Source organism: Hippoglossus stenolepis, chromosome 1 (assembly GCF_022539355.2).
Source record: "Hippoglossus stenolepis isolate QCI-W04-F060 chromosome 1, HSTE1.2, whole genome shotgun sequence".
NCBI classification, from domain to species: Eukaryota; Metazoa; Chordata; class Actinopteri; order Pleuronectiformes; family Pleuronectidae; genus Hippoglossus; species Hippoglossus stenolepis.
Genome location: NC_061483.1, coordinates 8,039,803 through 8,182,738, shown reverse-complemented (window position 1 = coordinate 8,182,738; position 142,936 = coordinate 8,039,803). Strand labels below are relative to the sequence as shown.

At 42.8% G+C, this 142,936-nt stretch overlaps 8 protein-coding genes and 1 long non-coding RNA gene across 18 annotated transcripts in view; 4 read left to right on the top strand and 5 right to left on the bottom strand.

The window, feature by feature from the left end:
- leo1 (LEO1 homolog, Paf1/RNA polymerase II complex component) overlaps positions 1–4,662 on the bottom strand; it is a 7,461-nt gene extending 2,799 nt beyond the window's left edge. Inside the window, exons 1-10 of the mRNA XM_035162422.2 lie at positions 4,506–4,662; positions 3,591–3,727; positions 2,559–2,845; positions 2,228–2,436; positions 1,883–1,987; positions 1,676–1,770; positions 1,328–1,473; positions 986–1,070; positions 734–828; positions 508–642 (exon numbers count right to left, since the gene is read on the bottom strand). Of these exons, the coding sequence (XP_035018313.2) occupies positions 508–642; positions 734–828; positions 986–1,070; positions 1,328–1,473; positions 1,676–1,770; positions 1,883–1,987; positions 2,228–2,436; positions 2,559–2,845; positions 3,591–3,727; positions 4,506–4,563 (1,352 nt within the window). The 5' untranslated portion in view covers positions 4,564–4,662. The remainder of the gene's footprint in view (positions 1–507; positions 643–733; positions 829–985; positions 1,071–1,327; positions 1,474–1,675; positions 1,771–1,882; positions 1,988–2,227; positions 2,437–2,558; positions 2,846–3,590; positions 3,728–4,505) is intronic.
- Positions 4,663–11,685: 7,023 nt separating this feature from the next.
- Positions 11,686–26,616, top strand: tmod2 (tropomodulin 2). 3 transcript variants are annotated; one of them, XM_035155625.2, is made up of 11 exons: positions 11,686–11,804; positions 16,984–17,206; positions 18,401–18,557; positions 21,692–21,814; positions 22,131–22,205; positions 22,282–22,412; positions 22,498–22,605; positions 22,698–22,841; positions 23,245–23,389; positions 24,173–24,204; positions 24,576–26,616. In XM_035155625.2, exons 2-11 carry the CDS (start codon positions 17,081–17,083, stop codon positions 24,840–24,842), a joined length of 1,308 nt encoding a protein of 435 aa, XP_035011516.1. In that variant the 5' UTR covers positions 11,686–11,804; positions 16,984–17,080; the 3' UTR covers positions 24,843–26,616. The 3 variants fall into 3 exon arrangements, with proteins under 3 accessions (XP_035011516.1, XP_035011519.1, XP_035011517.1); XM_035155626.2 differs by lacking the exon at positions 11,686–11,804 and adding an exon at positions 11,960–12,187; XM_035155628.1 differs by lacking the exon at positions 24,173–24,204 and having other exon boundaries at positions 24,576–24,756.
- A 7,663-nt stretch (positions 26,617–34,279) lies between these two features.
- Positions 34,280–40,250, top strand: lysmd2 (LysM, putative peptidoglycan-binding, domain containing 2). Its single transcript, XM_035159488.2, has 3 exons — positions 34,280–34,770; positions 36,183–36,520; positions 39,489–40,250. The coding sequence occupies exons 1-3, from the start codon at positions 34,519–34,521 to the stop codon at positions 39,538–39,540; spliced, it is 642 nt and encodes a 213-aa protein (XP_035015379.1). The 5' UTR covers positions 34,280–34,518; the 3' UTR covers positions 39,541–40,250.
- An 88-nt stretch (positions 40,251–40,338) lies between these two features.
- Positions 40,339–53,815, bottom strand: scg3 (secretogranin III). The gene is made up of 12 exons (XM_035159476.2): positions 53,470–53,815; positions 52,733–52,785; positions 52,520–52,562; positions 52,118–52,333; positions 50,698–50,840; positions 50,213–50,371; positions 49,900–50,134; positions 49,414–49,530; positions 46,055–46,135; positions 45,430–45,540; positions 44,442–44,531; positions 40,339–41,200 (listed from the first exon to the last, which is right to left on the bottom strand). Exons 1-12 carry the CDS (start codon positions 53,570–53,572, stop codon positions 41,082–41,084), a joined length of 1,470 nt encoding a protein of 489 aa, XP_035015367.1. The 5' UTR covers positions 53,573–53,815; the 3' UTR covers positions 40,339–41,081.
- A 7,100-nt stretch (positions 53,816–60,915) lies between these two features.
- On the bottom strand, positions 60,916–78,865 carry tnfaip8l3 (tumor necrosis factor, alpha-induced protein 8-like 3). The gene is made up of 2 exons (XM_035179595.2): positions 78,467–78,865; positions 60,916–62,060 (listed from the first exon to the last, which is right to left on the bottom strand). Exons 1-2 carry the CDS (start codon positions 78,510–78,512, stop codon positions 61,498–61,500), a joined length of 609 nt encoding a protein of 202 aa, XP_035035486.1. The 5' UTR covers positions 78,513–78,865; the 3' UTR covers positions 60,916–61,497.
- An 8,481-nt stretch (positions 78,866–87,346) lies between these two features.
- Positions 87,347–91,985, bottom strand: LOC118122615 (aromatase). 2 transcript variants are annotated; one of them, XM_047341071.1, is made up of 10 exons: positions 91,973–91,985; positions 89,954–90,043; positions 89,710–89,860; positions 89,463–89,617; positions 89,208–89,372; positions 88,942–89,056; positions 88,726–88,837; positions 88,453–88,615; positions 87,988–88,229; positions 87,347–87,646 (listed from the first exon to the last, which is right to left on the bottom strand). In XM_047341071.1, exons 1-10 carry the CDS (start codon positions 91,983–91,985, stop codon positions 87,374–87,376), a joined length of 1,479 nt encoding a protein of 492 aa, XP_047197027.1. In that variant the 3' UTR covers positions 87,347–87,373. The 2 variants fall into 2 exon arrangements, with proteins under 2 accessions (XP_047197027.1, XP_035035381.1); XM_035179490.2 differs by lacking the exon at positions 91,973–91,985 and having other exon boundaries at positions 89,954–90,140.
- Positions 91,986–94,410: 2,425 nt separating this feature from the next.
- gldn (gliomedin) lies at positions 94,411–99,542 on the top strand. The gene is made up of 10 exons (XM_035179364.2): positions 94,411–95,290; positions 96,019–96,070; positions 96,166–96,183; positions 96,309–96,407; positions 96,907–97,008; positions 97,100–97,225; positions 97,561–97,644; positions 97,742–97,867; positions 98,012–98,162; positions 98,262–99,542. Exons 1-10 carry the CDS (start codon positions 94,712–94,714, stop codon positions 98,725–98,727), a joined length of 1,803 nt encoding a protein of 600 aa, XP_035035255.1. The 5' UTR covers positions 94,411–94,711; the 3' UTR covers positions 98,728–99,542.
- Positions 99,208–134,936, bottom strand: dmxl2 (Dmx-like 2). Of its 7 annotated transcripts, none has more exons than XM_035178684.2 (55): positions 134,713–134,936; positions 128,380–128,505; positions 128,058–128,129; positions 127,857–127,935; positions 127,502–127,646; positions 126,474–126,540; positions 126,199–126,371; positions 125,452–125,632; positions 125,157–125,337; positions 124,713–124,931; positions 124,357–124,628; positions 123,397–123,666; positions 123,052–123,281; positions 122,692–122,897; positions 122,483–122,604; positions 122,093–122,182; positions 121,880–121,988; positions 121,653–121,772; positions 121,250–121,477; positions 120,841–121,127; positions 120,128–120,300; positions 119,385–120,036; positions 118,858–119,187; positions 118,654–118,773; positions 118,182–118,317; positions 116,856–116,966; positions 116,569–116,738; positions 116,081–116,178; positions 115,822–115,987; positions 115,053–115,317; positions 114,696–114,892; positions 114,133–114,552; positions 113,791–113,973; positions 113,400–113,696; positions 113,110–113,301; positions 112,917–112,993; positions 112,505–112,635; positions 111,731–111,976; positions 111,225–111,410; positions 108,708–108,898; positions 108,439–108,572; positions 108,252–108,337; positions 107,434–107,635; positions 107,120–107,237; positions 106,051–106,116; positions 105,179–105,265; positions 104,775–104,896; positions 104,523–104,661; positions 103,473–103,533; positions 103,176–103,303; positions 102,772–102,849; positions 102,560–102,651; positions 102,413–102,465; positions 102,098–102,315; positions 99,208–101,200 (listed from the first exon to the last, which is right to left on the bottom strand). In XM_035178684.2, the coding sequence occupies exons 1-55, from the start codon at positions 134,797–134,799 to the stop codon at positions 100,991–100,993; spliced, it is 9,399 nt and encodes a 3,132-aa protein (XP_035034575.2). In that variant the 5' UTR covers positions 134,800–134,936; the 3' UTR covers positions 99,208–100,990. The 7 variants fall into 7 exon arrangements, with proteins under 7 accessions (XP_035034575.2, XP_035034830.2, XP_035034658.2 ...); XM_035178939.2 differs by lacking the exon at positions 111,225–111,410 and adding an exon at positions 110,835–110,918; XM_035178767.2 differs by having other exon boundaries at positions 122,692–122,894.
- Positions 134,522–135,295, top strand: LOC118122792. The gene is made up of 2 exons (XR_004698518.2): positions 134,522–134,827; positions 134,927–135,295. It is a non-coding gene; the product is annotated as an uncharacterized LOC118122792 (long non-coding RNA).
- The last annotated feature ends 7,641 nt before the right edge of the window (positions 135,296–142,936 follow it).

The following is a 142,936-nucleotide window of genomic DNA, read 5'->3' as shown; positions in this document are numbered from 1 at the left end:
TAAAGCTCCTAAGTAAGAAGAAAGAAAAAGAAACAAAGCTATGTCCAAACCAATTTAACCGTGAGCAGCTTCAGCCTCAATCCTAATTAAAACTCTGATGACAATACTGATTTAGAACAAATGGTACAGTCCTGCCTGGGAGCGTAGAGGCCTATTGTGCATTAAAGCAGCTTTGGCCAGTGGCCTGCTAGTCCCATGTGGTCTGAGAAGACAGAACATCCAGGTGGACTTTGGGGCGCTAAGAGGCTTACGCTGTTCTTACTGGGAGAAACCTGGGCAGCTCGCACAAGGTGATCAGGGACTTACAGCATAGAGCACATTTCTGAATGGAGCCTGAAAGAAAGGTGCCACTGTTGTTGTTTGGAACTGGAGGCAGTCGGGGGGCTTATTTAGTGCAGGTACAGCTGTGACAGAGTCAGACAGGAGGAGGAAAATCCCCAGAGACTCAGGTGAGAGCCTGTGTCTGAGTCCATCAACAACACAAGCATGACATTTATATTCCATTACCTGAATGTTAGTTTGGTTTTGAACACAGCCTGCCCCTGCAGTCCAGTGCCCTGTCGGATGAACAGGTGGTTGTGGTCTCCTTGGAGAGGAGCTTTGTAAACATCGAACACTTCGTTCCCCAGGTGGAGGGACATGCTGCGGCGAGAACAGGAAATTTAAAAGCATGGAAAATACAGAGCATTTCCTCTTCACATAACCCCAACATCCAGCTTGACATAACACACACCTGCCATCCGACCATTTGACGATGCGTGCGTTGCTCTCTCGTGCTTCGTTTCCCTCCTCGTCTTTCTTGGCTCTCCACCGAATCGTATTCTCCACCTGAGGGAGAAAAGGATAAAGTGTTGTCACTTAAATACCAAAGTCAACCACACGTGAAATCTATTGACAAGAAGATTTTCTGTGGATTTCCATGTCGTCCACATCGAAAGTTACAAACATATTCCCATATACAGATGTGGTGAAGTACAGCATGTACCTTCAGTTTGAGCCTGGTCCGTCCCTCTTCATCCAGCATCTCCTCATCCTCGAATTCATCCTCATAGTACTGAGGATCAAAGGGTCTGAAAAGGGAGGTTCAAAGAAAAATAAATATACCAGAAAGACTTGACTACTGTGGTCAAGACCCATCACATTTAGCTGAACACAAACTAAAAAACTAGGATATCTGCTCTTGGAATTCTCATCTTAATATTTCTGAAAATATGTCCTCTTCATTTGTTGTAGTTGTATCTTTTCCAGACATTTTAAAAGGATTTAAGAGCTCATCAAGTTCAATATGTGTTAACACTGTTTTCATTGACAGTGCCAATGTTCTGACCTGGGCTCCACGGACAGGAAGTTGGGCAGCTTGACAAAATAAAGGTCAGATCCGAGGTCAGTGCTGACTTTGGGGATCTCTACTTCGATACGAGTTTCAGCCGCAGGCTCCTCTTGTGGGTCCCCCTCCATCCCATCGTCTGCATCCTGGGCCGCACACACACAGGAATATTTCAGAAAAACATTGTATGATTCAATGGCCCGTGATAATAGGGATCAGCTCAGAGAGGCTTAATGAGAGGCTCTGAGAAAAGGAGATTTGGGAACTCTTGTAAAAAGGACTCTGCACAATTTAAGAGTTGTGATGATCAGTGCAGAAAAGAAACAGAGTCAGAGGAAAGACAGGTACCAGGGGCTGTCCTGGGGTCAGAGGCTTGTCGGCATCGCTGTCTGAAGAGATGTCGTCAGCTTCTCCAAACAGGTCGTCTGCTGCAGTTTTCTTTACTGTTGAACAATATGGAAGACTGACTGTTCAGATTTGAACTGTAGATGCTGTGGTGAACTAACTAGTTTAGGTTTGTGGTCAAAGTACTTATGTGCCAAAACAGCTTCTTACCTTTCTTTGTTCCTACGTCACTGTCTGAATCTGAATCAGATGCGGCTTTTGCTTTGGTTTTCTGTCTGAGGAAATCATCTTCACTGTCGCTGCCCTTTACGGACTCTGAAAAGTCCAATCACAATAAGCCACATTAACAGAATAACTTCCACATGACAGCACAGTATAAATGAAAAAGGTACAAGACACATGAAGAGGTCTAAAAGAAAATTCATATTAAAAATTCTGAGATTAACCACAGGGCTCAGGATAAAATTTTCACATGTGGTCTTAACACAGGCGGCTGGCTCATGATCCAGTTCGTCTACAATACTGTTCCTGTTTAACACTAGACACTGGGTGTACCTGACTTCCTGTTCCTCGGCCCATCGTCATCAGAGTTCTCTCTTTCTTCATCAGAGTAATGACGTTTCACCTCCTCATCATCAGACTGGTCGCTCTTGGCCCCTCCTTCCCACTTCTCATCGTCCGACTGGTTCTCCCTGCCAGAGGCTTCTCCGTCAGAGCGTGGAGTGGCCGGCCCCGACTGTGGAGACCCAGGATCACTGTGCACGCTGATTTATAACAAACACATTGGAGAGAATAAATGCAGGGATGAAAATCTGGTCCTCTGACAATAATAAGTGTTATTTTATTTCATGTGATGTCAGTTCAATAAAGAGAGCATGTTCTTCACCTTCTGTCTGAACGCACACTGCCTCTCTCAGAGTGAGGGCTCCCTGCTCCAGACATCACGCTGCCAGCTGGGCTTCCTCCGTCTGAACGGTGGCCCCGGTCCTCGTCATCTTCATCCTCGTCTCGGTGGCCGCGCTCTGAGCCACTGTGCTGCTCTGCGTCAGAGTGATCGTTGCCCTGGTCTGAGTGCATGCTGGCGTCCGACTGATTCCCAGACCGCTCAGACTGGTTGTCGCTGCCGCTGCGTTGACTGCGCTGCTCATCCTCACTGTCGTCTCCAAACAGCTCCTATTAGGCAGAAGGAAAGGTGAGTAACTTCAGCTGATGTAGAGATTGACATCACTAGTGCATGTTGTCCATCCCTCACTCTCTCCCATGTGAACACAAACATCTATTGTGGATGGATGGATTCTTCACCCGCTTGTTCTTGTTTGACACACTGAGGTTGCGATACAAGCTAATTGTGCAACTGCAGACACAGATGTGAGAGTGACATACAGAATGTTTGCAAGTCACTTCCAGTTTCTCGCACGTTGACACTTTACTCGTGGGTGCCGGTCCCCGAGGTAGTGATGTAGAGTTACTATGCTGCTTGGAGAAAACCAGTGGTGTCGACACGTGTTCCCCCTTTCAAATGGGGAATTAAGGTTTCCAGTGAGTGCAACTTCATTAGTCAACAGAATCACAATGAATATACAGTTAAAAATTTTACTTATGTGATTATATCTCAGTATGTCTGTTGTAGAATTGGCCTTTATATTTTTGTTGAATATTTCTTTGAAATAAAATTCCAACCCTCTTACCCCCTCCAGGTCATTTAGGGATTTCATTTGCAAAGCTACTAACTGACTTACCTGCTGTTGGACTGTGGACTAAATAACAACTGTGACAGAATTCATATTATTGAATAAAATGATTGATGAAGTGATTTGACAGTGGCAGAGCATCTCGGACAGTTGTTTGATCTTGTACTGCAACATCTAAAACCCACCCTGTTTTACCTGAGCCTCGTTAGCCAAACACAAACACACACCTTATTAATACTGGGTTTCCCTTCCTCTTCATCATCCCGCTCCCTCTCACTGTCGCTGCCGCTGCCGCTGCCTGAGACGTTGCTGGCAGCCCGAGGTCTCTCCGGCTCCGAGTCGGAACCAGAGCCGGATGCAGATTCTGAAACACAAAAGAGCGGATTCACTGGAATGTTTCTATCTTCATTTAGCATAAAGTACACAACATAAATTAATTTGTGTTCTCATCGTCTCATAAAATACTCCACACAACTGGAATCCTCTCCCACACTGTCAATAGAAAACCAGGCCGGATTTATGGCTGAGCTGTTGTATTATAATGCAACATGTTTTACAGATGTCCCTCATAAATTACCCACAGTGTGTATAATAATATCAAACATTTTCATAGAGGCATGCTGTCACCTCAAGTTAGATTACTTATAAAAGATAAAGACGTCAGCTCTGCACCATTTTCAATATGAATGATTTGATTCTGATAAAAGGTGAAAATGTAAAATGCTAACTTTTTAAAAAACTATTTAAAAGTTGTTCTCCTTTTCTTTGTTTTGGTCTGTTCGTTTTGTATTTTAGCGTAAAAGCAATAAAGACTAAAGAAGAACGATCCAGTCGTGAAGCGGGATCTGGACTTTTTCCGGTAACTAAAAACAAAATCCACCGATTAATAAACATGCAGTTTTTAGTTTACGTCTGTTAAAACACACACAAAACAATCAAATGAAGGATAAAACCAACGTCACTCGTTTTAATCAACGCTAACGTGCTCGAAAACATCCCGGAGTTTAACGTGTTTCCGCTTCACGATCACAACAACCGAGTTTCACCTTCACCGATCCTCTGTCTTTCTCTAAATCCACTTAAAGTCTCACTTTCTCACTTCATTAACAAACAGGCTTCTAAAGGGCTGTAAACACGGTTACCTCGCTGCTCGTTGTCGCTGTCTCCATCACTGCCGAACAATTCGTCCATGTCCGCCATCTTTTTTTCCCAAACTGGAGCGGCAGAGAAATGTGACCCACCGGAAACAAAAGATGATAACCGGGTTCCGAGCAAGGGGCAACATCCCGGGCTGAGCGATGAGGCCAATACGGAAGTGCAAAAAGCTGCAGTTCACTGGGTGGCCACTTGAGGCTGGCTCCAAGAAGGAGTCAATTCCCATTGACTCCCATGTTAAAAAGCCCGACTTTAGAGCAGAATTAAACCTGTTTACAGCATGGTTCAAAAAACGGTTTTAGTCTCAATCACTTAGTTCTTCCTTCATGACAACTCTGAGGGGGGTGAGTTTTTTTCTAACTCACTCGTTTAAATTATATAGAGGTTTGATATTATGAATAATTATCACTTGATGGACAGGTGACGTCACCGTTAGCTCGCGACTCCAGCTCCTAGCCTGTTGCCTGCTCGGCTTCACCTGAGCTAACAGGCTAACAGGCTAACCCCCGTCACCGAACAGGACCTGAGTCTGTGGAGAGGTTTCACTCACATATCGGATGAATAATACGGTTTGATGTTCGGCTTGTTCCCCGGACGGAGAACTTAAAGACGTCTGCGCTCCCGTTTCTGTGGTAAGTAAAGTTTATTTTATGTATGTGTTAGTGTTAGTAGTGATGAGCAGGTATCGGTGTCTCTGTACCTGGCTTGTTAGCTTAGCTCCGCTAGCCTGCAGGCAAGATACCAGCAGTAATGGCGATGCTAACGGGACCGTACGGGAGTTATTACCGACATGAACCGAGACAGGCGACTGTGTGTGTTTGGAGAATAAGCTCCACCACGTAAGATATCTAATGTTATGTAAAGTTGTTTCACTCGCCAACCCATTTGACTTGACTACGTTACACAGATTATTATTCTGCAGAAACAGATTTACTGTGATCAACTGAAACGTGAGTATTTAAAGTCACATCTGCATTTTAAGAGCAGCTGTTTAAAGTAGCGTTACGTCTCCTAAAGCTCTTTATTCAGAGTGTTGGTGTTGATGTGTTGTAACGTGTTAGTGAAAACTAAACCTGTCGGCTACATTCAGTTTTTACATCGTTAATCTTAGGCAGACTTTACTGAATTATTGTGTTAAATAAGTGGACAGAATAATGTATTTTTTTGTCACATAAATAAATTATAGGAAGTGTAACTTTACTAGAATAGACATTCACATAGATAACCTGAGGCTGATGTCCACCACCTATTTCCTAAGCTGAAATGATTATGATCTGATGAACTTTGAAGTAATAAACTTTTATTTTTACCATGTAAGTCTGTTAAGGAGTTAACCTGGCACATGTATGACTTTACGTATCTGTGTATTTGTGTTGAATGTTCCTCTAGGTGACTCAGACAGCCTGCACCTGTGGATGTCCAACATGAGACACAACTGGAATCCAACCAGACTGAACACTGAGGGTCATCACTTCAACACTGACTCCAGGTACAGACCTGTTTTCATAACTTACAAACAATCAAAGCAAAGTATTGCACATAATACATAATGCATTAAATTATAAATGCAATACTATTAATGGGGAAGAACTCCATACTGTACATTCATTGTCTTGGTAGTGCACTGTTTAATCCAAAACCATATTCAAATACATAGTTGAATATCCACAGAAAATAAGGATACAAACTTTGTTCATAAGTAACACTTCCTCTACAATAATGCCATACTTTTATGTTTCCTGTCATTTTATTATTATTTATTGACGGACGAGCCTGAAGGACACAGCTGTGCTGACTGTGTACTGTCTCTTATGGCAAAGAAGAAAAATAAAACACTGGGTTTTTATCTAAAGTGTATCAAATCAGAAAGTAAAAGATAAACATTGTTCTGATAAGTGTTTATTTTTTTAACCAACCATAATGAATATAGAAATTAACTCTATTATCCATGACACTTAGCAATGACTGCCAACTCTAAACAGTTGCAGGCCATCTTTAGTTAAGGGAGGAAAACATGAAGTGTTGTGCAGATGAAGCTGGTGCAGGTCGTCCTCATGTTGACCAGCCTGAAGCTGCCGATCTCCACCATGTTGCTGCTGCCACAGTGGATGCTGAGGACATCAGGTGCTGCAGTGCTTCATCTAATGAAAAGAAGAAACTCACTATAAAAGGATGTTTTATGTTGTGTATGTTCCAGCAAAGACTGGTTCTTACAGTTTATTCTGTGTTCAGCAGGTGGAAGCACCACAGATTTCAGACAGAACCGATGTACTGGGCTCTGGGTTTGTACCCTCATGGTTAAATGCACATATTGTAAGTCGCTTGGATAAAGCATCAGCTAAATGAAATGTAATGTACTGAAAGAAATAAAACATTGTACAAATAGATAAAATGTCTTTCTACCTCATCTGTAATATTCAAGGTGATAATCTCCCACAGAGCTGTTGATAACAGTCCACATCAAGTCTCTCCACTTCTCTCAGTGTGAAAACATAATTATATAATAAATATGAGAACCAACAGTGGTGTGTGGAGATTATAATCATATCTAAACTGTCTAATTCACTGTAAATTCCATAACAGGCTAAATAAACAAGGTGGCAATAGTAATGGTGGTTATACCAGCATGTATCACAACATTTGTGAAACATATAGTTACTATCACATGCAACTTACACATGTAGCGTATTCATATTAACCTATTAACTTATTAAAATTAAAATCAAGTCACAACCAAACACGACTGTAGTAGTGTAGTTAATTTGCTTCAATCTGTTCATTACACGTGTTAAATAAACGGTACCTTTTATAACAATTACATATTAAAAACCACTTGAGGCATGTAAGCAAATGATTATGATAATAGATAAAGCAATAGGTTTTGTTGTTGTGTAGTTTCAAGGTTACTTACCTCTAGTGAGTTCGTTGTAAACATCGCGACCATCCTGAAGCAACAACACCGCAGCGCTAGCCGGTTACAGCCGCGGTTAGCAGCGGTATGTAGCCTAGCTCCTTAGCCTGAGCTAACCAGGTAACGTTGAGCTCTGCGGGCGTGGCTCAGCTGTCAGTCTTCACTCGCGCTCCTCCTCTTTGCCCATTTATTGGTTAGCCAGGAACTAGGAGGAGTCAGCACCGGCAAGATGGCGCCGGGTGAACGCCTACTACTAGCCTAATTTTCACTTCAGAAACCAACGGGTGACGTCACGGACCCTACGTCCATTATATATACAGTCTATGGTGTGTACACACACATCAAAGAGAACTAAGCAGCTAGTCTGACATCATAGCACCAGGCTTTAGCACCAAGTTCTCTTTGGTGTGTGTGTTTCCTTTGGTGTGTGCTATAATCTCATTTCTGATATCTCCTTTGTCCTAGTTGATCAGTGTATGGTAGGGGTAGTACACGGGAGAACAGAGAGCACTTCCGACAGGAATAGTACGATTTTTAAAAACTAAGCCAATAAGAGAAGTATTGAAAAACAATATCAGAAACATGAAGATGGACATCGACAGCATTCTGCCCATTGTGACGTCCTTTTCCAAGGCATGACATCAGAACAATGGAATCTTTGAAAAAGGCAAACCTGATGTGGCCACAATGACCATACTCGGAGAGAAACTGCTGGAAATTGTCATTTTGATGACACAATTCATCCTAAAGGATCTTGAGAGCACAGCTGTGCCTGTGTCTGAGAAGAGTGTGATTTGCTCTTTGGGCAACACACTTCCTCAGGTTTTTGCTCAGGCTCTTGACGTTCCAGATGAAATCAATCTTGTAAGTTCAGAGAATTTGACCCAGTTGACTGCTAAAGAGATTGCAGAGTGTGTCAACTCTGTCCTTTCCATGAGCGTGGACAGTGTGAAGGCAACTACTCCTCGTGTCACACCTCCAAAAAGACTACAAGGTATGATTCAACAGGCTGGCAAAATGATCAAGGGACTCATGAGGAATCTGAATGTATGTGGCACCTTCTAAGAGCAAAAGAAGGTCTACCAACTGGTCAATGAAGATGACAGTCAGTCATCATCCTCATCCCAGAAGACAATCTCAGAAGACAGGGAAAGTCTTCTGTCTGCAACATCCACAACTGTCCAGGAGATCATTAAGGAGGAGGTCTCTCAATACACAGAATCTACTAACGATGAAATATCCGACTATGATTATGATCAGTTGGAATCTGGCTCCACTCTGGAGATTAAGAATGTTGCAGATGACGTTGCTGAGGTGATTGTGGATGAAATCATGTCGCAAAACAAAGATGATCCAGAAACAGCCCAGAGCACACCCTCTCTGAAGAAAGTGTCTGAAAGGATTAGGACAATCGCTGCAAAGCAGTTTGCCCAAGCGTCCATTTGTCGTATTGTGGGCAGACTGAATAACAAGTACTTTGACAGCCTTTACAACCCGGCCTTTGACAAGGTTTGGGTAGGCAGTCAATGCAATCTGTTCCGAGTGATATTGACGCTCTGCTTCCAACAGCAGTTGGTGAGATACAGCAGGGGCAGAATGGGTCTCAATGGATGGATGATATTTTCAGTGGTGAAACCTCGAGTTAACCAACGAGCTGAATAATATCCTCAGCAATCACATAGATAGGATGAGATTTAAGATGACCTCACGACCAAAAGCCTCACAACCACGGTGCACAAGCATAACGGTTTGTCCGCCACGTGCTATAATATCAGCTGACATCCTTGCCATTGTGTGGTGTTTCCTTGGAGTAATGAGGTGGTGGCTTCACACACAGTCAGAAACTCTCACTTCCACGGTGATAACACATAGTTTAGAAAACTGTGTCAGAGGGCCCGATCGGTGGGGCCAGTCTGCCTTCGGCACCTGGTAACGGGTCTGGCTCAGAAAGCAAGGTGACCACTCCTGAATTCAGTGAAGAATACAGAGAAGAGCAAGAACCAACAGTGGAAGGAAGGAAATTACCCATCAGGATAATTGTTCTGAAGCTGGTTTCGAGGATCTTTGCTAAAGCAAAGTTGTCGAACACTCTCAGATCACCAAACACCATCATCGAGCGTCTACTCGAAAACATATGGGTCGAAATCAAGGATGAAGATTTTGAGATCACCCCAAAAATGATGAAACAACTTGACAAAGCCGTTTTCAAAAAATCTGCAAAAGTGGCACGGGTTGTAAGTGTGCTGTTAGAATTGGAAATGGAAGACCCAACACTGGACAAATATATTGTCTCTGTCGTCAAAGATCTGCTTGTGACACCACCATCAAGATCCAGCGCCATCAGCAGGTTCTTCTCCAGACTGTGCAACGCCTTCTCCAAACCTTTTTAATCAAGAATCTTGTTACCAGATTACCAGAATGAAAGTGTATAACTTGGATAAGTTTTAGACTTTAGTCCCCCACAGATTCCCATTTCCATTTTAATTGTCGTTGCCTGCGACATTTGAAGGCTTTTGAACAAAGATTTTCAGCAAAGTGACTCTTTCTCCACAGCAGATGTTAAAAAATTAATGTGTGTTTTTGATTGCCCAAAGGCAGCTCCTTGCCGAGTCCTTGCAGAGTGATCACAGTACAGTTCCTCCGGCTGCAGCAATAAAATCTGTACCCTAATGACAAATTATGAGAGGACTTTTAAAGGGGTGAAGAAGAAATGTAAAGTAAAACTATGGTTCCGAGGGAAGGTTTTGTTTCCGGGGATCAACCGACCGGGTGTAGTGAGTCATATCAGCCACTAGAAGGCAGTATACCACCAACGACTGCATATGAGAAGCTGATGGTAAATTGGGCCTGTGTTGGTTATAATGTATATATCTATATTTATATATGTAGAGATTTAAATTGTGTTCTAAAGTGAAAGATATAAGTAAAGGTCTTAGGTTTGCACATGTCTCTGTATTTGCAGAACTATATTATTTTTAAAGAATGTACAATATAGCAGATGTAGTCAATCTTTATCCCTGATTGATTATTCCATGCATGTGATCAATCATAGCATCAATACACAGGAGATGAGTGCATAGCTGATGAAGTATTATAACAGAAGAAAAAATCGGAGTCAGATATCAATACTTTTAGTATATTGCAAATAAGCAGTATCCTATATCCCATGTATGGAAAAATCGATTTTTTTTCTTGGCTATAAAATAATCTTTTTGTTTTATTTTATTGTAATATCAATATTTGAATACCTTTCTATTGCTTGCAGTCAGGCTGGATTACAAGCAGGACAAGGTGGGATCCCAAACCTTCAGGGGCCTCAAAATCCCTGAGACCATTCATTGCACAGTTTTGCTACAATGGTAATACATCAACTATCAAGGGTCCTGCGTCTCCTGGCCCGACTCATGAAGATGGGTCCTGTCTGAATGTGCTAAGTTTTTGAAGGTCATTTGTTGTTCTCAGTACATTGCAATGTCTTCAGCTAAGTGTTATCATTCATCTGATATCTACTGATGTAGCCCTCATCTGCTACCAAAGTTTCTGTGTTGCGGGCGAGGCATCTTGTTACAGTGCACATATTGTGTGAACTGTGAGGGTACATGAAATTCAATACCAACTATTGTGTAACACAGTGAAAAGCAAAAGGAGGATGAGCTCCTCTTGATCTTTAAAGTCAATGGTAAGTTGAAGTTTTTAGTCAAAGTCAACTTCACTGTCAATTCTGCTATATACAGAACATAGATGGGATTGAAATGCCTTTTCTCTCTGATCCCCGGTGTAAACATGGTTGTAGACAGAGTCGACAGTAAACAGAAGATATTATTATGCAACATATTAAGTACTCAGAAACAGTACATAGTACATAGTACATAGTAAAACATAGTATGCAGTAAAAAGGCACACGGTGGATAGGATGAGAGTAGTGCAAACTGGAATAGTGTAAAAATGGATTGAGAAGTGCAAAAATACGTCATGGAAAATAATGTAACGTAAATACACAGGATGTTGTCAATAGAAATTAAGATCCAGCTTTTTTCTTTCTTTTTTTAATCTAATCAAATGTTTTATTTATGAAACATAAAATGTAATTTTAAAAGTTTTTTAAAAATGTAATTCATTAATTATTAATCAAATCATTTATTAATACAATTTTAATACATCTTTAATACATTTTATTTTAGTCATCGCATCTCATCTGATTGGTTCTCATGGATAAAGAAGGCGGGCCAGACAGTCTCGCTGCCGATTGGCTGGTGGACACGTCAGTCTCCGCTGCTCTCTTCCGGTGTCACCGCCCTGGGCTCAGACAGAAATCGCTTTCACTGGAGCTCAGCTCGCGTTTCAACACTCGTCAGCTCGGTTCATTTAGTCTCAGGTAAGACAATGGACGCCTCTGGTGTTTTGTAAATCTCTCAGCGAGCTAACCTCACTGTTTACTGTACTGTCACTGCTGTGTGTTCCGGCCGCTGGAGCTAAACTGTTAGCAACTTGACTCAACTGCAGATGCTAGCGCGGTTAGCAGCTAGCATCATCCAATCGGGCTGCGCCGCTGCACCCGACAAAATGTAGAGAAGCCAAGTTGCCAAAGTTCGCGTCCGACGCACGGCTCGTTTCTGCGGGAACAGCCCCTCCGCTAACACGTGGGGACTTTCTACTGAGTGATGCTTCATCGATATCGAACACGTCAACGACCAGCGAGGTCATGATCAACATGTCATGAACATGTTAGCTGCCGTTGACGTCGCATGTCAACGAGAGGTGGGTGAGGCAGCCACGTTAGCATCAGTAACTTGCATCACATTAGAATAATACTGAGATGTGATGTCAACACCGAGTCTCCTCCATCGATCCCAGCATCTGTGTTTGTTTTGACATAGATATCAGATACCAGTGTTTTCATGGAGTACGTTGTTGTGGCTTCAGCAGCAGAACAACCTGTCTGGAGGGTCAGTGACTAAGTCCACTGACAGGAGACTTAGTCACTGTGTGAGGGCTGATGGGAGGGGGTCGTGTGTTGTAGTCTGTCCAGCAGGGCTCAGTGTTGAATGAAGGGTGTGGTCCAGGTCTCAGAGAAGACGTCTGCATGAGGAAGTCTGGTTTTGCCTGTGTAACCCTTGGGGTGGGGGGCAGGTGGCACTGCTGAAAATGTGCAGCAGGTAATGCAGCAGGGAGGAATGTCGTGGTGACTGCTGACATGGCATCTTTCTGGTGATGGTGCACGTTGGCATCCTCTGCAGTGCAGTGTCGCAGATCAACGGATTCGTTTCACCTGCATACCTTTCACTGGAGAGTGATACCGGCCTGTGGGTGTTGGGTTTCGCCCCTTTTGTGTGTCGTGCAGCCACCGTAGTGGCTGTGATTCGTGTTTACAACGGGGTGTGAAGCGGGGTGATCGTCCTTTTAAACCTGTATTATTCATCCTCTAGCACTTGCAAGTCCTCCCCGAGCTGGAAGGTGGGACACTCCCTGCAGTTTGTTCTCATTACATGGTAATGGGGTGTGTGTCTCTTGTTTGTTTGAGAAACGCCACACATTCTGCCTGGCCCTTCAGACCTGTACAAGAGAGAAGAATGTGGTTTGCATTACACATATTATCCATATGGTGGTTTAAGGGGCCGATACGGATATTAGGGAGTGAAATATTTCTGTTCTGAGGCTGACATATCAACTTGTCCATAAACGTTATTATAAATAATAATGAGAAAACACAAAAGCAACCAAATGTATAGAACTTGAATTAACTGCTTCTATATAGACAGATTTTATTCTCTGGACACTTGCATTCTTTTGTTGTTTGCACTACTTTTGTGTATTGCAGTGACATAATCTCCTAAATAGTGTGATTAGACCATCTGTTACAGTCTGTCCTTCTCTTTTTATGTGTGTTCCATCATTTATTCATTCTTACAGAAACCGTAGGAGGATGTACAGAAGAAGGACAGAGGAGAAATGAGTAACAACGTAGTGGAGAGACAGAAAAGTTGGATAATACAGTCAGAGGAGAGTAGGCGGGAGGAGGAAGTGGAGACTCCTGTCCCAGGGGTATTAGAGCTGGGTCATTCTAACTATAGTCTTTTTGTGCCTTGCTGGGGTGGTGCTCTATTTTAATGTAATAACCAGTTAGTGCTTCCTGTTCATCCCACTGCTGCAATGTGATGCTCATCCTTCATGCTGCCTCTGAGATCTAGAGCAGCCCAGGAAACCGGAATATCGAGTGCAAGAATCCCAGTCGACATTGTTGAACCTAATATGTGCCTTTTTTGTGGCTCATGGTTATTTGATATAAGCCACGGAGTCGGTTATTGCCCCACGCAGTTATTTCTTTAAATTTGCCTGTCAACATTGAATTTGAAAGAGGATGAAGCCTGGCATTTGCCCTTCACTATGATTAGTCTCTCCATTTAACAGGGATAGTGATGACAAAGGTGGAAACAGGTATTTTACATTTCATTACCTACGCAAAGGAGGTTCTGTTTTCATCTGCATTTGTTTGTTTGCCGGTCGGTTATTTGGCAGGATTACGCAGAAACTACTGGACAGATTACCACAACCCTGGCAGAAGGATGCCGTATGGGTCAGGAAAGATCCACTTAGATGTTGGTGCGGATCCAGATGAGGGGGAGGAATTGTTTTCACTTTCTTGACCATTTTTCAACACTTTTCTCTGTGAATAATTTGTGGATCTGGAGGTATGCAGTCTCTGAGTGGCATTCTAATTGTCCCTTTTTATTACTGAATTTCTCACGTGTCATCAGAATTTTGCTCTCACATGCACACATACAGAACACAAGCATTTATTTTCTATATCTATTTCTATAAGTAGATTTCCTCTAGTCTTGCTTTAACAAGTCCGGTTTTTATCGCGTGTGTCCAACAGTGGCCTAAGTGCACAGGTCAGTGAAGGAAGGCTCAAGGTGAGTGTAGAGTGCAGACAGGTTTGCAGCATGATTGGCTTTAGGCCATCTGTTGTTGTCTTGAAGGATTAACACAGAGAAGAGGGAGACGGAGAAAGGAATCAATCAGATTGGACTAATGGATCCTCTGTGTCTCCACCCCAGCCTGGGCCCACCCATTGCTACATTATCCATGTCTGCATGCTACATTACTCCTCGGTCTGCACAGTCCAAAGTACTGAGGCCCATTGTAAACAGTGGCTGCTGTCTTAAATGTGATGAATTATCAGTCAGTTAAGCGGAAAGTGGAATAACGTGGTAAACTCTGTTATTTTGGGCTGATCTTTTCATAAGAGCATTATAAGTGTGTGTGTGTGTGTGTGCGTCTCAGGCTTATCCCTGGCCCCAGCATCTCTGCGTTTTCCTGATCCTTGTCAGAAGAGTCATCACATCATTTCCCTCTGCTCATCTCAGAATCTGTCTGGGTAACTCAACCATCAGGCTCTCATTAGCGTGTGAAAGTAAACAACAAGAGTTGGGTCTGGACACGAGGCTGAATCAGACATGTTTTTAGATTCTGCAAACCTGGCCCTCGACTGTAAAAGATGAACAAAATTCCTCTTTCCAGAAACGAGCCAGCAAAGGATTGAAATGATATCAAGAGACACAAATCCTGGTGCAGTTCATGAACTCAGGACAGACAACTGCTATTGTGTTTACAGCACACACGCAACAGTTTTCACAGGATTTGGATCCAATGTTTTAATCTTTTTCATATAATCTTAAAGTTACTAGATTTCTACTTATTTTCATTTTGTTTCACCCCCTTTTATGTCTCCCACCCTCAGCTAAGCTTCACTGTAGCTTCTGTGGCTTCTCTCCCTCACACCAGTAGCTCTAATAATATCTGCCAGTAGCTTTTAAACATTACAGTGGGATTACGATTGTAGATCATTATATTCATTAGGTTTTATTGAAGCCGTCGGTGTTGACATTTCAGTCCAGCTCGTGAATGCCTTTCTCGTGATAGTGGTTTCAGAGGCGATGATGAGGGTAGTTGTCGAGGTCTAATGGATGAAGTGAGGGAGAGAATTTGCTCAGGACAGAGGCTGGTTTGTGTGGACGGTGGACTGAACCGTACGAGAGACGCACACTGTGTCCGGGAATTCCTCTGAGCTGGAGAAATCACTCAGGCAGCTCCGGGGAAGTGGCACTAAATGTTTCAAGAATCTTTGGCTGAAACACAGAGTTGAAACTTGGGTTATTTTTCTGCTTTCACAGCGTTTAGATGCTGCTGTTTTTCATAGTTGAAATGAATGAGTGGGGTTGATGGAGTATTTTGCTATAGAGCAGGTAGGGCTGCATGATTCTGGATTAAACTTATATACTTAGAATTGAAATCAGGATTTGTTCCCATTATCAACAGTGTTTTCTTCTGGATTTGTTTTACTTGTTGTTTTATTATTTATTTGACCTTGACACTAACTTTTTTGAGCTTTCACTCAATCATTCTACACAGTCTCTCATTCCCTCTATTTCGCTGACCGTTTTCTGCTAAGCCAGGTTGCCATTGGTTACTTTCAGGCATGTACCGAACTCCGGGTATTCTCCTGAGGTTATCCGGAGGGGCTGTATGTGAGAACTCAAATGTCCAAGTCAGTTGCTGCGGACACTATCCAGAGTTTTTCCTGGCAGCCCCTTACGTGCTGTAAACAAAAACACATGATTTCCACAGCAGAATTAATACATCACGTCCTGCCTCCTGTGTTCTCCAGCCAGCCGCAACTTCCCGCCTGAACACTCTGCAGATTTCCCTGTTGGGTCTGGACATTATCTGGAGTTCATGTCTGAAAACAGCAAGGGGGAAAAGAAAGATGCAGCATTATGATGTGCTTTAGATTGTGTGGGATTTTTGAGATTTTAATACAATTAATCACACGGTCCTAAACTCAGGGCATCTTACAGGTAGCAACTGCAATTAAGTACTTGTATCTACGTTGTGTATAATCATGAGTGATATTTTATTCACCCTGACATGAGGACTTTTTTGAACAACTATTTGGGAAAGTGTGAGTTTCAGCTGAGTTTAATTGTGTGAGTGATCAGGACTAAGACCATCTGTAGAGTCCTGCAGGGACCTCATGAGGTCATCTTGAGCTCTGACTGTGGCGTGGGAGAGGGAACTGAAGCTTCTTCATTTAGTTTGACAGGACACACACTCACTCCTTAACTCATTCACATATCTGATCTATATTTACTCCTCACTGTTCTTTTAACACTACTGACAGTTTGCTCCGGTGTTTCTTGCCACTTTTCTATCCACATTTTGCTTTATTTTGAGTCCCTTGATAGAAAATATATTCCTGCATTTTCATTCTACAAGAAGAAGCTTCTTTTTCACGAGGAGTAGTTGATGGTCTTCATGGGAGCGGTCAGATGATTTGTCTGAGCCTGAGAAAGTTCTTCCTGTGTTCCAGCTGTGTGTTGCATCATGGCAAGGCCTCATTATCCAGCCCAGCTGTGATCAACTATTGTTTCACATGGATGTGATAAACAATGTTAATGTTCTTACAAGATGGAACCACATTACAATGTTTAAGTCGGTCAAAGTAAAAGGAATCCCCATCATATGTTTCTGTTTTTGTATTCCCAAACATTCAGGTAGCCTCACCTCGGTCCTGGGAGCAGTGAGCCCGAGAAGGAACAGTGTGGCTGCGGTCTGCTGCTCAGGGTTGCGTTTCAAGCTATAGCCGGCACCATGGCGTTGTCGTACAAGAAGGACCTGGAAAAGTACAAGGATCTGGATGAAGATGAAATCCTCAACAAGCTGTCGGAGGAGGAGCTCAAGCAGCTGGAGTCTGCTCTCGAGGAGATGGATCCTGAGGTCAGAGTTCAGTGAGGGCTGGAGGAGCTCCAGGGCTCTTCTGTGGGAGGGTTTTACTGAGGAATGGACGATTTGAAAATGATAGAAAATGATAGACTTCATACACGCACATGCTCAAAACATCTTCGCAGCAATAATTAACTTTCTCAAACAAAACTTCTATCTTAGACAGAACATTAATAACAAATTACACCTAGTTTTACAAGTGTGTGCCTCTTGTCACGGTTGTAAATCTGGTGTGACTCACAGAGAGCGGTTAATGGCTGAAGCACATAAAGAGAAAGTGAATCCACCAGAAAATATGAGGCCACATCGTTACATTTAGATTCCCTGGGATGCATTGAAACGGTGGATTTTTCCTCTGCAGTCCAACCACTCCCTCTAGTCTCAAGCCTCTATGGTTGGGAAATTTAAGGGGGAGTCTGGGCTGCAACGACTCTGTCAACAGGCTGCCAAGTGTTTTTGTGTTTATTTGTGAGTGGAGTTGTAGAGTAGAATGAATAAGCATTAGTAAGTATAATCCCTCCCAGGCCCCTGGATGTTTTATTGAAATTCCATCTAAACCGAGAGAGGGAGAAATCCTCCTGCACACAGAACCCACAGGAAACAGTGGGAACATATTAATTTCTGGATCTTATTATGTAGACAAAGTACAAATGTGTGCTCATAGAAAAGATGCAGTTTTGTTTGAATAGGGGCAGTGTGCAAGACGCCTCTTCCTAAGTGTCCACACATCCATTCTCACCTTCCCCAGGTTTTTAGTCACGTGGAACTAATGGCTGATAATCGGTTGTGGTTGAGATGCATCAAGATAAACTAGTTCAGAGTATGTTGATGAACCTGTAATTTCTGTCTATTTTCCATGTGAAACTCAAGCTCGCACATCTGCGTCCTCATATATCTGAGAATGCACAGTAAATACTGGTATTTGGTTGCTGGCTGAACTACTTTTGATATCACAGAGGTGAAAGTATCTTCCATGGGAAACCTGTGTTGCCACAGACTGATGTTGGGTAGAATGACAGCACCCAGAAATTGTATCCCTTGTCGTTCATGTAACTGATTAAATGTATACATTTCCCCTGAAAGCAGACCAAACCAGTTTATGGAGTTAAGACTTAATTTCTATAGTGACTGTATTGAAGTCTTCATCAGTCGACAGGTCTAATGTGTCTCCTTGTCCCCCCCCCCCAGAATGCTCTTCTCCCAGCGGGTTTACGTCAGAAGGACCATACGTCCAAGGACGCAACAGGAAAGTTCGACCGGGACCGTCTGCTCAAACACCTGGAGAAGGAAGCCATCGAGTACAAGGACAGAGAGGATATAATTCCCTTCACTGGAGAGAGAAAAGGTGAGCCTTTGTTTTTCTTCAGCTGTCCACGAAGCTCATTTCAGCATTAATAATTACAGGGTTTGGGTTTTAGACCCTTAAAATCGTAGATCCCGTGACATAGTGTGTGACGTTGATCATTAGAAAAGTCAAGCATTCTTTTAAAATTGAGAAAATGTCCCAATCGCAACATGATTTCCTCTGGTTATCGTTCAGCCGTAGTGCTCTCTCGTGTTAGAGCCATATTTCTCAGGGGATGATGGACCAAAGTGTGTCTGTGTCTTCATCAGCAGTACAGACACACAGTCATAATTACTGTTCTGCTGTCGTTGCATGTATTATTAATGCATGTCTGCTCTTATGCAACATACAGCAGAGTGGGGGAGGTGTGTTTGTACCAGGGGAAAGGAGGTAGGGAGAGTCCAAGGCGGAGGCAATGTTAGGATTAGATGTTTTTAATCAATCTCTTTATTTATTTTACTTGGACGTTAGGTTTCTATCTATGTTGGTTAAGTAGTTAGCAGGATTCTGCAAAAAAACACTGGGAGGTTCTCTGCTCAGACACGTTCATCACATTTGTGTTCACACGTGCACCTCCCCTGCAGAAAGTGCGGAGACTCTCCAGAGTCCAGTGCACGTCTGAAAGCAGCTACAGAGTCCTCCTTTATATTCAGACACTTGTGACAGTAACTGTCTAGAAAAAAAGGAAAAGGAGATGCTTTATGTGACAGCATGAGGGAAAAAGAAACTTAACTGAGAAGAAATCATTTTCCAGAGGAATTTCTTTTGTCGGGATCTCCAGAGATCCAAACAGTACTCCCATGCTGGAGAGGAAATGGAGCTGACATCTTCACTATGACCCAACCCAGCCTGTTAGAAATTATGCTCCCCCCATGAGTGAGTGTGTGCGTGTGTGTGCGCGTGTGTGTACCCCATGACTACATGGAAAACCTAAATCACTCTGGTGGTTCTCTGGAATGTGGCTGATTCTCTTCCCCTTGTTATACTCACCCCCTGCTGATGAATAATGTTGTCGTGAGTGTGTGAGTGTCTCCTCGCAGCAACACACATAATATCAGAGGAAAACAGCCTGACTACAGCCAAGGCAATCACTACAACCAATTATATTTTATTAAATCAGGTTAGCCCTTATAACTCCTTTACTAAACATCTTTTTTATTGTTCACAACTTCTATTCAGCCTTGGCTTTTGTCAACATTCTTTACATTATGAGGGTTTGGCTGGATGTCCATAGATGTTGAATAGAAAGGTGTGTATTTTATTGGTAGCATGTTCAATAGTGTTTAAATTAATGTCTTTGGATCTTGGACTTCAGGTCACACAAAGCATTTGAAGGCATCACTGTGAGCTGTGGGAAATCCATTGTCGCTCCACTGACCCATTTTACTTACTGTAGCTGTATGGTGACAGTAATCCTGCGCAATTATGGATTATTATTTTAATGTGCTCAATTTTGATCATACCTCCACATATTTTAATCTGGATTAACTTCTTGTTTACAGCCTGTGTGATTTTTCTGGATTTCTCCCCTTGGCTGACTTTGTTGTAGATGTTTCCAGGTCTCGACATTAGAGATGTCTGAAACCAATGCTGGCATCACAAGTGTCAAATCAAAACCCTTCAATACCAGTATTTTGTATATCCGTCGGTCTTATTCTCCGAGTCCTTCCAGCTACTCCTGATACAGTCCCTGATACAGTCGCTGTTTTTTCCACACATGATACAATGTTGTACCTCAATGTGTTTTCCCCATTTTGTCCATAGTAAATGCTCCTGTGGGGTCATTCAGACAACAAGACTTTGGGCGCCTCTTTCTGTCTTTCCTTCTTCCGAGGGGCTAAATGTCGCTCCACTGGGACTGGCCCAGATGCTGCCTGATGACTGTATTTACTGTTTGCTGGCGTTCAGGAAGTGCCAAAGCCCCCACTGGGGACCCGTTTGAGCAGTTTGACGAGAGAGGGAGGGCCTGATCTTGTGGTGTTTTTGTTTAAGGAGACAGGCACACAGAGCTGCTGGATGGTCTCTCTGTGCCATGCAAGTGTTTGTTGCCCCGGCAGTGCAGTTTAGATTAGACTAACGTCATTGTTCCGTGACTTCCTTCGCTCTTTCCGTTTCTTCGCCAAGATAGGTAACCATGGCAATGCCACAGTTGTCAAACAATGGCGGACTGGGTGCTGCTGGTCTGAAGCACTGATGGTTGGGGAAGGTTGTGCAAAGTAGCAGGAGGCCCACTTTTATTTACACAGCACATTTCTGTTGACACGTCACCTCCGTGTTAGAAAGTGTACGCTGACCTAAACAAGAATTTCAGTTAATTTTACGTGACTTTTAACAGCATTCATTAAAAGTGTAATTAGTTCACATCGTAAAGCGTAATCTGTGCTCATTACCTGTGCATGGCAAGAAAACAGAAAACTTGAGTTTAGCAAATAAACACAAGTTGCTTTCCGACGTGTACTGAACTACGGATAATATCCTGACATTCGCCGGAGGGACTTTATGTGAGAGTGCAAATGGCCGAGTTTGAGGCTCTGGACTTTCTCCATAGTTTTTCCTGCCTGTTCCCAAGTAAAAACTCTGGATAATATCAGAGTGAGTCCATGTGAGAACACAGAAGGAGACTCTCTGCAGGATTCTCTGCAAGTGAGTGGGCGTGTGGATGAATTTTGTAACACGCACAGATGCAAAACCGAAGAAGCAGAAATACAAATGTCTCCGAATGAAAAAGAGGAACCGTACATGTAGAAAGACACCGACAAAAATGTCAAGTCAGACAGGCAACAAGGTCAAATGGGTTGTGACTAGAGATTCAAGCTTGATGTTGGTGTTAAACCTATGTTAGTGTGTTAATCATGAACGGAGCACTTGGTTGTCATGCCGTCTTATGGCTGTTACGAGGAGAGGGGAATGGTTGTGGAAGAATAACAAGCAGCATTAAGTGAGGCTTTGGAACGTTTTATAGAAATGGGAGTGGTTGTGTAACATCTCATCAAATGTACCTGGGCCTGCATGGACCTGATTCCTCTGTCTGCGATGATGAAAAGGTTATTCATTGCCTGCCTATTTTGTGAGGCCTGAATCGTCTCCATTGAGTTTATGATTTGAATAAAAAATTTCCTCTCCTCCCTCTGTAGGTAAAGCATTTGTTCCTAAGCAGAGACCTATAGAAACGCGTCAGGAAGATGTCACAACCCTCGATCCAGAATTGGAGGAAGCCCTGTGCAGCGCCACAGACACAGAGCTGTGTGATCTAGCAGGTAAGAATAAATGAATGAACACCTTCGGTAAAACTAAGAAGTCTTTGATAAAAGGGTTTAGAAACATAACTCTGTATGAGGGTCTCATTGTGTTGTAGTTGAGGGCAACGTGCAGTCTGCCTGAGTCCGGGCTCTGTAGAGACTTTAAAACACAAGCTTCTTTCTCTCTCTCTTTCCCACGGCTCCATCCTTCACCATGTGTGGCAGAATAAAAGGGCTCACTGAGCAAAATACCACCCCCTGTCTGCTGTGACCTATGTACAAACTCTGACTGTCACTGCAGCTACTGAGTCTGTGGCTTTGCTCTTGTTTGCAGCGATCCTGGGTGTTCACACGCTGGTCACCAGTAATCAGACATACGATGGGACCGGTGGCAAAGACGGTTACAACAGTAAGTACAATCATAGAATTGAACTCTTCAAAAGTCCCAAAAAGGATCAATATCTTGACCCCTGTGTCTCTTCTAGATGTGATCAAAGGGGAGAAGATGAACCCAGTGTTTGACGAGCCTCCCAATCCCACCAACGTCGACGACACCCTGCAGAGGATAAAGAGCAACGACAGCTCCCTCACGGAGGTCAACCTCAACAACATTAAGGTACACGCACACACACAAGTTGTCACAGTGTGTTTATGCTCTTCTACCTGTGACTAATGGTGGTGTTTCTTTGTTGGCTTTTCAGAACATTCCCATTCCCACCCTGAAGGACTTGGCCAAAGCCATGGAGAGGAACACTCACGTCAAGAAGTTCAGCCTGGCAGCAACACGGAGTAACGACCCAATTGCTGTGGTGAGAGTGGTGTGGCACGCCGGCTTTAAATGGCTTTTGATGGCACAACTCCTTATTTACACCTTTGCTCTGTTGTCTCTTCCTTGTCCCAGGCGTTCAGTGACATGCTGCGGGAGAACAAAACGTTGCGAAGTTTGAACTTGGAGTCCAACTTCATCACCGGGGTCGGGGTGCAGGCTTTGGTTGACGCTTTGCGAGACAACGACGCAGTTATAGAGATCAAGATAGACAACCAGGTACCAGATGGTTTGTGGCACTTTCCCACTTTCCCCCGAGCACAGCAGGATCTTCTGCTCGAAAGAATTTGCTCTTTATTTCTCCTTTTTCACTTTGTTTTGTTGTTGCTTGCAGTCTTTCAGGATCCCTGTAGGGGAGTACACAGTCTGATTCTTTTAGTGAGTGGTTTCTTGCAGTCCAAAGTAGCAGAGAATATTTGTGTTTTACACTGTGCAGTTTAAAGAAAATGCCAACCAACACAAACCACCGCCTGAATAAGACATAGAAGACCAGTTGAGAGTTTTTAGTAGTGGAAAAGAAGTGAAACCATATCCCTGTGGTCTGGTTCTCCCTCTTTTGAGCTGTAAAACAAAGTGAAGTTCTGACTCTGACGTTCGGATCCTGTATATTTGTGTGATTCAGAGGCAGCAGCTGGGCACCACTGTAGAGATGGAGATAGCTAAAATGTTGGAGCAGAACAACAGCATCGTGAAGTTTGGCTACCACTTCACCCAGCAAGGACCTCGCTCCAGAGCCGCCGCAGCTATCACCAAGAACAACGACCTGGGTACAACACACACACACACACACACAGACACACAAAGAACAATTTGAGATTTATATAAAGCTGGGTTAGTGGCTGCTCATCACATTGCCTTCCACCTGGTATATCTTTATTACCACGTTCAGACCTGGTATTGACATCCAGTCCTACAACAGTGCATCCTGACTGCTTCCTGTGATCCGATCTCTCAGACCACATTTGGAGTTGGTCCGGGTCGCATATGTCCACATTCGTTAATCTACGTGAACACAAATGCCTCCTGGGGCACATTTGAAGGACTCCTCACTCAGCTGACCTCCTCTGACCTGCTGGTTTCTCAATTAGTCAAATGTAATTTTCCTCTTCTCAGCGCCCACACGTTGACATGTTTGTTGGCACAATAAAATCTTTCTTCACTTCACAGCTGTATGAGATTCATTCAGCCCCTCCTGACTCTGAGCTTGTGCCAACACACAGAGCGCATACACACAAACACCAACGCAGTGACATCAGACACATCTGTAAACTTGAGCAAAAATGTCATACGTCTTTGTTTGCATATAAACGTGTTGTCACAGGAGACTCATTCACGACACATTTTAGTTCCAGGTATAAACAAACCTGGAGCTCTCCACTTGTGATCGGATCTCTCAGGACGGATGTTCATACCAGTTGTGAACAAGGCTTTTAAGTGGAAGAGGGCGTTGTGACGAATCGTGTTGATGCATCATTGTACCCATCTGAAACCTGTCAGTCAATCACCACTTGTAGTTTCAGTCCACAGTGACGACCTCTGCTCTCTTTTAGCTCCTCCTCCTGTCAGAGCTGCGGTAGCACAGGTCTGGTGCATGGGTGTGGTCACCGAGTGTGTCGACGATAACAATGATTTCTTTCACAGCTTTTTGAATGGAACATTCACTGCATTAACGTTACGGAGATTGACACGGTGTGATCTTACAGCTTGGAGAGTGACGGCATCCCACTTGTAGTTTTCTGTACATGCAGACACACGCTGTTGAAACAGCTGTAATCTTTGAACACACAGCTCGAGATGACTCACTCAGTGTTTTCATGACAAACTAACAGGCCCGTGGAGGTCGAAGGTTGTGTTGCATGTTTGCAGTTGTTCATTCTTGTTTTATTTTATCTGTCGGTCGATTGATTTTACGTGAAATTTATGCTTTTTTTTTCTTTTACTCATCTCGTCTAGTTCGCAAGAAGCGAGTGGAAGCGGACCTGTAGGAGCGGAGCCGGACCCGTCTCCCAGCCAATCTCGTTTTTTCATCTCACCACGTGGAACAATTTCAGCCAATGCCCTGGTCTCATCTCACTGTGTGGAAACTTAAGTCTTGTGCCAAACTGTGGGGCAAGGCGCGCGCAACCAGAACATACATCTGAGAAGAAGGGAAATAACTGGAATTGCCTCCTCTCCTATATGCTTGTTCATACTGTTGTTTATTATTATGTTTGTCATTGAAGGTGTAAATCTGAGTAGTTTTTAGTCATTTCATTTCAGCTGCTCCTCTTTTTTCTTTTTGAACCTTTATATGTTCTGTCCAGACTTTTTACTCGCTCCTTTCCTTTTATACAATGCTATAATCATGTGGAATAAACATGAACAAGTAACTGAAACAACAGTAATATCTTTGTAAAAAACAACTAACCCCATATCCTCTTCCGTGATAGTTTGCTATTGGGTCTTAAGATTCCACTGGAGCAGAATTTGACATTAGAACGACGGGAATCGCTCCGAGGTCGTTGATGACTAACCTGTTGTTCTGACTGCGCCGCTGTCGGTCGCCACACAACGACCAGCAGCTTGGTGCAGTAATGATGAGATCGCTGTCGTACGTTATGTGAGCAATGTGGTTTGAGGGTGTTTTTTATTGGAGCTGCCTTGTAAAGTCAGTGTGACTGATGGGCCGGTGTGTGTAATAGTTCATGTGTGTGTGAGGAAAAGAACGTTCTTAGTTGGTGCTGGTGTTACGCTGTAGTCAGCCGAAGAGAGGATGTGCAATTCGAAAGTCTGTAAAAACACGTCATACTGTCGACCCCCCCACTTCAATATAAAACCACTGTATCAGCGAATAACGTTTTTTTTTCCAACTAAAGTTCTTGTTTTGATACGGTTCAAATTCTAATGTCGGTTGTTCTGACCCCTGATATCTCTGAACAGCAAATTATAATGAGGCTTTGGTTTTTCAAATCAATAACAGGATATGTACCCTGTTGAGGCTTTGACGTGCTCTCACTAATGAAATCACTTACACTCAGCCAAACCAAAGACGGAACACATGCAGTGCTTAAAGTATCAATATCAGACTGGATGGTTATTGGTTCAGGTTTTGGTTTTGTTGGCTTCTTCACAGTTAAGATCTTGGAAAGAGTTTTACAACAATAAATTTGACTTTTAATTTTACCGTGTCGTTACATTCCTTCACATGGGCCATTTATTGAAAAGGAGAATTCTGCAAGTGGTTCGCTGAGATGCGAGTAAGAGTCGGCTCCCAGTTTGTGTGAAATCCTTTTCATTTTACGTCCCGGCATGCAACGGCTTGTGAAAAACGTCTCTGTGAACAACACCACATGTACAGATCTTAAATTTGCTTCCTCCCTCACAACCAACACTTAAGCTTTCAGCAGCATCTGAGCAGTAGCATGTCGTTCATTACGTAACAGTGATGAAGGCAACATGCCGTGTGCCTTACACTGAACGCACACTCGCCTGCTCGAGATGAGGAGAACAGGACTAACGCAGAATTTACTTGAAGCTTGTATATACTGTTTATGTGTAATAGGAAAAATACTCCGGCTTGACGTCATCACACATGAACAACATGTTTCTATCGACCAAGCAGCTTCACATTCCTGGGACAAGAGTTCTATATGTTTTATATCTGTGTTCTTCCTCCAACATCATATCTGCTTGTATTTCCAACCTCCTTGTTTCTACATGACTGTGCTCTGCTGGTGGATGAACTGCTTCTTTGCTTGGGCTTGTTAATAATAATCTGTGATTCTATATTAATTCTGTACATTAATAAAAAAAAATGCCATCTCAAATTCGCACACGCACACACTTTTGTGTGGACCACGTAAATCTACTCACTGCTGAGATTTCTTTTGTACCTTTTAAATCAAGATCCAGGTGTAGACTCAACATAAGGAAAATGTACTATTCTAAAACCACATGACTGGTAAAATGCACTGCTGAATATAAGACATCCTCAACAATAAATGTTTTTACATACTCCGCGCCTCCTTTTGTTTTTCTTTAAATTAACCTTAAATGTTTAACATGATTATCGACCCTATTTCCTCTTAAATTTACATTCAATCAGATTTTACTTGTATAGCACTTTTGATACAAATGAATCTAACTTAAAGTGCTTTACACAATAAAAGCAACCACAGCAATGCAAACCACCCATCCACACACAGATTAAGATTAATAAAAAGATCTTAACAGGAAGTGAGGGAATGCTGTCATTAAATTTGAAATGAGCACCAAAGACACTTAAAGTTAAAAGATAAAGGTGAAATACAAAAATTGATAAGAGGTGTGAAAAGATAAAATAAGACACAAAAAGAGGTGAACAGAATAATAAACAAAAAGAGAGGTATAAAGATAAAATACTAAAAAAGATGTGATAAAGATAAAGATACAAAATAAAATGTTAAAAGAGATGTGAGAAGGATAAAGAGAAAAACCTTGTTCCACATTGAAATACAATCTCATCACCAGATTTACTTGGTGACGAAAGATGTTCATAGCCTCAGGGATCATGTAGATCTATTCTAGACTTCACGGTAGAGCCGTTGACGTTTTGTGTTCATGTAAATCTTAGCATGTTCTATAAGTTGAGAGCTGCAGACCTCGTTCTGCCTGACAGGGTCGGACTCCAGAGTCAGAAGGTTTCATCCTCTGGGGAATGTTTAAACTTGGAGCACAGCCCTGCCCAGACCTGGGGAGACCTAATTAAAACCTGATGAAAGAGAAAAATGTCCCTGAAAACAGAAATGTTGGAGGGAAATGTCAGTGTTCTTCCTCTGAGGGAACATGAAAGTCTGCAGCAAACATTGAGATATTTCAGTCAGGATCCGACATGCATAGCTGTGCTGCTATAAGTAAAAAGAACTACAGTCTAAATCTGTGTGTAACTACTGAGGACCAGATTGAAAACAGGCTGTGGTCAGATCTTAAGCTGCGACAGTATTTTTAATGACCTCCAGACGGACATGTTGGTTTGGGAGGTACTCGAGGTGGTGTACGCAGACGCAGCCTTTAATCAGATCCAGCTTCTGGAGACTGTTGCCACATGCCTGAGAGATGATGTAATGTGTATGACTCCATCGCTCTCTGAGCTTCCTGTGCCAGAGTAGCTGTGGTGAGCTGCTGTCAGAGAAGGCCGGGGTGTGACTCCAGTGTTTCCACTCGGTGAGGATCCAGAGAACGAGAACAGCAGGTTTGTGTCCTGACTGATAAAAACGCACCAGAAGGCTTTGATTCAAAGGAAAAGTCCAAACCTGGCACGGTGAGCTACACAGTTGTGTGCTTATGTAAGTACAGTAACGGTTCCCTCAAACCAGGACTATTAATAAACACCACTCACTCCTCTGCATGTGGAGAAAATAGAGTGAAACACACAGCTCCTGGAGTCCGAGTCTGTATTTGAGGTTGATGTTCACGGACATGATGAGGATGATGAGTTTGGTTTGAAGTAAAAGGAGAAATCTCTTGAAGATGAAACCTTGAAGGAGATTTTCATATTTTTGAAAACCTCAGCTCACACATTACGTCAACTGAGGTTCTTACAAAACTGAGACTATTTAACATCAAGCACCAAAGTCTAGTAAAACAAAGACAGATGATTACAGAGCTGTCAGTAACAGGGATCAGGCTGCTCACTCTTCATCCTTTATTAAATCACTCTTCAAATCCTAGATTTTAGAATGTGAATTTAATTGGCTTATGGTCTGAGCTCTCTTTATAACAGACTTTTATACAAAGGCTGCCTTGTAGTCACCTTTGTATTTGATTGTTTTTTATATTTGGCATCTTTTGATTCAGACGTTTTTAATAGTTTTATCATTTTGTTGAGTAAAGCAGTTAGTAACTTTGTTTTGAAAAGTTCTTTATAAATAAAGTTTATTGTGCCGAGGAGGTCATGTTCTGGTTTTGTCTGTCTGTCAGTTAACAGGATGAGAAAATGACGGATTACCACTTGGGGGAAGATACAGGAATTGTTTTCACTTTCTTTTATGAGTTTTTCTACATTTTGGCTGATATCTCAGATTTCTCATTCATGGATCCTGATGAAAATAGATCAGGCATATTCAGGGGAATGATATTTGTGTGTGAAATTTGATGATGAGGCTCTGGTGAATTTGAATGTGGTTTTAAAAGTCTCATTCTAGTTTTATACGTGTGCCTTTAATGTGCTTGTGGTCTGAGCTTACTTTTACTGTAATTTGGATGTCATCTCACAATAACATTTTTTTACAAGGGTATCCTTAAGCCATTTTAGAATTATTTTACATTGTTCTGTTTTTCTTTCTTTCTTGCTCCTTTGGATTGATGATTGATTGACATTCAAACAGTTTTTTCATTGCTTTTATCACTGAATCTTTTAGAGGATTTCTTAACTCTATGCTATATAAATAAAGTTTATTTTTATTCATTACATGTAATAGATACTTGTTGCTCAGTCTGATTATTAATGATGTTAATCTAGTTATGGGTGAAGAGGTTGGAGCCCGCCGGCCGTCACGCTGACGAGGATTAAACTTCACTGGCCTGACTCCAGCACCGACTCGCCTCCACGTGAACTGCAGAGTGATGGAAAGAGAAGCAGATGTTGCACAGATATGAACTCGTGTCAGTGCTGACAAAATTCTGCCCTTCCCCTGATTCTCATCCTCTGACGTCCGACACACACGAGCTTTGTTCTGCTCGGTCCTGCAGGTGATTGGTGACTCAGCCCTGAACACAGCTCTCTGCAGTCTGCCTCTATCGTGACCTCATGCATGTGGTAAACAAAGGCGTGTAGATAATGTAGAGGAGAGACGGAGGAAGGACACTTGTTCTGTACTTTATTCACAAGCAGCCAAGGGTGTGAGTCAATCACTAGAAAAAACAAAGAACTACACACCGTGTGTATTTTAGAGGAAAGTAGGTCACAAACTGAACCAGAACTCATGATTCAGGCAGCAGGATACAAATAAAACCAGATTTAAAAACCTGTTTATTGATTTTTTTCTTCTTTCCATTGCTGAAAAGCCTCAAGGTGAGAGCTGACATGTTGGCAGGACCAGTGATGTGTCCTTCAAACACTGCCTCATACCTGACTGGGTTATGTAATCGTCCTGAGTGCAAGCTGTGGACCCTGAGAAGAAATGTGCAACATCTGTGAGCGAGCATCTGATCCCTGCAACCCCGAACCCCTGCAACTGTTTGGCTAAGGAAGGAAAGGCACCTTTATTTGTATAGCATATTTCAAAGTGCTTCACATGTAATATCAAAGGCATCTTGATGAATTGTACAAGCAACATAAGACACTACAAAAGAGAAGCCTTCAAAAAGAAAGTTAAAGTTAAAAAGGAGTTGAGAGTGCAAATTAAGAAATTAATAATTGTATGATTTAATAAGAGGCTGTGGCCATTTTGTCCTAAATGTCAGCTTTTACAGGAATGACATCCATCTCCATTACCAGGCAGCTCAAGTGACACTGTTTTATTAATTTCCCTCCATTTGGGTTAAAAATAGCAAGTTGCCTCGGCTTCATAACGTCAAACGCATTGAGCCAAGTGAACGTCCCAGTCCGAGTGGAAAAAGGATTATTAGCAGCGCTGTAAAACGGTGGCTGGCTCTGGATTCTAATAAAAAGTTTAACTTGACTTTCCGTGACATAAAGAAATGGTTCCCTTCAACAAACTATTTTATACGAATCCAGATTAAGAATTATGTTGCTGTTGATCCTTGAACTGTAGTTGTTAATAAGTTTCATAATGTCTGTGGTGGTTAAATATTTGTGGATGAACAACCCTCCTGAATAAAGACTCTGTCAAACCAAATTGACCGGTTCCATTAAACAAAGAAGCTCCCGTCCTTCTAAAGTTTGTCATGTTGACACTTACAGGTGAATGACATTGTAGATAAACACTGAACACATGTTAAAGTTTTCTTAAATTATTGAAAACAAGATCCTTTAACTTTTAAATGTATGTGTTGATCAACTGGCGCCATCTGGTGGTTAAACATAATACCATGGCACATGTGCAATATTTAAAATGTCCGACAGGGGTCAGAAATAACTCATAGATATATTATGGTGTAATAGTAAAAATGATCCTGTAGATGTCCCCATCATCTCAAACCATTAACTTTATGTAGCTGCATAAATCCCATTTATTGTAAATGGTAAAACAGTCTGGATTGTTAGTACTGTATTTATTTCTAGTCGTGATGACAACTCTTTTATTATTCACCCACTCACACACACATTCATACAGTGCATCTGTGTGCACTCTCTCTCTATCACTCATCACTCACACACTGCTGTCACAGACATCAGGGGCAATCTGGTGTTCAGTATTTTGCCCCAGGACACTTTGGCACTGGGATCAAACTGCCAACCTTCTGGTTAGTGGACGACCTGCTCCTCCTGCTGACCCAGATCAATAAACAGCAGTGTAACACTTTGAAAGTACCTCAATCAATCAATCAATCAAATTGTATTTGTATAGCCAATATTCACAAATCACAGTTTGTGTCATAGGATTTAACCTTAAACCTCAACTTGTTGTGTTTAGATGTTATTTATTTCCCTTCTACGATAAATAAATATGAGTTTCTCAACATTAAAAAACCTGAAGTCTTCACAGGCTCACTGGTTACGATGAGACCTGCGGGTGCAACCGGATCAAGAGGCGGCTCCAGAGCGTGTTGTCATGGTGATGTTGTGACACATGACTCACGGTGTTGTTGCTTCTCCTCCATCTCTTCATCTATAGCCATGATTTCCTTTGTGTGTTTTTCCTACAGCAGACGAGAAGATAGGGGGGGTGTGTGAGTGAAGTAATCAGATTTCTACTGTGGTCCGTCTGCCACTGTAGATTTTGAAAACAATGGAGGAAAATTGCATAATTTTAAACATGAAAACGATTTTACTCTCCTCCCTCTCCTAACTGTAGCAGACCTGCCCAAAGACGAGGAGCTAATGCAACACGAGCACCGAGCTGATCTGCAGTTCAATCTAAAAAAAGTGTCATCTCACATTGAGAACATCATTTATAATTAATGCACCGGCTCTGTCCTCCTGGTCTTTGTTCCGATACGTACGATTAATGACTGGATTTCCATCTGAAAATGCCAGGCAGTGAGATTACCACAGCATCATCTCTAACCAACAGGGACTAATTGAATAAATTAATCATTCACAGATCCTGAATCCATTCGTCGCTCCCCTCAGTGTTTGTCCCTCAGCATATTAGATTTCATGGAGGTAGGACCCGTGCATCCTCGAGTCGCACCTGCAGCTTTTGTCTTCCTATTAGTTAGTCAATGCTTTTCAGCAGCAATGCTATTAAATTAGAGTGTATGTTTAAAACTTTGGTGAATTCAGTGCCACTCTGGGTTCTGAATAATCATGAATGATACCAAGAGCACAGATGATAGAGACAGGAGGTGTTGAACCATCCAGTAATGAATCCATGATGAGTGAAGTTCTGTCCCTCACAGCGGGTTCATCCATAGCTATCATATAACTTGGTTATTTAACTGGGATTTATCTTGGTTTTCATTTAAGGTCTTTCATTTATCCGTCTGTTGATGATTAACTGACCTGTTGCTCCTCAGTTTACTGTACTCCATGTCCATGTCCAGATCAGGACTGAAGATACACAGGGTTTCATCAGAGCAGAGGGAACAGGAGATAATGGAGACTTTATATACACGTGAATTAGAACAAGTTATATATGTTTGATATCATCAGTGCCATCGCTCGGGCTGTCACGCTATACGCTGAAAGTATGAATGTATTGAAAAGTTAAAATTCAATTGGTACAATCAAACTGAAACATGCAACAACTACTGTATGCGTTCTTTACAGTGTTTAGTCCTATCATGTGGGTTCAAGGATCATTTTGAAGTGAGGAATATAAACACTGCAGAAAGAGTGAAAGAAAATAACATGTGTTTTTTTGTGTATCTTTTTTACTTTGACGGCATCACCTCTGTTTGATTATTCCCGTTCTTAAAAGGTGATTAACACTAATATCAATATAACTTTAGGGAATGTGTAAAAATTCTATTTAGTGAGTAACCAGTCACTTCCTCTTTTGCCAGACTTTATGACACTGATATCCCAGCTTGGGAAAAATCTGTCTTTTTTCACAGCTTTTCGAAGCACGTTATTTTCCTGCATGGTCGGTCATGGGACTGTTGAGCAGGTTCCTCCTGCTTCTAACAGCATCGGCTCCAGATGTCACATGCAGCGGTCAGTGGTCACAGAGACCTGCTGAATGTTTCCACATGATGTGAAACGCCTTACTTCATTATCTGTAACACAAAAAAGTGAGTTGATAACCAACTTAATCTTACATTCGAGCCAATCATCATATCAATTCATTCAGTAAAATACCCTTTATTAAATCAATAAATCCTAACTATGGTTGTGGGGCGACATTTAAACTGGGTTAAAACGGGCCGAGTTATTTTTTCTGGTCAGCCGCATTAGGGCCATTGTTGAGCCAAACAAATGTGTCTACCTGGGAGGCTGTAATTTAAAACTCCTCTTCAAGATGGGGCCTTAAGATTAAGAAGTCTAGTATTACAGCTGTTGCTTTAAGGTCCCATTGCAGTGAGTGTATATTGTGACTGTGTGGTGCACATTCAGGATTAACAAGCAAATGTGCAATTGATTCAATTTCAAACTCATTATCTCTCGTTTCTTTCGGGGCCTTTGAGGGTGTGGGGCCCTGACCTGGACGGATTATGAGAACTTGGGCTCCTGGATGTAGTCATTAAAAAGGCCCACCACCCTCCTATATAGAAGAAATAGAAACATTATCATTAAAAGTATTTTTAAATCTTCGAACAAGAACATTAGAACAGATGATTGAATGAGACTATTTAATATTAGTTACCTCTGCTAGTGTTGCTCGAGTTTAGAGCAAGCTACTTCAAGGAATGCAAGCGTAGACATGTAGCATCTCTATTTATTTATCAGCAAAAATTGTAATATAGATTCTTATAAACCCCATTTCGTATTTTGTGCTAGAACTACTTTGTTGTATTTGCAACTTTTTAATCAAGCAAATAAGTTGGCTACTTCCTGTTTGAGAAATTTGGTTGAAGCAAGTTTTAGTTTACTCCACTTTATTCTAAATACATGTACTAATTTTGGCATTATTATTAATAATAATATCACTACTACTATTACTACTACTACATCTTCTTCTTTTTCTACTACTACTACAACTGTTACTACTACTACTAATAATAATAATAACAAGAATAGGAAGAAGAAGAATAGACTGTTTTTGTATTCATTAATCTCAAAATTACTACTACTACTTCTACTACTATTAACAACAATGGTAATACTAATACTACTTCTACTACTAATCATAATAATAACAATTATTATTAATACATATATATATATTCTTTTCTATTAGTTAATCCCAAAATGACTTTAAAGAAAATGTGTCTACCGGTGACTATCATCGTATCGAAGCCTACTCCAAGGACCTGCTAGTAAATTATATAATAATAATGATTATTATTATTATTATTATTTTATAATTATTAATGACATATATTATAGATACAAAATCTTGTTAAAGTAATGAAGATATATGGTTTTTAAATGTTGAATTATTTTGAAAGTGCAACCGGAAGCTGTGTCCCTGCTCTTCCTGACGCGCTGTACGTTATGACGTCAACACAACGGATCTGTGACCAGAGCGGCTCGTGAGGTGATTCTACCCTGAAACATGTCTCTGCTCCCCGGGGCCGACACGGTGAACGTGACCGGGCCTGGGAGCCTCCCTGCCGCCTAACCCGGCGACTCACGTCCCCGCAGCGACGCGACTGGAGCCTTCAAAACAAGCCGGAGGCGACGGGGGCCGCTTCATTGACTCAAGAGAAGATGGCGGAGTTCTCGCCCGTCCTGCCGATGCGGGATGGAGGAGGAGGAGGACGGTTCGGTCAGCCCATCTTCCCTCGCTCCAGGTCCGGCTCCGAGTCGGAGAGCGAGCTGTCCCAGAGCCTGGCCCGGACCAAGATCCGCTCCTACGGCAGCACCGCGAGCGTCACGTCCTCTCTGGGGGAGAAATACATCGAGCATCGGGTTTCAGACAGCGATACTCTGCAGGGCATCGCGCTGAAGTACGGTGTCACGGTAAGAGTACTACACGAGTACTGCGAGGACAGGAAACCTCACCTGGTAGATATATACTGTATATACTCACTGGTGAGAGGAGTATTATGTGACACACAAGGTTTAGATAGATAAAGAAAGATAGATGGATAGAAAACTGCACATACTCCCTAAGTAAATGATCCACACCAAAGTACTACAGTACACTGTAAAGTACTTAATATAATAGAATAGCCTATAAACAAGAGACTCAATAAAAGAGATGACAAACTATGAACAAGTACCTTTGTGTACATTGATGTACCATCACACCAGGGGGTTTGATTCCCTTCCTCAAACTCAGACAATGTCCCAAAGTGAACCAGAGGCCACAAATACCTCGTTTAACCCTCGGTTCAAGAACAGTTTGCACCCAGTGCATTGGTATCGTGTGTGTGTTCCACTTCCTCTGGTGGGAACAGGGGCTCAGTTTTGACTTCTTGGTTGTGCTTTCATTTTTAAAGTAAATGCAACATCCTCAAACCTCCAGTTGGTCCAGTAGCCTCGGGTTCATTGTCCCAGTCATATGTCAATTGAATGTATTCTTACTAGAGATGTTCCAATTCCATTTGTCCCTTTTCCATTCCCATGTCTGGACTGAACCAATCTGATACCAGTGCATTTAAGAAAATAACGTATAAAACATTTACCCACTGTTTGCTGTACCAACCCTGTATGGAAGTGATGATGTCATTGATGCATGGCCTCATGTTGTTGTTATGGCAACATTTGTGCTGCCCCTTGAAACTGAGGTTTACTTACATACAGAACACTTCTTCTTCGCTGCTCTTTAATCACAACCTAGGGGCAGCTCAGTGCAACTGCTGTTTTGTAGCAGTGAAGAAGAAAGTGCATTCTGGGAAAGGTAAATAGCATTTTATCTGGGTGAAACTAATACACTGTGAAGACCTGGTAACTGATTGGTAGATAGATTTGCACACTTGCTAATGACTGACACGGAATAAAAAAGTATTGGAGGCACTTCCGATGCTGGTATGGGAACATCTCCATTGATTTTGTATCACCTTTCAAAACAAAGTGCTTTACAGGCACTGAAATGCTCCTTTAAAAACAAACGACAGTTCTCATAATGCATTTCATCTTCCCTGCCTTCTCTGCAAGTAAGTCAGTGAATCACCATTTATTTAAAACATGTCTTTGAACTGATTGTATCATATAAACCGCACACACGTCAGTTCTAAATGGGTCAACAACTGACTGACACTATAATAGCAGCATAAGCTGTGTGTACAAAGCCTGTGAGAGTGGTTTCATATTAAGGTTTTCACTTGATGAGGCACAGGACAAAAACAGGAAACGATACTGATCGTGGTGTTAGAGCCACAGAAGCAGTTTCTAACACAATCTTTTTCAATGTCACCCTGATGTGCCAGATGGAGCAGGTCAAGAGAGCCAACAAGCTGTTCAGCAACGACTGCATCTTCTTGAGGAACAGCCTCAACATCCCCGTGGCGTCCGAGAAGCGCTACACATTTAACGGACTCTCTCTAGAGTCGCCCGATGGGGATGGCGAAACGGCGTGCCAGGAGGGGGACTCGCCCTCTGTTACACCGGATATTGAGGGACCCTCGCCGCCTCCATCCCCGCCATCAGAGGACTCCAAACCCACCCAGCCAGAGGAGCTGTCAGCCAAAGACTTCTTACACAGACTGGACTTGCAAATAAAACAGTCAAAGCAGGCGGCGCGCAGGCTGAAAGAAGAGGAAGTAAGGTGAGGCCATGAAAACCCCCCCAGACATCTGCTTCTATCTGCTTCATCTTGTCTGTGTGTGGATGTGAGCAAAAGTTAAGGTTTTTAAAATATGGGTAAACTGGTTAGATGGTTGACTTCAGCCTCGTATAAATAAGTAAACCTGTCTGCAGCTCTTTCCTGGTTTGGTGTTCATCAGCTGGATGATCATGACCACAGAGTTTTTTCTGCCTTCCAAACTGTGAGTGTTTACAGGGTTTAGTAGACAGAAAACATTTGTACGATGTATTCCAGCCTCTGTAGGAAGATCTTTGGTGTTGGTCACAGCCCCTTTCCCCAAAAGCAATTGATCCCAACTCATGGACTCACAATGGAACCAAAATCCTCAGATGTTGATCAGAAAAGAGAAGAACACTTCAAAACACCAGAAAAGGCTTTCAGACAGGTTTTTATAATGTATTGCGAAGGTTGACCTCCTGAAACAAAACGGTGGAGTACTCAAACAACCAGGCTCAGCGATACAAGCCCCACCCCAAAGGTTACTGTACTCCCCCCCGAGCAGGGTCTTTTTTGGGGGTCAAAAGATTTCCCCGAACTATGATTTAGACCCTGGTCCTTGCGGTGGAAAAGCTCAGAGTTCCTGCAAAGGCTCCTTGAAACACAGCTTCAGGCTTCAGATCCTTGTAGGAAATGAGGCCCAGACTCTCGACCCTGAGCTCAGCGGGAGCTCGTCAGAGGTCCCGGTCAACAGGAAATGCAAACAAAGCAGGCAAAATGTTTTCACAGAGGGCAGATCCAAGATCGGAATCGGGGCTCTCCAGATCAGATGTGCTAGTCAGATGCCCGGTTATGCAACACTCAGCAGATCGTGTCGAATCAGGTCCGTCCACTGCGTGTTGAGACAGGGAACGCTTTCACATCTGCCTGGTCGCGAGGTAGTAATGGATGCTTGGCAGATTTGGAGAATTCTGGAGAAACAGGCTTTGTTGGTATTATCAGTTTAGTCAGGACTGAGTCACACCCCTCTGACGACACACACAAACACGCACACAAACACACAAACACAGTCTTAACATATCTCTCTCATTCTGGAGTGTTTTCAGTATGAATTCCTGTGGCAGCTCATCCTGCCCAGCTCAGGGACATTATCTGACCCTTCTGGTCACTACACCAGCATCAACTGTCCATTATATATATTTTCTATTATCTGGTGGTCGAAACTATGTTCACACTACAATTCTTCCTAAAGAACATAAGAAGGGACTTTCTTTCTGGATTAAATCAACTGAACAGTTTATTCCTCATCATATCCCTTTAATTTACAGAATAATAAAATGTAGGCTTTATATAATTTAGTTTTTCTATTTATAGCGTGATATGATTTAATTGAATTCTTTTTTTTTTTTATAAGCGTAAGAGCGAGAATTCCCTCAATCAATATATAGTAAAACATCCCATGACTGCATTATATCACTAACTCAATTGAAACTCATTTAAAGGACTATCTTAATTAGCAACATGTGATCAACAGTCATTGGTCCATGTGATACTATATGTAAGCAAAGTATTTCATTATTTCAGAGCCACTGACTGGAATCATATTTCCTTTCAGTTTTGCCAGGATGTGCCTGTAACTGTAAACCTGTGCCGTGTTTGACGAAGCCACGAGCCTTGAGCAAACATGGAGACGCAGTTTTTGTTTACCTGCGAGCCGAGGAGCGAGCCGAGCTTTAGGATCAGCTTAGTGTCTGACTCCAGCCACATGTCAGGTTGGCCTTTAGACAAACAGAGGATCACTTTGTTGTATCAGTCCCAGAGCAAACACAGAGCCGCACGCCTGCCTGGCTTTCTCCTGAGGATGAGACGAACCACAAGATTCACTGACAGGAATATAATGTGGAACAGCTGGTTGAGACATTACCTTTTACATTTGATCAGTAACTAGGGATTGACATAAAGACCCTCGATAAATATTCTGCCATCCTGCAATTTGCTGTTAGGTCCAAACACATCTGTCCTATCACTTACATTTATTATAATCATTTGAAACATTATTTATGGTACAAAATTATGAGGTAGGATAATTAAAAGAGAGGATTACGAGGATAAACGGCAGATTAAAGAAACACTGATGCCAAACAAATAACTGTTGCTATGCATAAATATATTAATGCTGTAAACAAAGGCCCAGGAAGTGGAATAATTCCTCTTCGCTGGTTTTGTTCATGAACAAAGAAACGTCACAAATCTGATTTTGTTTAGTATTAACTGTCTTGTTGCTGACCGAGAGATTAACATAGAATTTGCTTAAAGGTGGTTTTAAACAGCTGACTATCACGGAGTTAGACAGATCTCAGTTCTGCCTTCCTCTGCATCCCCGGAGGAAATCAATAACTCTGGACTGTATCGGGCCAATTAGCTTTTCTGAGTTTCTTGGAAAGTTTCGAGGATTGATTACCGTGCTCCTTTGGGATGTTTTCCAGTCCGAGAAAATCCCCCACTCTGTGGAAACTTTCTTTGAGCCTCCTACTTTTACAGTTCTCTGTCCTCTCTTCAAAGCTACGCTGTAAAGCCTCTCTAGTCCGTCCTAGATTGATTTTGATCTTTCCCCAATTCTTCCCCTAATTAATAATATTTCTCTGCAGCCACGCTCCTCCGTCAGTTCTGACTCCGTCAGAGTGTAGCAGCTCTTTTGACAGCTTGTATTTGTGAAACTACTATTTGTGAAAATCTTTTAAATTAATGATGTTACTCCAAGAGATTTGTTTGCGTTGCACTAAAAGGCTCTATTCTGTCCAGATGAGCCGTCAGCCTTGACGCGGCCGTTCGATCAGCCTCATCCATTATTCACACACTCACCTTAGACACTGTGGTGACGAAGACAGGAAGGGGGAAGCACGTCTGTGTGGGCAGCTATATTAAAACCTGTTTCCATTGTGGAAAATTTCCCATGAAAATTTATGGTTGTAAATCTTTTTCTCATTTGCAGGAGCAACGAAGACAACTACTTGGCCCCTACAACGTCGTACCAGGAGATATGAGAGACTAGTCTGTTTACCTGAGGCCCTGTTCCGGAAGCACACACACACACACAACCACAATCTCCTTACTTTTCTTTATTTCTGCTTTTTCTTTTACCGAACCACGTTGAACAAAAGTGTCATGTTTGCCTTTTTATTTATTGTTGTGCAGTTATTATGATGTATATGATTGTTTTTTTTTGTACAGTGTTACAGGGAGAGTTAATCAGAGCACATGTGCCCATCCACTTATCTTATGCTTCTGAAGCTGCTGTACAGAACGCACCTGCTGCATAAGTTCACACACACACACACACACACACACACACACACACACACACACACACACACACACACACACACACACACACACACACACAGTCTCACTCTGAGTGCTAAGCAACTCCAGACGGATTAGCTTGTTAGACTTGCTAACTGCTGCCGATGTTCTCAATCCTCCTCTTAGAATAGTAACATTGAGGAGCATTTTCAGGCCTTCAGCATCAGTGTTTACCCAGAATGAGCGCACCGCTCTCAGGGGCGGTGGACGGACTCCAGCCTTTGTTCCATTTGCCTCCATCGAAAGCTTTTTGCTTTAGGAACAGAAGGGACTGCTCTATTTTTTTTTTTGAAGTGTGAATGTATTATTTATGTGTGTAACAGCTGTTTAATTGTGCTTTTAAATTCTGTTTTGTTTTGTTTGGAGAGAATAAACATGTATTTAAACCAGACGTGAAGCTCTCAGGTGTTTCCATGGCAGCACAGGTGCATGTCAGCCACTTGTGTTTCAGCACATTATCACATCATCGAGTACACGGGTAAAGAAAAGGCAATGTTTTAATTGCTTTTACATTTTTAGGAAAAAATCACAAATATTTACATTTAAAAATACTTCATCTTGTGTCTCTAAAGAGATGTTTAAATGTTGAACTCACAGAGACATGCAGAGAGCAGATGGTACAGACAACGCCCCCTAGTGGGGGTACAGCAGAACAGAACAGAAGGAGTATACGCAGGGCACCGGCATGATACACAACAAATATATTTTTGGTAAAATAAAAAGCCAGAACACATTAAGATCTTACATTTACGCTGGAAATAATAAAGGTAATAGGCTAAGACAGGTTACACATAATGAGTACAATTTGATATATGTGTGTTTTGCTGCAAAAAGAAAAAGGTTTTGGAAACCGATTAATGACAAATCTACTGCATGATTCTCTCACAACATTAATTTCTCACAGGAGTCAGGTTTAGAGTAAATGCTTTGTTTAGTCGGACGTGTGAGTTTATTATGTAAAATATTTGGATTTGTCTCAGTCATCGTCTATTCTACTGATTATTACTCTGATCTCAGCGTGCAAATGTAATCAGCTGTGGGAGCTGAGGGGAATTATCTGTTTTCTTTCATAGTAACGTTAAATCCCTTCATACATATCGGGAATGTCTGAGAGGGGAAAATCCTCAGCAGGTAGTTTTGAGTTCTCTGGGTTTTGTTGGAGATCTTAGTGTCAGATTCTGTGTTTTAGGCCAGAGGAGGGTTGGAGGATGGATGATGGTGTTTACAAGCTGCCGTAGATCCTCTTGATCGTGTCTCCTTCGTCCTTGGCGATGATGCCCTTGTCGATGTAGGAGTCGACCTGCTGGTCCATGAAGTCCTTCAGCTTGGACAGATCGTAATCTGGAAAAATCAGACACAAGGAACAGTTTTTAACCAAAAAGGCTCCAATGGCAACGTCATGAGGTGATTTGCAGGATCGATCAGACTTCAGAACGGCAGTGTCTTCTTAAGACAGCACACCCAAACAAGCTATAATCTGTTACGGCCATTCTTTATCACAGGATTAAGGTCAGACTAAACATGTTTGTCTCGGGTTACGGAGATTTAAGCATCAATCAAGACCAAACACCAAAACATCAAAACATCACAGAGTATCACAGAGTATCACAGTTAAGTTACATCTCATAATATATTTTATATTTTTCCAAGATGGCACCGTGCGAGTGGCAGCTAGTTACAGCAGCTCCGGCTACTGAATTTCCCCGTTGTGTGGATCAATAAAGTTGTATCTTCTCTTATCTTATAATCAATCAATCAATCGATCAAACTTTATTTATATAGCAAATTTCAAACAAAAAGATGGATGTTAAAAATGTATTTATAAGGAATTAAAAGCATTAGATTTAGAGACCAAAACAATCAATAATTAGAAAAAACAACAATAACAGAAGTTTATACAAAATAATATATATAATCAACAATAACATAATAAAACGATAAATAAAATGATAATAGAAAAATTATAAATCACTAATCGCCAAACTAATTATGTGGGTTTTTAATTTAGTAATTAGTTTCAGGAAGTCATTTTCAAAAACATTATTATTACATGAATATTAAAGGAGCTTGAATCCCCTTTGAAAGAATATGAATCTTTTCATGAAGCACCATTTGCTTTCACCTTGCTCCAGACCAGTCACTGTCACAAGGCCGCAGAAGGATGTGGCTAAATTTAGAGATGAACCCAACCTGACTGTTCCATCCATCAAGGTAACAGACGAGTCTCAGGATGCAGCCAAACAGCTGCTGCACGTCTCCCTGCTGCAACTGACGAGGAACAGAAGGATGGAGGACGACCGTGACGTCCAACCACAACCTTTGCACCTTCCGACCATCGCACTTTACAGCCGCTGAGATCTATTGCATTGCTTCAAGATACCGGCCCTTTGCCCTATGACTAACGTGACGTGTGCGGGGGGATTAACGTGATGTGATTAGAGGCCGCACCGCTCCTCTCCATCTTGGCTGTGAGGAGGCTGAGAGCCAAAAACAGGATGTGGCCTCCCCGTCCATCTGGTCCTCTGGCTAATCTGTTTGGTGTGTAGGCGTACAGAAACACACCGAGTCCCCTCGCACTGTCCTAATGGCTGCTTCTGCTAGAGTAAACACAATAAATGCCCGTCGCCTACTCTGTTACTATGACACTGTTCTTTTTGATAGAAAAGGCTTTTGTTTTCCTCCAGCTGTACTTTATCAGAACAGACAAATATATGATGACAATAATATTATTATGATTAATTATTATAATTATCATGCACTATATTTGTTGCTGATACCGATCCGACAACCTGGCTCAGGTTAAACCCTTTGCATAACAAATAGAGAGAATGAATAGAACTTCTTTTTTATCTAGTTTGAAAGTCATAACTGAAAAAAACACAAACAAATAAATCTTTGAATAAATAACAATTACTTCCTTTCAATAACTCGAAATGCGAGTGGTTGCATACGCATCGAAAAAACAAGTTTGAAAAAGGATAAAAAACAAATGGACCCAATAAAATCAAGCTATTCAAATACAAAGAATTCAAACAATTGACTAATCCCCCCACAATGGATATAAATGCAAAAAAAAGAAATAAGACATTTGCATTCAGACCGTGTGGTGAAATTAATAAAAGGCTTTTGTAAAAAGATTCTAGAAGTGATGTAACTGATTCTGCGTATAAAGAGAAAGAGGAGAGCAGTTTTAATAGGGTCCACGGTGTGTTAGAAAATGAGTCCTGGTGGTGAATCATTTTAGTTCGAGTCCTGCTGTGGGGAAACTGGGCAATTTTGGGATCAAATTTTGCGCCTGTGTGTGTGTGTGTGTGTGTGTCCCCTGTTCCTCTTGTTCTGACACCATTATCTGTCTGTCTCCCCTGCACAGGTCCCTGACAGGCAGGCGGGCAGGGAGGCTCCCAGACAACCCCTCAGCACACTGGAATGCTAATGAGACGTCCTATAATAACGCCTTGTTTGAGATGAGCACCAAACAAAAACTTCCCTGCTGCTCCGTCCCCTCTTCCCCCCCCCCCTGCTATGAAATCGGTCTGAGCGCCTTCTTTCTTTTTTGTGTCTCACTATCTTTCGCACCCAAGAATCTGGGTCAAACCTCGTTTTTCATCAGTAATTCCTCGGCCGTTGAATCATTTTTTTCCCTGACTCACTTGAGGCCGATTCACCAATTGATCGACTCAGATTGCATCAGGCCAGTGAACACCAGCACTGAATATAAATCTCACTGAGCTAGAACTTTGTATTTATTGGTCCCGGATGTCCCACTGTGTTGACTGCCAGTGGACGGATTGGCCTGAATAGTGAGGATTCATTAACATTTCATTTTCCTCTGCTTAATTACGCACCACTGGGCATTGATTTTCTTACTGAGGAGAGCCCGACAGGGGGCTTCTCCTGTTTGACGTCAGACTAGCACAGTTTAAAGCTCATGGCTCATGTGCTGATATTTACAGTATGGATGTGATAGTTAATATAAATAAACACACAAATACTATAAAACCACCACAAAGATGTAATGGTCTTACTGTGGCTTTTTTTGTATTGTTCTGATAGAAGTGCTGAGTCTGGACAAGGTGCGATTCTACGTCCCTGTCACGCTCACATGTGCTCATGAAAGCGTAAATGTCGAGGAACAGGTAGGAGGGAATACACCAACAGAGCATTATTCCTCTGAATGAGGCGGCTGTATCACAAGTAATTGGGACAGACTCATCAAGAACGCTGCATATTCATGAGACGCGGAGCGAAGCAGCTCTCCGTGTGGTGTCCCACGCTCATTTTAATTGCAAATGGAGGGGGGGAACAAAAGAGGCTTCAAATTTTCTGTTCTTCAGTGCATCGCCTCAGACCTGTCTGTGACCCACCACTGTTCACTGAGGACTCGAGGGTCTGCAAATGAGGACGTTTTCTTGTTCAGGCTCTTGAGACTCAGGGATTATTGGCGGGGTAAAGCAGTTTAGATATTAGCGTTCTCTCATACATAAGCTTACTGATCATATGAAAACAATGACTATCGAGCTGAGTCACGTCTGCGTTTGGTCTCTTCTCATCTATTCTTTTAAGTAAAGAGAACACATCTCACCATCTTTGCCTTCCTCTTTGTTGTGCTTCTTCAGCCACTCGATGTTCTTCCTGATGGCCTCCAGATAAGCCTCCGACTTGCCGGGTTGATCTGAAGATAAGAGGAGGAAGCAATGAAGAAAATGAGTCATCTTTTTAAAAGTATAAGAGAAAAGAAAAACAATTGAATTTCCTTTCACTTCTTCTGTAGTGTGTTAACTCCCTGATGAGCTCAGTTTCTACTTTACAGTAAGGCAGTGGTTCCTGAGACTTATCAATTATTTAAAAGAAAGGATTTTCCTACAGCAAGACTTCTACCTTATTGTTTTACATTTCAGTTGCAATGGGAAAATGTTGGCAACCAGGTATGTGTTTCCATTTTAAACCAGCAGCACAATAAGACACAACGTGGGTGAACGGTGGACGTATATTCATGGCCAGAGGTGGGTTGAACTGACATTAACCATCGATCAAGATGAGACAGTTGCTTAACCACAGATTGGATCATAACACATGCTCCATTTTTCTATAAATAATATGTTATGCAACTCGGGGAAATCTGTTCAAACACAGAAAACACTGTTTAGTTTCGACATTACTCAGGATTTACTTCATTTCCTGCTGAAACAAATTAATCCTGCTCCATGCTTCATTCTACCTTTTATGCTTGTGTGTGTGTGGATTAGAGTAATGAATGGGGACAGAGAATAATGGCAGCTGTGATGAGTTCTCCTGTGACTGTTACTGGGGCTGGCCTAGTTCAGGGACTTAACTATGATTCACTCGACCTACGCCGTGTTGTTTACTTCCTGTCGGCCCTGCTGAGTGAAAACAAAACGTCTGAACTGGGACCTGTCACTGAGGTGGAGTGAAGAAGATGTGTGCTGCTGAACTGGTGTGGTGGGAATTTGCTACATTTTTATAACCCTGAATTTATTTGGAACAAAAACAAAAACAAAAAGTGAGTGGTGCGAATAACAAGACAACTCATTGATCATTTTTGCACTGACTGGTCTCAGATGATGGCTGCTCCTCCTTGGTTGAGTCTTTCAGGTTCTCATATTCCTTCTGCATCTTGGCGGCCTCGGCCTTGGTGTTGTCATCCTCATCCAAGATTTTACCTACAGGCAAAACGGACATTAAAACATTAAAACCTGTTGTTCAGGTATTGGTGGAGATAAACGAAGCAGAAGTTTGAAACAGAAGTTTACCAGAAGTGTCAAAATGACATGTTACACATCCGTTAATCACTGAATGAGATATGTTGTGTTTGGTGGTTAGCTTTTGAGGTGCTGGTGGATGTTTTTTGTTATACAGGCTAGCTGTTTCCCCCTGTTTTCAGTCATTATGCTAAGCTAAGCTATCGCCCTAATGGACAGATCTGAAAGTGGTATATGGCCCTTTTCATCAAACTCTGCTGGAAAGCAAGCAAGGAGAAATATTTTCCAAAACTTCAAACTATAGATTATGTCAGATTATAATACTACCATCTTTCTTGCTCAGTTTATATAACTTCAACTAAAAACTTACAACTCCACAGTCGAATGTACTGTGGAGTAAACATCTCTGATCACATTGAATAAAATAATGTTATTATTATTGATTTACAAATGATCATGGTTAAAGGCTGTTTACCGTTGGGCCCGATGAAGTCAGGCAGGAGGGACTTGCCCAGCTTGTTCTTGGTCTGCATGGCGATCATGGCGTCCAGGTTCTCTGCAGGTGGATGAAACAGGCCAAATATTTACTTAGCATTTAATCAGCGTCATTTCACTCTACAGGTGATGAAGGAAAAAACACATTAGCGTTTGAAAGCCCCACGTTGTTCCTGTGTGGCTCCGAAGGCAATTATCATCAGAAAAGAGTTTCCACTAATTAAATAAAGGTAGGGTTTCAAGTGTGTGACGTGGAATACATTTTGATATTTCATTGATGCTTTATCAACTGAACATTTTAAATTAATGATGATAATAATAAGATGGTATTTTTCCTCTGGTGATCCACATGTGTCAAGTCTAAAGATTTATAGCATCACTTATTTTCCTAAATCTAAAGCCCAAAAATAAAAAATAAAACCAGATTCATCTTGGGAGTTCTCAGGGTGTGCTGTCACATATCACCTGTAGGCGGCTAAGCGTTATTACGTTTTCCTAGAGGGATGAAAAATATAAAAGACCCCAAAACAGATCATTTGGCTCAAAGGGAGTTAAATGTCAGGATCTCTCAGGATTAGCGTTGTGGTAAACACGTGGAAGCAGATGTTGTGAAGACACACACACACACACACCAGAGGTCGGCTGAAATTTCATCCTCTACTTCAAGTGAAAAGCTTTTACTGAAAATCCCCTTATTTTGCATTTAGAGGCGCTATTTTGACAGATTGACTTTTATTGAGGATCTGTAAAAACAATCACTGGGACAAAATGCAATTCAGTGGTGAAGTGACCACAGAAGAAGAAGCAACGTGTCTGACATCATTTACATTTCACCTGTTTCAGATACGTGACGAGCACGTGAGCTGTTGAACTTTTAAATATGTTCGCTGAGATGTTTTATTCCTGTTTGTTAACACACTGACTGAATGTTTTGAAGCAGTAGTTTGTATTTTGTTAATTGTCAAACAGTTAGCTAGCTAGCTTAAACTCCTCCCTCAGTATCTTACACAGAACAACATGAGGTTAGCATGGCTGCGACACGTGTGTGTGTTTTGAGTGTTTAGCCCCGTAAGAGACACACATAAGGTAATTTAGGCTTTAGCTTTGTTTGTGTGTGTGATTAGTATCGGAAATTCATTTGTGTTAAACTTGCTATAATGTTTCTAATATTATACTACAACTGAACTTGTTTCCTGTCTCACTAATGACATTTTATTTCTAGTTGTGTTATTTGATATAAATTACCACTTATTATGCAGTGTAAAATAAAGTGCAACAATTTATTAAATAATGCTTTCACATTTTACATGGAACAAGCTAAACTGTCAAGAAGAGAAAACATGCCTACGAGGTAGAGCAGGTTACTTATAGATTTTTCCATGACATGAGTTTTATAATAATATAAGTTTTGTATTATTTATTGTTTGTTTTCAATAAGTATTTATTCGGCTGTAATGTCTCTACTTCTAATAATAACGGTATTGGATATGTGGATATTAGGAAACAGTGATAACAAAGACATCACAGATACACAAAGGCTGAATGCAGCACTGTAACTGAGCATCACGAACAGTTTATCTCATCTACTTATGCTCAAGCATTCTTTTATTTCTTTTTATCTAACTGTCTCAGTTTCTTTCTGTTTTCTCTGAGGACTCAAACCACCGCCTCCTCCCACCTGTAGCACAAAGCCCATTATTTCAATCCTCTTCCTCTACCCACAGACACCCACACACAGACACACACACACACACGAGATCCATCGTTCTTCCCCTCCTTCTACATCCCCTCCTCTATATCAGTCTATCTGGAGACCGTCATCACCCTCAGGCAGATTAGCCGTGATTGACAGTTGTGTGTATTCAGCTTTGTATCTGGATGACTCACCGGAGCATCACAGCCAGTTGGGGCTAGAGGCAAGGAGGTGGGCATTATACATGTTGCTAGGCAATGGTGCTCTGTCCGTCCTATTATCTCCTCACAACCTATACAACCGTAAGGGCAGGGGTTGTCTAGGAAACTCCCGTCCTCTGTAATGGTATACACCTGTTTTGTTCTGATGTACAACGTCAGCAGTGGTCATTTGCTCGGCGGTAATGGAAAGAACAATACTGGCTGCTGCTGCTCGGGGTCATCTGAAGGAGCTGATTATCCTTTTACAGCCTCCGTAGGTTCGCCTTAGTTACAGTGTTTGATTTCTCTCTCTTATACTGGGCTGATACATTACACACATGTCTAAAAATACATATTATATTTGTTTCTTTTGAGTTCCTCAAATGTGAGGATCATCGTCCTTGCTCGGTTTAATTTCCCCGTAAAGTGAAAGCGTTTCCATTTTGGATTTTTGGATAAAAAAGGAGCAGTTTGAAGGCATCTTAAGCTAAGGAAAAATATTTTAACACATTAATCAATTGTTATTATAAACGGCTAATATCCTATTATTAACCCTCAGAGAATAATCCATGGATCTTGATGGAAAAATTAGATTAAATGAACTTAAATGTGTTTTTTTAAAGTGACTCTCTCTGAGTGCTATTCTAGTTATACATGGTATAAATAGTACAACTAAATCCTTCCATTTATGAAAGAGCGAATCATTTCTATTTGCTCTGTCTAGGACTAAAGAGAGAGAGAGAGATGTTAGTGATGACAGCTGTCTCTTAAAGGTACCTGACCTTTCCACTAGTTACTGATTTGTCATGGATGGCCATAAAAAAAAACTACAGTCTGGTTTTGTAGGGTGCCCCTGACACTAATCTGTCTGTGCAGGCTTCACACTCCACTGCACTGAGTGAAGGAAACATTAGCTCGGCTGAACGGACATCGAATATAATGAAAAAGCACATAGAGAGAAATGTATGTGCAGTAAAGCAATGAAGAGGCAACGTTAAGTTTTTATACCCTGAAGCTTCTTATTATCAAAATATATAATGTTATATAAGAAAATATATGCAAACCACATAAATTAAGATACAAACTTTAAAATTGAAGTTTCTTCCGCTGTAATGCATCAAACTAGCAAAACAATAACTTGATAACCATTTTGTTCATTTAGTTCAAATTTGCCATTCATTACTTTAGACAAGACCATTTAAGAAATAACTTAAATCAAGGTTTACATTGAAGGTGTGATGGGAAGGTTTGAAAAAGGCGGAGCTTTAGTTAAAACTAAATGGAAGTGTCAAGTTAAAGATTTGCAATATAATCAGCATGTTCCACATAACACAATTTACCACAAATGTATTTATGACTGTGGCCTCTGTTATATGATTCTGTGTCTGAGGTTTTGGCTTCGAATCCCCCCCACAGCAAATAAAAAGTGCTGGTGTTGCGTCTTACCCAGATAGGACACTCCCTCCTCCGGCGTGATGGTGCCGTACTTCACCATCATCTTCACAAAGTCGATCAGCGTCTTCATGATGGTGATCAGTGTCTCCCTCTCCTGAGTGTCTTGCTCTGCAAACCGCAAACCAGAGGACCCATTTAAAACCAACCCCTCGCAGTGATGCTTGTTGATGGTAGTTGGTTACCATGGTGTTAATGTTGCCACACAGTGTGTGGCTGTGGGGTTCATAACCGGATTATAAATAATTAGTATTGTTTGTGTGTTTCATCCACACTTCCTGGTGAAGATGTGTCGGGGGGGGGCAAAGGTGCCTAAAACAAGCAGTGACTCATACTTGAAAATAATATTGCCATGACAACAGCAGTTATCTGGTCCACTGGTCTCAATCTGAAGAACTTCTATCTTAGGACAGAGGATTCTCTGAATCAATGGTTTTAAAACATCACAGGATCCTCGGGGAGTGTTTGTGTGATTTCTACCTGAGTTGAGGCTCCTGAGCAGACGGTAGAAGTTGGGGAAGTACTGCAGGTCCTGGAGCCCATCTTCAGGGCTCACCTCGTTGCCTTCTGCAGTATCTTTGTCCAGGGCGGCGTCTGGTGCGTCAGCTCCGTCTTCCTCCACATCCCTGTCCACCTCGTCCTCAATCTCATCTTCATCCTCCGCCTCGTCCTCCTCGTCTTCATTGTGGCGGCGCCTGGGTGGCTCCCACGTGTCCTGGAAATGTTATTTTTTTATAATTTTTTGCCTTATGCATGATTACCATTGTTTACATTATCATCAGTTCAGCTTTACCAGGTTTACGTCTGAACCCTGGTCGTCCTGCTCTCCCCCGATTTCTTGGTCATTGCTCTCCACGTCCTCAATCTCGTTTTTCTTGGCGTTTTTGGTGATGAGGTCCTGGAGCGCCTCGGCCACCTGGTACTCCAGCGTATCTGCCTGACCGTCTGTGATCTACAGAAACACAAAGAGACACTTGTGCGTTAGAACATGCACTGGCAGGAAACCACTGTGTAACATTATCATCTAGAGATCCCCTCAGGGTGCAAATTGAACACAACCCAACCAATTATTGACTGTCGAAAAAGCAATTCACAACCGAAACCATGGAACAAAACATAATTCACACGTCTCTGCCTTTCCTACTGTGGAGTGCAGAGAGAGAGAGAGAGAGCGCGAGAGAGAGAGAGAGACAGAGAGAGAGAGTTCCTGTTGAGAAAATGTCATGCTCCCTGCTGTGTGGATCGAGCTGTGTATGAGAGAAACAACTCAAAACCTACCAGCCCCAGTTTGAGGAGTTTGGTGACGATCCTGTCGAACACCCCTCGGTCGTCCTCCTCGTAGATCTTGTTTGCGATCTTCTGGACGATGTCCTCAGCTGTCAGCATGGTGCCGTCCACCTGACGGAAGCTCTCTGGGTCGTCTGAGAGGAGAAGACATGCACGTTATCGTCTGAACCTTAAACACGCTCTTTAGCAGTGTGGATGTATAAAGCATGTGTTTCTTTGAGTTGCATCAATAGCTACAATAATCTCGAATGATTTTTCATTGTGGGGAAATTTAATTTATCTGTCTTTTCTAATTCTCTGTCTATTTTGGGCCTTTCTCATACATCATTAATCATCATTATCTCCCATTCAGCATATTTATATCTGCATTACTAAGTAAAAAATGAAGATCCTTGCAGCCTGACTCTTGCATAACAGCCCCCGCTGTGGTACACACACACACACACACACACACACACACACACACACACACACACACACACACACACACACACACACACACACACACACACACACACACACACACACACACACACACACACACACACACACACACACACACACACAATGAGAATAAACAGTGCCAGGATACTTTTGCCTGAATAGAACGGCTGAATCATCAGTTATGTACTTTACCTTTAAACACTGAGCCTATTCTTGTCTTGCTCGGGGAAATAAAAAATGAAATCCACACTGCGCTTGCCAAATGTAGATGTAGCGTAACCTGACAAGCTGCTTGTCATTGCAGGACTGACCGCACGAATCGATGAGGCAGAGCACTCAGCATCTTGTGTCTGAGTCACCTCACCTCCGAGACTCTGCTTTATGCTGATCACTGGAGTGAAGATCAGATTACATGCATGTACGGTGCGGATGAAATCTTTTGTGGGTTTAAGTCAACTTAAAAGTCCAATATTTGGAGGTCAAAAGACAGCAGGGCTTTGCTGGTTTTCTTGTCATTTTGAAATTAATCTCAAGATAAAAGATTAGCTATAAATTTTGGATATTTGGAGACTAGAACAGACGGCATCTTGTATTTTCACACATTTCTCCACATGACTTGGACACGGTGATGTTGGTGTATTTTGTAAAGAAGCACAGTGACCATGTACTTTTAATACCACGGTGAGAGGAAGAAGATAATCTTTCTCTCTGTCATGCACGTGTTCTGTCTTTGACTCCTTCTATCTGCCTCTGCTTATCCCCATCACACGCACATGTTTCCTCCGCCTACTCTTTCTTAAAATGTCTGCCTGGTGGCCTGCCAACCACAGACAGAAGCATAAGGCAAGCAGCCAGCAGCCTGCTCTTGGCGATGGGGGCAAAGGTCAAGACTCAGACCAGCCGGAGCCTATACTGGGCCAGTAAGTGCACTGTGCCTTGTGACAGGTGTGTGTACCCTGGTACTTGCCATCGTCCATTCCGTTCTTGGTGGAGTCGTAGTCCTCAGCCAGCCGCCGGCTCTTGGTGGAATCTGATTCATCAGGAATGTACTGATCGTCCTTATTGACCGGTGCCATGGCAGAGTCCTGAGATTTCTGGCTGTCAGCCAGGGACTTGAGCACGGTCAAGTCGTCACTATCCTGCTGAGACTCTGTGTCCTTGGCTGCAGTGGGACGCCGGCTCTCTGAAAGGCAGCAGAAACCAAACGTTCAAACCTCAGACACACAAGCAGCTCCTGAATGTGGCTCTGATACAATCGTTACTTCTCAGTGCAGACGAAGTTTGTTTTACTGGAAGTGCGGCAACATGAATCCACTCAGCAGGCGGAAATAAAGTCATTAATTGATCTGAAATAAAGGTTTCCACTTACCAGCCGACTGGACTGCAGCCTTCACGCTGTCCGCCTCAACCATCTGGGGAAAAGACAAACATTTGACAAAGAATTTCCACTCAGGACATCCGCTAAGATTAATAACGTTTGCTGGGCTAATACCCAGATTGTTTGACAAGTGACCATAAAGCCCATTTGGCCGGATATTGGAGGTGAGAGTGAGTTATGTTGACATGGAGAAAGAGGGCTTACCTGCTCTTGTAGTGGTTTTTCTTCTGTCAGCTGCCTGTTGTACAGAGTTTTATCTGCAACACAGAAAGAATATTGCAGATATTTGATATTAATAATATGTTTTTGTGGGTGCACATATTAAAAATGGTTGCATTTATAGTTATTTTTCTCATTCTCGTTTCATACACTTGCAGCTTTCACACTCATGTGTTCGCTCCTGCTCTCCTAACTCACCACAGCAAAGGCAGAGCTTAATCGGATTATCAAACAAAAGATTAAACTGCGGCGAAAATAGACCTCGAGCGGCCTAACAGGCGACCGGGCTGCGTTCAGAGACACTTCACAGGAGCTGCTTGTTTCCTCCGTTTGATTCCGTCAGTTTAGGTTCTCTAACTTCATTAAAAAGTGGAGCTACTCAGACAGTGTCAGGAAAACACATGTTTAACCTGAGCAAAGAGGGAAAGGAATCGCAATAATGTGCATTTAACCGCTCATACAGAGATGAATTGTCAAATTGAGCTCAAATCTTTGCAGATTATTCTCATATTATTCAGTGATCGGACCCTTGTAGCGGGACTGTTTCTGACGGGAGCACGTGCTGAGTTTTACTGACCTCATTGCACTTTGTGTCGCTTGTAAAATATCCTGTTTAATCACTTTTCTAACATTGAATTCTCTCTAAAAATGACTTGCACATACATGCTTTACAGTGGAAATGAACAGGACTGCTGTAACAATCATTTTAATGGTCAACTCACCATCCGATGGAGCAGTCGGTGTGGGGAAGGCAGAAATGTGGCTCACTACATTCAGAGCGAGGAGCTGGAAAAGCAAGAAGAGGCCGACGCATCTCGACGCCATCCTGGAGGCTTGTCTCCGGTTCCCTGCTCGCTCCTGAACGTGTGGACAGCTCCGCTCCGTCCGGCCGCTGGTGCTGAATCCCGAGCTGCAGCCGCTCACTGACGCGCACCGGGCGGGAGGACAGGTGGACGAATCTCCGCTGGTGCACCGTGGAAACCGGGTCACCTCAGTGTAGTTACTACCAGATGAGCAGGGAGGCTGTCGGAGCCCCGTGTGAGATTCAGCATCACCTGCCCAGGCTGTAATAGAGCCCCGAGCTGTAAGACCCGCCCCCTGGCTCTTTACTGAGGGAGGAGGGAGGAAGAGGAGGAGGAGGAGGAGAAGAAGGAGAAGGAGGAGGAGGAGGGAGAGAGGAGGAAGAGGAGAGAGAGAGGAGGAGGAAGAGAGGAAGGAGGAGAGGAGAGGAAGTTGAGGATTGGAGGAGGAGAAGGGAGGAGGACACTGCAAGAAATGTCCGTCTAAGATAACACAGAGACTGTCATCGTTTTTTTATTTTGTAAATTTAAAAATCTTTTATTTTTTACATTGTGACAATAATAATATAATAATAAAAATAAATTTCCTTTAGGATGAATAAAGTTAATTTCTATCTATCTATCTATCTATACATCTATCTCTGCATCCATATAAAATTAGTTAATAACGATTTTCTCTTTTATAATTCACATTTTTATCTTTTTGTGCAGCATACACCACATAACAGATCATTTACACAGTAGAGGGCAGCCCTCCATTAACATAACGTGAGACTAAGGTTGTAAAGAATTTAATTTTATATGGGCTCAGCTTAACATAAAGACAGAAGTGTTCCCAGGTCTCAGGTAAAGTTCCCCCAGTATTAATCATTATTAATTCATTCATTATTTTGACATGGAACATCTCTGATTTTTTAATGAGTCTTGCAGCAGTGACAAGAACACAGAATTTGCTGCATCAGTTTCCTGTTGTCCCAAGTGAACGTCCTCAACCATCCTTTAAACTCCTTTTTTTTCATTTACTTTCATGTCAATCTACTATTTCAAGTCTAGAAGAGGAAAAACTGCTGAGTGACGTATTTCTTGCAGCGTTGCAGCGTAGAAGACCCGCCCATTCTGTGCGTCACACACAACCTGCGTCACGGCTGTAGCTCTTCCACTGGCCGGCAAACACCAACCGGAATTAAACCAGCAAACAATTAGACACACAAACAAAGGAGGGCAGATTAATTAGGGGCCATGTTTTATGGCCACGTTGCTCACATACAAGCTCAGTGCATTGGGTTAACTAGATGGGGGAGTATAGGCTCCAGAGTTTCCAGAAACTTAATGAAGGGGGTTCATTTCCCACTTGTTTCATTTGAGATGCAAGAGAATAGTTTATTTACCTAAAATTCTTAAAGGTCTTTAAATAAATGTCCTTATAAGATGTTAAATAGGAGGTAAAAGCTGTAGCTCATCACCCAGACTTCTCATTGGTCACATGCGTATACAGCAGCTATTCCTAGCAGGCTGTCTGGATGAGAGGACATATGATTTGGATGATGTGGCACATCACTGTTAATCCTCTGCTTTATGAAAAGCCTTATGTCTGAGATTAACATGCAGCCTGCGCGCTCACTGACTGGACTCATCTTCTGTCCGAGAAGTCGTTTCGCTTCACATCACACATTAGTTTGTCATCATGACGAGCACAAAACAACTTTACAGATTAAATATGCACTTCAATGCATTTCCCTTTGGCTGCAGAGTGAATATGATTTAACGCTGCCCACTGTCAGTTGTTCTTTCCCCCCCCACACACAGTATGTAGGAGTGAAGGTTTTTCAGCTTTCACCCTGTTAAGATTTAGTATCAGCGTTGGCTGGTTGTGTGTGTGTGTGTGTCGTTTTTTATTACCTCTCCAGAACCTATTCCAGCACAAACACAGACCCACAGGTTAAAAAAAACAAACATACAATAACATATACACACATGCATAAAAAGACACAGACAGTTATCATAAATAATTAATAAATTTACGATAAGACACAATACGATAGACTTTATTGTCCCCGTAGGTCAATTTATCTTGGAATCTGTGCTGCACGGATAAATGCCTCCACAGTTACAGTGACAACAACAATCACACAATTACATTAAAAACAACAATCCACTGAGACCACACACACAATCCCTCAAGCTGTATTGTTTGGACAAATGAGTTTTTAAAACGATTAAGTTTACAGTGGCTGACTCGATATCATCTGCCAGAAGGCAAGAGCTCACATTCTGTGTGGAGGATGTGACGGGTCAGTCGTTATCCTCTGCGGCTGCCTGAGAACAGACTGCTCGTATGTGCACTGCAGGGGCTGGTTTCCCCTTCATGGCCGAATGTACCAGACGAGCAAGCTGAGTTTTGAGTAGCACAGTGAGGTTGCCTTGACTTAGGTCTGTAGAACGGCCTGATGGAATAGAAACATGATCCTCTGGTCCACACTGCATCAAAACATGACATATGAAAACATGGACAAAGGCCCACAGCCCACAGAAAGCTCATCATTAGTACAATGTAAAGACACAGGCTTATCAGCATTCGAGACCAAGCTCCCTTTATGTAATTTGATGCAATATTCCTTTTTCTCAGCAGACATTGGCTTGTCATGGCAGGAAAAACACAGGTAGCCTAACCAATGGCGTGATTTCAGCAGCGTGCACATGTCACGTCCGCACTGTGAAGCCAAAGCAGCTAAATTGAGTTGATTGCCCATTAATTTCATTTTTCACAACGGTGCCCACCCCCACACCCACATTCGATTACAACGCTAATTAGACCTCAGTAACATTCACGCTGTGCAACAAAGATAATGGGAGGAAATCAATTCAGTGCTCACCCACAGAGTCTGGAGAGAAAAAACTGGTGTGGGTGTGTAAAGGCTTTAAAGTATCATGTGTCATGATGCAGTTTCATGTGTGAGTTTCATACAGAAGGTCTCAGAGAGTGAAGGAAGGAAACATAACATACAGAGCATCAAGCAAAACCTCTGTTTTTTAAAATAATTTTCTTTATTTGATTTAATGCTTTCCACCACAGGGTTTTCTTACAATCTCTAACCAACTAAATTATATGAAGGTTAAAATTATAAGCATGATGAAAAGCTAAGCTTAAACAACATAAAGAAAATAATGTGCATTGACACACAAGACACAAAATATAAGACTCAGCAAAGACTCGGTTTTTATTTTTCCTGCTTTAAAATGCACCATTTTCAGATGGTAGAGAAATTGAGATTATCTCTGTGCAATGAGCCCTGTGCAGAGCAGGATGGGATGTTTTCCACCTTCTGTGTGATGGCTGCACTTCCTGTCCTCTGGCTGCCTCTGCAGTCTCAGAACAGCAGCACTGCCAAAGGCCCGCCTGCCTTTCAGATGCTCTCCTGTATCTGTAGGGAGAAAACCAGTGGGTAGTGCCAGGGAATATCACAATCACCCAAAACGGTGATTATCACTAAACAGAGGCAGGAGGATGCTTTACATGGATTTTACCTCCAGTTCCTCGGATTAGTCTTTTCTTTCTGATCTTTTCTGTCAGACCAGCTGAAAATTGTGCTGCACTGCTGACATCTTGTGTTTAGTAGCTGTAGTTGCACTCATTCGTCTGTTGTGTTGGTTTTCCCCAGAAGCATCTTGTCATGTCCTTTTTCAATCAGGAGGTTAATCAATAAAAATAATCTTTAGATAAAGCACGAATTCTTACAACTTAGAAAATGGGAAGACACATTTTTTTGCACATTTGTACACGTCCGAGCAAGCAGCCAAACATTTGTGTGTCATTGATTCATAAATAATAAACATTACAGGTAAAATGGATAAATTAGGATAACTATGGTTTGGCTACGTTCCTTTTGGATTTTGAATGAATCATGTGAAATTTGAATAAATTAGTACATGTTGGTGTAAGTCAAGACGAAAAAGTTAAGATTTGATTTCATCTTTTGTCTTCGTTATGATTGTGCATAGTTTTAGATTCGATCAAGTTTTGAATTTAGAAGAATTGACAAGAAGTTGGAAAATGAGCAGAACTTAACATCATCAGACAACGTTGGGTTGAGCTAGAATATCGACTGCGAGTCAAACCTCGTCACGAAACATCAGTGGTCCAGCGGGATGATACTTGAATGGGATTAAATTCCTGCAGTCAGGCTCTAAAGTCCTCTTGTTTTATAACATGTTCAACAACCACATATGTTTTGTCATATTGTGTAAAGAAAATATGTTTAGAAACATGTTCAGAATCACTTGATCACATTGATATACTTGAGTACAAGTATACTCTATTTCTTTCTTTCTTTCTTTCTTTCTTTCTTTCTTTCTTTCTTTCTTTCTTTCTTTTGAGTTTCCTCTCGAGTACATTCTGGACATTTTTTGGAAAGTAGACAACAGAAGTTTCTCAGCATTTCTGCAACATGCAATTGACCTGACCTGCAAAAATAGCTGGTTTAAATTAGGGTCTGTGTGTGTGTGTGTGTGTGTGTGTGTGTGTGTGTGTGTGTGTGTGTGTGTGTGTGTGTGTGTGTGTGTGTGTGTGTGTGTGTGTGTGTGTGTGTGTGTGTGTGTGTGTACAATGAGTGAGTGTGTGTTTGATTGGAGTGGTGCTGCTGCACACTGATGACATGGTATTTATTTGTCTTTCTCTGATGTTGGATGCCCTCGGTCTCTCCTTCAGGACGGTCTAAACAGAGGCTGCCCCAGGGGAATAAGGCCGAGATGGGAGAGGATGAATTTTCTTTTTAAATCAGATCCAGAGGGAAACTGTTTGTAGGATTTAAAAGACTGAAATGTTTCTGTCAGAGGGAATTCAGAGGAAGGGAAGCTTTTGATAAATAGATAAGTCATCTATTTACATAAGTTTCCAAACAGTGCGTTCATCTGTTCAGTGTTTTGCAGGAAACCCTTTGGTTTACTGGGACCAGCGGGTTATTGTGTGGACACAGGGAGTCTGTCTATAACGGGGTCACCAGGCCACATAGATCCATCAATAAAGTGCTTTCTTTGTTCCATTTAAACAGCAGCTTTGACCAAGGAAAAGACAGTGAAATCAATTTGATAAACGATAATACTTCTAAACATTGCCAATGTTTTTGTGACAGCTAGAAATAATTTATCCTCAGTGTGTAAGCACCAAGCAGTTACTTCACCACTAGAGGGCGATGCGTTCCCCTTTAAACAGTGCAGAAAAATGAGTATAGAAGAAAAGAAAAAGAGGAAAGACTCATTTATTGTTTTATATATGTGGAGTCAAATTGGATTAATGACAGTTAATTGTGCAGAAAACTCCACAGGTCACATCTGTCACGCTGCTACCTCTTTGCTTTACAGCTACATTCTTTCAGTTTTACGATCTGTACTAATTTGAAAATTTACCAGCAATTTTCCGTCTTCCATAGACAACGCGTGAGGGGTCACACGTCCTCTGCTGGGGGTCAAACATGTTACCTCCCAGTGGTGTTATGAACAGTCTGGCCTTTCTTTTACCTTGTGGTGATGTTCTCGTCATCTGATTCCTTTGAGTGCATGGCGACAGGCTGTTTGAGCCCATTAACCCACCTTGATGTGGTGGGATACATGTATTCTATATAATTATAATTAATAGATTCATTATTTATTTGTTTTTGTTCCCGTTTAAAGGAAGATGACACATATTTGGCGAATAATAAGTCATTTTTTAAAAACATGTGTATTACTGAGCAAGTGAAAACTGTTGTATAATGTTTCTTCGGCTGAGGGGGAACTTGTGTTGTGAACAAGCAGCCTGGAGGTTGAATTATGGAGTTTTTTTCAGGATGTTTGGTCACTAAGGAAAAAAATACTGTTAGTTGCATGATAGAAATTGTAATATCCAACATTTTAAAGATTGGCCCACACTTTAGAAGTTTAAAACTGTTTGTCTCTAGTGATAACCCAAACTTTACTGCAATAAAAAATTGTTGAACTCACTTTTTAATGGTTTCAGATTAGGTTTAAATTGTGGCTTAAGGGGAAACTTTCATGTCTCTGGTATAATATGAAACTACAGGCAGGAGACCACAACAAACGAGATGCTAGTTAATGAGTTTTGTAGATGCTGGTCGTAGGAGGATTTGTTTTAATCTTTAGTCAGAACCAGTTTAGCTGTTCCCCCTTGTTTCCCATCCTCATGCCAGGATAAGCCCTCTGGCTGCAGTGGCTCCAGCTTCATTTTACCAGTATGAGAGTTGAATCAGATGAGACAGAGTTGAAGTGGAGGTCAGATCGAGAGACTGTATCAACATCTGAAATCCAATCACGACCAAACCAAGAACAACACGTACCGTCAGTTCCTCCAGCAACAGTTCTCAGGTCAGAACTTATCTCTGTTATAAATTATGTGTTTTATACATTTGAGATGAATGACAGCTCCCCAAAGTGAAGCCAAATCATCTCGATTGCCCCCTGGTGGCGAAACTGAAAAGTGTTTGTGTCTTTGATAGGTTTGGTTTTAACTTATTTGATGCTATAAAAACTTCTGACAGCTGAGACTGACTCGTGATTGGTTAAGCGGGACCTCGGAACCGTGGCTCCGCTCCACGACAACAACAGCGCAAGATGGCAGCTTTCGTACCTGGGATATTTTTGGCTTAATTTCTGGATAGTGGGAGGAAGAGGAGACGCGATGTCCATGTTTATATACATTCTATTATATACGGCCTCCAAATGACGTCATCAGCACAAGATGGTGACACCGCTATCCAAGATATTTTAGCTAAATTTGTGTACAGCAAAAGGAAGCGGAGACGTGTCGTCCATCTTTATGTACAGTACCCCGTCCAGACCGCCTGATTCAAGAGGCTGGAATCAGCTGAGTCTGCCTAATAACCAGTTACTGAGAGCAAATGGCTGCTGAGTGGGTGGGTGGTCTGTCTGTTTTGTGTTTCTGTGAGGAGACTTAAAGCTGGACCGAATCATTGAGCTGGAGTCAAACCAAGCCACCAGGGAAGTGAAGTTTTCCTGGACCGTAGAGTGGAGTCGACCGGAGGGCATCAAATGAACCAGAAATGACAAATCACATGATTCTCCTGCTCTTTTCAAAACACGAGTTGACGTATTTATACCTGGCACCGATGTGGGTCGAATGGAAGACGCTTAATTCACCGTTTTCCAGATCTGATCTGTTCATCTACTATCTTTGAGGCTGTTGTCCTGTAAAAAGAGGCTGCAAAATGGATTCTTAAAAAGACTGATGAGCGCGCAGGAAAGTCATTGTTAATCTTGAAATGTGTCATGGGAGAAAATTATCATTATGACAAGAAGGAACAATGATTCCATAGAACCTCACGCGGAGGTGTGGCTGTCAGAAGAACGACAAAATAATGTTTACAAGAAATTTTTAATAAAAGTCAAGTGTTATACCCTTGTAGAGAAGATTGACACATAAGATTGATACACACTACACACACCAGGTCATAGTCGTTCTTATGTACAAACATTATTCAAGAGAATCTCATACAAACACGCACACACACACACACACACACACGCACACACGCACACAGAGAGACAGACAGATCACTACTACTAATTATCTTCCATATACAGTATACCTAATGTATGTTTTTTGGCCATTGGTACAGTACACTTTTGCAGACAAGGAGAGGGACTTAAAATGCATACATGGTGAAACAGGTTGTCCCAGTGTGCAGCAGCGATCCACTGAGCGCAAAGACGGTCTTACAAAAATCCCCTCATTGCACCGCAGCATCGGGATGTTACGTATAGCTCCGTGGAAATGGCTGCAGGAGAAGCAGGAAGACCAGAGCAAATAGAAGGATGTGAGCCGTCACCGGTGAGCAAGTGAAAAGAAAATGGGAGGAGGCAGCGGGGGGGGGAGGAGACCAGCGAGAAAATGAGCAAGAGGGAAAAGAGCTAGAGGTGAAGGAGGTCAGGCGTGAGAGGTTAAAGCGTTCCTTCGTCCAGCAGTTTGTTGATGCCGTTGCAGATCTTCCTCAGAGACAGTCTGTACTCCTCTCCGTCCCCGTACAGCTCGGCCAGGAAGTCGCCGTGGGCAAAATGGTTGAAAACGTGATCGATGCGTGCGTGCGAGCGTGCCGTCAGGTGCTGCTCGACCAGGGTGTGAAGCAGGTCCCTGCACTCCAGCAGCAGCTCGGACAGAATATTCCTGTCAAAGGTGTACTCCACCTCGTAGAACGACACCGCCGTCATGGCCGCCTGGTTCATCTTCTTTTTGAAGCGCTCCACCGTGTCCAGCTCGTCGGGGCTGAACTGGTGGTTGCGGTACAAGATGCCGATCTTCAGGGCGATCTTGATGACATCCTTGATGATCTTGTGGGCCTCCTTCTTGCTCTTGGTGAACTCCCGGCTGGCCTTGTAGAGCTCGTCCAAGATCTCGCTGCTCGTGTCATCCGTCAGCATGTTGGCCACCACCATGGTCGCCATCTTACTCAGGATCTTCTTCTGGGCCTGCAGGGCCAGGGAGCGAGAGTTAAAGCTCTCCTGTCCTGAGGGCAGAGAAACAAGATGGTTTGAGGTTAGTCTGAAATCCTGACCTTCACATTACCTATACGAGAGGAGCAGTCATCAGAGCACATACCTCTGCAAATACATTTCTGATTTTGTCCTTCATAGTCGATATATTATTCCCTGGGAAATTGGTAAAGACGTGAAAGATCTATCTCGCAGAAAATTAAATGAAAGTCAAAAAAATTCCTGGATCTCCACCAAAATTTAATTTGTTCTTCCCTGACTCATAATCCTTCCACCAGGTTTCTTATTGATCCGCCCTGCAGTTTTTTGGGTAATGCTGCCAACTAGCAGACAAACCAATATATGCCTTTGAAATCTCAATTTCTCTGTAGATAAAGGATCAGAGAAGCAAACAAAACAAAACAATGATATAAGGATCTTGTTGAATTAGCAGATTGCAGATTTAAGTATTATTAAATTGCTTTGGCCACTTGGAGGCAGCAGAGCAACCTGAAAAGACTGATTTACTATCCCCTCATGAAGGTGACGTGGTGAGAACATGATGAAAAAACAGCTTATTTACACGTCCAGAAGATTCAAAACAACTTTAACCAAATTTTGACCTATGAATGTGTTTGCATGATAAATATAAATCCTATATTCATTGCACCAACTCCTGAGGGGAATGCTGTTCTTGGCTCTTTAGCCTCTATATGCTCCACCGTGTCAGTCTGTTGTTTGGAGCCGAGCACAAAGCGAACACTGTTTTCTTTTTCTTCTTACCTGGAAACATCTGCCTGCTGAAAGCATATCATTCATATCTGTATAGATTTTGTGAAACCTGGGGCTGAGGACATTGCAAGTTAAAAGTTTGCCTGGAACCAGAACAAAAGTTTTGGAAAACACAGAGAACTTCTCCGTACACGTTATTATTTTAGTCTTTGAGTGCACCGCGCTTGAATATGTGTGTGTTTACATGCAACAGCTGGACAGATAGCCTTTTGAAACATTCTTAACCCATTGTAATAATAATATGAAGTCCTTCCTTCCTTCAGCCTATTTTGTCCTCACATAAACTTGGTGTGCTAAAAACAAAAAGTCTGTATAGATTTCTTAATTATTCTTAAACGGTTTTGTATTGCAACAACCTGGTATCTGTATTTGGTGTCATCTCAGTAAATATGAGGGCACAGCATCGATCCAAACTCCTTTGGGTTTGAACCAATATATAATCTAATCCAAACTTTTATACACAGAGCTGCTACTGACTAAACGTCTATTTGACTAAAAACAATATTATAATTTGAGGGCGTTTATAGTTAGAAGTGTAACTTAATACAGACTGAGCGAGTGCAAGGAGGAGATGAAACGCGGTGCAGCCACATTCTACGGCAGGGCGGCGTCCTTCCTGGAGCTGGCAGTGGTGCGGCGGGCTGACTGTGGGATGAATGACTATCTGCTCGGGATAACATCAAACATCTGTGCACAGATAAGAATCCCCCTGTTGCACACACTTTCTCCACACGTGCGGATTGATCACAGTTTTTGTGCCATGTTCCACCGCGGCCTCCATCTATCACGGAGGAGAACATCAGGCCGTCTGCGTCCTCATGCAGCCCAACATGTGTCTGTGTTGATGGGAGTAGTGGGAGGACAGAGAGGGGTTTTATTTAGGTGCCACCCAGCTACAGATTACACACCACATATCTCCTACTATGACTAAAGGAGAGCGGTGTCACATATTCCTCCTGCTCCTTGGGCACATTGTCATCCTCCTCCACATGGATGTCAGGAGAGAAAAGGATGACAGAGAGAGAGAGGGGTGGATAGATACAGAGAAAGAGAGAGAGAGAGAGGGAGGGAGAGAGAGAGAGAGTATATGGGGGCGCTATTGCCCAGTGGGCTTGGCTCATAAACACAGATGAGTCCAAATCCTAAAAGGAACACCTGCTTTGTTGTCATTATAATTTGATTGAAACAGACAGCTATGCAGAATTCAGACCATTGTCAGATCATCATCTGTGTGTGTGTGTGTGTATGTGTGCGTCCTGAATGTTGCACAACAATTTGGCAAAAGCCCAATCGGTGGCATTTCATGTGAACGTACAGAAGTGACATTTCATGCGTTGTTCTGAAGCTACATGACATTTCGTGCACGTATAATTAGCCCAACATGACATTTAACAACTAATAAGGCAAATGTCTTTGTCCACAGTCATTTCCCAACAACAAAAAATATCAGTTTTATCGGTTATGCTTTTAACGACTTTGCTGGACAACAACATGGGCGTGAGGCGGGAGCTATATTAGACACAAGTGGCGTGAGTGGGTTGATGAGCGAGGAGATGTCAAACCTGCAGAGTCATTAACGGGATTGTTTATCTCTAAAATCAACATTTCAAGTGTGTTTAAATCAACAGCTGCAGTTTAAACAAAGACAGACGTGCAAAGAATGAACGTCCATGTTTAATAAGTTGACTTAAAACTCATTGAACAGGCTTTAGTTTCCCTCAGGCATGTATTTGAATGCATCTGCACACTTGTCCACATCATGTTTAATCTTTGTATTGATAATTCATGTTATTGTTCATTTATTGACTCTCATTGGTATTTATTTTATTTTCTGCATTGTCTAATGTTAATTATATATCAGCTATATTTAGGTGGAGGCTTTTTAAATAAGTCCACTGAGTTGTCTGCCTCCCCCTGCACTGTATATTATAATTTTTTTTTTCTATGTAATTATTTTTCTGTGCTAAATAAACCTCAGTCTAAATATATATATATTGATATTGCTTATTGTACAAGCACGGTGAGGAGGTGTGACACAGAATTGGCTTTAATGTTCTATGCCCATAAAGAAGAGTTTAAAACCACAACCTTCACCCAGGATGGAAAATCATTCTTTAAACGTGAAAAATATTGATTATCGCAGCTTTACATGGACGAACAATAAGATGAATAAATGCATACACATGGAAAAACAAGTACGTTGGTGGATGGTGCAGAATATAACTACTACTCTGTGTACTATGTTGTGTGTAAAGATGCATTTGACATTTATAGAAGCTCATTGTGCAAATCTATCCCATGACATACTGTTACCAGCTCCAACATACAGAAGCCCACAGCGTTTCAGCAACTCGTAGCTCTTCTACGTTCAAACTGCGTGGGAGAGACGAGTCAGTGACTCATCCCTGCAGGCTGCAGTCTGCACACTGCTGAATATACCAATGTTAACTATGAGGCCTGAGGTGATCGATAGATGATGAACATATTAACTTCACAACAGCAACAGGCTCCCTGATGTTTAGCAGCAGCAGCATCGGGATACATGAGAGTGGTTTTCATTAGGCAAATCTGCGCCTCTCATCAACAGGCTCTCTTTGTCACTGTCATTTCCTGTTTCTCTGAAGCAGCTCTTTGTTCCAGCGAGTCTCTGATATTCACAAACCCAACTGGATAGATTTCTGAAACCCTGGCACACGGATGAAGGTGACAGAAAGTGCTCCATAAAGCCGGCCTTGTCAGACCAATGACGGTGCAGGATCCAACTCCACTATATGTGTGAAGAGTCACTTTTAAAAAACGGATTCCTCTAAATTATGCAACATGAGGGATTCTCACAGCAACTGAGAAGAGTAAAGCATGAAAGGAACTGATCAAATCTTTTTTCTTGTTTTTACTGCAGAGCTAAAAACTAGACTAATTATTTTTCTGAAAACCAGCAGGTGGCTATGGACTCACTCGCTTGACCCCCGTCTCAAGACTCCCTGAGCGGTGAAGGAAAAATGAAGAAACAAATAAAGTGTACTATGAGGAGAACTATGTGAAGAATGGGCACGGAGGCTGCCTGAGGTGTGAGTCAGAGCGGTGGGGGAGATTTTAGCACACACAGTAAGCGAGGGTAGATGATTATAAGAAACTGAGAAGTCCAAGCTCACACACACACACACACACACACACACACACACACACACACACACACACACACACACACACACACACACACACACACACACACACACACACACACACACACACACACCATGTCACCCAGGGGCTGAGATGAGTGACATGCATGAGCCAGGGTGTCAGAAAGAGTTTGACAGGAGCCGAAGCTGTCAGGCAGTAAACCCGTCGCTCCTGTTACTTATCCCTCTCCTGCTCTCACAGTTTCTCCCCTGTCTCCTCATTTCTTCTTCTACATCGCTCGTCCGAGAGTGTGAAGTTTTCCCTGAAAAGAAAGTTGGAACTGTGTCCACCGACAACAAACCAGTTCTCCACCAGCCCCATCAAAGAGCGTTACATAAGAGTGTTTGGGAGTTGGTGGTGTTTGCGTTTAACATCAGGATTAGTAAGGTGCTTGCTGCTCTCTGGCCACGGCTGTTGACTAGACAGTCTCTCTTTGTTCCGCCTGATGTTTTTGGAGCGCTGAGTCAACAGTTTTCTGCTGCGCTGCATCAGAACATACATCCAGTGTGGAACATGGAGACCGGCCAAACCCTCCTCTGCTAAAGGTGGTGCGCTGCAAAAAATGTCCATCTGGCCCCGATTCATTTTTCCTTTCAGTCGCAGACTCTTAAATGAAGGGAGTGGCCCAATCGGATGTACGTAAAAAAAAGAGACCAAACATGGAAGAGAGAGAAGAATTGTGTTAGAGAACTAATCCAACTTGAGAGAATAGGTTGATAGTTTGGTAAGTATGCAAAATAAAAAGTTGATACGAGCTGAGTCCGTCCCATTTCAAAAAGCTGCTTCAAATGCGGGGAGCTTCGTGGCCCGGATAGAGCTTCAGATACATCAGTAGGAGGCTACACCCCCCCAGTTGTTTAGCTTAGCTTAGCACAACGACTGGTAATTTGGGAACAAAGCTTTAATCTGTATAAAACTCTTTATGGATAAAGTTATGGACTGAGCCATGTCTTTGCTATGACCAATCACTTACTGGAGTTGGTTGCCAGTCATTTGAAACCATTCTACATCTGGTCAAACCTCTGTGCACAGGAGGAAACTCCATTATCAGCAGAGAAGAGTGTGAAAAGTGACCTCAGCCCATTAGCAGAACTGATAAAGTCCTACAACTCAACACTAAATGAAATGACTTGCTAATCGGGACATTTCCTGCAGTGTTGCTGATTGGCCGGGCTCTGAGGCAGCGTCCTGAGGCTTGTGTTGGTCTCGTTCCAATGTAACCAGAGAAATGAAACATTAACTTTGACGAGGGCCGGCCGGCCTTGAATAATAAACGCTGGAGGCAGTAATCAGCTGGAAACCTCGCAGAACATACATGTCATGACTGAGGCTGCTGTGTGTCTGCGTGTGTGCGACTCTGTAGGTGTCACTCAGGGGCTGGTCTTGTGAGTTTGACTGCTGCCACTTCAGATTTGTTTATTATTTTTAATTACTTTGACATAATCTGAATTGAGATGAACTGAATTTAATGCAAAGTAAATGTACAAGAAAAGATGGCAGCATTTGTTTATACAAGTAAATAGTATAAATAATCAAAGGTTAGAATAATAAGATATAATGTGTTGTCTAATGCAATATATGGTGACGTATAACAAGAAGAAATGCATTTTCAGCTATATTTGTTGAAACCAAACAAAAATACTAATCAGATAAAGCTAAGCTGTATAAAAAGTAAGGAAACAACAGAGCTGAGTTATCATGAGATTAATGATGAACTAAAATAAACCTCGGCGGAAGAGCTGAGAGTCATTAACGTCTGCAGCCATTAAGAACATGATGTTTTTGCTCCGGTTCACCTTTGCAGGGCTTAAGATCCTGACTGATCAGGTATCACACACACACACACACACACACACACACACACACACACGGAAGGAAACACAATACTTTATCAGTGCCCCCCTGTTTGGTGGTTTCCAATGACAACATGCACATGTTTGGTATTGGACAAATCCAGGTCATTCTCTGCACAGGTGCATGGGATGTTTTTTGTGCCAGAGAGACACGAGTACATACATGTGTTCACCACTCATGTGCTTCCATGTGCTCACACAAAAGAGAACATGTTCATGCTCAGTCGTCCAAGTGGGGTTGGACATTAAAAGAAGAATGAACAGGGAAACGAAAACTGCTCAGCACCTTCTTCCTCTAAACATTATTAGTACAAACAGTAAAGTTTGCTGACCCATGACCAAACTCAAAGATGCACAAAGGTTACGAGTGTTTCTAGCGACTGACAAACAGAAAGCTCTACAAAGCTTTTTCTTGTGGCCGTCACCAAAACTCCCTGCTGTACGTTTACTTCCCGTTTGCAACCTATTTCCCCTTCACAGGCACTAAAGTGGTGGATGACTGAATGGCCAGTCCTTGCCTCTCTGAAGATCAGCGGTGACCAAGCCATTCTTTGCACCTTGGAAATGCTAAAACTGCAATTATCTTTCAGTTTTTCTCCTCAGATGTTGTCTTTTGTACGGGGGACAGCTCTGCACACATAATCCCCGTTGTGTATTGTTAGATTCTGCAGTATAGGTACATACATTCATTTTCAGAGTCCTCCAGCTTTGTGCACACGCTGTGGCAGCAAGCCCACTGAAAAGCCTCCAGTCATACATTCAGTCATCCATCAGCACTGCAGTGTACAAACACAGCCATGTATCAATACTTAGAGAATGTCAGAGGGAATGCTCTTTGCACAGGAGAAGAAATGTGACAGGTTTTTGGTCTGTTTGGCCGGGGCCTTTTTTCGTCAGCTTAGGTTTCCAATAAGGAGTCACTGTCGACCCTCTCTGGCTGAATTTACAAGGCTCGAGGAAAACAATGGGGTGGGTCATTCAGGAATAGTAAAGGGGGCTTTAATAGCCTGCAGGGTTTGTGCTAAGCAAGCCTGAGAGGCCAGTGGGCTTGAGAGGGGGGGAGAGGATAGTGAGCTGGTGCCGGAGGTCGACTGGTGAAGCTGGAGGAGAAACATCATTATTTTACAGTATCACACTCCGCAGAGTTTTTAATATAATTTCACAATTGCAGAAATCTCTGTCTGTATGCGGCTCACATATCTCGACAACCGTTATCGGCCTCACACTTGGCGTATGTATTGTTTGGGGCCCAGAGAAGTGCAGTGATTTCTGCAAAAGTTGCGCTGTTGCGATGGTCGTTCTGAGTCGAGCTTCACCAAACTTTGAATAAACAGCTGAACAACTCCTCTTACTCACCACGGCTCATTTAGTCACTTTTACAGTTTCAGACAGAAAGCTGTAACCAGCATCACCACAGGCCGAGCAAGCAGCACATTGCAAGCAGGCATGTTTAGAACGGAAACGTCACTAGTTCAGTAAGTCGAGTACAGACAGTGTCTGAAGATACGTAGGGGAAACGCTGCGGAAGTATCCAGACGGTGGAATAAACTGAGTTCCTCTTGTCATTTCGTGCCTCTCCTCCTCTCGCTCTGGACCTGAAAAGGCTCTGGCTCATCTTCTGCTCGAGAGATGACTGACACAAACACACTGCCCCTAGACACTCACACTGTCTCGGATGTGATGCATTGTGTGTGCGTTTGTATTGGGATGAAAGAAGCTGGGGATGGTGATGACTGGGAAAGACTCAATTTCTACTGAGAGACTGAAAGTGAAACTCAGTACAGTCTAGAGCACTCATGTTCATTATTCATGACATGTAAAATCTGATTCTGAGCCAGTTTCCAAAGGGCACTCTGCAGCCGCGAGAGGTCATTCACCGTCCCATTAACAGCTGCTCAGGATGTAGAGGAGCATTCTGACCTTCGGGGTTAATAAATAACTCTCTTTTAATCTCTAAATGACTTTCATTTGTGTGAAGTTGGGCTGCAGAGTTTAAAGTTCATTTCCTTTGGTAGATGTGTCTTTGGCTGAAACTGGAACGTGCAGGTTATGACTGACTCATGTTTTACTGGAAGAAAGCGCAACAGCAGGAAACGCAGATTTATCCTCCTCAGATCCACAAGGCTTGTAAAAGCCTGCTGATGCGAAAACACAGGACAAGACAAATGGATGTTATGGTTTTTTTTCTTTGTGCCATTAATACTTTGTGCAGGTGTTGACCTTCTCAGCTTGAATCTATTTATTTGGTCCCAAAAGGCTGAAACTATATGAGGTTGGGCACAAAACGCACATGAGAGTAATAAAGATAACAGACATTAATATACTGGACGGAAAGTCTGACGCTATGTCACAAAAACATTCCAAACTCCTCCTCCCCCCAATTAAACAATTATCACACCTCTCCATGACTGCAGTCGCTCTTTGTATTTCAAAGCAGCTATAAACTTTGTTGCTCTCAGGTGCTGCTGGATGACAGTTCAACATTCAAACTCATTTGTTTTTGAACACAGAAAACCTAAGAGATGGTCCCAACTATGACAAAGATAAATCTTTCTCTTACATTTTCTTGATTTAGGAATAAGTCAAAATGCAGATCTAATTGAATTGAATTGGTAAATGTGCCTCTGCACGTATGTCAAACTTCTGTATTGGTCCCACGGGCAGAAAAACAAGGTTTGACTCAGCATTTCTTGCAAATTCAAAGCGAATGTAAATCACACAAACAAACTGATGTCTTTTAAAGTAGCTGTAATGAAGTGGTCTGATGTAGAGCGGTTGAGAGTGTGATTAACCGACTCGTCTACGTGACTCACAGTCCAGGGAGAAGCACTTAGGAGCCTCAGGAGAGACACAAGAATAGATTACCTTTAGCCTTATTCAATGCCCCATCCCTCATCTCTGTCTTTGTCTCTTAGTTGTAACGGCCACGTTCCCGTGGAGCTGAACAAGAGAGCAGAGAGACGTCTGATGGATTCATGTGCTGCCGGTTTGATCGCCTGTCACGATGAACAGGAGGGAGAGAAAGAAGACGTGGAAAGAGTTTGACCCCCACCTCTAGCTCTGCCCTTGGCTCTAATCATGGTCGCTCCTCATCGTGAGGAGCAGGGAGGCGGCCGGTCCGCAGAGGGTGAGAAGTGGCACACAGGACATCCTGTTGGGACGCAGCGCCGGCCGCAGGGCCCTGTGAGATGCCTGCCCTTCGACCTCTCCTCGGGTGTAAAGCTAATGTCTCCGCCAGCTGTGGCTTGGCTGATGTCTGCCATTGTTTAGATAAAGAGCCAGGCCACAGTTAGCTGGTTATCTGCATGGCATGCATGGGAACTGGCTGCAGGCTGTCTTCCCTCTCTGCCTCTGTGCTCTGGGGAGCTTCTCTGGAAAAGTACTCTCACAAATCCCGTTAGGTGGAAGTTGCTTTATAGGGGGAAAAATACTGAATCTATTTTCATATAAATAATGGATATATTTTCTACTGCCTGATAATGTTTAAACTGTAAACTTTTATTATTTATGGCTCCAAGGTAGCCAGAGTCAGGGGTGTCTCTAAAATCATCTTTGCACACAGGAATTGATTCTTTGCACACTTTTGCAAAAACAGTAGTTTGTTGGGAATATGCTGAAGAAGAGCAGCTAAATAAGTAATAATAACTTTATTTCTGTAGCACTTACAAGGTCACAAAGTGCTACACAACATATTGAGGTTGAGACGTTAAAATTCATAGAGAATCCCAAATAAAGACGGGAGCGCTGACTACGATTAATCTCCACTGACCAAAACTGCAAGGAAATGCGGGACAGATGTTTGATTGACGTGTGATCACTTGGAAATGCAGCTGTGCAAAATAAAAAAAAATACAAAGTCTAACCATCTCAAGGAATGATTTGAGTTATAAAACCCTGGCTCTCTCTTTATAGAAAGTTGGTGCAAATGTGTGGGCGGGCGTGTTTGTGTGTGAACTGTAATGACAGACTGTGAGACTGAGGCCTTATAAAAAAATCGGGGGATAAAATATTGGGGCTTTTCCTCACTTTAACTGGCCTGGAAGACAGACAGGCAGACAGGCAGACAGACAGAGGGACAGACAGACAGACAGACACTCACTTCCCCTTAACTTTTTCCAGCTGAAATAAAGAAACTAAGCTATTTACAGAGAGGGGGAGAGAGAGAAGGAGGGAGGAGTTGGACAGAGCTGGCAAGATGCACGTTTTCATTTCACGCCGTTCAGTCCAGATTAATAGAATTGAACTGGAATAAGAAGGAAAATGTGGATACGAAAAATGCTTTGAATTGGGACGGAGGAAAACATTCAATACCTCTGCAGATGTGTCAAAAACAATTAAAAGGAGGGATGGAAAGAAGGATGTCGTGGTGGGGGTGAGAGGAGGTGACAACATGTATCTACAGTATATTTAAATTCTCTTGCTCCTTTACGTCAGACCACATCACATCTCCTCAGCCTCGTTCCCTTCTCACCTGCAGCTGTGTTAAAAAAACTCTGTCTTTTAATTATCCTTGTGAAGCTCGTGTCTCTCTTCGACCGTCTCCTCCTCTCTGTCCATTCCTCAAGAGCTCTACAAGATCTACAGCGCTCAGCCGACCGTGAGTGGGGAGGAAGTAAATGTTTTCCGGCCCTGGGTGAGTTGCTCCTCTCACAGACCTTGGCCAAGTCTCAGCATGCCGTGGCATCGTTTACAATGAGACACACACACACACTCACACTCACACACACACACTCTCACACTCACACTCACACTCATCCCAGCCCTGCCAGCTTTTCCCATAACTCTGGCCTCCTGGTTTGTTTACTAGTTCACCCTCTCTTACTGAGTTTACGTGAACGTGAGGCGCTGGGGAAACTTCGAATCGCTCACAGAGAAGTTCAGTCTGTCAGTGACCTCAGCTGAATCTCCACCCCCCCCCTGCCCTGACTACTATACCCTCTGTACCACTGGCCCCCGCAAGCGTGTATCTGCCAAGAAACACACATGTTAGTAGTGTTCTCTTTGCACAATCTATGTTACATGGATATCCAATGTACTGGAGAATATTATTAGTATGAGTATGAGTGAAATTTGAAAAGTTGGACTATTGAACCCCGTCTACATTTATATGTGACGAATTTGCAGCAAATATGTTTTAAAGGAAACATAACTTTGACTTGATTACATTGTCTATTAATGTAAAATTCCTGCAGCATGTTTGTTTCAGCCACGATAACAGATCTTACAATATCCCCTTAATAATTATACATAGTCATACATTTTTATGTTTTATGAATTAACAGATCTTGGATGAATGGATGTATAGTTGAAGATGAGGGAACGATCATAGATTATTTCATTGAAAAAATTGTGTTTAATGTGACTAGTGATAATTTTATTTAATTACATCACTCTCAAGTTAATGGATTTATTCGCAGTAACTCAACAAGGCAGGAACCACTTCTTTAAATGTGACCCTTTACATTGAACTTATGTAATGAAGTTACATGGACATTTCAATAATTGAAATAAATAAAGTAGTGATTTGTTTTGCCACAACTGTGAGACATACATCCTTGGATCCAGTTGCAGTTTGTCAATTAACATAATCAATAGTTATTCTGCACCACACAAACCCGTGAATATATGGTTGTTGGGCAGATGTGTCTGAGTGAATCTAAACCTTATGGGGACGAAGATTATCCAGGAAAGAGCGACAGTGTTTCTGCTGTAAATTCCGCCTCCATTAAAACGTTGCTCTTGCTCTGACTGTAGTGATAAAGTTGGACGTACTTTGAGCTTTGGCCTCGGAGGCCCTGCCCGTGCATGACACCCTTTGGTGTTCAGCCAGAGTGCTGCTGCTCCCTTGGCTGCCAACCCACCGCTAACTAATGACCAGGAAATAACTGTGGTTCACACACACACTCACATAAATACTCACACACACATTTGTAGTTGTTTCTGACTTTTAGTGACTGCATTCCTTCTTCCAGCTTCACCCTCTCCACCACCAGCCAAAACCTAATCCTTCCCCCAGTTAATTCACATCCCAGTCTGTTGAATTTGAGTTTCTACAAATGTAATTGTATAAATTGTGTAGTGTAAATGTAATTTCTACCTCTACCTCCCAGAAACAGTTTTAAAAGCAGCAACGCATTATTCTGCTGAACTCACTGCTGTGATATAATATGCAGATTTTCTTCCTGTCAGATTCTTACTCTGCTATAATCAACACAGTTATTTGAGTTGTGCCAGAGTTGTGAAAATCTTTCTGTATAATTGCCTCCCACTCATACTGGTTTTTATTTGCCCGTTTTTCACTGCCATCATATGTAAGTGGGAGAGTCTCCTTTTAACTGGAAAAAAATCTGCGTGGTAAAGTCCTGCTAGGGGACGTTGGGTAAGACGAACCCAGACTTCAGTGATTTCCACAAGCGCATCGGACTCTAATGGCGAAAACACTTGCATGAGCCGCAGAGTCCAAATTGAAACCAGAAACCCAGAGCTAAAAAAAGAATCAACTTCCCTTTAAACATTTCCAGCGATTCTTGTGAATTTACATCACAGCTCCACTGTGCAGCTCTCACAGCCCCTGATACCTGCACACGCTCAACAGTCCACTGACGCCAATCCACACAGTTTCCCTCCCACACCAGACGCCACTGGTGACTGTTTGCTTTGCTCCTGCCGGCCCTCCAGTGAAACCACAGCCGTATCCTCCCCCTGACTGTGGCTCTATGAGGCCTTGTCAAAATGCCTCTGCGGTCTAACTCCATGTTTCAGTCATGGCTCAGCCGTGGAGTGGGGTGGGGGGGGGGGAACAATTCTCTGTGCAAATGTCCCACAAACACCATGAAATGCCACAGCTTGATTGGGCCTGCGCATGCATCTGCAGACGAGGGGAAACGCACCCACGCTGAGGGAAGTGGATCTGGAGTTTTAGGGTTTCTCTTTCACTACAGCTGAAAAACCTCTTTTCTCCTGAGTCGTCTTTTCCATTTACAGCTTCGCTCCTTTTTTTTTTCTTTTCTCAGTTCATGTTACAATTTTCCAGAAACAGCTCCTGGTGTCTCATGTGTGTGTGTGTGTGTGTGTGTGTGTGTGTGTGTGTGTGTGTGTGTGTGTGTGTGTGTGTGTGTGTGTGTGTGTGTGTGTGTGTGTGTGTGTGTGTGTGTGTGTGTGTGTGTGTGGCAGACTGGGGTAGTGCAATGAGAGCCCCTCCATCTGTGGGCCAGATTAAAGGAGGAGGAACAAAAAAAACCCTGAAAGATGCATGTGTGTATGAGAAGAGCAAGGGAATGAGCCAGAGGAGTGTGGGCATTTCTTCAGTCTGTGTGCGTTTGTCGGTGTTTGGGAGTGTTGCAGTATATGCAGGCCTGGCACGGCTCTGCCTGTCTCTCATGTGTGAAGCATGTGGCCAGTCTGCCAACATGGCAATCATGAGGCACAGGCTCTCCTCTGATTGCTGGGTGCTCCGTGCCGGCTCGAGTGCAGCAGGGATATTTGAAGTGTTTTTGGAAATGGTGATTAGGAGCAAAATGAACGACAAAAGCCCCGTGGAGTTTGTTTGTGTTTTCATGAAATGAAAAGAGGCTCTATATGTGAGAAGGCAAATGTCTGCGTCAGTTGCTCCGGATATTTTTCGAAAGTTTTTGAAAGTCAAATGTCATGCAAATTTGGGATAGATGATGGACGCAAAACTGGAGGAATACATTTATCTCAGGATGAGAAAGAGTAACCATCATGTAGAAGTAGATGTCAAGTTGTAACCCACAACGAGATTTTCGAAAAAGTGTCATTGTGCTCTCAACAAAAAAATGTTCCTCACCACAGCAGAATTTCCACATCATACCTGTGAATTGAATACTAAGACTTCTTCGACTTCACCTTCATTGTCCCTGAGGGGAAATTTGTTTTGCAGCCAGGCAAAAAAACTAAAACTCACAGGAAACACAGGCAAAAGTAAGAAAAACTGAAACAGAAAACCGAGAGCTCCTAAAACCATCAATAACACCAACACTAAGACGCTCATCAGTCATCAGGACTGAACAGGAAATGTCTGATCAACCTGGTTCATCATTAAGACGCGTCTGACTCAGACAATTTCCTGCTGCGTTCTTCATATGTGAAAGCCGATCCTGAAAAAATGCCCAGACCCGATTTTCCGGAGTTCACGTCTGAAATCGGCTTATGTCACCTGGCTGAATATTAAATTCCCGTTGTGTCATCAAACAGCACATGCAGTTTTTATTTTGTTTATAATAAAAGCACAGCAGCGGCCCTCATGAATGTCACGTGTGTTATTACAACAGGCAGAAACGCTTCTCTTGTCAACAACTCTGCTATCTATGGAGAATGTGCAGTAAACACAAATGGCTGGAAATAGCTCTGCAGATGGCAGATCTGGTTGTGGTGAGATAGTGGGAGGCATCGCCACGGTGAATCAGCCAAAACTGAAGTGTGGGCCGGTTATTCTCTGTCCTCCAACATAATGTCAAACTAATAAAACAACTTAAAAGAACTCCACGAATATGTGGAAACAAAACTTCCTGAAGTTTCAGCGTTTGGTAGAAAGCAAATGTCTCAGTTATGTGCATTTCAGTCATAGTTGAGCAGAGCAGGTGTGTTGAATTTGACCCATAGTCGAGGCCTCGTCCCCGCCACAGGAAGAGGAGAGCTGGATGAATCAGTTTGTGCTGCATGACTGGATTATTATGGGTAAACGTGAGTATTTGTAGAAGGTCTTAATGGTATCTATCTATCTATCTATCTATCTATCTATCTATCTATCTATCTATCTATCTATCTATCTATCTACCCCTCTACCCCTCTACCCCTCTATCTAAACAGCTAAAGGGCAGAGAAGGCGGCGGGACGTTCACACCCTCCTGAAACAGAACACCTCAGTGTTTACCCTGCTGACGTTCTGTGCCAGAAAACATATGAAAAGCTGAGATCCATCGCGCGTCCCTCATGCACACACTCAGGGATGAGGGTCATGTTTGTGTGCGGCGGCCCTTTCAAAATATGCCTGTTTTCAAAATACGTTTGCTCAGGTTTCATTGGGACGTTTGACCTTATAAAATGAGCCCTTCCAGTTTTTTTCCCCCCTGACGGTAGACTGATGATTCGAAGCTGCAGCTCGACCACAAAGCACCGTGCATTTAGCGAATGAGTCAGGCTCTCGCTTTCGCTCTCCACTGGGAGAAATGTCATTCTGCTTTTTATTCTGCTGTCACCCTTCCTTTTCAACATGTGCAACATTGCTTGTAGACCAGAAAGACAAGCGTACCAGAGTTGATTGCTCTTAAACTACAAAGACCTGGCCACTTGTCATGGCTTTAGCAGATCACAGTACATATGTTGAAAAATAGAAAAAGACATTTCCATGATTTACCTCTGGCCCTGTGTCTGGAAACCAGCAAACATCACGCACAGGAAATAGAATCGATAAAGCATCTGCCTGAACAGATCGGCCGTGACGCACCAACCGGGGCTTCATGCTACTGGAGCGCCGGTTGATGTTTTAACCTTGATCTGAAATCAGCAGATGATACGTTAAATCCAACGCCCACCAAGGATTCCTCCAAAACTCTTATATACGCTCCCCTCCCTCGTCAAACATGGACCAAAAGTCAGACAGACAATGGAGCAGATGGACAGACAGATGGTCAGAGTGCAACAGAGCATCATCAACCCTCTACGCCGTCAAACAAACGGGCAAACAGCCATAACATCATCAAGTTTACTGTCCCAGGACGGTCCAGACACGAGCCCAACAGGATGCAGTTATAGAGGAATCCACATTTTTCTAATATAAACTCCTTCAGTGAATCAGTGTAATTATTTACAGGGACGAGTCCAACACGCTGCGCAGTGTAATGAAAACCTCCCGGAGACGCAGTTCACTCGTGACCTTTGAACTCAAACTTGAGTTGTTTCACCTCCCGGACGGAATTATTTCCACAGGATCCCAGCTCAACACATTGTCTGCATGCTTTGAACACCGGGAAACGACAGACACTAAACCTGAACATGTGTTTGTTTTATGTGTCCCTCGTGAAACAAACCCAGTGAACTACAAAATCTAAACGTTTTCACCCTCCCCGGGTGCAGGAAATAATTTGTCATCATTCAGGACGTGCTCTCTCTCTCTCTCTCTCTCTCTCTCTCTCTCTCTCTCTCTCTCTCTCTCTCTCTCTCTGTAGCGGGACGGGTTGATGAACAAACTGGACGCACGTGTTGGAGCTCGTCTGTTCCTGGTGGCGACTGAACCCGCTCTCATCCGCACAACTCAACAAGGCTCTGCCAGTCACCAGCATCAGTGTGAGCCGCAGCAGCAGAGATACTGACACTGGATAAAGTGTGAAAGCTTTAAAGTTGTGTGTCTCTTGGTTTTCATGAGTCTGCATGGTGAGCAAAATGTAAAAGATGATGAAGGTGCAGACCACAACCTGATGAAAATGCTGAAAAGGGCTGAAAATGTGCTGGAAAACAGGAGGAGAGAACTCACTGACCCTCTGGATGACTGACACACTTCATCGTAGAACATATGAGCTTAAAGCCAAGTCACCACAGCTCGTCAGACACAGATCCTGATGTGGTTGTGGTCCTGGGGCTCAGTGGACACTCACCTGGAGACAGGTCTCCGTCACTCTGCTCTCCGGAGTCTGAATCCATCTTCCCCTGCAGGACACTCGGAGGCTGCAGAAGCTCTTCTTCGTGTTCCCTCTCCTCTCCAGGGAGTCTTCAGATTTCTTCACAGCACAGAAATAGAAAATAAAAAAGGCTGTTTCTGCTTCTTCTTCTTCTTCCCCTGGTGAAGCTGAACTTCCCTCTCTCAGCCTGGACCACTGCTGCTGTGAGAGAGGAATGATACTGAGCTTATTTGCTGAGCTGTCTTCCTCTTTTCCCTCTGCTCTCCCTCCTCTCTTCTCCTGACTCCCTCACTTTCTCTCTCGTCTATACTTTCCCCCATTGCCGATGCTCCCTCCCCTCTGCTCTCTCTCTTGGTCCGTCCCCTCTCTGACTCTCCCTCCCTTGTCCCTGCCGCTCTCCTCCTCCTCCTCCTCCTCCTCCTCCTCCTCCTCCTCCTCCTCCTCCTCCTCCTCCTCTCATTCGGTCCTGTCACACTCAGCCTCTTCACGCTCTCTCCCCACTCAAACTCTTTCTCTACCTCTCTCTGTATGCTGTAAGGGCTGTCGCTTCCTCCCTCTCTCTCTCGTCCTCCCTCCCTCCCTCTGTCTCTGGGTAAGAGTGCTGCCTGTGTTTGAGCAGAGAGTCATTCACGGCAACTTGAAATGCATCTCCAGCAGTAAAAATCCCATGAGCACTTGTTTCCTGGCTGTTATAAAATCAGTCACTTATACTAAGTACACAGCGGTGGTCACAGGTTACTGATCTGCACTAATCGTTTAATAGGTTTGATGTGTTTTAGGTCATTTAAGTGTAACAGGAGTTTTTGAGTTAACATGACATATTTTTTTTTACAGTTTTCCCATCACGGACCTTTCAAAGCATGTTGCCTATGTTTTCATCCTTTTCTTTCCTCTCTTCTTCATCCTTTACTTCCCTTGCTTTCTACTTTCCTCTCCTCTCCTCCCCTCCCCATCCTTTTCTTTCCTTCCCGAGGCTACCATGTCTTGCAGACACTTGTTTTTGATATATGTCCAAGGACGCTCCAGCATCCAACATGTCGGCAAATAATAGTCTAGTAAAAAAAAAGTAAAAAAGTAAATTTCACGATATTCTTTTCACAGTTTCCCCATCTGTCTTCTGGGGTTTGATTCCATGTTCACTCATCTCATGAGTGACACACAGTCACAATGCCAGTGTGTCCTTGAATGCACCACAGCAGATACTGTAACTTTAACAATTTCAGAAGAGAATCAGAAGAAAAGGACATGTAAGGTGTTGCCTCAGCTTCACAGTGCAGATCTGTGTAGTTTGTATTATTGTTTTAGCTTTAATGACCACAACTTCAGCTTTTTGTTTCTCTCTGTTCTCTCTCACTGCTCTCAGGCAGCTGTATTAAAACAAAAAGCAATGTTTTACTTTGTGCTTAAACATATGAAGAACGCAGCAGGATGTTGGTCAGACTCGTTCACAACAACCGGAATGTCCAAAATATTCAGCCAAGGTTTTTTTTCTTTTTCTCACAGCACGTCGACACGGCGTCGGCCATCTCTTCAAACCTCAATTATTTCCTAGTTGAGAAGTCTTTTTCATCCTGTGATATTTGCATTATTTTGTTTGTTTGTTTTTTCGTGTCTGTGGCTTTTTAGAAACGTCATCAACACGCCCAGTCACTATGAATTTTCCTCCTGTATTCTGACATGGGCTCACACGGACAGTTTTGCATATATTTAATCAGGGATCATAACAACTGACTCGGACATTTGCGTTTCTCACATACAGCCACTTCGGAAAACTTCAGGAAAATTCAGTGTTCGTCTGAAAGCAGCTTGTGCAAACTATACACCAAACAGCAGAAAAGTTAGTGCCTGCATCCACCCACCAGGGGGTGATCAAGATGATTTGGCTTTACTTTTGTGAGTTATCATGTCGTCCATGTCTATGCACAGTCTATGGGTGGAACTCTTATTGAAAGTAATTGATGGTAAAGTGTGTTGAGCTGGCAAATCTCCTGCTGTGTTCTTCATATGAGAAAAGATAAATCAATTTTCAGGACAAATGAGGACAGACATTAAACATGTGAAACCCTCTTTATACACAGTCTAACCATCTCTGGGTTGGTTCCTCTCCTGCTTACGTTTGGTCTCTCTGTCTGTGAGATGACATGAACTCAGATTCAGACGTGAGGAGCAGGTGGGTGGTCGGTTGGGGGTCCGACAACAGTTGCAGGCTAAACCGTCTCCCAGGTGTGGAGCTGACTCGCTCAGCATGAACGCCGGGCACCAGATGGCCGAAGCCTGACTGCCCGCTGCCCGAGGCGCTCGTATCTTTGACACTGTGCGTGCATGTGTACTTGTTCTGCAGAATTGTAGTGAGGAATAAAAATATACTGTAAATCACCACGAGCTGAGTGTTCTTCTCTGACATGACAGGAAATGAAGTGTATGAAGGCAGAAGAACATGTATACAAACATACTTGCACTGACACAGACAACCAAAACACTGAGTCTACAATGTCTTGTTTGCAGAATAGGTATGAGAATTATGGGATATAAATTTGAAGCAGAGCATTATTCTGCAGCACAGTGCAGTCCCCCCCGGCATGTGAGCTTATGAGTTTTGGATAAGCCTCACTAATCCAGTTTCTGATATAATCAGCGTCATCGGGGTCTCCATAGACTTGCCCTCAGTTCCAGGGGCCGTTTAGTTGGTGAGTTATTTTTGTTGTGTAACTACATTTACTGTCAAATCCACTGTGCCTCTGCTGGATAGGACAAACTAACCACACTACACTAACAGGAGATAATGACCTGTGGTGAACGAGGAATTCATATCCACCACACGATGTACAAAAATACTCCATCCCAAGTGAAACTCCTGCATTTTAAAGTAATAAATACCAAAGTACAGTTATGACCAATAATATGTACTTAAACATGAAAAGCAGGAGTGCAGAAGGACAAGGTAATTTATAATCTGTAGTATTATTCTGAGAATGTCTTTATTTTGGTTTGCAATTTAAAACAAATATTTTATCATAATTTATCAACAACGACATCATCAAAACAAAAACCCACAAACAAAACAAAAGGATAAAACAAAAAACACAAAACTAACTAAAAACTGAAAAAAAAACTAAATACACACAACATAAAATTAGTCATCACTCAACTTCAGTGTCTTCATATGTAATCAACTTTAAAAAACATGTTTAATACTAGGGCTACGTTGTAGCACTGACGGGCCCGAGCACAGGCATTTCGAAGCCTGTTGCGGTCGGTGGAGAGAGCGATCAATGACCAAGCGCACGTCTCCGTGTTGCATGCGTTTTGCGCACTGCGGCAAGGATAAATGCTTCACTTCCTGCGTCCATCACGCGATGTCGATCCTTGCCTGCTAATTGCTCATTACGGTCCACGCTATCAATTGCACATCACACTGTGAACATTTTATGTAAATCGAATGATAGTTGTAAAACAAAGCTTACTTCCTGTTGCCAGTAGGTGGCGCCATCACTATTATTACCTACAGACTAATATATCTGTTCAAGTAGGGGCTCTGATGTAGCGTGAGCAATTTTGTGTCAATTGGACAATGTTACAACAACTTAATTATCACACTGATCAGTAGGTGGCGCTATGACCCTGAACTAATATTAATATATGGAGCTGTTCAGGTCAGGATTGTGATCATAGGTCAGTAGTTCGGAGCCGGTTGGATACTGCAGGGTGGATTTACAAAGTACTTCCTGTTTCATGGCGAATCAGTAGGTGGCGCTATGACCCTGAGGAAATATTGACACATAGATCTGTTCAGGCTTGGACTCTGATCATTTGACAGAAGTTTGGCAGTGATAGGACAATGCACACTGGAGTTATGACAACATCGTCTCCTTTGGCGAAGGATGAACCTTCGCCACACCTCAATGTTTACACGGTTTGAGGAAATGTCACAATTCTGACCATGATCCAATGACTTGACTGAGCTCTTTTGAGCTGTATATTGTAAAGCAGCCAGGAGCAGTTCATCAACGTATAAAACATGTCACTTCCTGTAGCCAGCAGGTGGCGCTGTGATTTTCATGTCATGATTTCTGTGTAGATGTCATCAGGCCGGGACTCTTGTCTTACATGTGTAGTTTGGACTCGATTGGACCAAATATGTCGGAGATACAGAACCTCGTGTTTTGATGGCGTGTCATCAAACTTTGATGCCACGCCACGGTCACACCTTGTGATGAAATCAAATATACCGAGGTAGTTTATATCTCCATCTTGTTGAGATGACATTCCCAGAAGTTGAAGTTGATCTGATGAAAGCCCTAGGACAAGTTCATCAGAGTAAAATTGTAGAAAATGGCCAAAATGGCCACCAAAGCCAAAATGGCGGGCTTCCTGTTTGGTCTAGCATATCTATCCAAGAGACTTTTTTGTTTGTCATGGAAAGACACATTTTTAAGAACAGATTTTTGTAGATGTCGGCCAATCGTAGTGCCGGGGCTACCCTTTAGGGGGCGCTAGTCAGTTATTTTGCCACGCCCATTCCTCAAAACCATATGAATGTCTGCAGGGGGGGGCTGTTGCTACACAAATGTAGTTTGAGGGAGGTTGAACCTCGAACACCGAAGTTATAGCAATTTCGTGTGTCACGGCGAGTTGATGAACTTTGACGCCACGCCACTATTATGGCGTTTGACGAAAAGTCATGATTTCTGTGTAGATGTCATCAGGCCGGGACTCTTGTCTTACATGTCTAGTTTGGACTCAATTGGACCATGTATGTCTGAGATACAGAACCTCGTGTTTTGATGGCGTGTAATCAAACTTTGACGCCACGCCACAGTCACACCGTGTGACGAAAAATCGATCTTTGAGGTAGTTTTCATCTCCATCTTGTTTAAATGACACTCATCTCCATATGAAGTTGATCTGATGGAAGCCCTGGGACAAGTACATCAAAGTAAAAATGTGGAAAATGGCCAATATGGCCACTGAAGTCAAAATGGCGGGCTTCCTGTTGCTTTTATCCAATTGCACCTCTGACCTTTTTTGTTTGTCTGGTCATGATACACCTGGGCTATGATTTTTGTGAAGATCGGTGAAAGCTAACTGAGGGCCTCCCACCGTCGGTGCTCGGGCCCTAATAAATTAACAAATAATCCAGCAGGGGAGTGAAACAGAGAGACAATATGGCCACTGGCATTTGAACGTGTGTGTGTGTGTGTGTGTGTGTGTGTGTGTGTGTGTGTGGGTGTGTGTGTGTGTAATCAATCAATCAGAGCACGTGGCAGGACGGTCCAAAGTTTTCGCTGCGAGGCTCTTACGTGGGAGTTATTTTAAAAGCCGTCTGGCGTCCTGCCTCCGTGAATCTGTCACGGAGCGATGGAAACAAATGGAATGAGACGGAAAGTATACATCATGTGACCGACAGAACCCACATATGAAGAAGCAGCGAGGGCAGACTGAGCACGGCGAAGACGTACGTCACGTTCTGCAAGGCGAGCTGTTCACGATATAATACCTGACTAAAGCTGCTTTGCTGGTCGGAGGAAAAGGAATTTCTCTGTCATGTGGATTTGAAATATGCCAACACCTTAAAACCTTAAAACTTGTTTAACGGCACTGGGCATGATGTAACTGACACGTGGGTAATCTCTGTCCCAAAGGCAGGGGAGGCCGACACAGCTTGAAACCACAAGTACTATTCAATTCCCCGTTAAAAATATTTCCTTAACTGACACACACACACACACACACACACACACACACACACACACACACACACACACACACACACACACACACACACACACACACACACACACACACACACACACACACACACACACACACACGCACACACCACCACCACCAGTCGACCAGTAGACTTGAAGCGAACATTACCGCAGATCTATTTCACAGATGCCTGACGTCCCACAGTTTGGAGCCAGAGGAATCACATTGGCTCGGTATGTCTTCTGTCGACTGGAGCTCTCCATAACGTTTTGATGCTTTTATAAACTGTGAAGACACACAGGAAAACTTTTGAGCTTTGTAAGCACTTTTTTCCCCTCATCCTCCTCGAGGCTGCAGGGATGGCACCGTCAGTCTGTTGGTCGATCGCTCCACTAACTTGGTCCAGAAGCAACTTATCACATCATCAACATCTCTGACTAATAGTTAGTTTGCCATGAAACTTTGGTGCAGACCAAACAGATGAAACCATGAACTGTTTAAAGATGGACAACAAGTCTCCACTGCATCCCACTATACGGAGATGAAGCTAAAATATCCCAGTGAACAAACGTCACCAGCCAAAGTCCTGTGTTTGGTCCATGTCCTGTTAACATAGAGGAGGGCACCTATACTGTGGAGCCTTTTGGGGACCTGTCATGTCCCCCATTCGGATGGATGGATGGATAGATGGATCCCAGTGTGACATAGATAGATATTGATGGTGATTGACAGTATGGGGCCCCTTATGTAAGGAAGTGATAATTAAAGCCTCCTTCACCCTGAAGCTACTGTAGTTCATATCAAGTGCTATAATACATACTGTTTATACATGTTTGTGACCTGACAACAACCGGCAGTTCAGCCTTTTGTTGACCTCTGCTCAGGACTGACTCAACTGTGTTAGCAGGAAAACACAGAAGTTTGTGGTCGTGGAAGAAACAAATCGAGAGAAGAGCAAGAAGGATTTATTTACTGGACATGTTCTGTTTTTCCTCTATTTTCATCCATTCTAAATTGCTTAATTGTCTCTTGACTCATTTGTGGCATGAGGCTTTACACACATGAGTTTTCTGTGAAGAAGAAGAATGCTTCCCTGGTAAATTCACTGGATCCCTCTGACAAAGTGCTTTCAGCGGGCACTGCAGATTGTGGTGTACGTGAGAAGATTTCCATCTGGATGGACGACTGAGGAACGAGGTTAATGAGAATATGATGATTCATCAGCTGTATCCAGCGACACACGCAAAGAGAGAACAGCCTGAGACACACACACACACACACACACACACACACACACACACACACACACACACACACACACACACACACACACACACACACACACACACACACACACACACACACACACACACACACACACATTTGTACTTCTATCTTAGTGAGGACTGGCATAATTAATTCCCTAGCCTCTTACCCTAACCTTAACCATTCAAACTAAATGCCTCATCCTAACCCTTACTGAAACCTAATTCTAACCCTAACCCTAAAACCAAGTCATAACCCTGAAACAGCCCATTATAAGAAAGAAAGTGAGAACCGGCCAAAATGTCCCAAATGTTCTCACTAAGTAGGTTGTAGGTTCTAAATGGTCCTCACGAAGGGATCTGTACAAGTACACACACACACACACAAACAAAATGCTACTTACCTGATACTATTTAAATATTGAATACACAAACAAACACACTTATCTTGCTATAGTTGTGAGGACACTTTTGACATAATACATTCCCAAGTCCCTTAACCTAACCTTAACATCACAACTAAGTCCCTAATTCTAACCCTAAACCATCTTAAACCTAACTTGAACCCTAACCCTAACCCTAACCACCAATCCCAATACTAACCCTAACCTTAACCTAAATTAAACACTAACCCTAAGCCTAACCCTAACCAAACTTCAACCCTAACTCTAAAACCAAATCTTAATCCTCAAACAAACCTTTGAATTTGTGAGGAACAAAATGTCCTCGCAATGATGGTATTGAACCAAGATTGGCCCTCATAACTATAGAAAGACAAGCACACACACACACACACCCACACACAGTTGTTGCTGAGCCGGTGAAATGGTCATTGATTTGCCATCGTTGATTCGCCCACCCAGCACTTAGTCGGTGACATTGAGACTGTTTATTTGAGACATTTCGCTTTCTTGCATCACTGATTGAAAGCTGACGTCTGACATTTCTGGAGGAACTGCACCGCACAACTGAAAACCTTTTTCGGACTCAATATTTTCGTCCTCCTCCCGGGAACCTCTATCTCTGTTGCTCAAACAAACATGTTTGCACAGAGCTCCTGTGGTTTTTAACCGTCGTCCTCTGAGGGGCCCCAGTGTTTAAGTGGAAGCAAAACAAACTGAAGCATCTGTGAGTGAGATGAAAACCCTGTTTGCCCACAGGCAGAGCAATTGAATGTAATGAACAGATTGGAGGGTTTATTAAGGTGATGCAGATGATGAGACCTCTTATGTTATGGGTTGTAGCGCCCCCTCCTGGCCAATTCTTTGATGGTGTTTTTTTTTTATTAGAAAAAAATAGAACTTTTTTTCACTCTCTCCATCAAATATACAGTGTGTATTTTTATTATTCTTCATATTTGTCTGTGGTTTTTCATGTTGGTGTTTGTTCTGCTTTCTATATAACATAAAAACTACTGTCCTCCAATGATGTAAGTACACTTTATTCATATAGAAACTTTCAAACAAAAAACTCTAAGGCACTCTAGGTAAAACTCCACAAAAGCACTTACAATATTAATGTATCCAAAATGAAGAAGGAATCAAAAATGATAAACAGTTTAAACAATAAACATTCAAAACAGTTGGATTGAGGAGGTCTGTTGGTGTTGGTGATCTTTAAACGTGTTAATTTCCTACTTGGAAAATGCACCAATGATTTACACGTGATTACGTACTGTATGTATAAAAAATGATAAAACAATACCTAATATTGGCACAATAATTTACATTTAATCCAGTATTAATCTTAACTTTTCACATTAGGCATATTAGTTCCAGTAACAATACAAGTTTAACACGTATTAAATTATAAAAGTTAGCTTTGTACAGTCAGGAGATAAAACAACCTAGATGAAGCCGTGTAGATCAGATATATGTACAGTATATGTGTGAATGTGCAGGGAGAGCTAAAGGTCGGAGTCTGGGAGTGTTTGCCAGCTTCCTCTCTGTCTGGGTAAGAATCTCATGCTGAGCTGTGGGGCCTCGGGCTGATGCTCCACAGGCTGCTGGGACAGGTTGTTGGTCTGTGGGAGGCAGGCCAGGGTCAGGCCCTTGTGGGGGCACACAGAGTACTGGGAGAGCAATGTCACCAGGATGGATTTGATCATCACCATGGCGATGTGTTTGCCAACGCAGGAGCGAGGGCCTGAACCGAACGGCTGGAAGTAACGTCGAGGAGCCTGGAGGAGGACGGAGGGAGAGAGAAGACAGATGAGAAACCCTGAAAACTTCACAACAAGTACTAGTCTGTAACACAAGTATTTATGACTCGATATATGTATTAATTATTACAAGTCTGAACTGAATTTCATTAGATTTTATTGACAGTAGCCACATTAAAAGACAACTATTGTCAAATTCTGATTCAAATGAGACTGATCCTTACTGGTGCATGGGAATATATGACATAGACTTTTTCACCAGGCCATGCCCACCTCACACTAGCTATGAAAATAGACTCTCGGCATATAAGTTCATTTATTTACCTTCAATTTAATAAAAAAAAGAAACCTCTACTTACATTTTTCTCAAAGTTGCTCAGGCGGAATTCATCAGGTTTGCAGAAAAACTCAGTGCGGTGCATGCGTCCCGTGTTGAGGATGATGTTCGTGCCCTTTGGTACCCTGTAGCCATCGATGACGTCATCGGACAGGGCTCGACGCATGGTGAAGTCCACCACAGGGTGGAAGCGCAGACACTCGTTGATGAAGCTCTCCAGCACCTGCAGCCTCTGCAGGTCGCCGTTCTGCAGCTGCCTCTCACCTAGAGCCAGACGGTGGGAAGATATCAATCACATTTCAATTCTTATAGCCCATTTTCACAGATCAGAATATGCCTCATAGGGTTTAACAAGGTGTGAAACCCTCTGTTCCTAACCCTCAACAAGAGGAAGAACTACCACATAAACAAGGATTTGGGATTTTTGTGTGATTCGACTATTCTTAAATCTGCATGTATGTAGTCTCAGTGTTTTTAAGCTCCTCACCCACTACAGTGTCAATCTCTCGCAGCAGCTGCAGCTCCACATCTGGATTCTGCTTGAGCAGCAGCAGCATGAAGAAGAGGCTGACGGACAGAGTGTCGGGCGCCGCGATCACCATCTCCAGCACGCACTGCACCACGTTCTCCGCGGACAGCTCGCCGTGGTTCTGAGAACACGTGGAAGTGAACAGACGTAGGGGTGGAAGGGCTTAAAGAATGAATCAGGGCTTCATAGTTTTTACCAAAGAAATGGCAGACACGAGATTCTCAGACTGACCTGTGCAAATATGAGGCCTGTGGTGAAGTTGATGTTGTCCAGTTTATCTGCCTGCTCCACGTCTCTCCTCTTCTGCTCCACCAGGTCCCCTATGGCATCATGCAGCTCCTTGCTGTGAGATAACAGACATATTATAGTTGGCTGAAGAGAAAAATAACTTAAAAACAGCTGGAGAAGTGTGATCATAAGAATAATTGAGTGAGAACGTGGACTCACACTGCCGCCTTGTGCCTCTGGTGGATCCAGTCCAACCTGAAGTACATGTCTGGTTTGATTAACACGGTTTGCCACGTGTCAAAATACTTCAGAATCTTCACCAGCAGCTCTTTCTCTGCACACAGAGTTCACAGATGCATCAAATACACAACGCAGATGGAGCATAAATTCACTTCATCTTAACTGAGCCAAGCTGATGAACTCAAACTGCCACAGTCCCCGTGTGTTTGCAGCATCTTCAGAATGAACCATCCATGCCTCCTCACCATTGACGGGCACGTCCAGGAAGAGTCTGTTGGAGATGTCGACCACGGTGCAGCGCAGCAAACTGAGGACGTCCACGTGAGCCAAACTGTCCAGGTCGTCCAGGTGAGTCTGCGTGGAGGAGACGCAGACCTTCACTGTCTTCTGCAAGCCTGGACCTGTCAGAGCTGACACAGAAACACACGTTTCCTGGACTTTAATATTCAGGTCTTGAATACCTGGACCTGTGAATATGTCTGAAGGTGTTAGAATGTTACCTCTGGTGAAATGGGTGCGTGTCTTTTTCCAAAGGGACACGTTGTTGTTGAAGATGATGCCTCTCTCGTACATGCCGATGCAGCTCAGTCCCTGCTTGCTCCCAAAACGTGACGTGTAATGTCCATTCTTCAGCACGTGGTAAACGGCTGATGCCCTTATGGTGAAAATAAAAAGAATAAATCACTTACAGATTGTAAATTATCATGAGAAATATACCTAGAATATACTTAAGCACTCAGGACAAACCTGCTGAGGATGAGTGTCTCCTCTCCATCGATCCAGACTCTGACAATGTCTCCATACTTCTTGTTGTAGTAGTTGCTGGCTGTGCCTATACCCGTCCACATGAATCTCACGTATGAGAGAAGTGGCCCCAGACCCAGACAGAAAGGTGGACCTGTTGTAGCGAATGACAGTAAATATACTTCAGCACGGGCACAAGTAAAGAAACTGCGAAGTGTCAAAGCTCAAACACGACTAGAGGACCCACCTGGCACGGTTCTCCTGTCTGTGTGGCTCCAGGCGACCAGCAGCACACACACGAGCAGGATCAAGGCCACCGAGACGCCCGGTGTTCCCACTGCGGTGGCGTTTGGGGACGTGGAGACCAGGTCCCCCAGTGCGGCCCCCAGACCTACGGGAGTCATCGCCATGTCACAAGCAGGGATCCGATCCATAGGAAGACTTGAATTTGAAAAAAACAACCCGCACACGACTGCACAAACGTGATGAAAGCTGCCCCAGACAATCCCTTCCTCTTTATAGGCAGTGGGAGCTGGTTACAAGCCAGGTCAGGGTAATGCAAACGCCACAACACTGCAGGGAAATGGTAAACAATACACTTCTAACCTTGAGGGGCTGGAGCGGTGCCAGCGCCCTTGAGCGAACAGCATTTTTTTCCGTGGGTATGTTGTGATGCGCCGCTGGAACGAGTTTCCACGATGTGTGTATTTGATGTTTCGATGATGAGAAGCAAGCGTCACTCCTCTGAACATCAAAAGGATCTGGTATGAAACGCTGAGAACTGCCACCTGGGCTCTGAGATGGAATCTGTGTTATTGTTTGTGGTATTGTAAAGTTATCAGTCTGGCAAAAATTACACTTTCAATTTCTGTCTGCAGGTTAAGATCAGGTTTCTTTCAGGTTTTTTCTAGCAAAGGGAGAAAGAGAAAAGAAAGCAGAATTTTTAAAATGTTTAATACAGTTTTTTTTAATGATAAATACTGTAACGATCTCTTCTTTACCTCCCTCAGCTTTTGAATTTGTCATAGTATTGACAGTATTTCTAATTACCCTCAGATTCCTCCATTAGACTGCCAGTAGATGGAGAAGCAGAGCTGTGATCCATATTAAAGATGTTTACTGTGACATAAGCTGTGAAAACAAAACCATATACTTTCATAACAACGGCTCTTGAGCTCTATACTAAAGCCAGGTGGTTATATCATTAGATAATATTTTTTGGGGGTTGATTTTCCATTGATTTAATGTTATACATATGTCATTTCATTTTAGATTTTACTGGCAGATACCACATTAAAATTAAGAGTGGTATTTTACAGATTCTTTTCTGGGTTTCTGTCCAGACTTATAACCTCTAACATCACCACGTTTCAATTGTGTTCTTTCATTTTATATAGTATTTTTTTGTTCATTTAGTTTGCTCTTTTATACCTTTGTTGTGTTTTTCTAATGTCTTTGTACATAGAAACATATTGTATCTACTGTGAAACCTGTGAGTAACAAACATTGTAATTTTTATTTATAACCAACTTGTAATGTGATGTATATATATATGAATAAATGAAACAGAAATATATATTGTGTTTCAAATATATAACACTAACGATGATTTTGTGTTAACATTTAGATAGTATTTTATTCATATATACCCTTTGAGTAACTAACTATTGTTGTTTTATTATTGATGAATATTTTTATGAAGTATGTGCCCCTTGTCTTTTATTTCTGCATATTTTTTAAGTCCATCCAGGATTATTTAATTTAATTTAAATTTAATTAAATAAATACATTTTTATTGATTCATTTATTTTTCCGTTTCTGACAAACGTCATGCTCTCTGGCTTCGTTCCTGCCTTTGTTCCATTTGCTCGCTCTGTATAAAGGACTCTGTGAATTCACTCACCGCCCACACTCGAGTGCAAGAATGTGAGACGGTTCAAACAGCCGACTGTGTGCTGAGGCCCTGCCTGGAGAACGATGCCCTGTGCGATGGCTTATTAGACCCAGATTGTTCTGCATGATAGCGCAGAAACCCCCTCCATGTTCAGCACAAAAGCTGAAGTTAATGTAACCTTGTGTCTGGCCTCTGTGTTGTGGTCAACCACATCTTTGTCTCCACCACATGTGTAGGAATTTGTTCAGAAAGTGAACAAACAAGAGCAACAGAAAGCCAATAAATGTCAGGACATGTATGAAGTCTGAGCGGAATCTATGACTCCTCTGTTACCTTCTGTTTTGACTTTATCATGTTTATACAACAGGGAACAATCCACAAGCATCTTCAGGGTGTTTGTGTGTGAGTCGGGAAATGAACAGTTGACATACGATGGAGACACAGAGGGATGACGTGCATTAAGAGAGTGGATGTGTATTCAGACAATTGGCAAATACATATGATCACTACAAATATTGCGACTTGTGCAGCTCCACTCTTTGTTCACTACTCTTTTGTACTAATTCTACATAGTTAAACTTGAAAGATCTGTGAATTTCGTGAGGAGTATCTATTTCTCATTGTGTTGAATTCAAATTCAGATTATTTTGTGAAGTTAAATGTATATATTTTTACAGTTAGTGAATTTATTTGCTTTCTGCTGTTTTCTTTAACGTGGCAAATTTAAGGCTTTAGTTATTTCTTATTCTTTATTCTAACAGTGCAATGAAAAGCAGAGCTGAACTTTGTCTCACAGGCAGAGGAGGTGGGTGGGAGGATTACGTTTGTAGGACGACACATCAGGTCATCTTTCTGTCCTTGGCCCGGGGCAGCAGGACGGACTCGGACCCCTCAGCCCAAGAGAGATAAGGCTGCTTTCAAAGCAGCTGCGCCCCAGGGAGGAGGAAACACATCCAGAGAGAGGTCTGCAAGAGAGGTGGAGAAGAATATGTGGACGTGTTGACATCTTTAGATATGAAATCTCCTTTAACGTCATTGTGGGTCAATTCCCTGCCTCTCACTCAGCAGCGCTCGGAGCACGGTGAGTGAGAGGCAACAAAGGAACGACCTCCAGCTCTATAGGACTGTGTGTACGTACACATGCACACATCTGCTGGAGCAATTCAAGCTGTCAGAGACCTCAGTGACCTACAGCCTCAGGCAGGAGCACACACCACACACACACACACACACACACACACACACACACACACACACACACACACACACACACACACACACACACACCAAGAGTGGTGAAGGAAAGCAGGCATGACAACATTACTGTTAGAGATTCAGGTCGTGAGCTCTTTTGACCAGAGCTGGAATGTGTGTGTTTGTGTGTGTGTACTCATTTTTGTTACATCTTTTTCCAACACAACACTGAACCTGAACCTGTAAGGACCAGTAGAACTCATGAGGACCAAGGTCTGGTTTTAATGAGGCAAAACTTTAATTTTGAGGTCCTGGTTAAGGTTAGTGATAAGATGTGAGTTGTGATTAGGTTAAAGGGCAAACAGCGTCGCAGCCAAATCCAATACAATAGAAGTAAATGGTGACTCCTTCTTCAAACGTATAAAAACAACAGAAAAAATATTAAACCACTCAGGTAGAAGAGAAACATAGTGATGGCTTGTGAGGGGTTTCCCCTGAGGGGTGATATGAAAGATCATCCAGCTCTCAATAAAGTCATTATCATTCATCATCTGCTCTCAGTACAAGAGCTGAATAACCACTACTCTCTACTTTAAACCCACCCCTCCAGCAGCATAGAGGTGAGTAGACAATGAGTGAATTTTTCATTTTTGGGTGAACTATCCCTTTGTCGTAAAGGTTTTGGTTCGGCTGTCCACCATGAATGGAGTCAATGCAAAGTTTTAAAAGGATGGCAGCACAAACCTCTTAGTGTGTGTGTGTGTGTGTGTGTGTGTGTGTGTGTGTGTGTGTGTGTGTGTGTGTGTGTGTGTGTGTGTGTGTGTGTGTGTGTGTGTTATATGGGGCATTGCTGCAAGGGCATGTGGGTCAGCTACATGACTCCAGCACCGCACCATGTCAGCAGACAGGCCAATTTACTGACTTGGGCAGTTACAGAAAACACACCAGCTACACAAGTCCAAAAAGTAAATTACAGCCTTTCGCAGTGAAGACTGCTTCAACTGCTGCCATAATGTTTTATGTTAAGCTGACATTTTTCTGGGGAAATGACAGTTTAACCACAGATTGGCCTCAGATTGGACAGATTCAAAGCAATGGAAATGGGTCGTTGTTACAGTTGGTGAATGGAAGCTGTGAAGATGTGACACAGGGAGAAAGCACCGCATCAGGGGGCGACATGGAGGGAGGAGGTGGAGAAGAGAGGGCATGAAGATGTGGAACTAAGAAGTGACGTTGATGGATTTTGATGGCATGGGTTTTCTTTTCACTCGAAATTTGGGTTTGTAGTAAGAATATTCATACAAAATATAAGTACTATACTCCTAGAATAGAAATAAACATCTTCTGCCAGTCAGTTTGTCAGGAGCAATGCATGCGTTCACATGTTGTGTTTTTGAGTGTTTTGTCTGTAAGTGTGTGTGTGTGTGTGTGTGTGTGTGTGTGTGTGTGTGTGTGTGTGTGATGTCAGTCTGCCCACGGCGGTGCAGTAGAATGGGTTGTGATGAATATAAATCAGGTGACTGAACAGGCCGGGGTTTCTTCCCAGACAAGCTCAGAAGATTGTGTAATGCCCACTCCTACATTACTGGTCTGAATGCACGCACACACACACACGTACACAAAACCCCTCGTCCACTTGGTGAACAACACAACAAGCAGTGTATGTACCAGTCTGCCTTCAGATCGACCGCCCGGGTGGAGCTCAGACAACGCAGCTGACTGGACTCGATTTGGAGATTTCTAATAATTTGGACGGGACCTTGACTTTCATCTGAAAATCTCCTTCCTGTCGGATTAGTGTGTCTTTAATTAGTTTGGTTTGAGTTTTGTTGGCACGAGGTGATAAAGCTTCATCTCTGTAGTTTGAGATCTGTGCTTTTACATTCACTGCTGTACTGGACTTGTGTTCCCCTGTGAATGCTGAGGCTGGCAGGTGACCCCCAGAAAAGAGGAGGTGAAGAGGTGACCATGTGGATCCCGACACCGAGCATGACCCTGCCTCAGCGGCTGGTGCTGTATGGGACGTGCATTGTGGCGTTGCTGAACTCTGTGGGCCTGCTGGTGCTGCTGGTGCGGCAGAATCAGCAGGATACCAGGCTGGAGCAGACGGAGGCGAGGCTGGTGGAGGTGGAGCAGAGCTCGGTGGTGGAGTTCCTCCAGGAGGTGCCCAGGGGAGCGGCGGGGCTGCGGGCGAACACGGGGCAACATCCACAGTACCAGTACTCCAGGAACAAGAGGAGCGAGGAGCTGGAGAAGGAGCTGGAGAAGGAGAAGGAGAAGGAGCTGGAGAAGGAGCATCAGCAGGAGGTTCAGCAGGAGGAGGAACAGGCGCTCTATCCGCAGGAGGTCAGCCAGGAGGTCAGCCAGGAGGTGGGAGAGGAGGCAGAGAAGAAGATGAAGAATGAGCTGAAGCACAAGCACCGACACAGCCAGAGTTACCACAAGGCCCATGTGCAGGACGACATGATGATGATGATGACTTACTCCATGGTCCCGGTGAGATGAGGCACCTGCTGGTCCATTGTTAATGAGGGAGAGGCGGCAGATACATTTCTATACTGTAGGTATTACTGTGTACAGTGATGACTGATGCAGAATCACCTACTGGTTAAAATGGGTAGTGGTCCTGGGACCATCAGAGGGCCTGAAGGTTCCACGTGAATGTGTTTTCTTGGTTTGCACTGCTGGACAATACAAACTGAAGTAAGGGACATTAGGGTGGCACATAATCTCAAGGCTCTGTGTTGTCGAGGGGCCCAAGTTAGTTTTAGGGCCTCAATTGTTTCGGTTTTCACTGTGATCACATGGTGCATATTCCTAAATAACTGCTATAAATCAATGTAATTAAGAATCAGACAATTTTAAGAATTACAATATTAAATTAGAAAGTAATGAAGTTAATGTACTCCTGTAATGTGAAGAGCAAGTATTATATGTGTGTACTTCAGTTCCACTGCATTTCAGAGACAAAATATTGTAAGTTTCACTTCACAGGATTTATTTGACGTTTACAATTACAAGTTACTTTGTAGGTGAAGTTTATGAAACATGATTCATTGTTACAGATTAAAAAGTCAACAATGAAAATACACTTTTTATTGTGGTGCACTGCTACGTCACCTGGGTCAAAGAGTTCATGTTTGCTACAGGATCTCATAGTTTGTTAAACATTTGGTGCGTCACAGTGTTTTAATTGTGTTTTAATGTTTTCTCTTTCTCTTAAGATCAAATTGTTGATCGACATTTGCAACAGCACCAAAGGAGTCTGTATAGCCGGTATGTTTCACTTATATACTCTAAACTTTACACTATACTCATGTCTAAAATATCCCTTTTCATTCTCCTGACATCTTCATTACTTCTTGTTGCAGGACCCCCAGGACCCCCTGGTGAGTGAACTGGATCCAAATGTAATAAAGGCAGTTTGTCTCCTTTGTGGTTTAGTGACCCATATCTCTGCCGAATATGTATTTCCATTCAGCCCCTGGTGAGGATCTTTTCTGTGTTTCTGTAGGTTTGCCTGGTGCCGACGGTTTGCCAGGCCACAACGCCACTGATGGCATCCCAGGAGTGAATGGACAGCCCGGGGCTGATGGGAAAAGAGGGAAAAAAGGTAAACAAAAAGTGAAGCTCTATTCTGTTTTAACTCGACATCCTTTTTTTGAAATGCCTCAGGCAATGTTGGCCACTTAAAGTGGAGAACGACTGGTGTAATGTAACAGTAAAAGGCTTGAGAGGAGCCCTGGGTTAAAATATAAAATAATAACTTCAAATCACACACACACATTCACGCAGGTTCCTGATCTATCCATAAATCATACTTTTGTTGATAGAGCAAACTTTTTGAATGACTGAAAAGGTCCAAACTGCTGCTGTCCGCTCACATTCTCCACTAATATTATGCATCTTTGTGGTTTTGGGCCTCGGCTGAATGAACCGGATCTCCCTGTATTCTCCCACCTCGCTCTGTTCTCCTCCTCAGCCGACGGCAATGATTCACCCCAGAGAGTCAATGGATTCATTCATGTTGATAACGACGGGGAAAAGTGAGCTGAGGTTGTGAATGCACTGTCTCTCTCTCTCTGAGCTGTTTTACAACATGTCCTCCACAGGCCCACCAGGTGAGACAGGAGAGCCTGGTGAGAAAGGAGAGCGAGGAGAGTCTGGTCCGCCTGGAGAACAGGGACAACCGTCCAATGATGTCATTATTGAGGGCGAGTAGACTTCTGTCAACTGTGATATCCTCATAATGAATCTATGCTTGTAGTCAGATGGTTTAGATGTTGTCCACTGCCCTTTATTCAGGTCCTCCTGGTCCTCCTGGTCCTCCAGGGTCTCCTGGGCCCATGGGCCCTGATGGACCTCCTGGACCTCAAGGGCCATCCAGGACAAGGCATCACAGAGCCCACCTTCAGGCAGCTCAGACCCTGGGTGAGTGGCCTTTTTTGGCAAATGAACAAATGATAATGAAACCTTTGTCTTTTTGTAGCTTTTCGTCATATTCAACAGAAGATGGAATTGCCCACTTGTTATGGAAATGAAAATGTAATTTTCCTATGATCACTTACATGAAACTCAGTAATTCTGCACAGCCTCCCCTTTATACTTTTTGTTGATCAAGATCCCTGAATTATTATCTGAGAAATTGACAAAAATGTTGAAAAAACGCATCACAATGTCAAAGAAAAGTGAAACATTTTCCTGGATCCAAACCGAAAGTTAATGTGTAAATACTAAGTAACACAAGGTGAAATTCTTTCCAACAGGGCTGTTACACGCAATTCCAAACGATGGAACTTCGACAGCGAAGGAGGCTGGGAAACGACAGGAGGAACCCAAGAAGAGGAACGGTGTGTTTTCAGAGAAATCTGGCTACATGTACAACATGGATAAATACTGTGTGGTAGAGATATAAACATCTGAGCCGGTGGTTTTGTTTCCCCTCAGAGTGTCTGATTAAGTCTCTGATCAACCCCAGGAACGTGACAAAGATGGAGACCACCTTTGGCACCTGGATGAAAGACACCGCTCAGGTGAACGATGAGCGAATATGGGTGGCAGAGCACTTTTCAGGTAGGTCGACGACCAACGGCATCGTAGCAGAGAGAAAAACACGAGTCATTGTATTTCAAACCCAGATCGAGGCTGCTGAAGCAAAACAGGGAAACAAGAGTATACGATCTCTGAGTGTTTAACCTGTTGCTTGTTCTTGCCCAGGCCGCGTGGTGAAGGAGTATGAGAGCATCGCCTCCTTCCAGAGCAACACCAGCGACCTTGTTGATGTCAGGAAGTTCTATCAGGGCTGCGGCCACACAGTTCACAACGGATCCTTCTATTATCATATCGCTGGTACTTCCAGCATCGGCAGGTAAACTGAGAGACAGTGTGGTGCTGAGTCAGACGCTCTGCTATTGTGTCTATTCTTTCCCTCTATCCCCGGTTTACCAACATGCCTTCTGGTTCACAGATTTGACCTTCTCACCAAGAGGCTTCACACTCTCACCATAGACAACGCTTTGTACCACAACCTGGCCTACCTGCTGCTCAACTCCAAGACCTACTTCAAACTGGCAGCGGACGAGAACGGCCTGTGGCTGATCTTCGCCTCCAGCACGGACGAGAGCATCATGGTGGGCCAGCTGGACCAGAAGACCTTCTCCGTCACCACCTACATAAACACCACCTACCCTCGCACCAAGGCCGGCAACGCCTTCATCGCCTGCGGGGTCCTGTACGTCACCGACACCAAGGACACCAGGGTCTCGTTTGCTTTTGACCTGCTCAAGGGGAAGCCGGTCAACATGACCTTTGACCTGAGGTCTCCGGGCGGAGTGCTGGCGATGCTCTCGTACAGCCCGAAGGACAGACACCTGTACGTGTGGGACCAGGGCTACGTCAGGCTCTACGTGGTGCACTTCATCTCTGATGACTGAAAAACTGACGGACAACGTGTCGTCAGCCTGTCGACAAGTATTCACCCCATCTTTAGAAACCGCTCATATTTAGGTTTTTTGTAAGAGAAACATCCACATCAGTCTCATCTCTGTCCTCCTGTCACGTTGTTAAAAATCTGTTTCACTCAATGAAATCAGTTTGATCTATAATCATTATCATACTGTCAACAAATAAATACTGCTGTATTTATATCCTATTTGTAATGTACATGTGGGATTTTGGAGTAACTAACAGTGTGAAACTTTATTTTTTATAATTTTGTTTCAAACTGTTTATACAAGTTTAACTTATAATTAACTTGTGCTCGTCCGTGTTGTTAGTTGTTACATTATTTAGTGTATTTGCATGACAATGATCTTTTATGTATTTTTTATACCTGCCCCTGTGCAGAAGCAGCACGGTCTCTGGGGACTTCTTCCTCTCGGCAGAAAATTAAAAAGGAAACAGTGTCAAATCACCCTGATGAAATAAAAAGAATTTATTCACTTTACAAAGGTAAAACTCTGACCATGACCTGTTCTCTCACATACCTTCAGGCTCAAGTGCCCTAGTAAGTGTCTACCCATGATACTGGCTTGTTTTGCATCATTACATGTACACACACGCACACACACATACATACATACATACACATGCATCGGACACCAGCAGGACCATCGGTAAAACACAAACGATACATACAGTACACATAGTGGGCAGAGAGAGGGAGAGAAACACAAATCTCTTTAATAAATACCATACATACACTTAACAAAAGTTACAACTAATCCAGCTGGTATGATACGAACGGGAACAAAAATAAAGAAATGCTTTAATGTTTGTACAAGCTGTTGTGATTATATTTATATATATATATATACGTTTAAGATCATTTATATATATATATATATATATTTATTTATATCATTTATATATTAAAACTATTTCAAACATTTTACCACTAGGCCAAATGAAGCCAGACATTCATTTGTATATAACAGGTTCTTCTTCATTAACCTATTGATTGGAAATAAACTTTTAGTGTCTCCGGAATTTCGAGTGCAAATATCTAGTTCTTATGGACGAAACAGTAAAAACAACTAGCGAGGTAACGCACACGTACATACACTGTGTTGCACTTCTCCCAGTCCGATATGGTAAAACCCCTTACATTCCTAAAATAAAAGGCAATAAGTTAAATAGTTTGACAAAGGAATGGCCAAACAAACAAACAAACACAAACATATAAATAAATTAAATGATAAAAAAAAAAATCATCTTGTGCAAACTAGAAGTGAACCTTTGTGTTTCTGCTCTGTGGGGGTGTTTCAGGTTTGGACCAGACAGATGGAAACATTGAAAATCACAGTCACAGGAGTAAAACACATCATCTTCCAAACAGGAATGTTTCTAGCAGTGACGTTCGCCACACAAACAGGCATTTGAGGGCGGGTGAGCGGGCAGGCGTGACGACGGCAGACACAGCGGAGTGAAACACACGCTCCAGGAACCAAGCCGGGCCGGGCCTGGGCGGGTCGAGCCCACGCCGGGAGAGGCCAGAGGGAGTGATGGGCAGCCAGTGAAGTAGGGGGGGTGGGGTGCCACTACAGGAGCGATGCACCATCAACTCTTCCATAAGGGCCGAGAGAAGCCGGGCAAAAAGGCTGGGGCAAAGGAAGTGTGGTGGGGTGGGGGGTTTCAAACCATTGAAACAAAATGCAGATTCCAACAACTCGATTCACACTGGAAACCACTGACTTAATAACAAACCACAGTGCTGGTTACAGTAGATGCTAAGAGATTTCAGCTGTGGGCACAAAATGACAACAGTTACACACTTTTAAAATTTTTGCTTGAGCACTTTTACAGAGCACTATCAATAGACCTGTGATTGCACCGCGTAACGAGAACAGGACATGCATAGCTTCCCTATGGACACACTCTAAGAGTAGAGATTCTTCAATAAAATTACAATAAATCTAGCTTTAAAATCAAGTATGATAACTTCTGCTTGTAACTTTGCTTTCAGCCTTTGGGGAAAAAAATATTTGCAGCTCCGTTTGTCACTCTGGGTTTGATTTACATCGGCGGGAAACCCGTGAACACTGCACACTCGGAAAGATGCCAAAAGCGTGGTGGTCTTTTGACTAAGTTGTCCCCCATCCGTTATACTACTAATGCCTAGTGAGTGTTACATAAGCTTTTTGTGTTTTGTCTTTCTGTCCCTTTTTCTCTTTGGACCCTCGAAAGTGGAAGAGGGCATTACAGGACGTCGACCAAGCTGCTAGGGATGTTGTAGCGGTCGGGGAGGACCCTCATCTTCAGGGTGCCGTCTGCTCCACACGTGAAGATGCGATTGCCGGGCCGCGTCTCCACCTGCATCACGCCGGCGCCGATGTTGCGGAAGATGGACTGCTTGGCGTGCTCGCTGCTGAAAGAGTGCATGAGCCCGTGGCCGGCTACTTTCCACACCTGGAGGCAGGAAGCACAAGAACAGACAGAACAGATGTTAAAAATGTTCTTGCTTATTTTCTTTGTGGAGCCTCATTAAAGTTGTCAAGTCCCTAATTCATTTTGACTGCTGTGGTGTAATAATTATTTTTTTATCTTATACACACAAGATAATTATCTGCAAAGTAAAAACATAATTTGCTTGTGCACTGAAAAACCACAGGGGTAAGTTTATTTTATTATGCAGCAAGGATTTCAATCTATGAGATTCCAAGGAGAAATTAAAACCTGATTTGCTGAATTCTCTCAATCACAGTGGTTGTTAAAGAAGCTTATGAATATTAGTAAATAAACTAGTTCACACAAGATATTTATCATAATGAACACGTTAATATATTTTACACACAAGATTAATAAATATCACCATTTGGGACTTAAGGGGCTCTATTTATTTAACTGGCGCCACATGTAAATCAAATATAAAATGTTAAATGTTGCTTGTTTAATCTGTATAAAAGAGTTTCAAGCAAAAAAAAGTTTCTTGGTGGGTTTTTTCACAGTCTACTGATATTTTATCAACCAATCAACTATAATTAACAGACTTATTGATGATTATTATTTGCAATTTTGATTCACTATAATAGATCAACTTGCATTCCACCTGGCAACTCACATTTTGTGTCTTAGAAATATGCCCGACATTAATTTTAAGTCCATTCGAATGAGCAGAATTTTTCCAGCATCATGGCCCAAATCTCTACATGTCATTGAAGCTGATAAAGAAATATGTGGATACAAGAGGTGTTTTCCTGATCTTATCAAGTAGTTCATTGTCTCCAATAAGACATTGATCCTCAGAACACAATCTAAGTGAAAGTGAATGTATGGTTGTCAGGTCAGTGACAGAGCCTGAGTCACCTTCATGTTGCCCTCTGCGGAGCCCGTGACGAAGAAGTCCTCGAAGGCATCCAGGGCGAGGGCCTTGATGGCTGAGTCATGGGCCTGGAAAGTGTGGAGCAGCTGCCTCTGGCGGATGTCGAACACGCACACAAAGCCCTTTCTGCCTCCGGTGATCAGCAGCTGCTGTTTAGGAGCGTACTGCAGCACAGTGGCCCCGTTCTCATGGCAGGGGAACGCTGAAGAGGTGGGTGGGGAGAAATGTGAAAGTGAATCACCAAACAACTGCAAAGGGAAAATCATTAAAGCAGGACTGAAGTACTTGGGATGTCTTACCGTGGACCATGGTATTGCTTGGTGAAATCAGAGTATCCCACAGGCAAACATTTCTGTGGACAAATTAACCAAGGATAGTTTTGGTCAGTCTACACTAACAGAAAGAGGAGTAGTGTTGGTCTAACAGTGGTTTACTTCAGTACAGACCTGTTATCGTTGGACTGGCCGGCTGTGGCGATGAGGCTGGAGGACGTGATGAAGGCGAAATCACCGCAGGTCTTAGTGTGGCACTGCCAACTCTATGGGAACAGGATGAGGGAAAAGAGAGGGCATATTCACTTTCCAGAATGAAGAAGAGAAAGTGTGTGTGTGTGTGTGCTGGTGAGTACAGAGGTGACGGAGGTGGGAGGTGAGCTCACCAGGTAGGGTTTGGGGTTGGACGATGTCTGGTTGACCTGCCAGAGGCTGAGGAAGCCCTCTCCATCCGCGACTCCACACTGCAGGAATAACACAGAGCAATCAGAGCTATCACACCAAATAGACATAGACATTACAGTGTGTGTGTGCTTGTAGTTCTATCCTTGTGAGGACCAGTCTGATAATTAGACCTTATGGAGTCAGGACAATTTGGGAAAGGACATTTTGGCTGGTCCTGGCTATTTGAGGGTTAGGACTTGGGTTTACAGTTAGGCGTACAATTATGTTTGGGTTAGGCATTTGGTTGTAAGGATTACTGTCATTTAAAGGGATAGGGAAAACAACATGTCAATAAATGTCCACAGAAAGACAAAAGTGTGTGTGTTGTGTGTGAGTGGGCATCTACCTTATTGCCCTGGGAGTTGAAATAGAGCCGGGTGACTCTGGCGTTGCCTGCTTGTCTGAAGCAGATAAGCTGCTGAGGTCGGTTCCATTCAAACATTCTGACACTGCCATCCTGAGCACCCGTCATGTCTGACACACAAACACACACACACACACACACGAATACAGGGAATGAAAGAGAGAGGGAGACAAAAGAACAACATAGATGAGAGGAAGATAAGTAGAAATGTATAAAGAAACTTCAGATAAAAACTCAGTTGTATACTGGTGATTCACAGGCTTCAATGAAGGCACTTACAATACTGATATATGGGGTGAGACGTCATCCTCTTTACATTGTTTAAATTCCTCTTCATAATCTGAAAAAAACACAATAAAAACATTTACATAAAACACAATTTAGTATGAAATCCAGAAGTGCTGCAGTTGTTGGGTGAAACCTTAACCTGTAAACATTCATCAAACTTTAACAGATTTCGACTGAAACTTAAGATCACACTTCAGTATGACGTTTCACTTAGTTACGGTGTTTATAGTTCTGCATATTTCAACGTGAACCAGCAGATTAAAATTGAGCCTTTTCCAGTGTGTGTCTGCAAACCTATCCAATGATCTCAAAAGCTGCCGGCAAAGTTACACAAGACTGCAACGACACTATAAGTAGAGTGATGATTCCCCCGACTATCAATCTAGGCATCAAACGGCTGAGATCTTTCACTGCATGTATAAGAATCCTCCTTCCATACTGAACTGTATGACTCCCATCGTGGTGTCTTGCTTCGTGTATCACGCTCAGCATTTATCAACACGGCTGGGACATGAAGAACCCTGGCTGTATGTACGTGTGACGCAAATCTGTACCTTGGGTAGCCGCCTGTGAGAGCTGCTGCTATCTGTGTTTATGTGCATCCATCTCTGCCAGGGAAAACACGCCTCCTCTCTGTATCAGCCACCATAGACTCAGCAGTACAGCTGTTTAGTCGTCGTGGCCCAGTTTGGCTCAACAATGATAAGAATTAAAAATAAACACTTCTTTGGAAAATGTTCCCCAGAGTGCAGAAAGAAATCCACGTGGTCTAGTGTCATTCTAAACCTGAATCAGAGGCTCCCTTTAGAGTTTACATTCAGAACGAATGGGTGTTGATTTAAAACTAATGCACCTATTGCAGACCACAATGTAAAGAAGTTAAACGCTGAAGTCATACCACAGGTATTCTGCTGCATACAGAGCTGAGTTTCCCCCTGGTGGCAATTACTAACAACTGCATCCCCATTACATCCAGGTTCAATATCTGGGAGTTTGTGCATATCTACTGTATCTATCAGTTTGCAGTGAGTGAGCTCGTACCACACTGGCTCCCATGCTGGTCTGTCCACTGCCGAGCCACGGCATAGATGCAGAGACCTGCATCTGTGGGGGTGCAAAAGGGATCGAGCTGGCCTGGGAAATGTTGGTGTGAGAGGAACGATGGTCACCGTCGTCAGAGCTGCAGAAGAAAACACAATCATAACCTGTCACGTAGAGGTCATTTATACAGATGTTAAGAGAGTTTCTTTTCTTATGATTATTTGTTGAAAGCATAAATGTCCTGAGTCTGACCTGCGGGACTCCTTATCAAAGTCCTCTCCTATCCAGGTGAAAGGCTGAACAGCCACTAGAGTGGACACGTCCACCTCCTGGACATCATGAGTGGAGGCCAACACAATCTCATTGGAGTTAGCCTGGGAGAGGAGAGGGATGAGGAGGGTGGGAAAAGATTAGAGAGATTAGAGGTGGACTTTAATGTCATCATTTATCATTTGAGTTCCTAAAAAAGAACTGATATGCATTTGTATATTCAGATGGAAGTTCCTGGAAAGGTTTATGTAATTTGGTACTTTCTCTTTAACCTTTACTTTGTACCAATTTACAGAGGTGTTTCCAGGAAATGTCCCAGGAAATTAATTTTTAGAAAGGATGTAAGAATAGAGTTTCTCAGTATTTTCAAGTCCAACACAACTTACCTTATTGATGGCAAAGGCCATGATAATATCAGACTCCTTGTGAATGATTTTAGCTTTGCCTCCTGGGTACCCCAGATCTGCCTCCACCTGGAAAAGCAAAGAAAAAACGAGACGTCGAGGTTTAAGAAAAACGAAAGCGACAGTGCTCTTATCTGCCCAGAAGCCCATTCTTCATTAACACTGCTCATGTTAAATCATGTCCTTCTATTAGGAGCAGGGCAGAAAGATATATCACTTGCTTTTGGCCATCAAGTCTCCCCCTTGAAATGAAAGTAGCGTAAAGTACAGGCACATTGAAAGGGGAGAGGAGCAATCATAGGCGACGGTAACATATAGAGATGTATAATCAAATCTGGACAATTGATTTTTGTTTCCTACAGTGATTAACAAGACTCACACAGCCCCGACAGTGTGCATGCAGGTTAGTAGGTTTATTGTGTGTGTCAACTCTCATTTTGTATTTTTCAGTCCACCAGAAACAGTCCAGCTAGAAAGGAGAAAGGAGTGAGAAACACTGGGAGACGTGTTATTTTGGAGGGAATCGAATGTGAGGTTGTGTGAGTGGATGCTAAAAGAGTCCCAGTGACAGGGAAAGATCAGACGTTAGATCTAAGCGTCAGCGCCTTGAAAAGACTTTATGCCAGATAAATTGCCAGCACAATCACTTTCAGTCCAAGCTGGAGAGGAGACATCAAGAGCTTCACCCAGTGCGGTGCTGCCTCTAATTATAACCTGCAAGCCAGAGCCGCGTCGGGCTGGTGCACACTTATTATTTCTTTAAGTTTGATGCTCTTGCTCCTTCAAGCTTGTCTTTACAGTGACTCTTCCAGACAGACAGACAGGGCCAGGGCTGGTACAGTGAATGATACTACCTTATAGGGACGGCTAGCTCCTGCTATGCAGTTTGGGCTTATATGGTCCATATGGTTCTCTACAGACTACACAACACACACAGAGGCAATATAGACACACAACACACCAACACAGCACGACACACAACACATGCACAAACACAGAAAAATAAAACATGGAGGGAAACAAAAAATGAAAAACATTGACAAGATCTCTGATGTAAACTTGGTGATAAAATGTAAACAAATGATCTGGATTGATCTCATCAGCATGGAGCTGGATGAATGGAGAGACGACAGCTACAGTTAAATCTAAAGTAGTCTGACAAGGTTTTGTCTAATATTTGACAGACAGATACAGCATCAGTCTGTCATTAAAGCGATTACATAGTAATGAATAGCTCCAGACATCAGAGATGGCAGAGAGGAGTCCTGTTCTTGATTGAATATGTCTCAGGAGTCAAAGCAATGATTATGACAATAATAAAAATATCAACAACACAGATAATTGTTCAGTGAACACTTCTGTGCGTGTTTCTGCTCTCCATTCCTCTGGGTCACCTACTATAGACATGCTGTGCAACATGAAGTGAAATTAAACTGAAATCTTATACTGTATAGGCCCAAAGATATTATTCAAATGTAATTGTCTCCTTTTTAAACACACATTACATACAAATGATTAAATTTATACACAGACGCACACAAATGTCTTTAGAAGTGGAAAGATTATCGTTGCCTGATCTTCTAACACGACATTCTGACACTATATTTCTTCATTGGATGACTTTATGTTTCTCATTAATCACAATCATTGTGGGCATCATGTTTGCCAACTCTAAGCTTCTTTTTTCATGTGAGACAGACTTGCTTTGTAAAATGTAATTTCAACAGAATATAGTCTTTTACTTGGACCAATACAGTAACTGTGTTAGTGGAAGTGAACAAAAATAAACAAATGTATGAATAATGACTCAGGTGTAAATATGACTGTTAAATAACACAATGGTTTACTCATCTAAGCTAATGAACACTGACGTGGGGGGGAAGAAAACAAGCAGAGATTTTTTTATGAATGTGGGCCACTGACCTCACACTGCTTCCTTTTTTTAGTAAAGATGTAACGGATCAAAGTCTCCTGAAGAACTTCCTGTTTGACCAGGAAGTGCCAAAGACGTCGCGCTGGAAAGGACTGGTGGTTCTTTGTCCTGACAGAAAAGATATAGACAGAAATATGTTGATCACATGATGAGAAATACTAGAGTAAGAGTTAAGTAATAACGTCAAATGAAATTTAGATGTTGTGTAATTAATGTTTTTAGTCGTCCAGCCCTAGTGCATGATGGGTGTATTTTAGAATACCGTATATGGTTCTCTAAATACGATTCTACGAGCATGTCTCACTTGAAGGGTGTGTTGTCTGGCTCCAGCATGGCCTTGTGTCGGAGAATGGCAGGGCCACCTCCTGCGCTGAGGTCAGTAGGGTAAGTGTTGATGTAGTTGGGAGGCGGGCCGTCAAACTTGTTCATTCGCTCCAGCAGAAGCTGCTCCCAGTGCTCTAAAGTCTTCAGCACAGCGTTGCTTAGAGGGGAAGTGACTGGCAGTTCTGTGACATAAAAACATATTCATATAGATATACTGTATACAGTCAACAGCAACACCAATTAATAGTTAATTTATGTATATTTATTACAGCTCAAAGGCTATAGATTATTTTGGGGGCTGATGCCGATACAATAACACAGAGTAAAAAAGATACAGATATATTGTCTGATATTTTTTTCTTAAAAATGACAATGATTCCTCAGATGCTGTTACGACAAAGAAATGTAACTGAGGCTTGATATTTTACAATTTCACCACAAACCTTATATATATATATATATATATATATATATATGTATAACTATAAATAAAAAGAAAACAATAATACTACCAAATATATAGAACTTAAATCAAGAAAACTAACAAATTATTTAACATAAATGGAAACATAAAGGATGTTTCCCCCCACAATGGTTATTCTTTAAAATAATGGTTGTAATACCGATGTATTACCGTCTGTCAATGGCACATATTGGCTGATTTTTAATAGCAAACCAATAAATTGATCAGGCTCAATTGTTAATACAAATTATCCTCAAAATATACTACAAAGAATAACTGCTATTTTCTATTGAATTCAAGGAGCTGCTTAGTATCAACGCTGAGGTGAGTGGTACCTGTGAAGTCGAGGCCGGTGAGAGGGAGGAAGTTCTTGACATTGTGATGAGCCAGCTTCACCATGACCAGGCGGATCAGAGACCAGCTATGCACCGCACACAGACAGGCAGACAGAAATGCAAGCAAGTTAAACTCTGAAGCACAGGTTCCAAAGCTGGATATTCGTGAAAATAACAAAGGTTGTACCTGTAGGAGTTGGGGTCGGAGTGCTCCGTTATCTGTGTGTCAGAAAGGAAGGCGTCATCATCGTCTTCGTCATCCTCTGCGCCGCTTTCATCTGAGTCGCACAGAGCGTTGCTGTCTGACAGCGGCAGGAAAGGCTGAGAGGGAGAAAATAATGATGGAGGAGAAAAATCTAATTAAAAAGGCAGGCAGAGTGAAAGAGAAAGCCTGAAGACCATGAACAGATATCATCAGTCGATTCCACATTGTGTAGGTTGCATTCAGTTCTTTACTTTGGCCACAAAGTAGTCCCACATGCTCAGCTCGGGGGGGATGAACTTCTCCCTGTAGGCGGGTCTCTCTATGGGCACAGGGGGTGGGTTGACCGGCGTCTCCTTTACGGGGCGACCAGGAACGAGCATCCTCATGTTGAACCTGCGCCTGTATCGGTCCGAGTCCTCTGCTTGGGGCTGAGGGAGAGCCGCTGGATGGAGGAGAAGAAGAATGAAGAGGAGCCCCTTTCAAACACAGTTAACTCTGATAAGGTCAGTTTGCAGCACACAAATGCTGAGGATGAACAGAGACTCTGCGTCACTTTAGGAAGGTCAAGAAACAGATCAGAAGGAAGTGAACTGCATCCACACCCAGAGCACAGTACACTGTAGATTAAGTGTAAATAAAAATATCTTCCCGTCTAAAATGCGGTGACTGTCTGCAGTTTAACTTTGAGTTCTCTGACTTTGATTAGTCATAGCACATGAAAAGAAAATCAACACACTTGGAAAAAAGCAGATATACGAATGTGCAAACACTTTGGATGGAGGCACAGGGCAAGACTCACTAGGCTGTGCACAAACCTGCACCATTATCCTGGGTGACTATCTCTGGCATCGCACCAGACAAAACAAGACACAAACCAGAGTGGACAGTGCAGTTAGACACACACATACAACACAGACCATTACATTATTGAATCAGTAACTATTTGATGTAGTGCGTTGCACAAAATACAAACAGAGAACACATCAGACAATGGTGAATTTGTTGAGCAGTTGGGTGCTAAGCATTTTTTTTGTATCCACAGCCCTTGAAGGAGGCAAACATGATGAGACTGGTGAATGTAACACGTTTATTGTGTTTAAAAATGGTTGTTTCAATTCGAACATGACAGGGAGGCAGTGTGTTATCATTTGTGTATGGCTTTCTTTTTTGTTGCATGCATGTACGTTTTCAGCAGCGCTCAAAAGGGCAGAGTCTTAACATCTGGCAAAGGGACTCCTATCAACAGGCTGGCATTTAAGACCTCAACCCTCCTCCTCTCATCCGGTTCTTCAAAAGGCTCTTGGCTTGGCTGAGAACTATCTCTGTCTCTACAGTGATATAGAGCCTAAATGCCAGCTCATATCTCCCTCCCACACAATATACAATATGAGCACAGATAGCTTTGGCCTAATGAATATGGATGAACAGTGTCAAGTTCAATAAACAGCAGAACTACTCAGGAAACCTTCTTCAAATCTACAAATCTGACAAACAGCAGAACCAAGAGACACACAAGCTACTATCAGTCTATAATATAGTTACTACTAGAGATGTCCCGATACCATTTTCCCTTTACTAGACTCAGTCCAATACCTGGATTTAATGTATCTGCTGATACCAAATACTGATCTGATATGAGTGCATTTGGAAAAATAACAACTTATATAACGCATTTTAACAGCTGCACGCTACTATCCCTGTATAAAGTGACGATTGCTCATCGTTGTATGGCCTGGCTTAGGTTAAAACCTTTGAAAAACAAATGCATATATTAAAACATAGACATAGAACTTCTTCAACTATTAACATCATTGTATCCTGTATAATGACAAAGCTTTCTATATTCTATCTTTTATTATCTAGTTTGACAGTCGTAACTGAAAAATAACCTAAATATGCACATTACCGGTTTGCATGTTAAACTTTGCAGTGTGAAATATTTCCAAATTGCTAACATTTTTACTCGCTCTGGTTAATGCTGCACTGCCGGAAATCACTTCTTCATTGCTGCTCTAAAAAACAATACTTTACAGTGACGGTAACAGCGAAACTGCTGTTTTGGAGCGGCGAAGAAAATATGATTCCTGCCAAAAGGAAATTGCAGTTTTATCTGGGTGAAACTCATAAACTTTAAAGGATTGGTATCGGCACATAGATTCGCTGATGTCCAACTCCCAAAGTATCAGCTAGTATCAGTATCAGAACATCTCTAGTTATCACCTCTACTGCAAACTACTGATTTGCAGTAACTCATGTCCATTCACATCCTATATATATATATATTGAATGGAACCTACAACCTGGACAAAACAGAACTAGTTACGCAGTTCCAGCTCTACGGTGGTAGATCATTAGTGTAACAACTTCTCAAGGTGTACCTGCTTTAGTCTCAGATTCACACTTAGTCTGAGACGGTTGCTCAGCCTTCGCCTCTGAACAATCCTGGCTAGGCCCAGCAGTTGCTTCAGTGGTACAGCAGAAATGACAATGAGATGCGCAAAAGGGGACATTACAACATATACATGCAATGCAGTACACGCACACAAACGCACGCACGCGCACACACACAGCTGTTGCCTTATAACACTGAACACAGATGACTGTCTTCATAGCACTAGTGGGCTTTGTTGTTTGTAATGGGCATTCAGTAGCAGCTGCACAAAGGAGAGAGGGCTAAGTCAAGCATTTGCAACAATGCAAACCTGTACAATTACCATGCACGGCAATCCTGCAAACCAGCACTGCAATCCACCAGCCCAGTTACTCACAGCTGGCCTTAGTTGCTGGTGCCACAGTGCCCAACCCCTCCACCCTCGAAAGGGCAGGAGGGGGTCGTTTGGGGCGCTGGGTTTCTGTGGGGATGGGAGTGGGGTTTGGGGTGAGGCTGCTCTGCTCAGGTCTTCCTGTCTCGTCTTGAGACTCCTCTGGCCTGGCTGCCTCAAAATCAGCTGGCACTGAGACATAGGGCAGAGGGCAAACTAACACAGGAAACTACACAGCAGCAGCATCTTAGGAGCATCAACAGGACAGGACTGGGTGGAAACTGGGTTAGTATGTAGAGAGACCCAGAGGGATGGAAGCATTGCCTCAGATGTGTGTGATCAGAGATAAGTCAGGCGGTAGAAAGCCAACAAATGGGGTAGAAGAAAACAACAGGGAGAGCAGAATAAAGGCATAAGGACAGATAATATAGATCGTGGAGAAGACTAAAGACAATGACATGATGGTAAGAAAGGTATCAATAATTAAGAACAATATATAGTCATCGTTTTACCTGGTGGGGCCTCAGGCCTCTTTGGCTTAATAACGAGTTTGGCCCCTCCTCCAAAGACAGCGGCCCACATGCGGTTGTTGAGGGGATGTGCAGCCAGGCGGAAGAGTTCATTGCTGCTGTGAGTACCCAGGCCATGAATGAGCAGCGCGAGATAAACAGCCACGACTGCTTCACACAGCAGCACGTTGAGCCTTGGCTGGCCCTCCTCCCTGGCAGACGTCAACAGAGAAATCAGGGACGACACACCTGCAGAGAGAGGACACGCACACAGACACACAAAATGGAATTTGTACAAGAGGTTGATCAGTAATTTGCAGAATACAAGAAGCACAGAAAAACAAAAAAACACTATCTCTGCACAATACAAAATTCATTTATACAACATTTGCAGGATGGCGTGTTCAGTCTCTGCCTTTCCGTTTCCTTCCCAGAGGCCATGAAGCTCCTATTATAGAACACCATCTGCCTCTCTGTATAAACACAGACTGCCTGCTTTGCTCTACTCTTCCTCAGACTCTGCCTTTTATCCTCTCAATCACGTCTTTGATGCTCCCCCGTACATCTTTGCATCCTGTGAGGACTCTGGAATATGAACTTGTGTTGAACTTAGTTTCAACCTCTTTAAAACTATTTCTTGAGAGAATTGCACCGAAAACAAGCAGCACTTCAGAGCAGAGTTGTTTTTCATTTGTTCCATTTTCTGCCTTAACTGTAGAATCTAACTCAATTTGACAAGAAGACTTCCCGTGGTTGGTAAAGCAGAGGCCTTGTTACCTGGCCATTGTGCAGGAGCGGAGTTGGGAGTTACATGTTCCTCAATGCTTTCAGTGCGAAGTCTTTTCCTCTCACTGAGCAACAGGCCCTGGTAAACCATCCCTGTAAACTGGTTGGCCTCTGTCTGGGTGCTGCAAAGACAACAAGACAACAACAGACAGCCAAGAGTCTCAAAAACACAAAACAAATTCAACATTTTGGGAAATTTGATTAGTTAGATAGTTCTTTACTAGAATGAAATAAGCTCAGCAAACAAATACTTTAATTAACAACAATGCCGTCTTGGAGAAAGAAACTGTACCTTGAGGCCTGAATAGTGAAACCAACACACACCAAAAAAGCATCTATAGTGCAGTAAAACATTTTAGTTTTAAGGTAGGTGAATCAAATCTTGCTGCTGAGACACGGTTACCTGTAGCTGTGGCTGTCACACAATGCTTGATAGATGCAAGCAGACAGAGAAGCTGCTAGTGTGTGTAGAGCGCTGACCTGAGGGTGAGAAACGGACATTTCATTATTCAACATCTGAAGGAATGACTTCAGATGACTGCAGAAATCTTATGTACCTAAATATAAATGAGGCAGATTTAAATTAGAGTTCTGACCCGATCATCCATTATGTCAGGATGTGGCGGGCCCTCCAACAGGCTGACGGTGTGGAGAATGTCGTGAATGTGGTTGCTGAGGTGGAGAACGGGATTCGCTATGACCGTCTTGGTGGGGGCGATGCAAGCTGATAGCAGAGGCAGTGTAGTCGGCAGAGGCAGAGGAGACTGCAGCTGTTTCACTGTGGTCTCCTACAGAGTGAGACAGGGGAGGGGAGATTTGATTTTGCAGACTAGAAATAGTTTTGCATGAACGTGATGTGTGTGTACATATCAGAGTACATGTGTACCTGCTGGCTCTCCTGCAGAAGGAACAGAAGCTCCATGCGAACAGAAGTGACTCCTCCTCCCTTGGCTCCATGGAGGCTGCAGTAGGACAGAAACACCCTCAGCAGGGCCTGGTTCTTCCTCAGCCACGCCTTTCGCCTCTCAGAGTGCTGCTGCTTGGCCTGAAGACGACGTCGCTCCATCTGGTGACGCTCGTAGGCCCCGGCCTCCGTCTGCTCCAGGGCCTCATCTGATATGTCCACTGATGCCGTGCGCTCTCCCCACCGCTCCACCTCTGTATCTTCCTCCTTTCCCTCCACCTTTGTGTTAAGGATATTTGTGGAAGATGGTCAATTAGGACGAGTTACACACTTTTAATAACTACAGATTACACGCAATATTCTCAAAGTGTACCTTGTAGTTGCAGATCATATGCATGCCTGCTATTTCCTTCTCCAGCCAATTGTAGAGTTGAAAGCGTAGCTTCCCTCCGTCCACCTCGAAACCTGTGGCCAGTGTACGCAGCTCTGTCATGAGGATTTTCAGACAGGCACGGAACTTCAGCTGCTCTGCAATGACATCCACCTCCGACTCACCCTGAAATATGAGAGAGGGAGTTACAGTTAAGCTTTTAAAGGGTTTTAACTCAAGTCAATAAGGGGTCTCAGAGACACGTACTTTGGGTAGAATGGACTTTGCAATAGATTCTTTAATTTCAGGGCAGATTTAAAATATAGATATTTTCAATGTTCCTACCTGTGAGTCTGCTCTCTGTAGTTTGGGCCTTCCACTCTCTGAGCCCCTGTCGGCTTTGGACTCAGACTCTGGTTTCTTCATTGTCAGACCGCCACCATCATCATCATCATCATCATCATCATCGTCTTCATCTTCATCATCTCTCTTGTCATCTTCCCAGTCCAGCTTCAGCTCGTCGTCCTCCACCTTGACTACAGGCTGGCTCCAGTCTGACCCTCCCCCACTATCATTTCCTCCCCAGGCATGGGCAGGGAATCCTGGTGAGCTCCAGTCCAGACCGCCCTGGGTGCCATTTTCCAGGGGTTGGGTTGAGTTTACGTTGCCCTTGGATGAAGCTTTGCTGAGCGGCGAGGAGCCAGATCTCTTGGTAACTTTGGGAATCTTGGATAGCACTTCCAGAGCCAGAACTGGGCAGCCCACCTACAGAAGATTTAGATATGATTAAAGCCTCTCAACACTTGCTACTATCAGGCAGAAACAAGTGCAGAGAGGCAGATAAAATGGTCTCGACTTTATCAGAAGAATTGGATTGGAACAAGTGGTAATATTACTGATGAGCCCACCTTGAAGTGTGCATTGGCTGTAGTGAAGAACAGTTTGCGCTCTATAAGGTTGATCTCATCCGCGCTGCTCTTCTCAGTGGTGACGCCCGCAGTTGTCGCTGTGGCCTCGGCAAGGTGGCGACGGATGATCAGTGGGTGTGTCCTCAGGTAGTTATAGAAACTAAACACCACAGGGTTGCAAGATTTCACCGTCTCATCTAACACAGGGAAGTGAAGAAGAGGGAGACCAAGAAGGGAAAGTCTTTCAGAATTGCACAAAAATAATGAAAATAATGAACACAGCAAACAGGTTTCAGTGGATCTGGTCCCAATCCTCTGATCATGTAATACCAACTGAAATGACTACAAGCAACTGACCAGGATTCTCATCATCCTCTTTGGGGATTCGCTCCAGCAGTGTGTCCAGGGCTCGAGTGTAATCCTTCATAATCCAGTAGGCTATGCTGCGGAGGAATGGGTCCGGGTGCAGTCTGGAGCAGTGGTAACCACTTCCATCTTTGTTACAGCCCAGGACTTTCTCATACAGGAGGCCCTGGCAAGTGGGTGAGTTCTCAAAGTCGGCCTCGTACAACCTGGCTACTATCATGGCTAACTGGAGATCGTCCATCTTCTCCATCAGCACCTACACAACAGAAGAGACGTGAGACTGGATAAAAACTGCAGATTGTAAAAGAAATGTAATTAGGTTCATGTTTAAGTATCTAACATTTTTTAACATAGTAATTTTTACTTCTACAAACACAATACATGGAATTGAAGCAAACAAGATTCATACTTCTATTTTTGATGGTTATCTACATATTTTGAATGTGTGGTATAGAAACCATAGGCCAAGGAAAACTGTGCAGGCTTTTTATGCATCTTATCAGTGTGATTCAGACTTCTCTCATGTGATGTAAAGGCTGCAGAATATACAGCTCCCTAAACAACAGATATCTGCACTGTTATTGGTGTAGTCATCTCACTCTCATTCAGACGAACCCTTCCACCCACCTATATTCTATTTCATGTTGTTTACGCTCTAAGTGAAATGAAAATGGAGTGTCGGAGCACAGAGTAATCATTTATGTTTGTGTGTCTTGTATGTTATTAAATGTACAAGTGTGTGAGTGTTTGTTGTTCCCACCTCTATGGCGTCTTTGAGTGATCCAGCCAGTAGAAAGAAAGCAGCAGCCTGTTCAAAGCGCTGCTTTCCCAGCAATGAGAAAGCATTTTTCAGGGCTGCCTTTCGCCAGCGATCTTCAGTGAAGTTGTTTTTGAAGAACTGAGTCATCTTCTCCTCATGCTGAGACCTGAGAGAAGAAAACCACACAGTTCAGAATCCCATCATTTTTCTGTTAGAGCCTTCATTGGGATTTAACGCTATAACTCATTCAAAGTCGTACCTGAAGAGCCCCCACAGGACAGCTTTCTTCTTCGTGGCCAAGTAGAACAGAGCAGCATCTAAAGGGTCATTGTGTCTCTGGAAGGCAGCTTTACCTAACTGATTACACACAAACAGCGTAACTGAATCAGTCATTTCCTTTATTGGATCAAATTAATTTAAGTGCACTTCAAAGACAACATAAGAATCAAGTAGAGATCTTCCGATATCAGTTTCTCAGCTGCTTCACACTAATTATAAATGATCACTTTCGGAAATGAAAATGAGGAACTTAGAAGAGAGAAGAGCAAATGTCTCCAGAAACAATAAATGTATCACTGACTTTGAATTTTGCAGACAGTGCAGGTTGAACAGCAAGAGAAGTTCAAATGACAGTAACAACTGATCTGAATCCTCTGTTTTAATGTCTTTGTTTTGTAAAGACATGCTGCTTCAAATTTGGTGCGTGTTTTTGCATGAATAAGTGTGAATTTGTTTTTTTCCCGATACCTTTTCCACCAGTTTCCGCAGGGTGTTGATGTTGCGTATCCACCAACCCACTCCAACAGCTCTGAGCTCAGACCACTGAGGGTCTCCTCTCTGCATCGCTGGGATCATGTTGAGCAGCTCCTCTTCCGCTTCGGAGTGGAAGGCCCATGCAAAGTGGCACGTTGATAGACCTGGCATGATGACAGACAGAGGTGAAGGAAAAAGGAGATATCTGAAGTTCAGAAATCTATATTTCATATTTTCCATTTATGTGTCACACCAGCAGTAAAATGAGCAGCGAGCTTTACCCTGGTGGAGCAGCTGCATGCGGTACAAAGGGGGCAGAGAGGTGAGCAGGCAAGTATGGAGACGCATGGCCAGCAGGTACCTCAGCCCACACTCGTCCAGAGCCTCACCACCTATACAAACACAAAACCAGGGGGAACTGTCAGCTTTGTCACTGTTATTCCACAGAGACCATAATTAAATGTCAGCCAGAAAGCACAGACCTGTACAACCCCAGTATCACTTGTGTTCATTGAATCCTGTGTCTCTTGTCCCTGAACCTTCTTACCCCCTCTGTGCTTACTTAGCCCTGGAACAACCTGCTAATGTCTTCCTCTCAAAAGACTAAATAAAATCAAATGGAAAATTGGAAGAAAAAAAAAAGACAAGGATAATGGAAAACGTGCAGTCTTGTTTATATACAGTTAAAGAGGAACCGCCTAAGCACTGCTGTTTATGTTAATGAAGGTTTGATGGCTGGAGATGAACCATGTCCAGGAACACACAATCAAGAAAAATTATGCTGAGTTTTTCTTTTTGTCTATAACCTCTCGTCAACTTTAATACAATATTATCTCTAACAAAGGGAAACAGACTGGTAGACATTAGAGCACGTCAACACGCCCAATTACAGCCTATTCAGCAGGTATGGTTGCATCTTGTATCTTTCTGTACATACAAAACAAGGTGATACTTTATTCATCCACAAAAGTAAAAGACCTGGCAGATGAGAGACACAGGTCAGTGTTTCACTGGAGGACACTTCAGTGAGGAGGATTCTCATACATGAAAGCCCCGACATATGTAACAGACCCTCCTCCACCCTCCTCCACCCTCTTTCACCCTCTTTCACCCACTCGCTCTCTCAGATCAGACAATTTCAATGGATTACAAATCCCACGCACCCGTCTAAAGACTCGGTGACAGGGGCTGTTGAGACAATTGCACCAATGTTGTCGAATACCTTACCTATGCAAAAAAACTTAACTTACTGACTTACATGATAAAACTTGAATAAATTAATGTCACAACAAAACTTACAAACTTAAATTGCCATGGGTGACTGTCACATTGATTGGAGCATAAAAATCAACACTTAAAAACTGGCAAAATAGCTAAAACTAAACTCTTTTTTTTTTTTTTTAAAGAACACGCTGTGGGAATCAGGGAACAAGATCAGCTAACACCATACTTTGATGTATGATTCAGAGAGAACTGTAAAGAGGATCTAGCATCAGATAAAGAAAATGCTGATCGTTAAAACTTATTTCAATGCCTTGATACAATATAGGGAAGAGTGTATTCACTGTGGTTTGACCTGACTGTAACACGCAACCATATACACTGACCTGTGTACTGCTGATCAGTGGAGCTCGTGACCTCAGCACTGGTGGTTGCAACGGTGTCAGCCAAGGCCACCAAGAACATCTGCTCGAGTCTGGTCAGCCCCGGTAAGCTGGAGTGCATGAGGTGACTGGACAATACCTGGACACACAAAGGACAATTGTAAGTAAGGCTGAAAGTTACACAATGATAAGAGACTGATGGATTTTACAATGTGAGGCATTACATGTATTTCAATCACTACACTATCATTACTTTACTCTTTCCTCCCGATTATTGTCCTTTCAGAAATTACAAACTCAAGATTACCACAGTGTTGTTAACAAGATGTTACATAGTTATAATTTGGTATAACACATCATTATTCTCTTACTCCCATGCTATTTATTTATTTTTATATATTTATAAAACGAAAACAATGTATATTTTAGGGTTTTATCGATGATAGGCCAGCAAATTGAAATTGTAAAGTGATACCTGGGCGTGCTCTGGTCCGAAGTAAGTGGGTCCATATTGAGAGAGGTTAATAACTCGAGACTTCTTCTCTGGTTTGTCTGAGGCAAAGTTTACAAAGTCATCTGTGGTGACCGCTTGCACCTGTTAACACAAGAGAACATTTAGTTATAAGTAGCAGTGAACAAGACCATTGACAACAAAATCCAAGTTGGGTCAACTACCAACCTGGAAGAGGTCAGCATACTGGTCCTCTGTGGACTTCTGCACTCCATCGCCATCCCCCGCTTTGGCTCCCTTAGCAGCCTCTTCCGCTCCCTTATATGAGGTATCTAGATCAGCCAGCATGAGTGCATAAAGGGGCAGTGGAGGGATGGAGTTAATCTCTGTGTAGTCCCTGCCTCCGTCACGGCCTGCGACAATGGTGTCTTTCGCTGTGCTGCCAGTCACACTGATGGTTCGCGACAGATGTCTCCTGGCTCCGCCCTCACCGGCCTCCACATCCCTCACCACAGCAACTTCCCCGGCAATACACTTAACCAGGTGAGCAAGGATGGCCTATATATAGAGGAGCAATTGGTTATACAGTGTATACAACAATGTAGATTAGATGAGCTAGATCACTACATGTCCACGTCCTTTTTGGGAGTGTTATTCTACATTACTTTTACTATCTAATCTATCAGATTTGATTTATTATTTCTATACTCTTCACACTTGGCATATTACGGATTGGTAGACACAGGAAAACTCACCTTGGCACGGCGAACCTTGCCCAGGTCCATGAGTTCTAGCAGCTGTGTGGGATGGTACTGGGGTAGAGTTGGAGACAGGGAGTGGGCAGCCTCAAACAGTCCCCCTTCCTGAAGTCCAGCCGGCGCACGAAGGGCCTCGTCCACTGCAGTGTTTCCTTCAAACACACTCTTGGACCTGGCTCTCCCTTCAAAGGCTGAGGAGGAACCGGTGGTTTGACCTCCAGCAATGTCTGCGGATGAGAGGTTGCCCTCGTCTCCCTCACCAGGCTTCTTGTCCTGATGCCACTGGGCATACACATGCATCTCACAATCCATGCCCACAACTAGGATGCCGTCCCTTACCCAGGACAGGGAGACTGGCAGAGATGGTGTGCCATCCACTGAGGACAGGAGGTCCACAGACCGAAGCAGGATCCAGCGTGAGCGGATCCCCTGTTTGATACTGCCCCCTAGAGGAAGGGTAATGACAGCCACTCCCTCTTTGCTGTAAGTCTGCTCGTTGACCATGCCAGAAATACGGCCATACATGAGAATGTTGGATCCAACCCCCACAGTGAGGATGTGAGATCCATCCTCCTTCGACAGCCAGTCCAGATGAACATAGTGCTTTATGTTGGGGGAGCTATGGTCTCTGCTCATGTAGAGGTCCGACCTGGTGTGGAAAATATCATTATTTCAAATATAAAATATTTATATATAATTATATATATATATAATATAAACACTAGTGCAGTCGTCCTGACCTGCTGTAGACAAACAGGTTGGAGTCCACACTGACTCTTGGATCCAGGGTTGACGTGGCCCTTGTGAACTCATCCAAGTGAAGAGTTTGCTCTAAAACCCACTCAGATCCACCGGTGGACTCACACTCATAAATCGAGACATGCATAGAGAAGTCTTTTGCAGAGCCCTGGAGCTGAGGACAAGAGGAGTGTTTACTTCACACATGTCATCTCTTAGAATAGGTCACAACCAGTAGTCAACCACGAAACATCAGCTCATAAAAATAAATCATCAGTGCCCTGTGGTAAACCCAGATGCAAGCCAAACTGCTCTGCATAAACCTCAACTCAGTTCACTCCAATCCAGCTCCATATGATTCAAATACGTAATGCAATGGAATGAGATGCTCAGATAGTCAGGTTTTATCACTTCTGTTTCACTTAAGTCCAATGACTGTTTACACAGATTCTTAACAAGCTGCAATGTTTCATATGCATAATGCATATGTTTATGTAATCTAGTACTTCGCTCACCACTCTGCTTTACATAAATATGCATTTGTATGCTGATGTATGGAATTGTTATCCATTTGTGCAGGGTCAAGACTATATAGCCAAATGGTATTAATTCGCAGAATTTTACATTTTCATTGCTATTTTACACCTCATGGTGATTGCCGGTTAAATACAATTCAAAGAAAACACCATTAAAGAACCAAACTCTAATTTCCTACCTGTCCTTGTCGTGGCTGTTTAAAGGCCACTGCCAGCCGGCCGATGTAGGAGCAGGACACAGCTACAGGCCGCCCCGACACACACACGGCACTGTTGTTATCATCCTCCTCATTCATCAGGGCCCAGGGCTCCCAGCGGTAAGCCCTGTTGTCATGCTCATTCTCACTATACCCGTCATCGCCCTCCACAGCACAGTGCCAGAACCGCACGCGAGAATCAGAGCAGGTTGTAACAATCAGGTACGGAGCCAGACACACAGGGTAGATAGAGGAGGAGCTGAGGTGACCTGGCAGAAAGACGAGGCAGAACAAAAACAGAAACATGTTTAAAATAAATGTAGAAAAATTTGGGACCATTTAGTTTAATTTGGTGATTTATGTATCGAATCGTATTTGTGCCTATCCCAACCTGCAGAGGGGGTGGCCCTGGTAACCTCCACGCCGTGGGGCAGGTCGAGTCGCTTGCTGTACACCAGCTTGGAGCTGAGGATGAGTTTGCTGGCTGACTGCAGGTTGGCTGTGGAGGATGACCGTGGCAGGGGTCTGATCGGAGAGGTCTCAGGAGACGAGTCGGCATTCGCGACTTGATTAGGAACCATTAGCTGACTCTGGGAGCTATAATCTGGGCTTGGTTCATCTGGACACAGGGAGACAGGATTATCATAGTGCATCTACACCCATTGGAAGCAGATAGATATACAGTAGATTTGAAAAAGAGGGTTTCTCATATGAAATGAAGTTTTCACATTTAGCAGCATCCTGAACACTTAAGTGTGGCAATAACTGCTCAGCTATGTTTAACCTCCACTTACCCACACAGGCTTGCACAGATTTCAGGTGCAGGTGCCACATCTGCAGGACAGAGTTCCTGTTGAGATCCTTCTCTATCACCACCAGAAAGAACTTCTCAGAGAATGGGGCAGGTTGATAATCTGGATATAGTTAAATCACAATATTAGCTACTTAAAAGGACAATCAGGTTTGAAAACAAATCACGAAACAAATGTACAAAGAGTTTGCATTTAATAGTGTCCTATACCGTCGCCAGATGGAAAGGCCGGTGCAAATGCTTCTGGCTCTTTCTGCGGCTTGTAACCTAGAATGAAGTCCTCTTGGAAGACATGCAGCAGCTGGGTGTTGGCGCCACACTGGATTCACATGGACATCAAACAGGTTACTATCTCAACTGATCAGAGGGTTTCAGGATTTCAAGATGAGTTCGGTGTAAAAAAAAAACAAAGCAGCTCCTTACCTGGTTTGTGATGACATCCAACTCTATGATACACCCAGGTCTGGCAGTGGACTGCTGGCTGACAATGTTGAACACTTCGCCCACCAGTTTCTAAATATGGGGATATGATATTGATAGCATAAATAAATAAAGGCAGCGTAAAAATGACATTAAAAGCTCATAGATGTTGAAAATCCAGCCTATCTCAACAACTTAATATCTGTGAATGATGCGGTTACATTAGAACTTTAAGGTTTCCATGAACCCAATTTGGACTCCATTCATGGTCGCCTGTGATATTTAAATTCAAGGCTCAGAGTGTGAGACTTAAAGATCCAGGTGCAGTAAAATCACAGAACAGAGATTACCCCATCCAAATGAGCAAAACATGATTTTTGTGTGTGCACTCACAGACGTTTCAGGATCTGACAGCTCATCCAGTAATTTTCTGGCATCCACCACCGCTTGATAGAGACGTAGATTTTTGCCATCTGATGCCACGAAGCAGGCGCTGGCACTGTTACAGTAAGTTCCTGAGGGACACAACACAAAGTTTGTTGGAAAGTCCAGCAGTGCAAAAGAATGTATTAATTACAGTTTCGTATATTCAAAATATTTACCGAGCACAGAGCTGGGTACGAGTGTGGGTAGCCAAGCAACATTGCTGAAAGCGGAGGTGTGAAGGGAGTTGATTCGGGCCAGTTCGGAGACACCTCCAGTGCAGGACAGGGGTCCAATATGATCCACCCTCCACAGGATCAGCTCACTGTAGATGGCGTTAGGGTCATGGAAGGTCCTTGTAGCTGCATTACGAAGCTGCTTCCTACTAATGCACAAGTAAAACGATCAGAACTCATCTGTGGCATTTCAGGTATGTACTCATAACCCATTCTCTCCTTTTTTCTCTTTCTTATACTGTGTTAACACACACAGACACAAACTAGTAGTCTATCTGCCTTTTCTTTCTCTCTGTTCTTTACCTGGGAAGTCCCTTTGGTATGGGAAAGGTAGGAGGCTGCTCTCCCTCCAGGCTGCCAGGTGCTGAGGGAGGCGTGAGCAGGGCGTTATGATGAGAGGAGGTCAGCAGCAGTGGCAGCACTGTGTGGCAGGCTTGGTCGTTCAGATGAAAGCGGTGGCCACAGTACCGGCATTTATGAGATACAGTCAATACGTTTGAGAAGGCAGAGCGCTCGGCAAATGTCACTGCCCACTGCAGAGAAAAGGCACCAAGAACGTTACAGAAATAGTAACAAGTTTTTTTGAACACCTTGTTATAAAAACATTACATTACAAAATGTCAAATTGTGTTTCTAACAATCCTTTACCTGGTTGAGGGATCCATCAACATGCTTGGAGACCATCATGACAGCAGGGCTGATGCCAGGGCGAGGGTTGAGAGTGTTGGCCAGGGAGTGTGAACCCAGGCCGGCCGACACTGAAGCAGAGTGGGCGACACATTGAACCATTCTCCCCTGGTCCGCTGCCCCGGCACTGTCACCCTCGGTCAAAGTGCACGCGTACATCAGGATGTTTTTACTCAGCGAGTTGGCATCGCCTGTAGGAAATGCCACTGGAATACGGGAAGAGAAGGACACCTGGTGGGAGAGTTGGAGGAAATAAAAACCATAAGGAACAGACACATGTTCTCTGCAGTCTGTCAGACCTATAGAGACCTATAGAGACCTGTATAGACCTATAGAGTCCTTTTCAGAGCCAGAATCTACAGTGTGGAAAATGATTAGGACGCCCTAGTGAGCGACTCTTGAGTTCAGACTGAGGTTGGCAAAATAAAGGAAGTTGTTATCCCTCCTCCTGCTTTTTCATTAGTGAGGATCACAACATGTACAAAACATTGTAGTAGAAGCTAGATTTTGCATTTTTAGATGGTGCCAGTCGTCGCTTTCACCAGTCATAATGACTAATATCGACTGCGGTAGCTTGTCGTTAATTAATGGTAATTATGTGAGCAACTTTATTACAGGCTAAATTTAAAATGGTCTTTTGTCTCGTTGAAGTGAGCTCTGCAGCCATTGCCTGTCAGCCATAGGTCGGTTGGCTGTGAGTGAAGACGCTTAACTCTGTAACACAACTTACAACTGTAGGTGGAGTGACTGTGTCACAGGAGTCACATTCTGCCAGTTAAACATTTATCTATAAGTCTTACATATGGCTTGAGAAGTGCTGCGTCACCTTACATTTTGTTACACTACTGCCACTGTGTGTATGAGCGTAGAGAATGTCGTGAATAGGAAGGGTGTGAAGAAGTTTTCAGATTTTTTGCTCACCTGAACCTGTCTGAAGATACCCTGGTTGAATTCGTCCAAGTACTTTACATGCCAAACCAGGAACGATCCATCTGTAGGGTGTATGGTGAACAGCATGTCTGGGCTCTTGTTCCACTCTGTGATCAGAGTCTCCATCTTCCTCTCTAGCAACATGGAGGGTAAAGGCATGCTGGAGCTGGATCCTGGGGAGGACGCCTTGGTGCTTCCCTGCTCCCCTGGCTCAACCTCTTCACCTTGTTCTGAGGACGCTTTATCGGATATGTCGTCTAGGTCTAGAATAACAAAAAATATTATTTTTGTATTTTTTTAAACAAATGTGTTTAATAAATGAGTGTCGGCCTGGTTGAGGGACATACCAAAGTCAAACTTCAAATGGGATCCCTCAGGGTCCAGGGGATCCTCAGTAGTCTGGTCCATCTGCTGTTCAGAGAACTTACGGAGCTGCAGCATAAAGAGGTCCATGGAAGTAGTGAAGCTAAGGTCCTTATTGTTGAGCCAGTGAACCACGAAGCCGCCGCCACCGGAGCCATCATCTGGGTTGAACACTGCAGAGTCGGCCAGCACTGCTGGGATATCTGACAGAGGAAGAGGGAGGTAGGAGGAGGAGGAAAAGATTTATGGATTAAGAAGCTATTTCTGCTGAATCATTAATTTGGACATTGATAATCACTACTACAGAATAAGTCATTAAAACCATTATTAAAGACATTATAGAGCAACCATAGATGATCAATATGTATGGATCTATGGTGAAGAAATACACAAATACTTTTGAGTAAGTTCCAACCTAGACGTCGTACCTGTGTTGGGGTTAATACTGGCTGAGATGTGAAAGTGACACAGGGCATTGGCGTGATGAGCGATGTGGCGGTGAGTGTGAGTGTCCTGCGTGCCGAGCTGAGAGGGCAGCAGCTCACTATGTGCCACCAGTGCAGAGGACCGTCGTCGACCGCGCCGCAGATGCTTCAGATGGTGGATTGACTAATCAAGCAGAGCACATGAACACAGGTTTTTAGTATTTCTGATCAGACATAGTATATACATTATTTTCCTTCCATGATTTATTCCTGGGGAGATCTGACTAAGTAAGTGCACCTCTAAAGCATGCTGGATCTTGTCTTTATTGCCTGCCAAGCCTGGCAGGCTGGAGCTGAAGGAGTGCGAGTTCTCAGAGATCTGTCCCCCGAGCAGGCTGTCTTCTGGAAGCAGGGTCTCCGACCACATTCTACAAACACCATCCTCGCAGGACGTCAGCAACACGTTGCACACTGAACCCCTAGAGCAGGCGAAAACAACACATTTTAACGATCAGTAATGACTTCAGTTTTGTAAATGATTTACTTTTACCCTCAAATATTCAGTCAAAATACATTACAGCATATTATGGAAATAAATCATTTATATTATAGAAGAAACTTAAGTGTCAATGTAATTCTAAACATATATCACTGGTATCTACACCATCAAAAAAAACAACGCATACAAAAATGCTCACTGTGGACATTATTAATTATACGCTAGAAAGAAAAACAAGTGTAAAGTGGGAGTGCAGGTGGGAGGAATGAAATTTAACAGCTCCAGATTCTCATGAGAGCATGAGAGTACATAACCAGAGTGGACTAACTCTTTAAATTGTCTTGCCGGCTGCGCTAAATACAAATTTATGTCTTGTTATTAGAAACAGGCCTCAATACCAGTTCATTAACACTTGACTCAAAGAGCAAACCATCTCTTTTTTAAGTCAAAAACTATGCCATGTTTTTAGAAGACAACAAGCTTGTACTAAAAGGAGTTGCTGGCCACCCTGACAGTGTGAATGTGTGTGTGTGTGTCTTTTCTTACTTGGGCATGAACTTGCTGGTCTTCCTCCAGGACATACCAGTGACCGAGCGAGGATGCGCCAGGTAAACAAAGGAGAAGTTGACAGGAGTAGGCTTTTTATCGGAGGGGTCGTGGACCACCACTGCAGATCGCCAGCCCGTGGTGGGATACCACACCTTAAGTAAACAGTCATCCTGCATGTGCAAACAGATGTGAGTGAGCATACATTATATGCAAACATCACCACAGGCCTTACGCTAAAATAAATGTTCAAAAGCTTGTAGCGTGAATCATACCTTCCCAACTGTTGCAATATACTCGCCATCAGGAGACCACTTCGCAACGTGAACAGATGCAGCAGTTCTAAGAGAAACAAAAGCATTAACAAATATAGCAGCTACATTCACTTCTCCAAAATAAACGCCAGGAAAAACACTGGGGCTTTTCTTGCCAGCTCTATGTCTGGTTACTTTGTGCGTGACAGCGTGTAAATTTCAGAGACAGCATTTCCCCATTCTAGTTGCTTTCCTGGGCATGAACATGTGTCATCAGTTGGCAATTATCAGTTAGGTATCACATGTCTGTTTACACAGGTTAAAGCACAGGACACAGACTCAAAAGAATGGCTCACAACAATGCATACACACCTTTCATGTCAGGCTGTGTGCAGATGTGTTTGGATAATCAGTAACCGTCTATAGGTTGTTATTAGTCAAATTATGCAATTCTACAAGCTTCAAGAAGAAAAATTAAACATAACATTTGTCTGCACAGGAAAGAGAGGCCAGGAAACTCTGTATAGCATGATAAGGAAAAAAGGTGGAGTCAGCTTTCAGAAAAAGACAGAAACATTCTGTTCCTCTTTCACTTACAACGAGCCCAAGTGAAAAAGCAGTGAACAGAACGAAATTGTTCCCTCAAAAATTTTAAATAAAAATAAAAAAATAGACATAATAAATATTTTCAAGGATGAGCAAAGTATTTTTCACTTAAAAGTCTGACAAACCTGGTGACAGAAAGCTTTTCCTACCTTGGTATTTACAAGACAAAGAGCAAGAGTTGAGTGAGGAAGGAATGAAAATAATGAAGAAAAACAGGTCTAATCAATTTACTGGTTAGCTAGTTGTCAGGATATCAATGTACGTGCTTGATAGACAGCACAAAGAGACCGTCTTCTCCAAAGGTTCCTCTGTGTAACAGGACTTGGCTCTTAGGATTCGATTCTGATCTGATGTACAGTACATAACTGTGAAGCCGCCAGGGCTTTATTTACATGGCAATTGTGTCAGATGCTTTTACAGTATGCACAAAAGCAAAAACGTACTTGCACTGCCAGACGCAGTTCCAGTCATTAAGGACAGGGTGGGGCTTGTCCTCAGTCAACTGCCCATCTTCCTCCTCTATCAGGGCATCTGCCAGCGGAGGAGCCCACAGCTGGAGCCGCTCGGTTGCTGCTAGGATACGGTTCCCTGAGGATACAAAAGCATTATCTTACACACCTCATGTCCCACACCGAATACTACAGTACAGAGAGCCACATGCACACCGTGACTCTTACATAACGCCCGTCACTTCAGACAAACCAAAGAGGCCTGTGAGTGGGAGCTGTGAGTAGGAGCTGTGCGTAGCGTGGATTGATTTAGTCGGACAGTCAGTGAACACAGAAAGCACGAGCGTACCTTGTGGGTCCCAGGCCAGGTTGTAGGTGATGGCATCGAGGAAGAACTGTCCCGTCTTTTGCCACTGATAGTTAAGCTGCTGTTAGTGACAGAAGAGCAACACAACCCATGCAATGTTACTGGCAGTGTGATTAAACTCACCGGGTATTGATTTAAAACGTCTACATACAGCATGTCTAGAATACTGACACTCATGCTCACCTTATGCCGTTTGTTTGGGTTGGTGGAAAGAGGTTCAAAGATGCAGACTGTGTTTCCATAGGATGCAGCGATCTAAAAATAAAGAGATGTGTTCATCATCAAAACATTACTCACCCCATCAGTGCTTCTGCACAGTCATTCCCACAGGAGAGGGGTGAGTGGTGCAGGAAATCAGGACAGCAAAGAGAGGAGAGCATGGCCGTACAAGACAGGAGCGAACGTGGGCCTAAATGTCCTTCGTTATGCAAAGCATAACTGATCACGCTTCCTGGCTACATGGGAAAATGAAAACTAAGAGTGGGAGGGTGCAGTCAACACTTACCCTGCCAAGCTGGTGGGAGCACTCCACGCAGCCCACCTGTATGTTTCCATTCTGAGCTCCAGGGATAATCTGCACACACTCAAAGTCACTGGCCAAGATCACTACATCACAACCGGAGCCATAGGCCTGAAAGAAATGACACATGAGGACAAACAATCAGATTGAGCCACAATAGACAAATTAAATCAAACAGCTGAGACTCAAAATGGTAAATATCACTTCAAAATTCATTTGTGAATGCATATAAATTGGTTGTACAATATAATGTAATATAAATATCTGAAAGCAGAGCATAATAGCCCTTAATTGCACAATATGAATATTGCATTAGCAGAGTAAGATATTCTAGCAGGACAAGCCACTACAGCGTTGGCAGGTTGTGGTGGTAGCATGAACACATAACGTAATATAAAAAGCTTACTTACAAACCCAGTGCTTGAAAAAATTAAACTACTCATGTGCAATAAAAAAAAAAGACATGCAGCACGTGTTTATTCTCCACACTCGATAGGCAGACTCGCTTTAAGATTTGGATTCTGGGCGGGAAGGTAAAGTGATACGAGGGCGGCTTCTAGCAGCCAACCATGTGCAGAACGGCAGCAATGACAGCAGCACCTGGGAGACAGGCAAGCTGGCCTCGGAGCAGCAGTACAGTCAGTGTGACGCCGCGTGTCTTTCATTATTCACGAGAACAGGAGGAGAGGCCGGTAACCACTGGGTCACACACACACACACACACACACACACACACACACACACACACACACACACACACACACACACACACACACACACACACACACACACACACACACACACACACACACACACACACACACACACACACAACAGGACAGCATTACGGCCAGTATTATAATATGAAGTGACAGGTGGGGATTAAGTTATGTTGAAGACTGTCAAAGGATTAGGCTTCACATGCAATGATGTAGAATTTGAGAGAGACAAGTGGGAGGGGCATGAGGGAGATGTGGCCTGTGCTTCTTTATTACTACAGCATTTGCTCCTGCACATTACAGCTGGAATTAAAACTGGTCACCGTCACGCAGTGTCTCGGACTGCTCTGCACCTCTCTCTCTCACTCACATACACAAATGTAAGACAATGTGTGGGTCCATTCTTCTCTCTTTGTAATTTGGACCTGGTCAGATCTTGAGCCAGGGTGATAAGCTTGAGTGTATCTGCCTCAAAGTGAATGATCCAACATAATTATCCGGTTCTTAAGGATTGAGAGATTTCTTTCATTATCCACAGATCAACACACAAACGTGGAACAAGGTACTAAGGGATGACAATACAATGAGGTATTAGTAGTAACAGCAGAATAAGGATACACAGCATCATGTGAAAACATTGACACAACTTAATATATACAGATGGAAGACCTGCATGCACAAACAGTGAGGTATAAAATGTCATTACGGTCTTCTTTTTCAGCAAAGACATTTTATGTCAGTCTACATCATTGTTTATATTTTTATGTTGTTTTCCTCATCTCCACAATGTACACAAAACAACACTTCTTTCATCATGATATGTTCATATGCTGAAAGATTAAAAACCTAATGCTATTAGTCAACTAAAAACCTAATTTAATCAAAGGCAGCACTTCAAATGAATAAAATGAAGAAACTGACGACTGCTGGACACCTCTTCTAATTAATCTAATGTTCAGCTCGCTGTCAGGGTATTTATTTGACTCAGCAAATGGCCGACACAAGGATCTACTGATTCTTTCAATGAGTGCACTTAGATCTATACCCAAGTATCTGTAGCTAAGATAAAGGAGTGTAACCCCGAAGCAGCGAAGTCTCCTCCATCTCAGTCATGCAAGCTGCTCACAACAAGAATGTTGCTGCCTTTGGATAAACCTCTCTGCAACACATCAACAACAACACAGCAACTGCATCCACGAAGAGCAGAAAAACAATGTAATGTAATGGTATTATTTTGTAAAATGTTGACTATATCTATTTAAATAATGTTTTTTATTATTATCTGTTTTTTGTTTTTTTCATTTTCATTGAATTTAACAAGAAATATAGTATGGTTGACAGATGATATGAATAATACGATTGACCAACTCTGGGAAACCCCTTTGTCATTCTTTTAAAAGCCAAAGCAGAAAGACTCCTTTTCTGCGTGACACAATGATAATACTGATGACAGCTACAGAAGTCAGTTCACATCTTGATATTTAAGAGCATCTGAAATACTATTTGCATTATGGTAAACGCCATGACGCAGGGGTGTAGCTGTTTTTCATGGTAAATATATTTTAAAAGAAAGGAGCCAATGCAGTCTTGTGCTGTGGTAATGAAAGCAGATGAGAGGAAGCGAGAGAGCTCACTTCTGCATTGACTCCATCAAATGTCACTTGCCTAACGCAATCATGTGGTCAAATAACAGTCACAGCTGCTACCATATGCACCATTTTCATGTTTGTGCTTGTTTTGAGCTGTTGTAAAAACCCTAAGCTGCAAATATTGGTTAGTTCTGACCTGTAATAACCTTTTTTTTTCTGTCAACCTGTATTAAAACATTATTGCTGAAAAACCTATAGCACAGACTTGTACTTTGATCTCACTGTCTCTATAACCAGAATATATGGGCTTTATTATTCTCTGCAGCATGACTGCAGTGAAACAGCTACACCAGGTCCGGCTTCCATGTGTCTCCGTTCTGTCTGATGGTCATAACATATCCAACTTAAATCAATGTAGACTGATAGACAGGCTGCATTTGTTTGTCTATCTTTACATATCACAAATAAAGGAATAAGAACTACTGGAGTAGGGTCTGGAACTGTGAGAGATAGAAGTAGTTTCATGCATTTCCTCCAGATTTTCTCTCATTTTGAATTTTGGTACATAATTGATAATCTATAAAAAGCTTATTCATTGGTGTCTTGATGCCATACCATATTGGGACATTTTGGGCTAAATACCTGTGTGAATGTTGTATTTAATATAAACTGCCATTACTGAATGCATTTGCAACTGTAACCACTGCACATGCAAATATCAACTTGTTGCAGTACCATGATGACACGTTAAATTCAACGGACAAAATTCATACTTGCACAATATACAGAAACAATATTCCCAGACAAAATTTAAGTACACAGAAAATCCATCTCCAGCCAATTGGTATCAATGTCCTACATTATCTGACAATATCTGTATTCTAATGTAGATCAAGATCAAAATGCATTAGAATAACTCAATTTAGAGAACACAGCCTTGCAGCCTTAGTGGAAGTATGTACTCTCCCTCTGTGCTATTTTTAGCAGATCGCACATCTGCAACTCTGCATATCAGCCCCACAGGCTGTTTGTAGGAACCTGTACACGTCAAAAGGTAGATAAGCAGAATAACTGTCTTTCGAACCATGAAAACACAATGTGGTAAGTATCGGTTCTGTCATGTTTGTCATTTAAATGACAAAACACTTGAACCATCTCGAACAATCAAAAATCTGAAATAGAAATTAGTAAGCTATTGTGAAAAAGAAGAACATTTTATTTTGCCTAAATAATGAACAGATCTCTTCCTACTTCGTGCCATCTGGTCCCTTCACATTCCTACTCAGTATTCAACACAAAACTATATACCCCCCCGCTGGCCAATTGGACTGGCAACAAAAGGGCAGTATTTCACAGTTCATCGTTCAAACTACATTCAAATACATGTTGCAGAAGCCACGTAACACAAAAGCAAATAGCATGGAGATGCCGCAGATTAGCTGCGTTTGTGTGTGTGTGTGTGTGTGTGTGTGTGTGTGTGTGTGTGTGTGTGTGTGTGTGTGTGTGTGTGTGTGTGTGTGTGTGTGTGTGTGTGTGTGTGTGTGTGTGTCAGGGTCTGGCCTAAGAGCCCTAGGGGTCAGTGTGAGTGTAACTGCATTGGACGTGATGTCTACTGTTCTTCAAATACCCTCTCAGACACAGATAGAAAACACCAGGCGCAGAAACCGGGGCCCTCTGGTAACGTGCGAGGCTTCAGCTTCACCACCAGCTCTGTCCTGTGTTGCTGAGCAGTTATAACCTCAGGTACAGAGCCCGCCTGTTTACATTCAAACTGCCTCGATTTGGGGTCAGTGTCAGGACAGTGGGTGACAACTCCACTCTGTAGTTTTAACAGAAACGAACAGGACAATAAATGAATCCACTATATTCTACAGGTTGACCAATTAATCAATTTGGCTGATTACAGATGTTTCATTAACAATTGATTGTAAATTCAATATATTCCAACAATGCAATTAATAAAAATGGCATATGCCAAAGTACCGGGCCAGCCTACTGCTAAAGGTAAGCATGTCATGCATGATAACACAAACTGAGAAAGAGGAAATTCACTTCTCTGATGTTTTATCCTCCAAACGATCATGATCATATCAGCCTTTAAAATCCACTGTTAGTCGACCTCTATACTGTACATTCTATAGGACTGAGGGAATCTGAAAGTAAGGAGGTGTGTAGGGGTGTCTGATTCTGATAAAAATGAAAATATATATTTAAAAATAAAACAGACAACTCACTGATAAGCAGCCCAGATTTGGCAGCCATTAGACTGAATGTTCTCAGCATGTGGGAATGGTAGCATGTAACATAGCTGCTCAGTTTGACTCATGCAGTCACGTTGTTTTTGCTCCAAATTTGGGTGTTGAACTTAAAGACTTATCTCTTCTGATTTTACAAGTTAGGACTTGAAGTAGCATATTTTGCACCTTCAAGGGACGACAAACCCCAAAGCTTCAGGTGAATACTATTCTGGAGAATATAGCTCTGTCATTTTAAACACTGTGGTAAATAACCTGCGAACCCCCCTAAAGGACTTGTCAAGATGACAACGCAATATTAAAACCACTCAGGTAGAAGACAACATAGTGATGGCTTGTGAGGGGTTTTCCCTGTGGGGTGATATGAAAGATCATCCAGCTCACAATAAAGTCATGATGATTCATCATCTGCTCTCAGTAAAAGAGCTGAATAACCACTACTCTCTACTTTAAAGGGATAGTTGGGGGTCGGGGGTTACGGACACTTGGGTGACACCACAGGAGCAGTACGGAGGCATTTCATGTTTTTTTCTGTTGTTTTTGTACGTTTGAAGAAGGAGTCACCATTTACTTCAATTGTATTGGATTTGGCTGCGACGCTGTTTACCCCTGAAACTGCAAAAGTGTTTTCTGGACTCAGACACTTCACCCACCCCTCCGTCGGCATAGTGGTGAGTAGATAATGAGTGAATTTTCATTTTTCTGTGAACTATCCCTTTATCTCCAACTTATAGGAATAAAAACTATTGTGCACCTTTTCCTACTTGCCATCACAAGCGAGGGTCTCATATCTGTACCTATTGACTGCATTTCAGGGCGCTGTCATCTTGAGGCACAAAGAGAAAAGTTGGGAAGTTGCCAGAGCTCACACAGACAAAGAATACGCACAAATAACCCAAAGATGTCCACAAATAACAGACACACACACTTTGGTTCGGCGCATAACGTTTGATGTGTGCAAAGACACGAAGGGCTGCGCTACTGATGGATCTCGATTGAGCTCTCCAGCACGAAACCGACTGGGTCAAGCAAAATGTAAAAGTTTATTATGCTGCACTGACAGATGGCGGGACGCATGTGCACGTTTTGTACCTTCAGCACCACAACACTGCCACTCAGCCCTCCAGCCCATGTGTCCATATATGGCTCTCTACGTCACGGCTGGCGCAGCTGATGCCGGACTGACAGCGAGCTAATGATCCGTGAGGGGGATTTAACGCCAAATGTTAGCACGCTTAGCTAGTTCTGCATCCACAGTGGAAACCGCCTGCAGTCGTGCAACCATCACATTCAAGCCAAACCCCCCCACCCCCCACCCCTGTGCACGATCACCTGTAGTGTGCAAGTGCATTCGCGTGTGTCCCGGTGCAAACACCTCGCGATCATCAGCGTTATGGCTGCGCAAAAGGGATTCCCTTGCGGTAATTCTCACGTTACGAGATGCAGCTAAAGGTCATTTGAGTGGCTAGCGCTCACTGTTTATAATACGGCGCTACAGTGAATTAGCTGATTACCGTTACATCCGCTTGGAGGGGGTTAGCTTGTGGAGGGTGGGGGTGTGGACGCCCCCGAGTGGGCTCGACCCGTCGTTTGCGGCAGTTTTTTGGGGGCTAGCACACCAGCCGGCTAGCTTACAGCTCGCTAAGCCAGCCCGTTTAGAGACCGATATACAACGCGAGCTAGCGCGGCTAACTGCCCTGCTAGCTCTGCCGGGCTGGGTGTCCTCCCAAGCGGGGTGAAAATAAAAAGCCTCACCGTGAAGGGGACGTCGTTCACGCTGCCCACCGAGTAGCAGCAGTCTCCCGGGTTCACGGCTCCCGTCAGCACCTGGTGCAGATGCATCTTCCCCGGGTAGTTCAGCAGCAGAAAGGTGCCTCTTCTTCCTCTTCTTCTTCTCCTTCTCCTTCTTCTTCCTTCTTCTTTTAATTATTTATAACGAGTCCACCCTTTCGGTTTCTCCGTCTGGCAGCGGCTGGGGATTCCATCGGCGGCGTTCAACGTCGTCCTCGGCCTGGCGGTGTCGTCCTGCTCCTCCTCCACGGGCGGCAGCAGGGGGAAGGGGGAACCGGTGCTCAAACCCCCTGATTAATGGGATCTCGTCCCGGAACTGACATCGATTTAGTCGCGTGAAAACGAGCCGCCCGCTGTCAACACCATGCCCGCGACCAGTCGTGGGATCCGCGGAGGATCTCTGCAGCGAACCTGACATGCGCGTTCACGACCTTCTTCCAGGCACGACAGAATAGATGTAGATCTGTGGCACCTAGATCGGGAGGCGGCAGCCCCTGGATTCCACTCGGTGCCTCGTTTGTTTGAATTAAAGCAAAAACATATTTCACCTCGTCTTGTTTTTTTTAATAAGAATGAGTGAAAACGTAAATCAGTGATTCACCGGACTTCTTTCTGGGACACTGCACACCCGCTCTAGTACTGTGTTGTCTATGTTTACAGTGTGCCAGTTCTACAGTTCATTCAATGTTGGTCTGAGTGAAAACAGTAACTCATGTTCTCATCATTTCATCAGTTACTCTAAAATAATTAAAACTCTACACGTAAAACGACACTGAAAAGCTGCCACACACCATTTCCTCTTTTATACTAATATATAACATGTATTGAAGATTTTGTAGTTTTGTAATCTGCTTATTTTTCGGTATATTTGGGTGTAGTTTTCATATAAGCCATCACTAGTTCCCTCCACACACGTATTTTAACATGTTATTCATGCTTTTTGTATTTATGTTGTGTGAAATAAATTGAACTATATTAAAAGTAAAGAAATAAAAAAAGTGATTTCTTTTAATATATGGGGTTTTGCATTGGCCTCCTTTTTTAAGTTTCAACTTCATGAGGATATATATATATATATATATATATATATACATTTTGTCCATGCATAAAATACTGCATGAGAAATAACCATGCCTTGAGTTTAATATTTTAATTGTTTAAATGTACAATAATCAACATTCAAAATCAACAATTGAAAATATATTCTTTTCAAATGTCATGGGCAAGTGTCCTGCCATCTCATTGCTCATCTTTCATAGTATCATGAGACACCATATGAGACCATAAGATGCAACCTACTGTGACATGTCCTCTATATTTTACCACTGAGCACAGTGAGTGAGAGCTAAACCTATAGCCGAGGTTCATTGTATCTGCAACTGTCCCTCATCTACTTATCTACTCTTCCTGATGAGATTTAATGAAGCACATCACCATACCAATGTTTCTCTCTCGTACCCATTCTTATATATAGCCCTTATCACACTCTCCTTTGTTGTTCTAGATAATTGATGAGAGGACTGATAGGGATCCATGGTAGGGATACACAACCCAACCAACGTAGCGTTAGCCTAGTTATTTAAGGCACACTGACATCATCAGGCTCGACCTGCCTTCCAGCCAACGTGACACACAGGACGGCACAACAGAATATTGTGAGGCCGTCGCCCAGAGAGAATGTGACACATACACATAAACAGTGTCAATGGCCTGGCACAGTCATCATGTAGCATGTGTAATATTGAGTCTGTCCATTTAGCATTTACTGAATACCATTATCATGTGTCAGACTATACAGCTGTTCTAACTAAATCTGGTCACAATGAATACTGCATATAGTAAAATGGTCGAAATTGATCTATCACATACAAGCACACACACACACACACACACACACACACACACACACACACACACACACACACACACACACACACACACACACACACACATCCATTATCTATACTGCTTATCCTTTAAGGGTCGCAGGGAGCTAGGAGCTGGTGCCACCTCCAGCAAACCGCAGGACCAACATATCCCAGGGCCATCTTACAGAGATAAACAACCCAGCATTCACATTAAATTCACACCTACGCACAATTTAGTAACATTTGCTTCTAAGTTAAATGATGACATCACAGAAATATCACAAAATAAACTAGAATTTAAACCTAACCCCAATCTCTACCCTCAGGAAAGCCACACAGGCACATGGAGAACATGCAATCTCCCAGATGAGTATGTAACGAGTTGTGATTCAGATAACCAGGTAAAATGAGGGTTAGTGAATTTTCTGCCAGAAAATCTGCCTGTTTCTGTTCCTTTGTCTGTGGCTAATTTCAAAGGGCAGTCTGCTGTGAGGGCATGTGAGTAGGACTGTGAGTGCATCCCTCCCAGCTGTAGTTACCTTGAAGCACCTCGCTCTGGCTATAAGAAATAAAGATAATCGAGCTATAACGCGCTGACCCTTTTTATCAGCCTGAGGGGAAATAGATGGACAGGTTTTGTGCTGGAGTCTGAGGAAGTTTATGCATTTGTTCCTGTTCATGCTGAATATTCTTGATGCGATGGATGACATCCACTTTTGATTCAGACGTATATGTCTCTATCAGAGGTGCAATGGGCCAAATGGGGGGAAGTCATTGCAAAGAGAACAGAGTAAACAAAGACGTACAGAGGGATACAACTGATACAGCATAACCTGTGAAGACAACAGTGCAAATGCTCACACAAGTGTGAGAGAGAGGCAGAGATGGTGCACAACACCATGTGGATAACAGTGACTGTACCTTTGGATATTGCAGTAGGGTTGGAATGAGGTTGATGCAGTGTTGTACCAGTCCCTGCGCTGCCATTGGGAGACATAGCCTTGATCTACAGTGAACAGAATTAAATGCATTATAGATTTTCTCATTTCATGGATGGCTGCTGGCTGGAGGGAGCTCCAGTGTGGCCCTGAGGTGCACGGCAGTCTGCTCCCCAGGACCAAAATGTAATGGGACTTTTTCTACAGTCCCGAGTAAATAAATCAATGCATAGAGTTGAAATACACTGAATCGTGACATAGCGATATTTACAGTACGAATGTCTTGTTTTGGTGTCAAAGCAGAACAGATATACAGAGAAAAATAAAAGGTTGAGCGTGGTGGTATTTTGTGTCCTCACATTAAAAGACTTTCATTAAAAAAAAAAAAATCTGTTTAAATTAATTTCAAAATCTATGACCAACACAAATGTCTTTCATCCTGGCTTATGTGTTTTGGCTCATTGTGATCGCTGGTATGAGCATTTTGTATGTTCACAAAGAAACCGACCTTGATAATATGCATATATACAAAAATAAAGACTCACCAGCTCTCTAAGCTTAAGAAAAGAGTAAGGTTATAAAATGATGGGATTACAATATTGTGATGTTTGCATATAATTCTGAACCAAGGACATCTGTCATGGTGATTGTGCTGGAGGTGAAGGGATAATCAAGCTATTTGCTTTTACACAGACACACACACTAATGGTGGCCATGATTTATGACTCATCCACACTTATTTGGCCAATCTGGAGCCTGAACAACATGTATTTGACAACATAGATATATATCGAGGTGTTACAAGCCAAAAAACATGTTTTCCTTTCTACACGACAACACTGACAACTGAGTTTTAAACCAATCTTCACCCAGGACGAAGTTCATTTAAGCCAATATACCAAGAAAAAGCAACATATTAGAATAATACCAGGGAGACAGGGCCTTAGAGTAATGTAATCAAAATGTTTGGTATTTTTCAGAATAAATACAAATTCACCGGGTTCCTTTTGTTCTTCAAAACAACACCAGCTATTTCAGTGTATTAGATTAAACCAAACCTCGACACAATCTGATGCACCATTAATTAAGAAATACATGCAGCCCTATGCTGTTCTTTGGTTCTTCGGTTTCCTTACTGTCAACTTGGAATGGAGTTGAAATGCGTTGTGGTAATGACAGAAAAGTAAATCTAGATTCCAAAGGACAACGAGATATGTGTGTGATCGGCTGTGAACACTTATCCAGGCACTAGTGAGGAGATTTCTAAAGACCCTGAAGGACACAGAACAAGGGGGGGTTTGGAAGCAGGCTCAGAAAACGGCCACTCAAGTGTTCAGCCATTCAGGCCCATTCACTAACAGATGTGTGGTACATGCCTCTGGTCTCATGCTGCAAGTACCCTCTGTGTCTCTAGCTTCATCGGCCTGGTTGTATTCAGCTGTAACAAATCAAACTACTGATGGCTGCTTGCGTGGTGAATTGATCGCACTAATAAATAAAATGTATGAATAAGTTAAAAATTGCACAATTCACAATATAAATGTAAAATAGTCCCCAAGACCATCAGCATAGAATTGGAATTGTATGTCTTATTATACATCTATTACAGGGACTAACCTTACAACCACTAACTTACTACAGTAAAGCTTAGTGATGGTGGTATAAGTTTGTTTACATCAATAAAAGGCTCAGTTTATTCTAAGCAGCTGCAAATAACACAACATTTTTACTTCTTCGGTTTAAAGAAACACTATGCAACTGTTTTACCTTTGAACAGCCTTTAAACAGCAGCTCACTGGCTTAGAATCCAAATCCTCACTTACAACAAATGGACATTATTAAAAACCAGCGTTTATCTCTGATATTCAGCGAGGAAACTTTTAAAATATGAAGAATTCTAAATAGAGTTTGGTGTGTTTGTTACAGCAGCAGCTCATCTGGTTCAGGAAGCCAGGGATCATGGGTGATATCCACTGTTCAGTAGTGTTTCAGTTGAGTTAGCTGGACGACACAGCCAGAACTCTGCTTAACACATTGACAGGCTTTGATTTTGCTCTACACAACAAACAGTTAATCGTTAGAACAAGGAGCCCAACAGAATTAGTCTCCAAGTGTGGCTGCAGAGGGCGCTGTTGCTCGGTAAAAGTGACACAGTGTTGCTTTAAACACTGGAGGGACACTTGGACAGTAGTTGGTGTATCTATCTATCTATCTATCTATCTATCTATCTATCTATCTATCTATCTATCTATCTATCTATCTATCTATCTATCTATCTATCTATCTATCTGTCTATCTGTCTATATGATGATGACAGTCTGTAACAGGTAGACCTGAATGTCATGTTTATAGCACTTACCTGCCTTTGCACTTCCCTCTGTTGCAGTGAGAATCTCTTATGAAACTATATGACTCACGTAGCTCCAGTGCTTGCCACCCCTCATTGCTTAGACCGGCATAGACTGTCTATGGCTTATACCCCCTGAGAGCAGAATAGGGTTCAAACAATCTTTTGTGGAAATCTAAAGCACTGCAGGTGTTAGCGTTTTCTCGCTGGAAAAAAAAGTCCCATTTGTTCAGGCACATCCAAAGCATCCTATTATTAGATATGTTTGCTGTTGTTGTGTGATATAGCACTCTGTGTTCCCTGTGTATCGCTACCCTGACTGTGAAATTGTAGAGAACCCTTAACCTACAATTCCTCATCCATACTGTGAGTGGTTTTAAGAGTGCTGGCACTATATAAGGTTTAATAATGTTAATGTGTGTCTGCAGTTAAATGAACCCATTTGTTAAAGCTACTCAGTATAGTGTAACAATACCTGTATTAACATCTATGTTTGAGTTTTAATCCATAATTTTGTAGTATTTGAATCTCTGCTTTGAATTGCAACTTGTAAATGTCTTGAAAGTTTCATTATCACATCATTTATGAAATTATTTTTGACTGCTTGATAATAATAATTCAACTGGTTTATGTGATTGGCTTTTATATAGAGGCTTGGTTGATCAATTAACTAATAGTTAATTAAAATACTTTTGGAGATTCATATACCGCCGTGAAATGTTGAAAAGCCTGTCTGCTTTAGGGCCTTTTTATGGACAAATACAAATGTTTTAACTTTCCTGCAGAAAAGATTAAACCCACTTGCAGTTTGAAAGGTTTATTTGTTTTTTCATTTATCAGTCGGTGTTTTATTGCAGTGATTGAACATGATTACGGCTTCTCACCCTTTCCGTCATTTCTTCCTCTGCATTATTTGATTTCGGTGTGATTTCTTTTTTAGCCTCACGCACCTGCCTCACTATTATACAGTACAATAAGTCTAATCTGTTCTCACTTTCTATTTCCCCTCCCTCCTCTATCTCTGTCTCACACACGCTGCAATCCCGCTCAGACTCTCCGAGATTTCTGCGTCTGCAGAGATACTGAAGATTGATGACAGCTATTCCAGAGCATCGTCTCCGTCTTTGACACTGTCCCTTCTTCCCCTCCTCTCTCTGCGCTCTTGTCGCCTTCCCCTCCTCTCCCCTTTCTGAAGAAGGTCAGCCTCTCTCACTGTGGTTAAACTACTCCATCTGTCTCGCCTTCTTTCCTGTCCGGCCCAGCCTTGGGCTAAATGATGAATCTCTTACACCTGCAGTTGTTTCAGGGATGATTCACTGTCACCGCTGATGTATGTGTGAGTGTGTGAGTGTGTTTGGTTTAGAATCCCATCCAGTTCTGTCCCTGTGCTCAATAATGCAATTTAATTTTGTGTGAATGTGTGTGTGGGTGATCACATGGGTGCATTTGTGTTTGTGTAGTGTTAGTCTCCTCTATCCCTTTGGTGCCATTACAGGATTACAGCTTTTTTCCATCTCCACCTCAGTGAGCTTTATTGTGTTTCTCCATCTCATTCATTTTTGGACTGCCTGCAAACCTGTTCTATTTCTACCTATAGTGCCTGTGCTCACAATGTGTGTTACTGTGCATATGTGTGACACACTGTCGTGAAAAAGAAATCAGTCGCAAATATGAGTTCTTTTAAGCAATGTGCAGGATGGAGGAACGAGGAGAGGACCAGATGGTGAGTGTGAGCAGATTTCTGAGGTGGCACTGAAATGTGAAGAGAAGATCAAGGGCTTGGCATAAAAGACACACACACACAAACACACAGAGAAAGAGAGAGAGAGAGAGAGAGAGAGAATTTTACGAGTTGCAACAGGTTACTTAATCATTGTCACAGAAAGTAAATGGTAAACGGACTGAATTATATATACATATATATATACAATAAAGTCTACACAGAACAGAGCTGCATGCTGTTTTAGGCCTTTATACGTTTGCTCCTCCTTTGGCCTCTTCAGGGTGATATGAGTTGGATCAATAAGATGAAATGTGAGATGATGAGACTGTGGAATTGTTTGCTTGATAAATCTGAAAACAGGCTCAATAAGAAGGTTTTTCTTTGGAGTAAATCACACAACTCTCCCTGGACTTCAGAGCGTCAAGCTGTTTTTGAGGAAGCTTAACAATATACGAATATATATAATCTATCATGCAGCTTGAACACAATTATTAGAAAGTTACTTGCTCACAGATTAAGAAAAAGGGTTAAAAGGTAAAATTCTGAAACCAAAATTATGAACTTATATTCAAATCAAGCCCACTTACAGCACTGAATCTTGTGTTCCAGCAAACTTAAGGAGTCAAAGGTTTTCAGTCGTACAGCTGAGAACAAGAATTCCTCCTCTGGCCCATGAAGTTGGTTGATGTAAAACCTCCCTGAATACAACAGGTTGAAAATGAATCACATTTTCTCCTGTATTGCTCTTATTACAATGAGTTACGAATATCTATATTACAAGAAATGTTCTGGTGCACTGATGATGACAGAATGGAATGATTGTGTAGTTTTAAAGCTAATAGGCTGGCTACCTTTATGTCTAAATCTTAGAGAAAGCTTCAGAATGGTTTATTTGTTTAGTATTGTTAATGATGCTGCAACTCTGGTTTCTTTCTTTCTTTCTTTTTTGTACTTATTCTTTTAGTGAATAATGGTGTCTTGTCATCCTGTTTTAGGGAAGGTAATAACAATCAATCCATGAACTGTTATTTATCTTTTCTAGTCTTAACAACCACTCAAAGTGCTTTACAATACATTTGACATTCATCCATTCACACAAACATATACACAGCTCTTCACAGCGTTTACAAACTGCCGGCACAGGAGCAACTTGGGGTTCAGTGTCTTGCCCAAGGACACTTCGGTATGCAGACTATGGGAATTGAACCACACCCGCTCTACCACCTGAGCCACAGCAGCACACAGTGGTGAGCCTCTGAAGGAACAAGAAGAAAGAGCATGTTACAGAAAGCATCCATGTTACGTCATTCAC

Coding starts and splice junctions, on each gene's coding strand:
- tmod2 (XM_035155625.2), top strand. CDS start 17,081: ATGGCGTTGTCGTACAAGAAGGACCTGGAAAAGTACAAGGATCTGGAT. Junction 18,558..21,691: donor CTTCACTGGAGAGAGAAAAG/GTGAGCCTTTGT, acceptor CTCCCTCTGTAG/GTAAAGCATTTGTTCCTAAG. Junction 22,206..22,281: donor TGGCAAAGACGGTTACAACA/GTAAGTACAATC, acceptor TGTCTCTTCTAG/ATGTGATCAAAGGGGAGAAG.
- lysmd2 (XM_035159488.2), top strand. CDS start 34,519: ATGGCGGAGTTCTCGCCCGTCCTGCCGATGCGGGATGGAGGAGGAGGA. Junction 34,771..36,182: donor CGCTGAAGTACGGTGTCACG/GTAAGAGTACTA, acceptor CTGATGTGCCAG/ATGGAGCAGGTCAAGAGAGC. Junction 36,521..39,488: donor CTGAAAGAAGAGGAAGTAAG/GTGAGGCCATGA, acceptor TCTCATTTGCAG/GAGCAACGAAGACAACTACT.
- scg3 (XM_035159476.2), bottom strand. CDS start 53,572: ATGGCGTCGAGATGCGTCGGCCTCTTCTTGCTTTTCCAGCTCCTCGCT. Junction 52,786..53,469: donor ACCGACTGCTCCATCGGATG/GTGAGTTGACCA, acceptor TCTGTGTTGCAG/ATAAAACTCTGTACAACAGG. Junction 50,841..52,117: donor CAAGAACGGAATGGACGATG/GCAAGTACCAGG, acceptor TTCTCCTCTCAG/ACGACCCAGAGAGCTTCCGT.
- tnfaip8l3 (XM_035179595.2), bottom strand. CDS start 78,512: ATGGATTCAGACTCCGGAGAGCAGAGTGACGGAGACCTGTCTCCAG. Junction 62,061..78,466: donor TGACGGAGACCTGTCTCCAG/GTGAGTGTCCAC, acceptor CTCTGCCCTCAG/GACAGGAGAGCTTTAACTCT.
- LOC118122615 (XM_035179490.2), bottom strand. CDS start 90,140: ATGGATCGGATCCCTGCTTGTGACATGGCGATGACTCCCGTAGGTCTG. Junction 89,057..89,207: donor CCTGGACGTGCCCGTCAATG/GTGAGGAGGCAT, acceptor CTCTGTGTGCAG/AGAAAGAGCTGCTGGTGAAG. Junction 88,230..88,452: donor AGAGATTGACACTGTAGTGG/GTGAGGAGCTTA, acceptor GTCTGGCTCTAG/GTGAGAGGCAGCTGCAGAAC.
- gldn (XM_035179364.2), top strand. CDS start 94,712: ATGCTGAGGCTGGCAGGTGACCCCCAGAAAAGAGGAGGTGAAGAGGTG. Junction 96,408..96,906: donor TGGGAAAAGAGGGAAAAAAG/GTAAACAAAAAG, acceptor TGTCCTCCACAG/GCCCACCAGGTGAGACAGGA. Junction 97,645..97,741: donor GGAACCCAAGAAGAGGAACG/GTGTGTTTTCAG, acceptor GTTTCCCCTCAG/AGTGTCTGATTAAGTCTCTG.
- dmxl2 (XM_035178684.2), bottom strand. CDS start 134,799: ATGCATCTGCACCAGGTGCTGACGGGAGCCGTGAACCCGGGAGACTGC. Junction 125,633..126,198: donor ACCAGCAAGTTCATGCCCAA/GTAAGAAAAGAC, acceptor CGCCTGCTCTAG/GGGTTCAGTGTGCAACGTGT. Junction 104,662..104,774: donor TTTGATAAGGAGTCCCGCAG/GTCAGACTCAGG, acceptor TTTCTTCTGCAG/CTCTGACGACGGTGACCATC.